At 43.6% G+C, this 127,926-nt stretch overlaps 2 protein-coding genes and 1 non-coding gene across 18 annotated transcripts; all 3 read left to right on the forward strand.

Moving 5' to 3' along the window:
- Window positions 1-10,337: 10,337 nt before the first annotated feature.
- On the forward strand, window positions 10,338-17,718 carry EIF5 (eukaryotic translation initiation factor 5). Of its 3 annotated transcripts, XM_041425524.1 has the most exons (13): window positions 10,338-10,459; window positions 10,618-10,810; window positions 11,917-12,111; window positions 12,644-12,923; window positions 13,168-13,249; window positions 13,477-13,649; window positions 13,951-14,062; window positions 14,741-14,880; window positions 15,387-15,545; window positions 15,748-15,909; window positions 16,159-16,323; window positions 16,542-16,676; window positions 17,321-17,718. In XM_041425524.1, the coding sequence occupies exons 4-13, from the start codon at window positions 12,852-12,854 to the stop codon at window positions 17,411-17,413; spliced, it is 1,293 nt and encodes a 430-aa protein (XP_041281458.1). In that variant the 5' UTR covers window positions 10,338-10,459; window positions 10,618-10,810; window positions 11,917-12,111; window positions 12,644-12,851; the 3' UTR covers window positions 17,414-17,718. The 3 variants fall into 3 exon arrangements, with proteins under 3 accessions (XP_041281458.1, XP_041280625.1, XP_041279782.1); XM_041424691.1 differs by lacking the exon at window positions 11,917-12,111; XM_041423848.1 differs by lacking the exons at window positions 10,338-10,459; window positions 11,917-12,111 and having other exon boundaries at window positions 10,477-10,810.
- Window positions 14,417-14,539, forward strand: LOC121335309. The gene has a single exon (XR_005952544.1). It is a non-coding gene; the product is annotated as a small nucleolar RNA SNORA28 (small nucleolar RNA).
- A 28,817-nt stretch (window positions 17,719-46,535) lies between the features above and the next one.
- MARK3 (microtubule affinity regulating kinase 3) lies at window positions 46,536-107,753 on the forward strand. 14 transcript variants are annotated; one of them, XM_041401645.1, is made up of 20 exons: window positions 46,536-47,268; window positions 55,420-55,458; window positions 59,780-59,971; window positions 65,778-65,831; window positions 72,731-72,779; window positions 73,491-73,556; window positions 76,055-76,125; window positions 81,300-81,356; window positions 82,246-82,482; window positions 82,577-82,696; window positions 83,379-83,478; window positions 83,741-83,853; window positions 84,569-84,722; window positions 86,216-86,433; window positions 91,581-91,684; window positions 96,268-96,432; window positions 97,248-97,421; window positions 99,780-99,806; window positions 104,417-104,461; window positions 106,800-107,753. In XM_041401645.1, exons 1-20 carry the CDS (start codon window positions 47,218-47,220, stop codon window positions 107,143-107,145), a joined length of 2,382 nt encoding a protein of 793 aa, XP_041257579.1. In that variant the 5' UTR covers window positions 46,536-47,217; the 3' UTR covers window positions 107,146-107,753. The 14 variants fall into 14 exon arrangements, with proteins under 14 accessions (XP_041257579.1, XP_041257587.1, XP_041257533.1 ...); XM_041401653.1 differs by having other exon boundaries at window positions 96,331-96,432; XM_041401599.1 differs by having other exon boundaries at window positions 46,537-47,268; window positions 97,164-97,421.
- The last annotated feature ends 20,173 nt before the right edge of the window (window positions 107,754-127,926 follow it).

A 127,926-nucleotide genomic window follows, 5' to 3' on the forward strand; every position in this document is an offset into this window, starting at 1 on the left:
GGCGCTGTGCAAGGACATGTGTATGAATGGGTTAAGCATGGTGTGTCTGGATGGAAAACGTGACTCATAAGTGTTACTAACATTATTCTTTCTCATGTCCATAAACCTAAGTAAGAAATGGAGGAAACAGAGTGGGTAGAAAAAGACAGCAGGCTGGCGGGCAAGTATCTCTGAAATACAACTGCACTGAGTTACGGGCACATAGATCAGATGCTGAGAAGAGCAGAGCATTTGCTACTCCTACACACAGCCTCATTTCTTCTCTCACAGCTATTAACTTCGCATGCTTCTCCGTTTTGTTTTGCTTCATCTTTCATATACACAGCCCAGGACTTGGATCTTATCTTCACGTATCCCAGTGACTTCCTGGCATGTCATGTGCATGCACAGCTACACCCACACATTGAGGCATCTCTTTCTCTGCCTTCTGTACATGATGATAGTGCAACTACACCGGTCACCAGGACAACAGTCACAGCCTGTCAAACTGATAAGGAGTTGGTTGGTTGGGTTCATGCTCTGAAAGAGAGCAAGACAGGAGCAATAAATGTAATACGCAGCAATGAACTGCAAATAACATTTGGTTTTCCCCTTAGGGAGCTGAAATGGGAATGAACACGAGAGTAACAAAGAAAGAAGAGAGTCTAAAGAGGCTTGGTGTTTAACTTATAAAGCTCCTCAGTTAAACGGAAATGAGAATTTTCCTGTGTAAGACACAGGATTGGAGCTCAGATATGGGGCTTAGCCTTCCCATGAAAGGTTTTGAGCCCACACAGTCCCAAATTTCCAAAAGTGACCAAAGCTTTTGTCATGCCAATGGGCTCAGATGTTGTCACTACCAGACAAAAAAGTAGGGTGCAACTAAAAGAAATAAGCATTTACTTTGCTAGAATTGCCTTTCACTAACAGCAGCCAGGACTGCTACCTCACCCAACATGTCTCTTGGCTGGATCTGAACCCACTGCAGGAGTAGGAAGCTATTTGTTCCCACAAAACAGCCCCACCAAACAGTGCCAAGCTGCATACAGATATGGGACATGCCATTCAGGAAAAGTATTTTACCAAACATTTGGTAGTTATGGAAGTCAAGATGGATCCAAACTTTTGAATGTTATCAAAGCTCAGGGAAGCACAGAACTGGTATCTCACATTCAGTCTTACAACTTCAAGGTCCACAGTCTGACCATTTTGTCAGCACAGAAATAGATACAGTCTGAAAACAAAACCAGCTGTAACTTGAAGTGAAGTCTATTTTACCTTGTTATCTATACCCTACGGCAGGAGTAATTTATCAAAGTGGTAAAACCTTGTCACAACAAAAAGGACCTGCACATATCCAGGTGAAGTACAAGAACTTTGGAAAGACTATCTCTCTACAACTGATAAGAAACACTCTCCTGTCAGTTTGAGAGATATTCATGGACATAGCAGAGCTTCAACCAAAGCAAGAGTTGTGTTAGCTGTGCTTAAAATAAGGTCTGAAAATCCTGGTCACACTGGTCAAACTGTAATCTAAATGGGAAGAGGGAAGCAATACAAATACTGGCAGACAACAGCTGGTGATAAGGGGGTAGGTGATGGTTAAAGGTCTCCTCCCCACCTTTGCTCCTCACTCTTTCCTAAACACAGATGAAGAACTTGAGTATCTGAGTCTTGTCTCTCACCTGGTGGCCCAGCATTCAGACACCCTCTCCACCCCCTAGACTGTATATAAGGGAGAGGGGAACTTCAACCCAGCTGCACAAATATCTCTGTTTTGCCTGGGGATGAGATACACACATTCAAGGCCTTTCTAAGCACAACAAACCAATGCCAAGAAACAGAAGAATGTCATCAAGGCCATACAGTTTGGTTTCTTGCATTTGTTTTGCATCTCACTCGAAATGGGCAGGCTTAATGCAGGGAGACAAAGAGGCCTTTCTCAGCAAGCAAGCAACTGTGCACTCCTGGGTCACCTCAGGCGGCTGTCTGTCTGCCGGGTGCCCTTTCCCCTGTTTAGATTGTAGCTGCATCCTTTTGGCATCAAGACGTGGATACTTAATGCATGTTCACCTTTGCCCCTAGCCACACACTGTTTCTGCTTAGCTAATGCTTTTCTTGGCAGGCTCAGCCAGGCAAGCCAGAGTTCAGCTTGCACCCCAATCAGCTGAAGCGCAGATGACTGGCTCTGGGAAATGCTGCAGAGGCACGGCCAAAATGAACTGAAGTCGCTTACAAGGAGCTGCAAATTACCCTGTGTTGGTACTCAGCCAGCTTGGTTCTGGCCCATGACTGGGCATCCAGCCACAGCCAAAGGACAAATCAAAATAAACAAACCAGAAATTTCTTCTAGGGACTTATTATGAAGAGATTTTCAAAGCAGGATTTAAGAACAGAATACTGTCTGTCCGTGCCTTAGCAGCATGGACAGCGCAATGACAGGCCCTCTAAAAAGATTTAAATGCAGTCAGTACCAGTGGGAAATGGACAAGATGAAAGACACAGAACACAAGTTAAGACATATACAGCTTTTCTCAGCTCTGGCACAGCTCTCCCATGCAAGCAATCCATGAGCTTTCAAAAGTGGTTGGAACAAATGGCTGAAGCTTAGCTGGCCCTGAGTACAGGCTTAAGACTCTATCTAATATTTTTATATACTTGTTGAGAAGCAGTCATCAGTTATCAGTTATGAAAGAGACCACCATGGGAAACCCATGACTACTAACTCTCCTTTGATGCATATGTTCTCATTAGCAGGTCTTTGGAAGAATATATTGCACAGCCTTTTGTGCAACAGCCCTGTGCAGAGTCCACAGATGTAGACAGACAGACTTCCCCAACACTCATAATGTCCCCCAAAGATCTCTCAGGACGTATACTGAGACAGGTTACAATCAGTATGGCAAACACAACACTGTTTGCAGATCTGGAGCATGATAGGTAAACAGGCAAAACTCAGGTGAATCTGCCACAACCCAAAGTGAGCTACAGAGCTGCCTTTAAGACCTCTGCTAGGGTAAAAAAAGTCCTGAGTGGTTCACTCTTTAGCAGATTTGTGCTGACTCTCAAGCAACCTGGCCAGCAGGCAGCCCACCACTACTTTTCCTGATTCCCTGCTGCTCCAGGATGTGAGTGAGCTGTGAGCAATCTGCCTGCACACATCCCAGCATATGCCTCCTGAGCACCAGAGTTAGCACAGAGCTGGATGAGGTGCAGGGGACAAGCTGCTCACCCTCCTGCCCACCCAAATGTTTTTCAGAGTGCAGAACTCACTAGCTCAAGGCTCTCTGTGAAGGAACTCAGTGGGATTCCATCACATCTGTGAGAGAAGAAAATTCAGGCTTTATCTGTATGACTCAGCTGCTTACTGCAAATCTCTGTGGGAGAAGCAGTGGCACTGAGATTCACAATACATTATCTTTAAAATAAAAAGAAGTTTTATCAACTGTCTACTAGTAAACATCCTTCAGAGCACATAGACCCACACAGAGACTTACAGTCACAGCAGATAGACTAAACTATCAAAACCCCTTGTACCAGAACTTCTTGTCTCAGTGCACCAGAGAAAAAAAACAAACAAACAAGCAGGGAAAGTAAAGGTTTTCTTTAGCCACATTAGGTTCAACCAATCAAAAGAACTGGATATCTGATTACAAAAATTAACCTTTTATAAGCATATGTCTTTGGAGACAGAAGTATTATATCCACAATCAGGGTTAAGTGCTCAAAGCAGTTACCAGGAAAAATGCCTCAGAAGTAAGGTCTCTGAGTTAAACCAGCATATTTATCCACTGAAATAAAATGCTGCATCCCTACAGACTTGAGTGAGCTCACATGTATTTACACATGACCTTTGAGATCCCACCTGCACCCACACACCCCTCCTAACTCCTTCTAGAAGAGGCTATTCATCCATCATCTGGCCATCCATTAATCTGTCAAACATCTCTGCTGGTTTCAGCTGGGGGAGAGTTAATTTTTTTCACAAGGGCTAGTACAAGGGTATATTTTGGCTGTGCAAACAATCAGAAATGAGAGGAGCTGTGTATTTATTACACATTTCTGAATAAGTCATGCCAAATATCTAGGACAAACAATACATTAAGCCCTAAAGAACCCTTTGAAAGCTTTTCGTCTGCTGAAGGCAACAGTGAAAAAGTAACATGAGAGGAAGGGAACAGTAAATCATTCATGAGAATGATTAAAAACTAACGGTGGGCGAGATGCAGCAAACAACACTGAAAACAGCCAGAGTATTTTTTGAGTATCTCATTTTTTAGAGGTTGGCGTGGTTGTGAGGAACTTTAGGAAGTCCTACTTTGTGTCCTTTATTGCAAAGAAGACGTAGCAGAGACAGAACCCATGGAGAGCTGTACAACAACAAGTTGCAGCTTATTCAGATGTTTCATGTCTACATCAGGCACTGAAGCAAAAATGCTACTGGACTTGAAATTACTTGTGCAAATAAGGCTTAAGAAAAAGTCATCTTAAGGACAATGGAGAAATAAGTATAAATTAGACTAAGCGCCAAATCACACTTTATACACGAGATCTCACATGCACATGATCATTTTGGAATCCTAAAATCAAATTCTGAAAGAATTACAGTGCCAAAATGTTCACAGCTACCACATAATGTAATCCAGTTGTGGGTGCTACAGTTTCCCAAATGAGTGTGGTAGCCACAAATCATGTTATCATTAGCATTTATTTTATATCCCTTCAACTCTATGAAAAGGCCTGTTTCAGGAAAGCTTGTATCCTAAGACTATCCCAAGTAAAAAGCTCAAAAACAATCACTAAGATTGCTTAAGATTTTTTTTTTCTTCAAATAACACCCTTGAACTTCAAGGGAAAATTCACCCTACATTATGCCTTTGAGACACTGGCCCAACTCTGCATCTTGAGACTTTTGAAAAACTGATTTTGGAAACATCTTAATGCAGTAAAATCCTTGTAAAAATGTTTTCTCTTCAGTGTCCCCTGGGTCATTCTCAAAAATAGAAGTCTACACTAGGTCAATAAAATCATGCTAGACTTTACAGTCAACACCATGTTTGACCCAGATTCATATTCAGGGATATTTTTAGCCTCATTTCTTAAACAACCAAGATTTATGCAATGGTGGTGAGTGTGTTTGTGTGTGAGTATGCACCTCCTTATGTCCTCAGCACCATTTACCTGTTCCTGAACCCCCTGCAGAATTCCAAACACACCGACATTCACAGGTAGAGACATTATTAGAGCTTCAAGTCAGCTTTTATTAGGTGTCAAAGAATCCCCACCGTCCAAAACCAGGCTGAATTTATTACAGCACTCTTGGAAACCATGTGTGTTATTAGCTGTTTAAATATTGCTGCTAGTCTGTGTAATACCCCAAGCATACATAACACTTGGTGTATGCAAACCATAGGACAAAGATTTTGCCTCTATTTTCCTATTTAAGTACCACTCCCCCTGCTTTGTTTTGTAGTTTGGCAAACAATTTATTTTAGTAATATAAATATTTGAGCTGCAAACCACCAAAGCATTCAAAGCCTTCAGCACAGTATGGCAGTCATGTATTATTTGCTTCATTACAAAAGGTAATCCCTGTGTTTTTATTAAGAAGATGGCACCAGCTGTAATCAAGCTGCTGGTTAAACGTACCAAACAAGCAGCAAATTCTCAACCATGATGTACAAATTCAACATTATCCTCTAGAACATGTAGTTCCCTGAAAAATACCTTCAATGTTGCAAGAGAGCCAACTCTTAGAATTTAAAGTCAGACTTAGGAGGAAAAAAATATTTTCTGTGATGTGTCTGTCGGTTTCCAAATGCACAGTACCAGCCAGGCAACACCTTCAAAGGTTTTGTTTTGGAGAACACAAAATTTTCCTTTGCCTTCAAAACTGGCTTTTCCTTTCTATTCAGCCCAAGCATCTGGGATGCCTTATCCTCTTCATAGATCTGCCAGCAGAAGCACAAACTTAATTCCTACGTGGGCCTCAGTACTGTCTCCAAAGCTCAGCTCTCCCAGCAATGCCCCTGTATTGTTCTACAGCAAGAAATTCCTCCATGCTCAGACGGGCAGAAGAAATGAGCAAAACTTGCTGCACCCAGCAGTGCAGACCCCTAGAAACAAGATCTTTTGGCTCACAAGAGAAGAGCTGTGAGAGCACTTGAGATGTTCAGGGTGTCCCCAGACTGGGAGGAGATTTGGAGGTAGGCTCTCAATACCAGGGGCTACCATACATTTCCCTTTGGAAAAGTAGAAAGCCAAAAGGTAACTCTAAGTACTCATTACTCTTTTTTACTACTTAGAATTAAATCTGCTGGAAAATCTATAGTGATAATCACAGTACTGGTTGCCAGATCATCAGAAGCCAAAGAGAAAGGATGAAGGGAGATTAATCTGTGGATCTGTTGGCAAAGCACAACAGCTGCAGAGGGCCTGAGCAATTCCTTTAACGAAATAGAAGTGCAGGTTGCTAAAATGGTACTGGAAGAGAGATTTAACTTAACACACAGGCAGATCTTTGTGTCTGTAGCCAGGCTATGACAAGAAGCAGGGAAATGTAAATACAATGGTTACTAATGGGCATTATGAACAGCCAGGCAGCTTTGACAGCATGTTCTCCGCTGGAAGCTGTATTCCCAGAGACTCCTTATCTTCCACATCCACTTCTTTCAGCTACTATATAAATGTAGCAGGCAGATTTGCCAACCACAGGCATGCAACTGTTGGATAATGGTAGTGGCTGCCATTAGGCCCATAGTCAAAGCTGCTACCTAGACAAACTGAGAAAGCCTGGCTTCCCTGACTCCTGTCACCAGCATTCCACTTACTGCTGAGGCACACAGAGAAAAGAGAGGTTTCCAAGGCAGGGACTTCACTGCTATCAAACACTCGTTTATATTCTGCAGAGAAGCTGTTTGCCTCTCCTTGCTGTGGTGACTGCCTTGTATAGGCAGATATACACTGGAAGAGAAAGAGGGAGTGTACAGGGAACCTCACTGGTGACAAGACCAGATCTGAGGCAGAGCTCATGCTGTCAGATGACACTGAGCCCTTTCAGAGCACTCAGACTCAAACACTAGCTGGGAGATTTTAGCATTTCTGCATAGTAATAGAAGAAACAAAAGTAACTGCCATAAATAATGTCTATATGTATGTCTAACATCACACACTTGCTCTCATGTTTTTCTCTGTTTACTGATTCCTGAGCTACTAAAAATAGCTAACAGGAATGATGGTGCTACAGAGCATGGAAAGAAAAGCATTTCGCAAAGTGAACCTCCCCAAGATGACCACTGAGGTGCCAGGCAGAAATGACTCTGAAGCTCCTGAACAGTAAAACCAGAATTAACCTCTGCCCTTGTAACTGATCAATGTCTAGTGTCAATCCCGATGGATTTCGGACCCACACTTCCCTAAAGGTTACCTATTCCAACCTGACATGTAAATAATTAAACTTTCTCTACACGTTGCCAAGATAGGAGGAAGAAAGGCTATTGCTATTCCACGTAACCATAGATGAGCTTGGCCCTCCTTCCATCTCCTGAAATTACAGCCAAAGCCGTGAAGATGGCACGAGGAGGAATCCCTTACTCAGGTGCTAATGCTCCTGCCTGCACTGGAGGAAAAAAGAGCTCTGACCCAGCCACTGGGAGACAAAACATCCTTCAAGGCCAAGGTTACCAGGAGCGTGTTGAATTAGGGTTATGTTTGCAGCCAGCCGCGCCACTGAGAGGACAAACTCGCTGAATAAACCATGGAAGGACATCAAGCTGGCAATCAGGGATTAAAAGGACACATGGTAACTGTTCAGATTACAAACCTAATTCTGAAGATTTTAAATATGTTAAGAATTTCAACAGAGTTTTGATTTTGCTGCATTGTCACAGTCATTGACTCTCGGTTATTTCTAATAAAAACCAGCTAAGGCAACATGGAACAAACTTGGTTTGTTCAAGGCTGAACTCAGCAATAATAATACATTTCTGTGATAAGGAAATGCACTCTAAATTCAACTGTGGAAAATTTTCTATTCTTAGACATTAAACCATTTGCAAAACCTGGCTTACTAATGTAGATTAAAATGTCGTATCTACAAAATTATGTATAAAACCTGCATAGTTTCTGTCAATAAAATGCAAAGTACACAAGTAGTGTGTATTTTGAAGGTCACACAAGTAATGTGAACTATGAACTTCAGGATTCATGAAACTGTGACATTTTTAAATGGGAGAAGAGAAAATATTTTTCTGTCTTGTCCATACCATGAAATATTAAAATGAACAAACTGTAAATATTAAGATTCAGTAAAAATATTCAGAATCCAACGTTTAATGTTAAGGAATTTTCTACTGAGGAAAAAATCAACAACTAGGCACCATGAAGTCAATAATCCACAATTTTAGTCTGATTTGCATAATCCAGGAGAATGTCAGGTGACTTCACCTGGATGAGACCTGCTTTTTGCAGAACAAACATCATCTTAAAAGGTACCTCTTTAACTTTTGTCCGTTTATAGACTATATTTAAAAATTATCTTTCTTTATGCTATTAATTGTAAGAGTTCAGGTCTGTTCATAATGTCAAACAGTACCAAATCCAGGGTCTCTTTCCCAGCAGCTCACTAAGTAGTGTTGGCAACAGTATACTTTAACACTTGTAATTTATTAACCCCCTAGGTGTTGTAATACCGAGCCAAAGCCACAGACAGGAGGCATTTAGCAAGTTATATGTGCCACATAGTTTCACGGCAAAGGATTTTCTGCTGAGCTTTTCTTGCCTCACACTTTTTTATGACTTTTTTCCCCTCATGGTAACTGCCAAGCCTCACATACTTTGGAGATGCTTCCTTATTTTGCCCTAACACTTTCTTTCATTTCAGACAGTGTTGTCATGCATTTATCAAAGAGGCATTTAACATACCCTGAAGAATTTTTACCTTTTTCAAATGCTGATAGTGAAGTCCAAGACAAACTTACATGACGGACCCTCCGTCCCTGGGAGTGTCCAAGGCCAGGTTGGATGTGGCTGATCTGGTGGAAGGTGTCCGTGCCCAGGGTGAGGGGTTAGAACTAGATGACCTTTAAGGTCTCTTCCAACCCAAACCATTCCATGATGTTTTACAGGAGAGTGTCCTGGCTGGAACGACCAGCTATTCCACATACTGAAAGGAGACATGTAGCAAGGGCAGCTGCCACATTGAGAGTTTTGATGGAAAGATGTGCACATTTTTCTCTGGTTGCTCCAGCTGAGGAAACAAGCTTTTTTATTGTCACTGTGTGCTTCTGGAAGTGGCTGTAGTCCTGCTTCCCTGACTTCTAAGAAAACATCATTTATCAGCCACCTTCCTGTGCACAGTTCTTCTGCATATCAGACCAAAAATGTTCAACATGTACATCAAGGCAGGAAGAGATTTAGAGTATGTAACATCATTTAATGTCACTATTAGTTTTATTGTCGCTCGCTCTCTTTTCCTCTATACTCCCACAGAGCCATCAAGAAGCTTTACAACATTACTGAGTAAGACAGTGACAGGAGCTGAGGAGCATTGCTCTGCTGGGGAGTGTTTATAGGGGCAATAGAGCTGGGTGCCCACTCAATTCACAGAGCCAGGAAAAAATTCTTTGCCACTTGAGCATTATTGACTCTAAAATACCCAAAGCATATAACTCCCGTGATACTGGAGGAGTGCAGATGGAAGACGTTGGGAAAGAACAAGAAACAGGGAAGAAAGGATGCAAGTTTCCTGCTTTTTACGTGAAAATAAATCGAGACATGCATTTCATTCAGGGTCCCAATTCGGCTGCATAGGGCTGGCAACATTTTCCACTAAGAACAGAGTAGCTGCATATGACACTTGCTCATCCTTTGTAAGGCAGCCCAGGCACCCAGAGCCACCCAACGCTGAGCCTTTATGACACTGGAGTTAAATAACAGGCTCTTCCCCACACTCCGAAAGCCGGCTGTGCAGGAAAAACACAACTTATTCAGCAACGTAATTGCTTTAAATTCTTTGTATTATTACTTGTAACATAGTTGCTGAGATGTCAAGCACTGGGTCACTGCCCTCCAGGGAGTAGCTCGCCCCCCTCACCCCCGGGGCAGAGTCTGGGCACACCGGGCAGGACGGAGGGGCCGGGGGAAGCTGGGAACTCCCTCAGGCCCCGGGAGCCCCCTCAGCCCCGGCCCCGCCGCACCGGTCCGGCCTCGGCCCCCCCGCCCCGCGCTCTCTCGCGAGACTCGGTCGCTGTAGACGCGATGTCCTTTGGGGCACTGGCGAGGGGGAGGGCACGGGGGAGGGAGGCAAAGCCTTGATTGATAGCGGCTTTCACCAATAGACGAGGGGACGGGAGAGGTTTTAGCCAATAGCTTCGCAGCGAGGCGAGCGGTGAGCCAATGGCGCTGGCGGGGGGCGGGGCGCACCACTGGCTGATTGATCCCAGCTCTGGCGTTGTTCAGTCGGAGCGAGAACATTCTAGAGGTGAGTACGGGGCAGCCATTGCCGGGTCCCGTCCGCCGGCCCCTCCTGCGCGCCTCTCGCCGCCTCTCCCTCCCCCCTTCCCTCTTCTCCCCCCTCCTCTTCCCTCTCCCTCACAGGTGCCGCCGCTAACGATGCTCCTGATTGTGTCTTGCCCGCAGATAGCCCGGCACCGCTCTCCCTGGTGATACCGCCCGCCCCAGGACGCCGGGACCCGGAGGCTGCGGCGTCCGCCTCCGCCTCCCTCTCCGTCTGGATATAAGCGCCCCCTCGGCCCTGTTCTCCTCTCACAATCGGCTTCGTCGCAGCCCGGGGCGAGCAGCGTTGGGTTTATGTCTTTATTGGACGAAAACGGTGAGTGCTAATAGTGAGCTAGGGCGGGTGAGGACGGTGGAGGTGGGGGGGCGGGCGGTTTGTGCTGGGCCGGGGCCTCAGGCTGTCGGTGAACGGTGGATATTTGCAGAGGTTTTGTGTAACGAAGCGTCCGGGACTTTAACGGGAGGGGGGAAGACAAGCAGTGCGGGGCGGGGGAGGGGGCCGGGGGAACAAACAATGTAAAAACGCACAACAAAATTCAACTCTAAAAGCAGTAGACTGTCAGCTGTGGGGTTATTGTTTGCTTTTTGGGTGGCCGAGGCTTTCTCTTTTTTTTTTTTTTTTTTTTTTTTCGGCGCATGCGCGGCCGGAGGTGACTCCCCCGTGGCTCCCAGCGCTGACTCAGTGCTTAATTGCTGCATTTCTGACTCACCGCGAGCGGGGCGGGGACGCGGCGCTGTGCGGCACGGAGTCGGTGTGCCTTCCCGCTCTTTCCTCCGAGTACGGCATGTGGGGGGGTGGTGCTTGGGATGAGGTGTCGTAGGGACCAGGAGAGGGAGCTTCAGCCTGCAGCAGACAAATGCTGCACTCTGGAAGGAGGCAAAAACTGTACGCTCCTTCTGGGAACGCGGTCACCGAGAGAGAGCTGCTTCCTCAGCACTTCTTCAAACACGTGGTCAGGTTACGCTGTGGCTCTTTTTAGACATCCTGGGGAGGGAAATGGTGTGTTTTAAACGGACTCTGCCGTGTGCTTTTTGCCGAGGAAGGGTAAAATCGTATCGGGGTTAATGTAGAACACGAGGCGCGTAGAGATCTGTGTTCCTATCGTGTAAAGAAGTTGTAAACGTGACCAGAGGGACTCGGATCGAGTTGCACCATAGGCACGCTCTTCCGCATAAATGCTAAGAAGGCTTTTTTAATGTGTCAACGCTTCTGTCATTAACGCTAACAACATGATGACGCGTCAGAATAGCCATGCTCTGTAGTCAGGGTTGCCTGTGTAGTCATCCAATTGTGGCTTAAGTACTCCTAGATCTGATTATAGACGCACGTGTTAATTTAAATATATAAATACTGCTCAAGGCAACTTTAATAATAGGATTCATCCTCCTTCCCCTTCCTCCCCCTCCTCGCTTTCCCCCAAGAAAAAATCAACTGGAAAAGCTGCTGCACTGCTCTGTACCTCTGCATTGCTAGGCTTTCTACAGTGAAGCAACTTCTGTCAGACTTTATCAGGCTTAATGTTAAGTCAGAACTCAACAGAAGCTGCTATGAGAATCCATAAGTGAGAGGGAGAATTACGTAATTTTCAACTCTTTTCCACTCCGATCCAAAAACTGGTAAGCCATGTAGAAACTATGGTGGGCTACAGATTGCTGCTGCTTCATCTTATATTTCGCAACATTTTGGCAGACTTCAGTTTGTGATAGGTTCATGCTATGATGTGGAATTTGAAATGGATTTCCAAATCTTTCTCCTGATTTCCTGTGCCCTTCAGGCTGAAACCATGCCACGTGACCCTTATGGTGCAAGTCACTGGTCTGCATAATAAATCGAGGAGTGTGCCCTTCCTTAGTGATCCCAGAACTCCCGCTGGAGTTAAGTGCATAAAAAAGCAGTTGTAAGCTGTTCAGTGGTTTTAGGGTGGTAAGAGAGGGTGGAAAGCTTTGTGGTGCAGTTAAAGAAAAGTTCCTTAGCAGTACGAGCCAAGGATGGATTTCAGTTCCATAGGCTGAAGAAAGCCATAGCATAACAAACTTACTTTTCCCTTTTTCTCACCCTAGATATCATCCCTTATATAGCTTTGTAGCAAGAGTGGATCGATGTACATTAAGAGAAACTTAACTTTTTTTTGTGTGTTGACACTTGCAGAGCTGTTGCGCAGCCACTGGTACCTGTATTGGGGAAACATAGCGTACAAGCAAGAACCTTACAGCCTCAGTGGCGAAAATTTTTTCATGTCAGAGACCGAGAACTCTTGCAGTCGTTTATGTCATCCCGTCTTCTCCAGACAGAAGATACCAAAAAACTGCAATCAAAGATCTCTTCATCTTATTGATAAAGCTACTAATAAGGCAAAATGTCTGTCAACGTCAACCGCAGTGTTTCAGATCAGTTCTATCGCTACAAAATGCCCCGTCTGATTGCCAAGGTAACTTCCTAAGCAGCGGCTGGAAGCAGGGAGTGTTCTCCCAGGAGGGGAAAGAGAGGTCGTGGCAATGCTTGGCCGCTCAGGGCAGGGAGGGGGTCTGCTCCTTCGGTCCACACTAAGTGCATGTTGGGTCTTGGGAGGAGATGCACTTCTGAGCAGAATTCTGGTGTAGTTAAATGGGAAATGCATGCTGGGTCTGTCTGTTGCAAGGATTTAACCTTAAAATATTACTTGTTTTCTTCAGGTGGAGGGCAAAGGAAATGGAATCAAGACAGTTATAGTCAACATGGTTGACGTTGCAAAGGCGCTTAATCGGCCTCCAACGTGTAAGTAGTAGTGTGGAATGACACAGCGTTTTTAAATGCTTTCTTGTGTGAAGCGGTAGTGTTAATTAGCTAGTAAAGCATTAGTACTCTTAAAGATTTGTAAGAAAGAAATGTGATTATCTCAGGGTTAAATAATAAATAGACAGAATCAGCAGCCTATTTCCTTGCTGTTTAAGTGTCACAACAAAGATGTGAATGTGGTAGTGGCTATAATTCTTCCTTTACAGATCCTACCAAATTTTTTGGTTGTGAGCTGGGAGCACAGACCCAGTTTGATGTTAAGAATGACCGTTACATTGTCAATGGATCTCATGAGGCGAATAAGCTGCAAGACATGTTGGATGGATTCATTAAAAAATTTGTTCTCTGTCCTGAGTGTGAGAATCCTGAAACTGATCTGGTGAGTGCTCTGTCTGCATTAACAAGGACACGATGGAAACAGTGTCAGACATTGGTGAAAGCAGTGCAAAGTTAAATGACTTCAGTAACTATGAATAGAAAATCAAGTACACATTCTTGCATGCTTTGGGAAGGTTTTACATCTCTAACAGTTCCTAACTTCTGGGATAAATTGCTACTTCTAAACTTTGTCTTTAGAGGGTGATACAAAGTATTTAAACCTCTCACTTAAAACATAGACATCAGGCTTTGATGCAGTTGTTCTGTAAGTAGTAAATTAATTGTGGTTGTTCTCTTTACAGCATGTCAATCCTAAGAAACAAACTATAGGTAACTCTTGCAAAGCCTGTGGCTATCGAGGCATGCTTGACACAAACCATAAACTCTGCACGTTCATTCTCAAAAACCCACCTGGTAAGTGCCTTTCCTTACTTCTTGGGAGAAAGAGAACTTCTGTATTAGTGGTATTATGGAAGTAGAAAAATAAATAGCTCACATCTAATTGAAATGTAAAAAGGCACCAGCATACTCCTAGAGTGTGTTTGGGCGGACCAAGATGAAGGAGCTGTGCTGCTAATGTCTTTCCTCCTTAGAACGTGTCCTTCCCAAGTAGAGCTATTCCATAGAAGCTGGATTTGCCTGTGCAGGACAAAACTTAAAAGGAAGGAAGGTAGATAGCAGTAGCTCTTGGCAGTTGTTCCTTTAGGTCAGCGTGAAATGTCAGAGCAGGAAGTAAAAGCTGTAGTAAACACAAACTGTAACCTGTGCAAGCAACACTCTGTAGTAAGCATTTAGTTGCCTGCTGCAATTTAAGCTTGCTAGAGTAGAAAAGTCTAACCTATTCGAGGGGTCTCTGTTTGTGAGGTCACCTGTTATATAGACTTGGACAATCTTGGTGACAAGCAGGACTTAGACTGCAGCTGGGGGCTTCCCCGCCAAATGTGCATCTTCCCTGAGTGTGTTTGGGGATGGGTACTACCTGTAACTTGCAGCTAATGAAAGCATCCAAACCCACTTGGGGATTTGGCAGAGGTGCAGGGACTTTGTAGTTTGCTCTAGTTCATAGAACAAAACATTAAAATTCACTTGCAGAAAGTGGTGACACTGGTACAGGAAAGAAAGAAAAGGAGAAGAAGAACAGAAAAGGCAAGGACAAAGAGAATGGTTCTGTGTCCAGCAATGAGACACTTCCACCCCCACCACCAGAGGAGATTACTCCTCCACAGGTTGTGGTAAGTAGAAGGGAAGGTGGGGAGATGAGGGTGTGTGGTGTATTGCTCAGATTTAAACCTCTGAAGTCACTGGCATTCCTTGCTGGTCAGCATTGCACCTAGAAGTCTTATTGTATCCAGAACTTAGTGCTGGAATAGAAGGGTCCCGGATTTTCCTCTATAGCATCTTTATCAGCTCATCAGCACGAGCACACCTTGCTCAGTGAAAGCTGCCTATCCTTTTTCACTCTTTTTCAGGCACCTCGGCTGTCTCCTGTGTACTAGGTAGAATGGTTGAACTGCAGTTCAGGTAGCCCTGCAGAGGGCTATAGAATTAGGTTTAGCTTCCGTTTCTTACTTCATATGTTTGCACTTTTTCAATGATCTTTGACTTGCAAATAAACATTTTATTGCACTATAAACATTTCTGTAGTTTTATAAAGATGCTCTCAAGTCTATAATTTCTATCCACATGTAATACTAAGCCTGCAGTAATATTGTGTGGCTCTCTTGGTTTTGTATTGTAGGAGGAGGAGGATGATGATGACTGGGGTGAGGACACAACAGAAGAAGCCCAGAGGCGTAGAATGGATGAAATCAGTGACCATGCGAAGAACCTCACACTTAGTGAAGACCTGGAAAGAACTACAGAAGAGAGAGTCAACTTACTGTTTGATTTTGTAAAGGTAACTATCCTCTGGTTGTTGGCTTGATGTAATCACTCAGCTGTAATTGTGCAAAATGTTTGTAAGGAAACTAAAAGCAACTTGCTCAAGCTTCTGCAAAGTACTGGCTCTGTCAGCACCAGTAGGGGAAGGGGAGATTGCTAGGAGCATTAATGCAGACCTCAAGTGGCATTAAAATGTTTCTCTGCCTGTTTCCCTCTAGAAAAAGAAGGAAGAAGGTGTCATCGATACTTCTGACAAAGACATTGTAGCAGAAGCAGAGAGACTGGATGTAAAGCCTATGGGCCCACTTGTTCTCACTGAAGTCCTTTTTGACGAAAAGATTCGTGAACAAATCAGGAAATACAGACGTCACTTCCTTCGTGTAAGCCATCTCTTTGCACTCATTGTGACAGCTCTTAGGAGTGTTTTGTAGCAGCTGCTTGGTACTGTGGGGAAGGACTTTTAGTAGTGTTTTATTTTTCAACTCCTTAGCTAGGGGGAGCTGCTGGGAAGAGATAGTATGAATCATTGTGAACTTTGCAATCTTGTAGAGCTGCTTCTGCTCTCTATCCAGTCTGGAGAGAGGGTAAAAAAGCTCATTCCATCATTTTTGCTTTTATCACAATTCTAGTTCTGCCACAACAACAAGAAAGCTCAGAGGTACCTTCTCCATGGCTTCGAGTGTGTGGTAGCTATGCATCAGTCTCAGCTTATTTCAAAAATACCACATATTTTGAAGGAAATGTACGATGCAGATCTTCTGGAAGAAGAAGTCATCCTTGGCTGGGCAGAAAAGGTAAAGGGCAGTATGTAATGTATTACAGCAATTAAATGCCTGAAGGTAGCCTACTGTTCTGGCTTCTCCATACTGGTGTAGCTTGTGCAGCAAGAAGCCTCCTTCACAAAAACGGGCTGTGGAAGGCAGTGGGTGAGATTAGAGTTCCAGTTAGGCAGTATTTGGGTACAATCTGGTGTAAACGCCTTCAGTGTTCACACAAAGTATCTGTCTTTCAGGCCTCAAAGAAATATGTTTCAAAGGAGCTTGCCAAAGAAATCCGTGTCAAAGCAGAACCATTTATTAAATGGCTGAAGGAAGCTGAAGAAGAATCTTCCGGTAATGAAGAAGAGGATGAAGATGAAAACATAGAGGTAGGAAAGGCTCGTTTACTGTCAGCAGCTCCAAGGCTGCACTGTTCCTGCATGCTGAAGTCTTGTAACCTTGTGCTGGTGCACTCTGACACGGATGACTTGGGGTATGACTGTGCAGGAACAAGAGGAACACTCCATTTACAATGCTTTAAGTGTTGCTAGTTGTCACGTGTCTGCATGAGATCACTGTGATGCAATTGCACCTGGGTAGCCCAAGACTGTACCATTCTACAGTGACAGCACTGTCGCAGCTCATGCAGTGCAAGGTTGACAGGAGCTATCGAGCGTCCTGTCTCGTGTTGTAGGTGAGTTAGTGGGGGTGTGTGTTTGTTAGATAAGCTGGTGGAAGAATAACTGACATCTTCCTCACAGTTTAGGCCTAGGTAAAAATCTGTTGGTTACACTCCAGCTGGCGGTGGCTTGGGAGTGTTTTTACACAGGGTTTGGTTGGGTGTTCTCCTCCCAGCATTGTATTATTCTGCTCCTGAGTAGGAGATTCTGCTTCTTCCAGATGCATGTGCACAGCCCTGCCTTACACAGCAGGGGTTCATGACCATGGTCAGGAGGGTGGTTTGGTGGTGGAATTATTCCAGTGCTTAATGGTAGTATGTGCTGTCACTGAAGGAAGTGTCTTGTCTCCACAGGTGGTGTACTCCACAACTGCCAGTGTACCTAAAGTTGAAACTGTGAAGCCTGCAAACAATAAAGATGATGATATCGATATTGATGCCATTTAAAGTGATGCAACATAGCTTCCAGCATAGTAATGCAAACTTCTCTGCATTTTCTGCCAGAAGTGTGACTTGTATGTGCACAAGCTGAAATGGCTTAACATCCTGCTACTTTGTACTCTAAAATGTATCTTTTTACTGTGACTGGTCTTGTGTAACTAAGCCTAATACCAAGGAGTCAGCACGTCGGTGAACTGATCTAGTTTGCAACTGGCATGTTCTATTTTGTTTTTCTAACTTGTGTTGGACACATACTTGGAGCACATTTATACAGTTGTGGAAATAAAGGATTTGGTTTTGGTCAATCTTCATTTGTGATTCAACCCCCTTATTGCTTTTCCAAGTAAGTATTGACGCAGCTCAATGAAATTTGCGAAGCTGATCACACAGTGACAATCTCTTGAATGAGAGAAAAAAAACCCACCTTAACCCTAGATGCTGTTCCAACAGTGGAGATTTGAAACCTGGGCAAGAAGCAGATGTTGGGTAATCAACAGTGTGCAGCTGACAGCCTCTTAAAGCAGGACAGCTGTCTGTATCCTGATCTTTGAAAGCTTGGTTTTTTTTAAAAAAAGCAGCTTCTGTTTTAATCATCCATGAGTTGGGTTTTGGCTGGGGTTTTTTCCTTTCCTGTGGTTTTCAACAGCTCCAAATCCAGGATTAAAGCAGCAGGAGCTGGGACTGCTGCAGTTGGTGTGTGCTGAGAAGCTGGCTGTTGCCATGGGTCCAGCTGTGCACAGGCCAGGCAGTGTCCAGCTCCAGCCTCATTTGGAGAGGGAGGGAGCAGAGGAGGAGATCTGCCACCCTGAGCACAGAGGTACCCAAAGTTCACCTGCTTATGTCTGGAAGTGGCTGTCTTAAATACCAATGTTGAGGAATCAGATTCCTTTAGAAGCAGGATAAATTAAAACCTGGTCCATCAAAATCAGGAACCTGGTATGACATGGTGTGTGACAGGTTTTGGCCAGGCTTGAGTTAAGGGTTGGGGTTTTTTTGCCCTTCACAGCTGCCTGGCAGGAAAATCAAGAGTGGGTTTCGGTTTTGGGTTTTTTTGTTGGATTCAGTATGAGAAGTTTTGAGAGATCAAGGCTGCTGTGCACAGTGAGCTGCTTTTTCCAGTCAGGTTGTTCTGGCAGAACTTGGATAAAAGCAGAGACTGTTTGGGTAATTGCAGCAGGGGTGCCTTGAGCTGCAGTTCTGTTCTGCAGTGTCCTGTGTTGCATGTGGCCCAGGCAGTGAGTCACTGGGCACTAGCAGCTGTGGCAAACAGCACAAGAACAATTGAATAAAGCCACGGAGCATTTCAAAGTGCCCTTTTATGTGGGTTTTTATTGCTGTAATACAAACCTACAATTTTAAATTTAGAGACAATTTTAAATTTAGAGGTTTATTCTTGGCTTATTTTGTCTAAAAGAAAATCTGTTCTCCATTGGGTTTGAACCAGGTTTGTATTTCCAAAATGCCCGTTTTCATGCATATTTGGGAGCCTGGAAGATGGATTACTAATACCCTCTCAGGAAGACATCTGTTCCTCCTGGTGCAGGCACATGCTTCCCTTGTGTAGCTGTTGTGAGCACACACTGATAAGTGTTACTCTCATGACCAGAAGGTTTCTGCCTGAAGCAGGTGTTTGTGGTGTTGGCTGCTCTGACTGGTGTCACCAGTGAAGTACCATTTCAGGGGTGGTCAGTCCCATTTCAGGGCAGACTTGGTGGCAGTTGCAGTCTGCCAGCAGTAGGGATAATCTCTGGGTGTTAGGTTTTTCTTCAGGAGGTAAAGATTAGCAAGACATACCTGTTCCTTCCTGCAGGAAAGCTAGGAAATAAATTACCCAGTACAGTGTTTCATAGGGTCAGTGAAGTGATGGAATGTCATACCGAAGCTATAGGATGGTAGATTTGCTGTAAAACATGGTGGGAGCATGTAGAGAATTGAAGTGTTCTTGTCTGTAATCACAGACAGATGGATCAGAGTGAGTGTATCACAAAGCGGTACCCTAATTTCAGTCATGGTGGATGGAGGCTTCTAGAAGTGCTGAGGCTGCCACTGTGAAATTCCTGGTGCTGAGTTACACTTGTGACCCTGTTTTCACATTCACATTGCTGTTTCTGTCTCAGATTATTAACCAATGATTCCACCAGCTCATAAAAATTGAGTGTTGGTTGACTATTTCTTTAGGGAAGGAAGTCTGACTTAAAAGTTTCATGAGTCTTTGGATGTATTGCCTCTGCTATCTGATGAAAATAACAAGTACATCTTCAAAAGGCGACTTGAAGTTCAGATAAAACCTGCTCCAGGCTTCCGAGTTAGACTTCTGGCACCCGGGAAGGAAACGGCGTTGGGCGATTCCCCTCACTTGGTGCTGGACCGTGTCTGCTAGAAAAGCTCAGTGTGAACGCTGCCCTTGGGCAGGGTCCATCAGCCTCAGCTTTTCAAACCCTCGTCTCCTTGCAGGAGCCTGAGACTGGGAGCTTTGCTGGCAGCGGTTTCTCTTCATCCAGCATGACGAGGAGCTGCTCAGCTGCCAGCTCTGCTTGGGGCTCAGCAGCTTCAAGCAGGGTTGGAAATTCTGACTGTTGTTGTGCACGTAAGAAATAAAATTGCCAGGTTTTATCCGTTAAAACCTATGAGTTGTCATTAGAGGCCAGTGCCTCCTCAGTTGGATCTGGTTGGACATTTGTTAGATAAAAGTGTGCTCTTTGCTCCTGAGCGTGCACAGCTCGGGCTTGTAGTGAGGCAAGGAGTAAAGATGGGAAAAGTGATTTGAATGGATTGCAGTAGGCAGAGAAATGTCCAATGCTTTTGTTTTACCTTGCTGTGGTAGTGGCTTGCCAGTGTACCTGTGATGTGGTGCTCCCCCAGAGGTGACCTCTGCGAGGCCACTTGCCTGAGGCGTTACCACAAGGCTGTCATTCCTCCCCCCTAAGATCTGCCCTGCTCCTTCGGGTAAGAGGCTCGTGGAAAGATCCTGATCTCCACCCAAGTCAAACAGCTCAGTTGATTTGTTGCTGTCCAGATGTACCACAGAGTTTAAAAAGTTGACAATAAATAATGCTTAGCACACAGGTGTCTTCAAGTTGTGAAAGTTTTGAACCTTGCTGTTTGAAAAGGAGAGGCACGTCCGAAAAGTAGTTAATGTAGCGATCTGTAATGAACTTTCATTCAAATGTCCTTTCATCTAAGAGCTGCTACGAAGTTGTAATAAGGATCACAGGACCTCTGGGCTCCAGTGAAAGGAGGGACTGGACACGGCAAAGAGAGATGGAACAAAAGTAGCTGACTCCCAATTTGTCTTTCCAAACTCTGGCAGCTATTTTCTTCTCAAACTAATTAGTCCCAAAGAGCCTCAGAGGCCTGTTACTGAGGATTGACTCCTTGGCATTCAGTAACACCACTGAACTGTGAAGTTCTGGAACAGAAAACCCAGAAGTAGAGACCAAAAAAAAAAAAAACCCAAAAAAAAAAAAAAAAACCAAAACAAAAAAAACCAAACAACCAAAAACAACAACTTGAAAACAATGAAACTATGCTCTTTTAAGCCTTATCTGTGAAACACTGTATGGTTAAATTCCAGCTTAAGGTTTATAAAGTTGGAGCTGTTGGGCTTACGAGCTTGACAGGCTGCTGGCATTTTCATTTTGTAAATGATCATCTTGCTGCCACAGAGGTGTCATAATCTGTCTCTTGACCTGGAATTGCTGAGGAGATGTTCTGGAGCCACTGACAAGAAGCTTTCCCAGGATCTTCCTTCCTTCCCTAGTGCACACCAGAACCAGGGTATCTCACAGCTCCCTTAGAGCTACTGCAGCTGACATCCATCAAGGGCATGGTGGTGCTACTTTTATTCAGTAAAATTCTAAAACTCCTCAATTTTTTTCAGAGCAAAATCAAAAAGCATCTTGATAGTTTGGGTTGGGAACCTAAGAAATAGATTCACTCAAACAGAAGGAACACTTCTTCCTGTTGTAATTAGTGTCAGGGAAACCAAATGAATGCTAAACCATCTTTTCTGCACATCAGTTTTTCTACTTGCATGTGCTTCCAAGTCATTGCTTACTCAATAGTTAGGGTTCTTTGAGGTAATTTGTTGTGACTAAATTCAGTCCTGGGTGTCCTGTGGATGAGATGGCACTAGCTTCCAGTGCTGGCTGAGAGATCAGCTGGGACAGGACAGGTTTGGAGGGAAGCCAGGCAGCCGGCAAGGCTGAGACCAGGGGGCACAGGGCTGGGCACAGCCCTGCCCACGGGGGTGCACAGGCTTCACAAGGGCCCCTGCCCCAGTGCCCAGCTGCCTTGGCCCCAGATGTTTTCTCTCAGGACTTTGTCACACCGGTCCTTCCACATCACTCAGCTCCCAGGTTACACAGCTGCACCACACTGGAGCTTGAACGCAGGCAGTCCTGCACCTGCAAGGAGGGGAAAGGGGTTGCAGAGCCTACTCCTCTTTTCAGGTCCCTGATATTATCTGAGTCTGGAGCTGTTTATTCTGGTGCTAATCTCACCCCATTACCGTGGTGTTAGAGGCATTTTCTGCACATTATTTTCTCAAGGGGAGAAGAGACGATTCAAAGGTGTACTCTGGTCTCAGCACAGTCGCAGGCACTACAGCCATACATTCCAAATGAGGGAAGCAGCAGCACCAGGAACAACTCAACTGGAGGTTTGTGTGGGTGTTTTATTATTCTCTGTGAATTTGTGCTTGAAACTGTTTTTATATTTATCTGATATTAATAAAACCCAAGTAACTGCATTGACGTCAATGGAGTTTGGCTTTGATTCTGTGCAATTAAGGTAGACATCTGACATCTTTAAAAGAAACATGAGGAAAGTATACTTCCCCAGGAGAATCCTGTCCCTTTCTTGTCAGGGAATTGTTAATAAATTATTTATTAATCAATTATCACTCTTACGGACGAAGTCACAGGTATACAAATTGTGAACAGAGTAGTTCACATGGGAAAAGACTAAATAAAGAAGTAAAATACTAAATAAAGAAGTAAAATACCAAATTAAAAGACTGAGGGTGGTCTCTGGGATTGGGAAAACTGGATTTAAAAGCTCCATGTCCTGCCTCCTTTGTTCCTTCAGCCTGTGCTCACATTCTGTGTCACAAGCCAGAGGAGCTGGTGGTCCCAGCTGGATGTGCTGTGGAACTTGGGGTGGCTGTGGATGGTGGGCAAACACACTCAGGCAAAATTGCAAACAGGAGCACAACTCCAATGACAGAAAAACACTGTTCTGTGTGGAAGCAATGGGATTTTAAATAATATCTTTTAGATTATTATTTATCAGCTGACACTTAATACAGGATTTTGCATTCTCCATGAACAGAATTGGCTAGATTTTAGTTTTGATTTATTCTGCTGAAAGATGCCTATAAAAGGTCCAGAATGCAGAAAGGAAAATTTTAAGGAAAATTTAAAAAAAAACAAAAAACTTGACTATTGGTGGAGTTCATCAAAATCCCAAGAAACAGTTTAGACAATATGAACGATGTGGTAGCTGCAGCCACCCAGGCTGCTGTCAGAACACACCAAAGAGCAAAACCCCTGCTTAGGTGGAGCAGTACAGAAACAGGGAGGGGAAAACCTCTCTGTGGGGAACGCAGGTTGGAGCCTACCCAACAGAGGTCACTGAAGAACAACACTTTCACATTGCAGTCAGTGAAGGAGCCAAAGTTTTATCAAGTAGCACAACTTGCTGAAGGTGAGTCCGGGGGTGAAAAAAACCCACAACAAAAAGCAGTAACATATAGAGAGAAATAATCAACTGTGCACTCCTGATGCTGAAAATCAAGGAGATGGAGGGGTGATGAGTCCTCCTAATCAGCTCCTGCTCAATCCTACCAGAAGACAGGAGCAATGCATTTGACTTGGGGAAAAAAAATGCCGTAGGAAGCAAGAGGTGTTCCTGAAGTCCTCAGAGCTGTGCAGTGGGTAACCAGCCTCTGTGAACTTCCTCACTTGTGGGGACCTGGAGATGCTCTCAGTTTTGCATGGCCAGGTTTTTGTGCCTGGGTGAAACATCTGCTCCAGACACAGGGAAGCCAGGCTCAGCAGCACAGGCATGGCTGGCTGCATCCTGGTCCGGGTCACTGAGAGGGAGGCCAGGAAGTGAAGGTGGCTGTGGTGTGTGGGTGGTGAGGATTGATTGTGGCCTCAGTGAGGCCTTCCTGTTTATAACACCAGAAGGCTTTTCCTGGGCAAGGGGGTGGTTTTATCTGAATCACTGAAGGGGAACTGAGTGTTCCTGGTGGGAGGAAAAGTGGGAGAGCAGGTACCTGTCTGTTGTGAGAGCCTTTCTAGGGGCGTTCAGGGATGTGCACTGAGGAGCTTCACTAAAGCAAGGCACTGACTGCTGCAGTTTCTTCTTTTTATTTTTACAGTCTTTTATGATACTGTGTCTGCTTTTGTTCCTTTCTTTTTTCACCTCAGCACTGTAGGGTGGGACTGGCAAACAGAAAGAAGCAGTGATATCGCTAATACCAGAAAACCTGTTCTGCAGGAAAACCTGCAGATGTGTGCAGGATGGGGAAGGAGCGGGTGCGCTCATGACCCAACCTGCCCTGCACACGGAAGGCCAGAGGTGATGGGGGATGACAGGCTCCTTCCTGTCTTTCATCTTTCCCATGAACGCATTCTCAGCTCTGGGCAAAGAGGCCAGGTATTGTTCAGGGCTTGACCTGATAACCTTCAAGGAGCAATGGGAAGGAAGGTCTCCTGCCTTTCCTGCTCCATGGGATTGCTCTGCTGTGGGGTCAAACAGCCTGTGCCCTGGTCTAGGGCTGGTCAGCAGTGGTGGATTTGGAGTTTATAAGGGACATGCCTGTAGCTGTCAGAGGGCTGACGTCGTGGGCCATGCCCTGAGGAGGCACTTAGGTGTCACAGAAGCCACCGGTGCTGGGAATTTTCTGTGACCTACTTTTCCTCCTGAAATTCTGTTTCATGACACTGGCAAAGACCCAGGAACGTCCTCAAGAATGTCCCCAGGCTGCAGGAGGGATCCCAGCCAGGACTGACCTTGCTCCCCCATCACCATAACACATGCACGGTCCCTCAGCGTAGTGCTGGGACACAGCCCAGGCGGGCAGGCAGCACGGGGAGGGCACAGGGGCACATTTTGACCCGCCACAAGGCCAGGGTGCCACCTGTGACCCCGAGCATCCGCCACTATTGCCGGGGCAGGGCTGAGGGCGGGGCAGGGATCGTGGACGGTGGCGGGGAATGCAGGATCGGGCTTGGGGAGCTAGGGCCGGGCCGGCGGGGAGTGGCGAGGCAATGCGGGGTGCCCGGAGTGCGGGGTGCTCGGAGAGCGGGGTGCCGGGATTGCGGGATGCCGGAAGAGTGGGATTCCCGGTGTGTGGGAGAGCGGGGTGCCGGTAGTGTCGGATGCCGGGAATGCGGGGTGCCGGGAATGCGGGGTGCGGGGTCCCGGGGATGGGGGGTCCCGGGGATGCGGACACGGGCCAGGGACCCCCGCGGCCCCGGCCCCGCCCCGCGAGCCCGAAGCGAAGTGGCCGCCAGGGGGAGCCCGCGCGCCGGCCCAGAGCGGCCCTGAGGCGGGGACGGACCGGGGGATGAAAGGAGAAAAGAGAGCGAAAATATAAACCGAACCAAAACCAAATCAAACAAACAAAGAAAAACCCCAAAAATAAAAACAAGGGAGAAAACATAAAATAAAAACACGAGAAAAAAAAAAGGAAAACCACCCTAAAAATCTTCCTCCTTCCAGGTGTCACCCTCCTGAATATTGTCTGGCCACCGATCAACCAGGGTTGGACCTCTCCCTCCCAACACCATTGAGCTCGTGTTGCCTGATGCACGTTTTTGGGGGATAAGTGCAAAATTCTCGTGTTGGATGGAAAGGGGCTTCCCAGCCTCGCACCTGCCCCTGCTGGGGTCACAGCTGCCGCAGGGCCCCAAGAGGTGTGCGGAGCCTTGGCACGGGGAGGTGGCACAGTGGCTGCCTTGTCACCCTCTGCCCTAGCACGGCTCGGTCATTGCAGTGAGGGAGATGTCTCTCTCTGGAAGGAAACAGTGGGGAGCCGTGTGATGGGAAAGGGGATGAGGGTAGTGAAAATGATGCTTTATTGAAAGTACTGTCAAGAAAATATTTGAGAGAGAGAGAGAGAGTGAGGGAGAGCTGCAGCTGTCTCTCCATCACACACAGTCCATGGGTACATCCATGTCACACTCAGGGAGAGCTTCCTTTTTTATAGTCTCCAACCTATGTCATCAGGATGCTCTAAAAACCATGGTCCATGTAATCTCAGTGCACATGCTTTGAGGGCAAAGTGATGCCTTTGGCACCACTGGAGGAAATATTCAGGCCTCATGCAGCCAGCTGAATCTCAGCAGCACTTTTACCTGCAGGAACAAACTACCTCATCTCCATATCTGTGTGTTACCTGACTCATTCCCTGTAACATGTCTTGTAATGAGCCATTTTGCCAGCTGCACTCACCCAAATGTCATGTGAGGAGATCCTGCACACACAGCCAGCTGCTGCTTTGCCTGCATGGATGCCTGCCCTGCCCTGCTGATGATCTTGGCTGTTCAGATTTCCTCCTCCAACACGGGATGTGTGCTGGGAAGAAGATGGTGCCCTCTCTCTCGAGCAGTGACTCACCATGCAGCACCGTGCAGCACAGTGGCCTCCACTCCATCTGCATTTCTGGTACCCAGGATGCTGTAATTAAACACCTCTGAAGAGCTGTGTTAGCATGGACACACCCAGAGCTGCAGGGAGCCACAGAGAAAATAAAACTGATGGCAACACCATCCAGCCCCTGCTCAGTGGTCCAGTGGGGGGAATCTGAGAATCAATTTCTTTTTTCTTCATTTTGCTCTGATGTTATTTTCTTGCGATCATGTTTCTCACAGCAAAACTGAAATGAAAAGCACAACAGCCAAGAGTATCAGCAGTGCAGGAAGAGAGAGTTCCCCACATGATCCTGACTCAAGCTGGTCCTGGGAAGCAGGGTTGAGCATCTTGGCTTTGCTTGGGCAGTGAGGGAGGTGGTGCAGGGTGGTGGGATGGGTTGGTGGAGGCTGAGGTGTCCAAAACCTTGCTGTTGGCATCTGGCTGCATCCATGTAGCTCTGCCAGGCAGGGAGAAAGGACAGACAAAGCTACTCTCCAAAAATCATCTGCAAATCATCAGTGAGTGCATATCCACTTTGCCTGATAAATGAAGACACCAGAGGGGTCTGTGTGTTTTTACAGAAATATTTTTTCCCAGTCTTCCTAAATTCTTCAAAGACAAGCATAGGCTCCTTGTGGGAGGGCTTTAAGGTGATTGCCAGACAAGTGAATTTATGGCCTTGCAGGTGTCAGAGAAGCAAAAACCTGATTGCCTGGGTCAGACTGGGGCAATTTTAATGTGTTTGAGCTCCTCTTGCTTGACAATTGTAATGTCAGATACTCACAGAAAGGCTGAGTGGCCACAAGGCTCTCCATGGGACCAGCAGGACACCAAAGGAAAAAAGGGAGGTGGGGTATGATCCTGGGCCTGGGTGATGGATGCTGCTTGCAGAGACAGGGTGAGCACAGGGACTGGAGTCACCCTCAGCAGCACACGGTGGCTCAGGCCCTCCCCTCTGCTCCAGGGCTCTCCATCACACTCCTGCCCCAGAAGGGGACAGCCAGCTCCTGCAAATCTCAAGGTGGTCCCCACATTTCTAAGAAGCAAATTTTTTTTTTTTTTTCACCAAAGCAGGAATATGATGGAAGTTGGGTCTCTGCATCCCAATTGTCTTGTTTGGCTCTGAAACATTAAAGCCTGGTCAGGACCTTAAACCATCCTTTGTTTAGGCTTTATCAGGCAGGTAATTTCTCTGGCTGGGGTGCTGATGGGGATGGCAGCTTCCCCCCTCCCCGCTTTCCGCCCAGCTCCCCAGTCTTTGATCACAGCAGCTCTGGAAACTAAGCTTTGAAAATACAGTCATTTCATGGATGTGTTGATTAGGAAATGAAATTCCAAGAAGCAAATGACAGCCCAGCTGCACTGCCTGACTCTGCAAGGTTGGAGCTCCCCACCAGGAAATGTATTCTCATATTTTTTTGACACATCCAGGGTGTTGTATCATTAATAAAAAATGCAGACAGAACTTCTTAAGAGAAAATGACTTCCAAAGAAACTACCTTTTTTTCTCCTAGTTTTTCCTGTGAATCTGTAGGCTTCCTTGAAAACAGCTCAGCTCTTTCTCTCCTTTGCAGAGCAAAATGAAGCACAGATTTACCGTGGAGCAGTGTCTTCTGGACATACAGTACGACCCCAGGGATTTGTCTCTCCTAGCAGGCTGCTAATCAAGGTTTCCAGCTTCATAGAAATTTGATTTTATTGGGGGACAGAGAGAAGCTGTGGGCCTTCATGGTTAATTCTACAGAAAAAATAACCCCAGCCTTGCAGTCCTGTGAGGACTGGATTCTGTCTAGTCCATCCAGCTGGGATGGGGAGAGGTCTAACTGATGTGTCTGCCTCCACAGCAGCCATGATGCCATACACTGACTCCAAGTAGGTCTTTCTTATTCAAACAACCCCAAATCCGTCTCTGAAAAACAATCCTTTCCTCTTCCCTTCTGTATTAATAGCACTGTGCTTTTTTGAGTGCTATTCTGAGCACAGCAGCCCAGGGTGGGAGGGTGTTTTGGGGCTGATTCACCTCAATTTTGTTGCTGAGAAAGCAGGATGTTCAACAAGGGTGATGGCAGAGGCTGGGCTGATTTGGTTTCAAAGTGGGTTCAAGGAGCTCCTGAGGCTACTCAAGACTCACAGGAGTGCTGCAGGAGGGGAAAACCTAACAAAGATCATGCCTGTGTGGGGCAGCCCTGTATGGGGCTGAGGAGTGGTTCAGACCTGCTGGAGGGTCACAGCTGCAGCAGCAAGCGGGACTTTGCAAGTGTCTAGATTTGCTTAATGTTTAATGTAAGGTTGTTTAAGACGGCCTGAAAAGAAGATGAGGTATTAGGAAGAACCTTTTTGTGAGGAAGAAATACCTCTGCAGGAAGATTATTTGCTGGGACACAAAGGAGCACTCAGTCCCTGGCTGGCAGTTCAGATTTGTTGTGAAAATGTTATAAAAGGCCTTCCTGTAAAAGGCAGATCACTTTTTCCTGAATGCAAGGAGGAAAGAAGAGCCAGGGAAGTGATACAAAGAAAACCTGTCAAAGCAACAAGCCAGGGAAAGCAGCTTTGCAGTAGTGCTTTGAAGGGCTGCACATGCTGTGACAGGGGATGTATCAGAGCCAGAGAGGCTAAAGCATGTAAGATGAGAGATGATGCTGGCCTAGACATGAAGGGTCTTCTCCTACTCTTCTCTAGTTTGTATATCCAGAAATAACCAAGCAGACAAGGTCTGACTTCCAAACATTGTGAGCAGAGGTAGACACCAATAGCCTTTATCCCTGCAGACCTTCTTTCCCCCCAGCACAGAATGGTTTAAACTATTTCTCTCTCAATGAGCTGCCTCATTTCCCTGGGTGCTGCTTTAAAATCACTCAAAAAAAAAAAAAAAAAAAAAAAAAACAACAAAAAAAAAAAAAAAAAAAAAAAAAAAAAAAAAAAAAAAAAAAAAAAAAAAAAAAAAAAAACCACCCAAAAACCAAACAAAACAGGCCTTACATCTGTAGCTCGTTCTGCACAACACACCCCACTGGGAAGGGAGTTTTACTGGTGATGGCAGGAAATCCTTTTAGAGCCCTCCCAGCATTTGTGCTGCAGCAGCCCCTTTCCTCCCACTGCTCCTGCTCACAGAGGCACTCCCACAGTGCCAGAGGCTCCCCTGCAGCGGTGGGGATGCAGGCAAGATTGGGGAGGGTTGGGAGAAGGCTGAGCAGCACCAATCCTGACCACATTCCCCTGGGGTATGAGGCTGCTCTGCTTCCTCCAGCTGGTTGCTCTCACCCATCTCCATCTCCATGCTATCCCCACAAAGAGCAGCTTGCAGGTGACATCTTTGACACCTCCAGCTGTCATTTCTGCACATTGCAGCTTTTCATCTCTGGCAGCTAATAGCAGAGTGCTGGAGGAAGGGAACATATGCCAAAGCAGCTCAACTAAGGTGCCGTCTCACTAATCCCATTACCTGCCCCCTAGCAAGAGAGAGGGTTTAATATATGGCCAGGGAGGTGCCAGAATATCTCTCCTCTCTCCATGCTGTAGGGGATGTTTTTGCCTCTGTGTGGGTGACAGGAGGCAGCTCCGTGACAGGACAGGGAATGGAGCACCTCTGTGTGGAGGGATACCGCAAAAAGCAGAGGCTGGACGCAGCCAGGAGCACATGTTCCTGACAGAAAGTGCCTCCGGGAGTGTGCGGGGTAGGCAGCTGCTGTGCAGCACGACAGAGCTGAATAGATCTGCAGGAAGAGCCGCTCCATCGCTGCTGCCTGCAGGGCATTTGCTGAAAGGACAGCCTGGGGCAATTAGAGGGCATGAAGCTTGGGCTCAGCTCAAGGAATCTTGCTCAGCTGCAGGGAATCTCACTACCCCCCTTCCAAACACCTCTTGTAGCTCGACAAGCTCTTAGCGATGTATCCCGTTAATGGCCGATCCTACACAGTGAATACAGGGAATGCGTGATTCAGGCAGCAGCAGCAGCAAGGTGATGGCTTTGCATCGTCGGAGGGGAGGAGGTGTCCTGGTACTCTGGGGAGCCCAAAGGAGGATGAGAATCTGAGCTGCCAGGTGATGATGTCACCATCTCCAGGTCCTCTCTGCTCCCCACTGCTCCCTCCTGAGCTCAACTGCGTCCATCTCAGCCATGGTTTGGAATGAAGCTGGTGCCCAGGGCCTGGCTGGGGGGATGTGGCAGTGACAAGCTATGGTGCTAGTGGGGGCTTGGGAGATCCTGCAGAGCAGTGATGGGGCTACCTGTGGGGGTTGGCCCATGAGCATCACAACAGTGCCAAAACCCTCTTCTTGCCTTTTGCTGGCCAGTCTGACAGGAGTTGAGTAGCTGTGAAGGATGAACTGGTGGCCTTTTCCATCTCTCAGTGCACAAGAAAATATAACTTCTGAATCTTTTCCTAAAATACAGAGGAGTGCCAAATGTGCAGGTCTGCTTCTCCAGAGCTGGGGTTGTGTAACTCTTGGCTCTGCTGTGTGGCTGCTGGAAGGAGCTGGGGACCAGCCTGCACAGGAGAGAGACAGACTCTCCAGGTTTGCTTTCCAGCTGGGGAAATCCTGACCTGTTTCTGCTCTCTTCTGGTGAAGAAGTTAACTTGTCTATAACTCCCGCTTGCATTTGGGACTCCTGAAACCCCTGCCAACAGTGTGAGCTGGAGCATGCCTGGAGCCCTTTGGGGTCTGTGTCTCACCGGAGGAGTTACTACAGAGGGTTTTCCAGGGACTGTCCCCTTCCTTGCTATGCTCACCACTGTCCAATTCATTGGCTGGAGAGGAGGCACAGGCACGCACATGTTTCAGTATGTGTCTCTTTTTATGCATTTATTTTTAGCTTGTTTTTGTGGCCCATAGAGGATTCCACAGGAAATCCTGCAGCCATGGGATCATGAAAAGCTCAGGTTCCCGATTGTGTTACATACGTTAACAGAGATGTGATCTATACAGGGTTTTTTAAAAAGCAGCTATAAATACTTCCTCCAGCTGCACCAATATCCCCTCGTCCCTCTTCTCTCCATGGCACCTGTTGACACTCGTGTACCCAGTTAAGATTAGCTGCTTCACAGGGAAGGGGAGCCCTGACTCTTGAGCCATCCCTCCCTGCTCTGTAGCAGGAGCGCCTGGCTGTCCTGTTTTGGGACACACCTTGGCCTGTCAAAATTTGCAAAACCCCAAACAGCCAACTCCCCTGGTTTGCTTGGCCCAGCAGTGGTGGGGGCAAGAGCCACCAGCCCCATATGGTGTGGTGGCACCATCTGAGCCCCAGGCAGCCTCAAGCTCCATCCAGGCAGCCCCATCACAGTGAGGAGGTTGTGAGCTCTCAACCCTGTTCTTCCCAAGCCCAGGCTGGCCAGGGAAGGAGGGGTGCTCAGTGCTGGTGCACACTCACATTTCATTCTGCAGCTGTGGGGTGTGATGCCAAGTGCATCATTTCCCTCCAGCTGTGGGAGCTGATGGCTCTTTCACACAACCCCTCTGACCCCTCCAGGCTGACCAGAGTGAGTAATGCCTGCAAGGCTGGCCTGTGTTCATGAAATAGGGAGATATGCAGGTATGGAACTTGAGTTCATGGCATTCAAGTGTGTGGGAGACCTCTGGGCCCTTTTGACCAGATGCAGAGAGGCTTTTCACCTGTGAGAGGCAGCTCTCAGTCTCCTCACTGCCTTTGAGCATTGTGGGGGAAAGGTGCTGCACAGGGTGCCCCAGAATGAGCTGGGACATGTCTGGAAGAGGCATCTGCTGGGAATGTGTTCCATTCATTACAGGATACATGCAGCCTCCAAGCTCAACCCAGAAACACTTTTGCATGGAGAGAAAACCCCAGCAAGGTAAGAGGGAGCTGTGCCAGGGGCCAGTCCCTTCTTCCCTGTAAAGATGCCAGCCCGTGCACAGGGGACACTGCTGTGCAAAGCTCCAAGCCGTGCCCGTTTTTTCCCAGTCCATGTGTCACCATTTCTGGCTGCTGGTGAGTCAGCCCCTGGCCCTGCTGGGTGCCTCCACAGCAGCCGTGCTCTGCAGGAAACCTCAGCCATCAGGGGAGCCCATAATATAGAGGCTGCAGGCAGTGCTCCCCTTCCATGCTGGGAGGGAGCCAAGGCTTTCTTAAAGGTTTGTTTATGCAGAAATTATTCAAATCATAACGAGAGATTCCTTCATTTGCCACTTTCTCCGCTACACAAGAAGCTAATGCCATAACCCTTCACACTCCTCTGGTCCTGGATTTGCCTAAAGAGTCTATCCTGGGGCCAGAAGAGCTGTCAGATGAAACTTTAGTTGAACCTGAAACATGAAATATTGGCTGCACCATGAGACTTGATGTGGGAACGGGAAGATGTATTCAGTTCACAGTTAAAGCAATCAGAAATTTACCCCATCACTTGGAAACTCTTCTGATCCCCGCCTACACTCTCCCAAACTACACCTCTGAGTGTGCCACACTCCCAGACTGGAAGCTGGGTTGTGTTCCTCTTTGCTAATGAGGAGGAAGGATTGTGAGCAAAGTCTTTCTGCCCAGCAGACCCTGCTGAGATCCCGACGTGGGTCCTGTACGAGGGGGCTCAGACATGTCTTGTCAGCCCTGCTATTGCTGCACTCCAGTAGACCCAGAGCTTGTACAGATGGGATGGCAGAAATCCAAGGAAAGGCTCATGATACCAGCTCAGAGAAGAGCAGAGAGGGAAAAATGGGGTTGTGCAGGCTCAGCTGATAGAGAAGAGGGCAAAGCCAGAATCAGAAGACAGAGGATTTAGAGGTAAACTAATTCTGTTTATGTAGATCTGACGTTCATCGGTGGCTTGGTTGTCTAAACACCACAGTAAAGCCCATCCTGGGGAAGATGCTGTCACACACTGTGGGACACACCAGGACTGCCCTGGTCCTCTGACTGACCAAGGCCTCCTGGATCTGGAGGCCCTGCCAGGAGGATCAAATATAAAGAGAGAAGGAAAAGGAACAAAAGTTTCAGCTTTCTTCTGCCCTGCTCCTCCCAGGCTGTCACTTTAGTCAGGGCTCCTGACAACCCCTTCAGATGAAGTGTACTCCAAAAATGTACGCTGGGGTTATGTAAGACTCTGGTACCTTTGGTGACTCACACACCTTGTCCTAACATGCCATTCCCCAGAGCCGTTGTGTAACCTCACTGGGAAAGCACGCAGCGGCCAACCCCAGGGATGGAGAGCTGCTGTGGGGATGGGGAGCCATGGCCCTAGAGATCTTCCTTCCCAAGGAAAGGCAAACCCACTGAAGGACCATCCCATCCCTCTCACACATGGAGATGAAGGAGTCCTGCTGCAGTGTTCTTCCTGCAACTGGAGGGATGGTCAGGGAGATGAAAAGTGTGAAATTTGTGAGACTAGAAAATTTGTGGTTGCCATCCAAACCTGTGGTTTTCCCTATTGTGTGCTGTAGTGAAATGTCTGCTAGTACTTGTAATGAAAGGGTTCACTGGTAGGAGAACAGGAGTAGGGATATCTTCTTCCCTTGTCCAGGGAGCCTTGTTCCTACAGTGAAGGAGCCTGAGCTTTCTCTTGTTTAGGCATGGAAACATCAGGACCGACTTTGCAGCCAGCAGTGGTGATACTGACTGTCCCTCTGGCACAAAAGGAGGATCAGGCCCTTGAGCTCCTGGAACTTGTGTGCACAGCAAGAGGCAGTGAGGGGTGCAAGCACCCAGGGGTAGCTGCATTGGAAGTGGGGACAATCTTCCCAGCAGTGGGGTGGGGACAGAACAGCCCAAGGGTGTCAGGATGGATAAGCCCATGGTGGCAAAAATCACGTCTCTCTCTCAGCGTCAGAGGCTGTGAGGGAGAGGGACTGTGCCTGTGTACAAGGAGCAGTCTGCCCAGGGCTCCTTGCACACAGGTCCATCTGCCATGTTTTGCCATCTCCTGGGGCAGCATCCCCAGCAGCACAGAGCAGAGGGCCTCAGCTTCCCTCCTATTAAGACTGGAGTCTATACTAGCTGGGCACAGCTATCAACTGGACAGCTGTACCTTGGCATTTTTTGTGCCTGCTGTTTGGTTTGGATTTTCACCCTGCCCATAATTCTGTTTGAATGCATGTGCTGTGAATCCAGCTCAGTCACCTCAGCCCCTCAAGGCAGCAGAGGTATGGTAATGTGGGTATGTTTGAGGAAGGCTGAGAATTGGCAAGCCAGCAGCAACCTCTGCTCCTCTGAACTCACAGTGCTGAGAAAGTTCAGACTTCATCCTGCCTTGCACTCGTGTCTGTCAAAGAAATGAGAGGCAAAGAACAGCATGCTGCAGGTTTGGTGCTGCCTTGTGACTCCAGGGCCAGCTCATCAGCTGGGACAAGTGAGGGTAGCTGCCCTGAGGCAGTGCAGATGAGCAGGTATTTTCCTGGTGTCTTGCCAGTCCCTGATTCTTGTCCAGGACTCCACACCTACCCCAGCTATCTTCTGGTGCAAAAGTGATAGGTTTGAATCATGCAATGGATTTACTGCCTGGCTTATAAGCTGAACTGAAAAATAAAGTAAATAAACTCTTCTTGTTTAACTAAGGATCTGTTTTCCAGTGTTTTGTAGCTCTGCAATGGAGTGATAACATATTAGGACCGAGTCTTGGCTTCAGGACTCCACTTTTAGACTTGTATAAAATCACAGTAGCACAGGCATCAGACTCATTATTTTTTTTATACGGTAACAAATTATACAATTTTGCCCCCTCAGTCCATAGCTAGAAATCACCACTTCCCACATACAGCATATGCAATGTTTTATTTTTAAAAAATAACTTCCATCTTTCTAAAGAGTAAAGGCAGAGAAAAAAAAAAAAGAATTAATGTGACCTGTTATTAAGTTATGAAATGCTCACAAGCACACAAAACCATGCATGGACTCAGCTTCCTCAGGAAAGAGGGCAACTGCAAGGAATTTCGGAGCCAGCACCTTGCTTGATGGAAAGTAGAAGCCACTGACTTCAGCAGGAATGTCTGTTCCTGACTGCAGAATTGGTTCCCAGAACTGGCTCACCACAAAGCCCAGAGCTGGTGGAGTTGAACGACATTCATGAGAAGCAAGCCAATTATTTTCCCCGATTAATAAGGCAGAATGATCCTCAAGCCGTGCTCCAATGGCTACAACCACATGGCCACCAGGAATCAAGCCTGCAGGAACGCCCTGCCTTTGCCAGCCTCGCAGGCTGCTCAGGCACAGGATGTCTCTGCTGACTGGCAGCACTGCCTGCTGTCACCATGGCACGGGGTTCTTTCTGTAAAACCTGTTTCAGATGTATTTTTTCAGGCTCTTACCACCAGGGCTGGCCCTAGATACGCCCGCTGGCTGCCACACCAGGAGATCCCAGTCAAGGTAGTCTGGCAAGGGTGAGGCTGGGAGATGACATATTTTGTCCCTGACTTTTGGGATAGCTCTGGGATGAAGAGGTAAAGAGAAGAGATGTGGGCATCCTGGGAACAGAGGGGGACTGTTTGACATGGGGTGGGATGGCTGAGGAGGGGCAAGTTGGGATAAGGATCTAGGGGACAGGAAGGAGTGGACCTCAGAAGACATGAGAGAGCAGCAAAGAGGAGTCCCTTCTCCCCATTATGATGTGTTTTCAGCAATGTCTGGGGAGAATCACATGTTCCCACCTGTGTTTCTCCTCCATCATCAGCTGGAACCTTCTGGTCCCATGTCTGACATTGGTTGATGCTTTGTGGACAGCAGCCTTTCACTGGGACAAACACTCTGTTAGATCCCATCACACTTCTCCCCGGTGGCCTCTGTACTCTGGCTGTGCTGCTGGCCCTGTCACCCCCCAGGTGGGCCTGCTGGGGACTGCCATGTGCTCTGCTGGAACCCAGGAGCAGCCCCACAGATGTGAGCATGTGTGCAAGTGACCTTCAGAGAGCTGAGGTCACACATCCAGCCGCTCCAGGGGCACGAGAAACTGAGCAAAGCTGCCTCTGCAGGTTTCCCATTTCACTGTTTCCTCAAGGCTCCCCACCCAGGCTCATCTCCATGCAAAATATGGATGGCTCCTACCTGCAAAACAACACCAGAGCCACAATCCTGCTCAGAGAGATACCTGAAGCAGTTCTGTGTGAGCCCTAAAGCAGTGTAACTGCTGAGCATAGAGGAAATCAGCCCATTTTGCTGTGCTAATATTGCATTTCTATTGCTCCTGGTAGAGGTACTCGCTGTAACCCAACTAACCCAGCAAAGGGAATTCCTCTCCCACACACAGCTCTGCTCCCAGTGCAGAGGCCTCTGGGAAGGCAGCATGAAGTCCTGTAATTAAAGCCTGGATCCTAATGTGCAAGTACTGAGAGACCACATGCTGGCTGGTTTTCTTTGTAGCTTGAATAGTGCTCCTTTAATGTAGGTGGGTTGTTTTTTTGGTTGGAGGGTTTTTCGTGCGTGTGAGAAACATAAATAGGCCTTCATCTTTTATGCATTTCCTTGTGCCTTTCAGACCCAGAGCTCCTCTCCATCATTTGACATCATTTCTAGTTCTGAAAGACGCACTTACTAGAAAAAGATATAAGGGTGTTTTCATTGCAGTACATCAAATTCACATACATAAAATATTAAAAGCAATATAGATGAACCCAAAAACAATGCAGCACTTTAGAAAATAGTATTAGTCTTTTCCCTAGGTGTTAGAGAATGAGATAAATCCTACCCTGTTAGACATTACAGTCTCCATAGACTCCCAAGGGGAGTGTGTGTCACACTTAGAAATACCAGGAGGGTCTGTTATGAGGGAAGCAAAAGATTTCCTGCTATATGCATGCAGACACAGAGGAATATAAGTGTGTGTGTGTGTGTGTGTGTGTGTGCATGGATGCTTACCCAGCATTTGTCAGCACTGCCAAGGAGCATTGGTTGTGCCTGGCCCACACCGGTCTCTTGAGGACAGAGTGCATTTCCTGAGTCCTCTCCCAGTCTGTGCTGGGTCTCCACAGAGAAGCCCACAGGTCCTGAAATCTATGGTACAGTGCCATGGAGAGGCCTGCAGGACATGGCACTGAACGGCAAATGTAGCCCAATGGAAACAACACATTTTCTTTAATGGACAGCCCCACTAAAGGAGCCCTTCATTGTCCTCCAAACATCCTTGCTCAACTCACTGCAGACAGACTTTGGCCCCAGGTGAGCCCAGGCTCAGTCTCAGGTGACTAAAGGTGATGCATCTGACCTTCAGCAGTGTCCCCTGGAGACAAGTGCCCTCACAGGTCATCTCCCTCACATAAGAAGGCAAAATGGTTTTCCCCCTCTTAAAGGGTGTCCTAGAGGCTCATCCCCATAATAATAACCAACTGCAATACTCACCGAAGCCCAGTAGGATGAAGAAACAAGAACTCAAACCATCCAGGATCACACCCAGCGTGGGACCTAATGTGGCCTCTGAGTTCACTCCTCTTTGTGAGAGGAGCAGGTTTACTCCCAGGGTTAGTGTCTGTGTGTTTTTCCAGCTGCTCACTCCCCCCCCATCCCTCAGATCCATGTGCCTTCCCAGGCTGTCAGTTGTTCATTCATGTCCACATGTGTGTTTTCTTCCTCCTCTCCCACTGGGAAGCCTCCCACAGCCCACCCAGCTCCTCCAATGCCATCCTCCACTTCCCCTCCTGGGGTAAGGCAGTAGGAACCAGCACTGTTCCATGTTCCTGCTTACTGGGGTTAAAACCATCTCATCTGCTAATGCAGACACACAGAAATGCTTTCAGCAAAAGCTGTTTGGAAAACAGGAGCAAGTATTTACTGGACCTTAAAAATCTGCAAATTCCTCTCCATTCTGTTATCTTCCCTTTTTTCAATCTTCCCTCTTTTGTTCCCCTTTTTTTCTACAGAAAAGTCTTATATTAACAATTATTGGTGTCTCTTTTTCATGGGTATTTGATTCCATATTGCTGCTGAAAAAAAAGGGTAAATATAAAAGGTTCCTAAAGCATTCAGAGTTGTACACCCACATTTCTCTCCAATATTATCTTGCTCTTCAAAGTCAGACTGAAAAATCTACAATTATTGTAAAATCTTTAAAACAAATTTAAAGGTCTGATTCCTCGAAGCTCAGGTGGTCCAAGATTCAGTAGCCACCAAAGAAAGTAAAAGTGGAACCAACAGAAAATATGAAAATCCTTTTACAGGCAGAAAATGTTAATGGGAGAAATGTTAAAGGTGTTAATAGTACCAATGCCATATTCAGCATCTCCTATAAATGGGGAAGGGAATGTTACTGTTGGCAACCCTAGGCAATGACAGGAAGTATTTATTAGCTCAACGGGATCCTATATTTGCAAGGGTAAATCCAGCCAGCAAGAATTATCACTCTGCTGACAGACCAACTAAGGGGCCAAGGAGAAGGTAGGTGGCAAAGTGGGCATTCACTGAGGGCAAGGGAGGGGTACAGAGCCCCCCAAAAGCAGCAGTCCCCAGGCAAGAGGGTTCCCAGGGCTCCCCTCCTGCCCTGCTCAGAACAGCTCACAGCTGTGGCTGCTCTGATTGTATTTTTATGAATGGTGAAAAGAGACTTTGGTCCAACAAGTCATAGAAGTACTGGGCTAAGAGAGAGAAGGGCAAAAGAGAATAAAAGCAGTGAAAGGTGAATAATGCTATGTAGTTGTAGGTAGATTCTTGCCTATAAATCATCTGATGGTGTGTAACATGAAAAGAAAACTGAAGCAAGTCATTAAAAGGGAAACTCCATGACACATGGAGAAAACTCTTCAGCTGTGCACCACAGGCTTGATTTTCTCTGCTCAGAATACCTGCAGCAGGCATGGACTTCACTGCCAACAGGGACTATTCATTTATTATGGTTATATAGTGCCAGCCACTTGATGCAAGTCCTACAAAGCTCTGTGATTCATACAGACCACAGACCTAATCCCAGAATGTTTATTGTCATCAGTGAAAAAAGGCTAAGCTGTGACAGGCACTCTTGGCCGGGAAGAAGCAGAGCTGGTGCCCTGACTATTTTGGGACAAAGACGTCCTGTTCCTCCAAGCCTGAGTTGGGAGTACATCTTTCCCACTGGGAAGCACCAGCCAGGCTGGCTGCAGGGCAGCCAGGGGGGAACCTGGCCCTCTACAGCAACTTCAGATGCCTCTTCAGATAAATACAGATGCAGATGAATAAAGGACTTGAGTTTATTTTTTGTGTGCGTTTGAGATTATGATAGTCTTAATTCTTGCTTTTCATTTTGATAATAATAAAGCATTCCTTCTAATTCGTCTTGCTCTTCTATGCATCTTGAAAACTGTACCATGCTTAGATGATAAAACATCCCCTCTCCCTCCAAAAGTGTTTTCATGTTGTTGTGTGATGTGAATTATAATCAGGATTGGGGCAACATCATTAATGTGATATTTTTCCAATTCAGTTTGAAGTTATTGACCTTCTACCCTTTGTAGCCATAACACTATGCTGTGATACAGAAACTCAGGATAAACATGCAAATATAATATTTCCTCTTTGCTTTTGCAAAGGTTGTTTATGATTATAGAGTAATTATACTAAATTGTTCAAACCCCCCCCCCCCCCCCCCCCCGTTTCGGTAGCACATATAATGTTGCTGACTTGGGTAATTATCAAGGATGCCTTCAACACGTAGTCACAGCAATACAGATGCCTGTGATATCCAGTAAATTTTTGGGCAGTGGGAAAGCTCCAAAGGAAAGGAGATGTTGGAAAAGGTTTTGGAAAGGTAGAGAGAAGGATCTAAGTAATTATAGGCCTGTCTCCTGACACGAGTCCCAGCAGTATAATGGAATGACTCATAAGGATCCAAATTAACAAAGAATCAAAGGAGAAAAATATCATTAATGCCAATCAACAGGAGTTTATGGAAAGAGACCCTTTCAAACTGACTTGTTATCTTTCACCAAAGAGATTGTAAGGTTGAGTGATAAACGTAACAAAGCTGATGTAAAACACTTGGATTTCTTTGAGGCCTTCAACTTGTTGCAGCAAGACATGGTGATTAAGAAACCGGAACAATCCAAAGCCAATGTGACACATACAAATTAGTTGTCTAACTAATCATCCCTGAGACACCACCAGGGGGTTCCTGGAAGGGGGAGCAGCAGGCACTGCTCCCTGGGTGCCACCCCGGGACCTTCAGCTCAATGTCCCAGCCCAACCACTTATTCAGTCCTCGGTCCTTGCACCCCTTCCCTTTGCTTGCTGGTAGACCTCATTTGTCAGCTGTGTTTTCTCAGAGCTGTTTATTTTTAATTTCCCATCCTGGATGGTCTGCACTTTGTGTGAATTTTCAAGATGGCAATTACTTATTGACAATTTTTTAACATCAGAAAAATGCAATATGGTCCCATAACCCTGCACAATTGGTTCTTCATCTTCACCAGCTGATATTTTATCAAGAACTGTGAAGAAACAAAAGGATTGCTGATAAGGTTTGTGGATGACACCAAGACAGAGGAAAAAGGTAAAAAATAAAGGATGTGTCACCAGTACAAGAGACCAGTTTACAAAATTGCATTCAGATGAACAATACACATTTGAGTATGACCAAAGGTAAAAAATTACACCTGTAATAATAATAATAATAATAATAATAATAATGGGTAGTTTCAATATAGGAGATACCATATGGAAGGGAAGGGTCAGAGATACTGAAAAGGACACATGAGACACAGCTGAATGTGAGTTCCCAGAGTTCAAAGCTACAGTATCTGAGAGGGCTAAATGGGTTCTTTGGCATCAGCTAAATAACATATGTCGTGTCTGTGTTTGGGTTTCATGTTATTACAGATGAAAAACCATGTTCACATCTGATATCCACAGCACAAACCAATGGATAAGGCAGAAATGAATCAGAGGAAATATGCATGCTACTGCTTACAAATTTGAATAGGATGCCTTTTGATAACAGGCCCCAAGACTTCAATCTCTTTAGTCTCTTAAAGAAATGGATGTGGGCTGAGCTGGGTCCCAATTTGGAGTAAAAGTCTGATCATCCGTGGCACAAAACCAGGAAAGTTCCCATAGCTGGATGATGTCATTAGCAGGCATATCCAGAACAGAAGCAAAGGTTTCTAAAAGCAGGGAGGGACAATCACATGGACAGTCTTCCTAAATGCTCACTGATTCCTTGCCTCTGGTAATATTTAAATAAAAGATACAACCCAAATCAAATACCAGTTACTTCGGGGAATACACAGAGGGACTTCAGGGCTTGATTCTACTAAAACTTTGGAGACTGTATGAGCAGCAACCTGAGTCTTCACCTAAAGTGCCTTCAGAAAATACTGAAGCTCAGATCATGTCTGAACCTTGACACACACTCTTGTATGAACAAGATGGATTTAACAAGTGTGGGCTATACCAATTTTTAGGATAACCTGTACTCAAAAGCCCTGGAATTTATCTTACTGCTACAAAACAATTACTTCCCACTATTGCTTGGGCACAGCAATTCTTAACCAGCACTTGAGAACATGACGTGTTCAGGAGTCATCTATTCTTTTCCCATCATTGTGAATAGAGTCATTGATTCAGTATCAACCACACAGGAAATGGCATAGGAGGCACAGTAACATGCCTGACTTAGGTGGCAAAGCATCTAGGACGTTGCTTTGGTGGGGTCATGTGCTAAGAATGGAAGAGGCTTGCTATAAAACACCTATTTTAGCTTCAAACATACAGAGTCAAATTCAGAGCTAGCATCACCACCAGTGGGCTACTTGTCCTTTGTGTTGCCTTCTTAACCCATGTGGTATCAGGGTCACGGAAAGCCAAGGAGGTATTTCCAATCCTTTGCTGCTCTAAGCAGTGACCTTGTGCCAAGCCATGAGAGCAGTGCTCTTGCCAGCTCTCCACAGCACTGTGATTCTGTCCTGGAGCCATGATCCATGCAGGCATTTGTGTCAAATGGCACTGGAATCAGTGTGGTTCAGGCACTTGATAGTGATCCCACCAGGAAGGTTCACGTGTCATGCACCACACTGCATGGCTCTGCAGGAAAGCACAGCATGCCCGGCGCTACAGGAAGGGAATGAAATGAGGCGTGCAGCTCAGGAACCAGCACTGTTTGCTCCTGTTTGCCCACGGCTGCAGCCCAGCCCCTGAACCTCTCCTCACCTGAGCAATGCAGAGCAGCCACAGCGCCACGGCCACTCTGCTATTCCCAGGCACTTGTATGGACCAAAGGGAGAAGCTAACACACGCAAAATCTTCTCCCACCTCTCAGATCTCAGTCTCTGCTTGACATGAAGCTCAGAAGGAAGACCTTTTCCCTTTCCAGTGTTCTCTCTGCTGCCAACACCACATTTTGCTCTGGCATTGCAGCAGGTTGCACTTGGGCCTCATCATAACTGAGCATGGACTATTGATTCAGGTTGCAGACAGTAATCAGTCCTTTTCTATCAATAGCTTTGTCACTGACATTTAAAAATCACATGCTTCTTCCTACCATAAAACACTGTTAAGATTATGTATTGTCTGGAAGATTTTAAAACCAAATACAAATATTGATTTCAAATGCAAGGAATGACTTCATTTCTAAAGACAACACTAATGATAAAACAGTCCTGGAAATCTTTCACTGCATGGAATTACTTTAGAATTTCTACAAGAAAAAGAAAAAAGGCATTGGAATAAGAATTAATAATATTATCTATATCCCAGTGGATGTAACATATTTTAAAATGTGTTTTTCAAAGGTTTAAGGAAAAATACCAAAAAATTTTCATCAGGGTTAATGACTATCAATCTAAACTGGAATTTTTGTACAAACTAAATGATTTAATACCTGGGCAGGTTTCCAGCTAGAAAGCACCATCATAGCTTCAGAACACAACAGAGCACCTATAACAATTACATTAGCTGATTCTCTACTTGTCTCTACCAACTGATGTCTTTCAGTCCCCAGCCTTTAAAGAATGGTGAGTAGAATACAAATTCCTCAGTCAGTTCTGCATTTGTAATCCTTCTTCCAGAATTAAGACTCAAAAACCTGTGCATATGAATACATTAAACTTAATCCTTATGTTTTGCCCAGCAATTGTAATCAAGTCCAACATTTTTTGCTCTGACTGCAAATGCTGTTGGAGTCTACTCTGTGCAGTGCAGTGTTAAGAGGTTCTTAGTGTGGCTTTTAATGTCCAGAAGAAAAAAATTCTAAATTCTTCACCACAGTGATGTCATTCTGTATCTTATTGTTTTTTTCTGTGTGGTGGCAGCCAAATGAGTGACATAAAAGAGTTACCTTAACTGGCATAATCTGCTTCCTGTATGTTTTTGAGTCATATTCTCCAGCTCTACTGCCAAAAGTTTTTATAGCTGCCAGCACTGTAGCCAGTACAGCTCAAAACACAAATTGCAGCTTATTCTGGTAAGATAGAAACATTATCATCGAAGTCCCCCTTACAAAATCACTGCCACTATTACTAGTGATAGCACAAGAACCAGAAAGCATGATAGGATTATCAGGCTGCTTTCTGAGTTTTCAAAACCTTTATACAGGAAAATAAATCACCTTGTGATTTGTGAATGTGGTTTAAGCAGTAGCTGATAATACACAGAATATTTACGGACAACAAAGAAAGACAAAATCAATACAATCAGCTTTTCTCTATGGCCCAATTTCTAAGAAGAACATGAATACATTTTGAAATTAACTTATCTGTTTAAATGGGAGAAGCAGAATATAGCAACAAGGAAATGCAGAAGAAAGCACCTGCTATGCAGTTTGTCATTCCGTGTGCAAGTTTTGCTACACAGTAAAACCAGCTCTAATCAATGTTGTCATTTAATGGCAATAAAATAGCAAAATCAGCTACTGTTATTTTTGTGGTCTTAAGCACTTCTTCAGAAGTTCTTACTTCAAAATCCCTTTGCCAATCAAAAACATGACTCTGAAAGACACAGTCATCCCCCACAGCTCCCCTGCTCCCTGTGTCCTTTCCCCAGCCCCTTTAAATGTGGAATACTGCAGGTATTAAATGTAGGCTTTATCAAAGGCAGTAGTGGAACTCCTAGTGTATCAACAGGCCCAGGAATTCCATCTGACTATCCACCATCATACAGCTCAGATTTTATCAGTGACTACTGCTGCCACAGAGCAGAAATGCAAGTATGTAAAACACAAGGCTACGTGTAATGTCTCTTCATGCCCGTGCACAGAACTTCCACAGATCAGGACAGGCACACTCCTAGGTGCAAACAGCATTACGTGTCCTTCCCACACTGTGCCAATCGCTCCAACGTGGGCAGCTCAGCCTTCCCATGCTGGCTGGAGTGCCCACGAGTGCAGGGTGAGAGCTCTAGGCTGGGTAACAACCCAAAGAAACCTCTGCCCAATTTTTGCTCTTTTTCTGACTCTGTCATCACTCAATTACAATTTTTTACAAACACATTGTAAAGAACATATTCTACTGGCAACCAAAAAGAAAAAGATGAAGCAGCAGCCCAGTGGCAAAAGCAGAGTCAGGAGATCTGGACACTTTTCCTGGCTTTGCTTTAGGCTTCGTGACTGACCTTGACAAGTCAGATATAGACAAATCCCACTCCCTGCTCTGCGCAAGGGGTCCTGCCTGCTTCCCAGGGAGAGTGGCTTTGCTATGAGCATGTATTGTCTGAGCAAAGACACACATGGATGTGCATGTACACACAGAAATACAAACATTTGCACAAGGGGTGAGTCCTGAAATCCAAAATTCCTGTCATTGACACAGAGCAAGACATCAGCTTAACGACAAGAGTTCAGAAGGAAAATCTGCAGGTTCGATGTTGTGGAGTGCTTTGTAGTCCTGATGATGAAGTAACAGACGTACAACTTTACTGGGTAGCATTCAAAGACCATCTTTCCTTGTTCATGTCTCTAAAAGCAAGGGAAATATCACCTACATCATAGGATGGATTTCAGGGCTGAGCTGGCAAATATTTATGAGAGCCATAAAGTTTAGAAGTCTAGTTTAGTCTTTCCACTTTAGAAAGACAAAATGTTACTGCTAGGCTGCCAGATCCACAGATATGCCAAGTTTCTACAAATCCCACCAGACCCAACATTTTTTTTTCTACAGAAGATCATATTTTTTCTGTTAAAAAAAAAAAAACCAAACCAAAAAGAAATAAGTTTGGTTTCAAACCACCTATATACTGAATATACAGAAGTTTGTTCTCTTTCTTGTTTTTCATTCACAATTAGATCTACTTATGACTATACCAAGATCTTCATAGACTTAAAAAGGATAATGCAGAGAAACTACTGGATACACAAAGAATGTTTTGATAGCCCAGGCTTCCACCCTCCTTCAACAAATGAGCCAAGCACCAAGCTGGTATGAAAATGCAGTGCTGTAACACTGTATGGGTGTCTGATGGCACCAGGTGAGATCTGCCAACAGCAGCCTCAGACCCCTGCCAGGTGTGAGCTCCCTTCTGTAACACACACCATCCTCTGGGCTGGGAAAGACCAAGAAAAGGAAGGACATGCTTTGGCAGATGGCCCAAGGACAGAACCCTGAACACAGATGACCATTCCTGGACTACGCTTGCCTGTGTCCCTTCCCCTGTGAGTGGGCAGTGGGGTCTGTCCCCTTCCTCAGCCGAGGGCTGGCTCTGTACAGAGATCTGCCATTTCTCCAGCCACTCTGTGGCATCATTCCCTCTGCCCCACAGTGCTTCCCAAAACCTGAGCTCCCCACCCCACTTCTCCTCCTGCGCCAGGGGGATCACAGCTCCCTGAGGGCCTCTTTACAGAATCAGAATCAGAGACTTCTAAGAGGTTGGAAGAACCCAGTGCCAACATCCCCCACCAGACCAGGATGCTCAAAGCCCTATCCAGGCTGGGCTTCAATACTTGCAGGGATGGGGCATCCACAGTTCCTCTGAGTAACCTGTTCTGGTGCCTCACCACCCTCACGGTAAAAAATGTCTTGCTAATATCTAATCTAATTTCCCCCTCTTTCAATCTGTATCCAGTGCTGTTTGTTCTATCACTACAGCTCCTCATGGACTGTCCCTCCCTAGCTCCCCTGCAGACACTCTCAGATACTGGAAGGTTGCTGAGTTCCCCACACCACCTTCTCTTCTCCAGGCTGAACAGCCCCAAATTTCTCCATCTTTGTAGGGGAAATGCTCCAGTTCTCTTAACGACTTCAAGGTCCCCTCTGGACTTGCTCCAACAGTTCCATGTCCTCCTTGTTCTGAGGACACCAGAACTGTGTGCAGCGCCCCAGGGTGGGTCTCACAAAAGCGATCCCTTCTCCAAGCCGTGCCGCCCCGGGGCTGCTCCGATCCCCGGAGGGCAGCGGGGCCGGCAGGGAGGGCAGGGCCGGTCCCCGGGAGGGCAGAGGCCGATCCCCCGAGGACAGCGGGCCGGCAGGAGGGCAGGGCCGGTCCCCGGGAGGGCAGAGGCCGATCCCCCGAGGACAGCGGGCCGGCAGAGAGGGCAGGGCCGGCACGGAGGGCAGGGCCGGTCCCCGGGAGGGCAGGGGCCGATCCCCCGAGGACAGCGGGCCGGCAGGGAGGGCAGGGCCGGTCCCGGCCCCGAGGCCCCCGCACACGCCGGGCGGGGGGCGGGACCTTCCGGTTCATGTCGGCGCTGGGCTGGCGCGGAGGAGCAGCGCGGCCATCTTGCCTCGTCCGGGAGCGGCGGCGGGGCGGGCGGGGGGCAGGCAGAGACAGAGAGGGAGCGGCGGGCGGGCACCCACCGAGCGTCCGCAGCCCGCGGGGCGCCGGCCTTCTCAGAGCCTGGGGCGGGCCGCGATGCGAGCGGCGGCGCGGTGAAGCGGGGCCGCGGCGGGGGAAGGAGAGGGCAGCCCCCCGAGCGGCGGGCCTGCGCTAGCCGTGCCCCGGCAGCAGCGGAGAGAAGCCGGGCTGCGCGGCGCCCCGCTGCCGCCTCCTGCCGCCCGCCCTGCGCTCACCCCCTCCCCTCCCGGAGCCGCTCCCTCGCCGCCTCCCTTTCCCTGGCTCCATCCCTTCCCTCGGCTCCATCCCTTCCCCGCTGGATGAGGCGGCCCCCTGCCCGCTGCTGACCCCTGCGGACCCCGGCTGTAGGATGAGCCCGAAGGACTCGGAGGGGGCGAGGCCGCTCCGCTCCCCGAGGAGGATCTAGTGGGGGGGCACCGACGCGACGCCGCCCCCCGCCAGGCACCTCGTCCTTCATGGTGGCTCCCTGCGACCACCATCTCGGAGCAGACGCGCAGCCCGGGGCCCGTGTGTGTGTCTGTGCGCGCCGCCGCCGCGGCCGCCCGAGTGAGGGAAAATGTCCACTCGGACTCCATTGCCCACGGTGAACGAGCGCGACACCGAGAATGTGAGTACCGCGGCCGCGGGGGACCCGCCACACCGCACCGCGCCCGGCCCCGCCGCGCGGCATCGCCCCGCGGGGCGCTGTCAGCAGCCGCCCGCCGCCTGTGCGCTGCCCAAATTGCCGATTTATTCTGAATTGATTATTTTTTTAACCCCTCCACAGCACGGTTCGCCAGCTCCGTGGCGTTTGCGGGCATCCCTCCCCCTCCCAAACCCGGTGTCCCCTCTTTAATTTCCCCGGTACTATGTGATTGTCGCAGGGTGGAGAGGATCGGGTTGGTTATGTCGGTGACGGGGATCCGCGGTGGGGAGGGCAGCGCTGGGGGGCTGCTGCCTTCTCCTGATACTCAACTTGCTGTATTCGGTTTACCCGAATAAACCCCGATAAACAGATGGGAATAATTCAGCTTGGCTAGGGGTGGGCTAGGTGACCTAGATAATAGGCCTCTTCCCTGCTTAATTTGCAAGGTTCTCGATGGTAATGACGCTGTTAGGCTAGTCACCTGTTCAGATGACATTAAAAGGGTTTCTTTATTGGAATTACCCTTTGCGCAAGGGAGCCTGTTCCTTTCACACCGTATACCCTCTCTCTATTTTTTTTTTTTACCTTGACAAAGCCAAGGTTTAGGAATTGACACTTTATTTACAATATTAAGTCAGTCACAAAGGTCGTATGCTAAAGGAAGAAAGAACAAAAAAATAAACCAGTCCTACCACATGAGCATATAGCAACAAACGAAGCTCGGTAGGAGACTCCCTTTCTGCAGATAGAAACTGTGTTTCTCCTGAGTTAAAACTTACTTGATCCTGGTGTGTCCTGTCTAACCATTTTTCTGCATAGGCTCTGACATGTCCCCAAATGATAAACAGAAGGGAGTTGTCACTCGCTGTAGTCTAAAATGAGTTGATTGGTGAACTTTGTATTCAGCTTTTTGTAAAGGCTATCTGATATTCTTTACAAGATAGATGCTAAGCTTGACATGGAGAAGGCTTTTTTTTTTTTTTTTTTTTTTTTTTTTGAGGGCTTCTTATGTTTTGGACTGGCATAAAAGGTGGAAACTTTGGTTAAAGATCAGGAAAAACTGTTGGATTGTTCCAGACCATAAATAGTCTGAGAAAAGTGATGGTAGCCCATTGTTTAAAACAAGACCAGACAAAGCGTTAGAAAACATGCTGCATGGAACAATTACTGCATTACCAGGGATTTAGATTTTATTGACATAATAGGCACTTCTAACTTCTGTGATCTTTATTTGCTTTAGCACTACATGCAACCTGCAGGCTAAGGGCTGTTTTGAGCAAAAAGCCAACTAAGCATATTTGGTTGTAAAATCTCAATGAGCTTCCTGTCTTGTGGAAGAAAATAATTAAAATATTATGCGGCCCTTCCTATGCCATGGGGAGAGTTGAAGCTGAAACATACTCTACAAAATACTGTGCAGAGTTTATTTGGATGATTGTTTTAGTCTATACCAAACCTGACTGGGGTTTTCAAGCTCCATGTGAATGTATGGAGGCCACATTGTAAATCATTTTAGAAAGTGTTCAGATCAGATTCCCCAATTAATTCAAACTCTACTGTGGATAACCAAACAGTGGAAATACTTAATATGTGCTCAAGAAAACATAATTATTCACAAGCTGTGTGTTCTAGCACTTGAAGTTAGGTTTTTACATGTCTTCCACTTAAGGCACCTTGGTTCTCACTTCAAAATATTGGTCTAACACTTCTGTTTATCTTCATATATATATCATATTTGATATACATGGATTTGTATATATAATTTGATATACATGGATTGTCATGCTTGCAGATAAATTGCCTTAAGTTTAGAATAAGGCATATTTTTGAACTGCTGTATTTTGTGCTGGTGTCCATAGAAATACCTGTAGGTAGTGATATTGACAGGGAGTGATTAATCCAAGTACTCGCCAGACCCAGTCAGCCAAGCTCCCCCCCAGTACAATACCATATTCCTCAGGAAGCTCTTTGATGTTTTGGCCATCAGCTCTCTAGAAATTTACCAAACTCTATTTTGTTATGCCTTGCTTAAAAACTAAATTTAAATCTGACATTTAGTCTGTCTGAATTACCTCTACAGCTGTGAACACCAGGTCTCTTTTTTAATACCAAATGCAATAATTTTGATACTTGGCTAACTGTTCTTTACGCCAAATCTGGGTGTGTTATCTTGGCAGGTAAATCGAGCCTTGGTTCATTCTCTTTCACATAAGAGAAGTCTAATTAGTTAATATTCAGAGGGCTCTTTGAAGAGGCTTAGGGAGTGCCAAGGTATTCAGCTAGCCTTTGGGCCATGGTTGTGGACCCAATTATTGCCTTCTCTCTGCTTGGAAGGTTACCACTGCTGACAAAGGCTTGGCTGGTGTTGAATCTGGTTGAAGTGTGCTGATCATAGCTTATCCATGCCTATACTTGCAGTTTTGAAAATGAAGTTAGCCTCCAGAATGACAGTGAGTGTAAATTATCATTGTCTGTGCTTGCAGTTAACCACGTTCAGCGGTTGGCAGGTCCTGTTGAATAAAAAAGTGTAATTGCCAGTACTTGATTTTTATTTTTTTTTCCTAAGGCTTCTTATCAAGACATGCTGAAGTGGAAATACTGTCACAGTGACTTTCCCCAAAAGCTACTCTGAGCTACCAAGCCTTTAGTGCCTTTGAGATTAAAGAATTTGGCTCCGAGTCACCTGGTTTTGAGAGGAAAGGCATCCCAGATGATCTGTGATCATAGGAACTTCACACTTGGACAGTTGGAAGCTGGCTGTTGGCCTGCAATGAGCTGGCTCCTCACCGCAGAGACAGGGCAGCTCCTCTCTGGTCATGTCTTGTGCAGCAGTGGCTGCTTAGGGGACAGAAGTGCAGGACAGGATCAGATCTTCTCTGTTTTTTTCAAAAATATGTCCTGCATGTGAGAAAGAAAGCAACAGAGACAGCAGAGGCCTCCTTCATGCAGATCTGGGAGACAGGATAGATACAGAAGAAGGACTTTAGATGACAGAAGAATGAGTAAACCTGTTTTACTAGTGATGAGAAGGAAGGGAGAGAAGATGGAGGAGAATAGAGTGTGGAAACACAGTGGAAAAGGAAGATAGAAGGAGGAAAACAAAAGATGAGAGGCGTCACAGAGGAATGTGCATATGGCAGGATGAAGGACAACCAGTGACAAAGAAATAGGAGAAGAATGAACAAGATTGTGAGGAGTAGGACAACTATTCATTAAAAAAAATATTCAAGGAGTGGGAAGATGATAGCAAACTATAGATAGAAACAAGGAAATACAGGTGGTATGGAGGTTGGAAGATTACTTTTTTTAACAGCATGAAATAGAAAAGAAAAATCTTGGATTAAAGAGTTTAATTAAAACCTCTGTGTTCATTGCACAGCTGTGTTTTTTGGGGGAGAAAAAGGGTAACTGTTTTGAATGTGTTGGTTCTGCAGGCCAATCTGAATTAAAAATTTAAGTAATTTGAGGAAAAGCAAGACTAAAATATACTCTTATCTCCATGACTGTGCCTAATGTGAAAAATTTGCTATTGAAAAATGCCAGCATGATGGCAACTGTGCTTGCACAAAAGGATTCTGTGCAGCAGAAGTACCACCCCTTTTTGGTTTTTTTTGAATTTAAAAAGATTTTGCAAAGGCAGAGTTAGGTAAAAAATGTATTTTAAGATACTGGGAAAGTTAGTGCAGTATGTCTTGGTTTCTTACCAATTAACTATGAAATGCATTAGAGCATTTGCAGACAATATGCAAGCTTGCATTGTTCTATATATTATTTATCAGTCTTCTCCTATTACAGATAGTTCTGTAATTTGAATGCTTTCTTCCGTAGCATGAAATCCTGTGGGTTTTTTTTTAAAAAGGGACTGAGGAGGGAAGTGTTCCTGCGGCCAAGACTTCTGACAGATTTTCTTCTACAGGGTCATCTACACTATTCCATATTTTTCACCAGTTGTAATAAATGTTCTGGTCTGAATTAAATTGGGAAAAGATGGCAAAATAACTAGAAATAAAAAATATTTTAGGAATTCACCTGGCATGTATTTTTTAGTGCTAAAATTCCTCAGAGCAGAAGAAAATGCTGATGCCTGATGGGCCTGGTATTGTGTCCTCAGAAAATACCTGGTGAGGCTGCATGACATTGCGAGTCATCAGCTGCTAGTATTTTCACATTTTTACAGTGAGACATTTAATTCTCAGCTGTGCTGAGCAGCCTGGGCTGTGGTGTTGAATCAGTTGCTTTCAGTCAGCTCGCCTGATGGGAGGCTGCTGGGGGCAGCAGCCCCGGGTGCCCCTTCCCACCCGCGCTCTGTGCCAGCACTGATTATCGCGGGTGTGAGATGAGTCTGGTCAGCTCTGATCCGACTGCTAGAAACCCTTAGGAAAAGTGCAGTTATCCCCATTCTGTGGCTGTAAACAGAATGTCCAGTGCTGGTGGGGAAGGTTAGAAATGCTTTCTAGTGGTTTTGTTTTGGTTTGAATTAAGCCAGTCATAGCTCAGCACCCTAGGGCAACTTGAGTTGTGTCCCAGCTGCAAACAGATACATATTTACCACAGTGTAATTTGGAATGGTTTATTCCTGGAAATAAACTTTTTTTTTCCCCTTTCTTACATTATTTCAATAACTCAGAAAAACTAAGTTGCAGAACCTTACTCCAGAAAATGTTACATAGTTAGACTTAATTTGTTGGCACCACCAAATGTGGCTTATATTGCAGGCGTAGAAGTAGCAGTCTGAAAAACAGAATACAACTACAGGAATTGCTGAAAGAAAATAAATGAGAGTCAATACAGTATTTAGTACACTGAACTTCACAGTCTTCCTAGCTTTTGTTACCCACTCACCTGGTGTCCTTACCTGCTTGATTCTCCATTTTAGTTGTAGCCAAAAGATATATTCATGTTGATGTAAGCGGACAGTTCCTGTTGACAACATGTCTCAGGTGACTCAAGTCAAAGGAATTCAGAGAGTGGAGGCATTTGTCTCTCCCAATCTCCATTTCATATGATATATAAGTAGCATGTGTCTGCAACTTCCTCTTCTCCTCAGTCAAGTAATGCTGCCTCATGGGTGTCAGCCAGATCAAAAATGGAGGTCACTTTTTTTTTTAGGCTCATGGCATATCAAGGTTGGCTCTGCTTAGTGTGGAGATCATCTGCCACTAAAATTCTTTAGACCATATGATAAATAGGTGCGTACTGCTCTTAAAACATAAACCTGAAAGATACTGAGTAACACCTGTGATGAGGAAGAAACCCTTGGGTTAGGAGGAATTCTTGCTCCATAAAGCAGCAAGTTGCTGAGCTCAATATGTGTGTATATACATATAAACAGAAATTGACTTTCAAATCAAATTTGTTCCTGCAGGGTTAAAGCCTAAGCAAAGCTTTCTATCTGCAAGCTCAATGTGGTTTTTGAAAACCAACTGTGAGGTGGTTGGGTTTTTTTCTTTTTTGTTTAGCATGTAATTACTGACAGTGATGATTCTGGAAACAACTTAGTTGGCAGTATTGTTGATGAAGAATAGAATATGGTTGGCTCTTTAGCTATTATTCCCCAGGCTGATGTCAATAAATATCCATTTTAATCAGCAGTAAAGGAACTTTGGCTGGAAAGATATGATGAATGTCAGATCTTGATAATGTGAAGCAACAAAAGAGCTTTTAAAGAGCTTTTCTAACAGGCACCAGACTTATCTTTTTGATTATATAAGCAGGATTTCTTCACTGTTGTGTTGTTCAGTGCTAATCATGGAATTACAGATTCACTCTCTTTCATATGCTGTATAGAGCATGAACCAAATACTGCCAAACACATCTCAGAGGCTGTAGTGGTTTTGCATGGGAGGACTCCTGAGCCAGATCCTGTATGTCTGTGGGGGGAGCATCCTGCCTTTGCTGAGGACTCTTAGTGCTTTGCTGTCAGCACTTCCCCACTCTGGTCTTCAAGGCACTGCTGCACTTGTCACTAGCAATTCCTACTGCAATTCCCACTGCTGGTCAGTAGCCAGAATTAGGAGTGTGCGAGTGTTGCTTTGGGTAGCAGTGTTTCCTCTGCCAGGTGAAAGTGTCCTGTGTCCCTACTGTCCCCCTCCATCAGGCTGCCCAGGGTAGGCTGTTCCATCGCTGTGCTCACTTTGAGCTGGATCTGCTGTGTCCTGAGCGTTACTCCTGGCTTTTTTCTTTTATTTTGCCTTCCCCACTGAGGTGTGGACGAATTAGGAATGTGTGTCAGAGGTATAGCTTCCATGTGCTAAAGGCTGTTTACTCTCCAGGTTCCCCCTTTAATCCGATGGTTTGACAGATCTGACCTAATTAAAAGAGCCACTCGTTTTCATGAATGTCATACCAATTACATGAATGAACACTGTGACAGGCTGAGAACTGTGCAGTGAAATCTTCCCCTTTTGACAATGGAAGCATCCCAATTAGTGTTTTCTCTCCCTTAACATCTATATTATATTTCTAGAAGGTCTGCTTGTCTCCCTTGATGAATTCTGACCCTTTCAGTTGTTCCACTCGATCACAACTTCCATAATGGCTGGGCTGTAGCCTACATCAGTGAATAAATGGGTTGATAACTTCAGTGGGTTTGATAACTCATGGGTTGATAACTTCAGTGCCACTTTAGGTGGATAGCATTTTTCTTCTTAGGAGACCCTTTAAAATTTTGTGAGATGGAAGCCATGACTGTTTACCCTTAAGACTGATTATGGAGCGAGCTAGTCTAAAAATGGCCTTTTAATTATATGTGTTGGAACCAAATAATTGGTTACGCAAACATCAACATATGCATACTGGGTCTGACAAAACCCACCTCACTCCATATCCTGATTTGTGCCTTGGTCACTGGTGGGAAGGGAGTAAAATCAAGACAAGTACAGGACGTCTTCACCTGATGCATTTCTGTTTTACAATCTAGGAAAATAATATCATATCTTGTAATACATGATGATTTAGGGAATCCCAGAGCAATAACTGGTATATAAACAATTGTGGTTGAGTGTTTGCTGTGACACCCTTTGGTGGCTGCCAGAAACGTAAGTCTGTGTTTTGACTTTCCAGTAGAATTCCTTCGTCAGCAGTTGCAGGATGCCCTGCTGTGCTGTTTTAGGAATATCTGTGCTCAGTAAGATGCTGCCTCTGTGCATATCCTAAGGGCTACCTTTTTGCTCTTACACTGAGTAGTACTCTGCAGTCTGTGTGTTCTTAAAGATGTTAATGAGAATAGGAAATAAAATACAACACATTGTTGGGAAGGGCTGCAGTGAAATTTTGTCTTTGCATGTTTGATTTAAAATATTTTTGAGTTTTTTTTAAAAAACAAACAAACTATGGTATGTTTCCTGTTAAGATTTTCTGTAAATGAGAGTGCTAGTGGGAAGTGCACAGCCAGAAATTGCTATTTATTTATATATTGTGTGCCCAGGTTAAGGTAATGAAGTAATTTAGTGTCTCAAATATTCCTGTCCTGGAATGCTTGCATTATTAACATTATAAGGTACAGGCTTTAGGTACAGGTTTTTTCTTATTACAATTTAAAAAGCTGAATGAAATGAGGCTGTCATGATTGTTACTTGTCTGACAGCTTTCCAAGAAATTCTATAATATCACTTTGTAGTATTTCATGCAGAGGTGAGGTAACAGCTACGGTAATAAACATTCCTGGAGACTTTAGTAAGATTAAATTTTATTAGTTCATTTTTTCTGATGTTAAGCTAGTTCTCACTATTTAATTAAATAAATACTCCTAAAAAGTTGATGCCATTTGTCACCCACATTTCAGAGTTTCCTATTAACTGTAATTGAACGTGGATTTTTGCAGGTCTTGGACATTCTGATTTCTAACTGTTTTTCAGCTCTTTGAATGGATATCAGATTCTGTTCCTTTCAGGTTTTTTCCTCAACTTTTGGCACGTTCTTAAGCAGTTCAAGAACTTGGATACTAGTCATCCCTGCCCTGTGTGTTTCTAACTCTCTGAATGTTAAGATATATGAAACCATACAGATACTGGATAAAACTAACATCTACCAAAAGATTTCAGTTGTTGACACTCTCATACTTCATTTGCTTTTTACTTTTTTTCCTTTTCTTTTTTCTTTCTCTTCATGCTAATCATTATCTGGCTATGAAAGGATGTCGGCTCATCATTGGGGGAAGGCTTTTGCGAAAAGGTGGGTTTTGTGTTGTGTTCCAAATGTAGTTGGTCTTGGGTTCAGTCCCTCCCTTGCAGTAAGGTCTCTCACAAATGGAGATGTTTTACTTCATTTCCTTTTGGGTTGAGTAATAATAGGGTGGGGCTGAGGGGAGGAGGAGAATGTTTTGTTTTGGGTGGTTTTTTTAGTGACAAAGGCTGTCCTGTTAAATGGATGGTGCAAAAAAAGAACTAATGTTTAAAGTATTTAAAAGATTTTTAAATGCAACCTGATGCATGCCAAGATATGGAAGAAAGTGCTTTGTTGTGATGAGTGGATTTCAGGAAATTTTTTTTTAAAAGAGGTGGTGACTGGCAAACCTGAAGTTTCACAAAGCACCCCATCTCCTTGCCTCAGTTTCCCTCTACAGTGTAATGATCTTGCTTTACCACCTGTATTTTGGGAATCACTCGGCCCTGGTGAGTTCATTAGCAAGTGTTATCCTTACACGAAAACACCTCCAGGAAATACAACTCACCTACCACAATGTATGGAAACTTACTACAAATGAACACATGCTGATTTTAAATTTTATGTATTTAAGATAAAACCTCTGTCTTCTTGAAACCATATAACTGCGGACCTGGAAATGAAGCCTGAAATTGAACAGTTTTGGGGGGTCAGTATAGTGAGGAAGGCAAAATCTGGAGATTTGAGGGAAAAGACAAATGGCATTCATCTCAATTTGGAGAGCAGAGGATGCTATTGCCATTTCTCTGGGCTGAGATTGGCGCTGTTAACCTGTTTGCTGAGGAAACTGCCCTGGGAAGTACTTGAGCACAGCCAGATGCTGTACAAGCCAATGCATGATTTGAGCTTTTGTTGGACCACCTATATTTTGCTTTTTGCCTACACCATTTAGCTTTCCATCTGCCTATCACGGCTTCTTGAAAATGACTAGGCTGGGAGAAACACTTTCGCTCAGTTTTGAGTTTATGCTTTTCATTTCCATATGCAAAAGAAAATCCATGTTGAAATGGACAATCTGTTTTCTTTGGTTTTTAGAAAGCTTGTTGTCTGTTCAGTGTAATAATGTAACTGACAGAGGAAGGACTTGCTGATAGATTTATTTATGTGAAGTGGAATATAGTCCAAATTAGATATGGTTGCAAATGGCTGGATTTCTACAGAGGAAAACACGGCTTTGAGCAAATCAGTTGGAGAGAACCGAACTGCTTAGGAACACACAGCTTGATACTTAAAACCCACAGCTGAAAAAGGTCATATTCTTGAAAAGAAATAATCTGGGTTGGAGTGGAAATGCAAACCTCCATACAAGGAGATTGTGTTCAGTTTGTCAACCGTAGTCCAAGTGAGTTCACAGTTTTTCATGCTCCCTTTAAATGCAAAGCTGGGAAGCGTGAAAAAATTATAGGACACAAGAAGTCATTTTCTCAACAAGAGGACAGTGAAGCTCTCGAGACACAATTACTGGGTGGTTTACTATGTGGAATGGAGTTTGTTAGTATAACAGAATCTTTCTTTTTCCTGATAGTGCTTATGTGAAGTAGGATATGAGTTAGATCCCTTTTGGCTAACCTGTTTTCTGGCTTGTGAATACGTCGTGCCTGATGCCCACATCTCAGCTGCTTCTTAGGCTAGCTCAGGACTAACAGTGTTTTAGTTCCAGCACAGGGCAGCACAACTACTGTGTTTTCAGAGTCAGCTGTGTGGTTCAAAAGCTGTTGAATTCAAGTTGTTGAATCTGTCTGCTGGAGAGCCTAAGCTAACAAGCCCTGCTGAGAGGCAGTCTGGCTCCTGCTGAAGCCAGCTTGTGCTGAGTGCCCAGGTGTGGAAGGGCTATAGTTTAAATAGTTCTGATACACTTCTCTTTCTGAGGAAAGTTATCAGCTCAGTGAAGTGCAGTGTAAGTAGTACAGTTGTATTCCTGGGATGCTGTACTTGAACTGAAATGAACCTTCCTCTAATATATCCAAGAAATATCCTCGTGGCCCTGTACAGAACATCCTGGTCCCTGATCACCAGGGGCAGCAATGTAGGAGGATGTTAGCACCTAGAATCAGCAGTTGCTGCTTTTTTCTAGCTGGTCTGAATAATTTGACACTGAAAGGTATGAAAGGAGCTGACAGAGAAGTTCTCTGCATTGTGTGTTGCAAGGTTTGTTAGAAGTCAAAGTTTAGGGAAATACAGAGGATTGGAATTGCTGTGCCAGAACCCCCAGGGATGGCTAAGATGGCCTGAACAATCAGCACCAGCCTGACATTAAAGGCATGCAAAATACTGAAATTGTTAATACAGGGTTTCACTGGCTTTAGTAGGTCCTTCAATTGTTGACTGCTTGTCCTTCCTCTCCTTGAGAATTACTGATTGATAAGCACCCAGTTGTTGCAGATCTCGAGATATTATTGAGAACACTGAATTATTATTAAGCCTTGATTTTTACTGGATATTGTTATGGATGTGCTTCTTGTTCTTGTGCCAGTTATTAGTGGTTTGGAAAACATGTGTACTCTTGCTCCTGAAAACTGTGCTAAAATTGCTAGACTATGAAAATAGGGCAGGATGGGCCACTCTTAAGAGCACTTGATATTCTGCATGTAAAGAAACTTTGCATTTCACTTCAGCCAAATGTGATCATGCATGTAAGGATCCAGGAATGAGAAGCAGTAAATCAGGGTTGGTGTTGGGTGGTCAGGTACAGATGGTCTTCTTCAAAGAGGGTTAGTTCTGCCCCTGTGAAATCAGTGGGGTGTTGAACAGAAGATGCAGCCTCTGTGTTTAGTCCTGCTGCACCTACTCTTGGTATGGTGGGTCCATGTCTACCATGAACAGAAAAGATGTTGGAAGAACAGAGGAGGGTTCTCAACAGAAGTATAGGAAATGTTTCCTTGTCTTTAATCATTCGTACAGCAGCCTGTTTAGGAAGCTCAATATACAGATAACTTACTGAAGTGGAAGGGTGTTGTGATCAGAGAAATGAAGTACCTCTATGGGAAGTACAAATCTTGTGGCAATGCAGTAGCTGGGCAGTAAGGAGAAGCTAAAGCCAGTTTGATACTAAAGCATTGTGTGTTTTTTAAAATGGTAACTATTGAAACAATTTTCCAGTAGTTGCCATAGAGTGCTATCAGTAGCATTTCTTAAAGTGTTTTTAACAATAATCTGATCACAACAGTTGCACTCAAATTAACAAATCAAGGAACACAAGATGTGATGACCAAGTATATGGTCACAGGGTTACATCAGGCAAGTGAAACTTGCCAAGTGTCATGCAAGCACGGATTTGTTCATTTGTGCCTGTATCATGGTTGTTAGCTCTTGAGGTATGATCTCATCCTCACACTACAGTGATTTGCAGACTGAATGTTATTGTATGCCAGTTTCTTGGTTGTCCCAAATGGGTTTCAGCAAGAGGAGTAGTAGTAGAAGAGCAAGATCTGGAGTTTCTGGGATGACTATGAATTTAATGTGTCATCTTTGGTGGAGCCAGATATTTGTTCCACATTTGGAGGCCCCTAAACATTTCTAACTAATACTTTAATGAGTGTGGTTGGTGTATGGACCTCAACCATGATTTAAGAATGTAAGAGGGCACCTGCTCTTTCGTAAACAGGCTATCAGGAAGTGAAAAAAATACTTAAATCTTAACCATGTAATCTAATGAGTAAAGACTGTTATAGATAATATATAACCATTCCTTTTTGTAATCAGTAGCTGTTCAGGGAAATGAGAGTGAAAGGAACTTGAAAGATTGCAGGCAGTGTCTCAGATCTCTGTAACTGGCTTTCAGCTTATCAATATTCAAGGTTTCAGTATATTAGGTAAGATTAATTTCCTTGTTCTCCAGGTCATCCTGGGTGTTTTCAGTCATGTGGATCTGTAGGACCACAGGAAAGAAAAAAAACCCCTTTTTTTAAATTAGTATAAGTTGTCCAATAAGGGTTAACAGTTTGTGATCTTGGAAAATCTGTATTCATGTTTCCTTTCCAAAGGCTTTCCTGCACTAGTTATGCAAAGTAGTGCAAATGGGAAATAATGTTAAACACCTCTATATTTTGTACCTGATCTGGCAGTCCATGTAAGTTACTTAAATGCTCAGCTGTTGCTGCAGTGCAGGTGATGTTCCACTGTCTTGACCAGCTGGTGAGGTGAATACTGTGTCATGAACTGGGCACCACTTTATTGCCCCCATCAGAACAAAGTTCATGGTGAGCGTGAACTTTCAGTTGGATCCTTTGAAGGGTTCTTCAAAGACATTGTTTTTGGATGTTGTATGCTTCTCATCACTGATGTGTTTTGTGTGTATTCCTCAGCCTCACCGTGTGTGTTTGTGTTGCAGCACACGTCCCATGGAGACGGACGGCAGGAAGTTTCCTCTCGGACTGGGCGCTCTGGAGCTCGCTGCAGGAACTCCATAGCCTCCTGTGCTGATGAGCAGCCACATATTGGAAATTACAGACTCCTTAAAACGATTGGAAAGGGGAATTTTGCAAAAGTGAAGCTGGCAAGGCACATCCTAACTGGCAGAGAGGTAAAGTGTTATGGGTGTAAACAGCAGTGAGTTGCTGTAGGTGTGAAGGTTCTCTTGGAATAGCATCATCTAAGTTGGTGAACACAGAGCACATTTTACTAGAGATATTGCCACTGATGTAGAAAAAAGCAAAAACTCAAAACTATTTTTTTAGTAACGATTACAAAACAATTTCTCTTGGAAATGGTTTCTTAAACTTGTATTTTTGGTGAGTCTCTGTCCATCTGAATTATGTTAAAAATTGTTTCTAATATTCTTGGATAAATCCTCCATTTTCAAAAACCAGCTCAATATACAGCAATTAAATAAGCTTGTTGGAAGGACTGCCTTTTAGTGTCTCTTATACTGCAGGGATGTATTGGAGGAGAACTCGGGCATGAGAACTGTTGTTTTAATTATGTTCCAAATGGTCCAATTGCAGTCCAGTTTCTTGTCAGAGCCATGTATCTCCCAGGAATCCTAGGATGGATCATTCCAGGGTGTCTGCAGGGCTGGGTGGCTCTGGGAGGATGCTTCAGTTTCTTCAGGGATAGTCTGTGTCAGTGACAGTTTGCTCAGTGTGTTCAGTATAGACCAGCTTTCTCTTTCTCAGCTCTTCTTGGAGTTGAACTCAGCTCTGTTTTCAGTTTCTGCATGCCATTGCAATGCAATTAATCGCTTGCACTTAATGGTGGTTCTGATTTGGTGAGCTGTAGTCCTGTCTGCTTGTTACAAGAAGGTGTTTATTGGTGCTGTTTTATTAAAAGCAACTCAAGAAGTACTGAAGGAAGGAGAAGCACCTTGCTAACCTTTTCTTGCCAAACCTGTCTGATGAAGTAGATGTTTGCTGATACCAGCAAGGACTTTTACAGAAGCTGTGTTGCTGACCGCAGAGCTTTAAGGGAATTTCTCTTTTCTGAGCTAATACAGGGTTCAGTAGCAGGAACAGAGGGAAGAAGAGAGAGGACATCATTTTGCAAGAGCTGTTGAGATAGATTTTTTTTTTTTGGCTGACAGTTCCTATTGTCTTCTGATGTTAGTTAGTTCTCATTTGTAGAGAAAGGTTTTGATTAATACCTTTCCACTTAAGTTCCCTCCTCTTTTTACTGATACTTAAGATGGGATATGCAAGCACTTGGTTAGTATCTCTTTGCTCTTATTATAGGTATAGAACTTGGAGATAGATATGTGTCACACTTTGCAAAAAGTGAAGTACATTTTCCTTTACTTGCAGATAACTGTGTTGACCTCTGGTTCATTATTTTTGTTTGAAATTTCAACAAATAAAGGGGACAGTGTAAAATTTTTGGCTAAATTTGGAAAGGTTTGAGTGCTAAGTTTCTTCCACTCTCACGGAATTGATGTGTTTTGATCAATTCAGAGCATACATAGTTTCTGGGTTGTGACCATTGGAATGAGTGTCATTTCTTAGAAGGGAACAATTAAGCTAATTTTATTGGAATATCTTCAAGATATTTAAAACTGTGGTTTTTTCTTAAGAGGGAGATGAGTAAAATTTCTCTGCTTGGTGGATAAACTGTACAATGTTGATAGTTTCAGATGCCTGTGACCAGAATTGTTTCCAATATTCTGGATAGCAATTTCCCCAATGTCATTACTTCACCCTTGCCCTTACAGAAGTATTTATCTGATCAATCTTCAGATTGTGCTAGCCTTTCTCGTGACTGTTAAATTGATGTGTTTTGCCTGTGATCAGCAACAGCACCAACCTTGTATGTTGAATCTCAGTTTCATTGCTAACTCATCTCCAAGGCTGTTTAAATCAGTTTTCCATTGTGTTTGATGGCACCTGTTAACTCGTTCAACAGACTTAATCATTATGGTTTGACATCCTCTGCCAAGGCCACTGATACAGATATTAAACAAGATTGGTCCCAAAATCTTGTCCTTGAAAAACTTATTCATTTATTTCCAACTTAATATCTCTTTAGCCTCTTTTTTTTTTTAGGAAAAAAATAGAAACAATTCTGTGCACTTTTCAGCTTATCTAGTTGAAAAATTTCCATGCAGCCTCTTCATGGAAATGAGGCTTTTCATTAGTCCAGGTAGTCATCTTGTGTGTTTTCATAGGGTACAGTTAACTGTAGGAAAATACGTTGCCTTTAAACCTTCTCTTTCCTTGGTTTTTCCCTGCCAGTTTCGAGTTCAGGAATTTTATGATGAATTGGAAAAAAAAAAAAATTGTCTGCTCATTCTAAACCCTGCTCTGCTGTTCTGTTCTTGGTAGATGCTAGGAACCTGTGCTGCAAGAATGCTTTTTTTTCTTTCTGCTTTGAAAATCTGCTTCTTGTAAGAATTCCAGGGTCATTTTCTCAGCCTGGCTCAGCCAGATGGCACTTAGCTTTCTGAATTTGTGATTTCCTGCTTTACACTCTTTCTCCTGCAGCCTGTCCTGTCTTTGTTCCTGTTCTTTTTTCCATCTTATGTACCAAAACCTAAACTAAATGCTTAGTTTTGGGAGTTACACTTAATGGAGTTTTCATCTCTGCTATGTTCTTGCTGTATTTGAACCCCACTTATCTTTTCCTTGTTATCTGTGTTTCTGTTCTGAATGTCCTTTTAAGTGACCATGTCAGGTTCACTTTTTGGCAATTCCTTCTTTATATCTGTGCTGAGGAGCTTCCAAATCCTGAAGCAGATCAGCACTTTTCTGACACTTCTGGGAGGAGGATATGTTTGTTTAAGCATTCTTTTAGGGTAGTTGTTCATCTCCTTGCATCTGGAGTCCTTCCCTGGGAATTTTCCTGCTGCTTGAGATGAAGATTTCGTGTTTCCAGCTGGAGTAAGTTCTAGGACTCCTTTTCATTTCCATTTTTAGTGCGTCTGCAGGATGCATGATGAGTGCCCATCTTCAATTCACTGAAAGGAAGAAATGTTTAGGCCTTCAGGGGATGATCAGAACATCACCCTAATGTGAGGCGGTTGAATTGTCAGAGATTAGCTTCACTGCATTAGAGCTGGTGCTTGGACACACCGTCCTTCTTGGTCCTCTGCCTAGGAGAGTGTTATTTGTAGGCTGTCTGGCCTTTTGAAGCCACAAGTCTTCATTGTCAATCTGCTTTTCTTAATTCTTTGACTGCAATCCATGTATTTTCTGTTGTAGTTTTATCAAAGGGTGTTTCCTCTGACAAGTTTTCCGTACTTGCCAAAGTGAATCTAAAAGATAAAACTACCTTCTGCTATTACTGAGGTGGCCAAAATTATTATGGACCCTTCTGTTCTTTAAAGATGTGTTCAGTTAATAGCCAGGGAGCTGAAGTTTCCCAGTGAGGCTGAATTCTTTCAGAACCCAAGTCTGACTCCAAGGAATCTATTGTCATCTTTTTTCTGTTCTTCTCTTGGAAAAAGTGAAGTTTAAGAGGGAGAAAGCATTCTGAATAGTAGCAGTTTCGCCAATTTGCTCAGTGTCCCAACTTCTGATTTCTTTAACTCCCTTATTCAAATAATGCAGGAGGAATGTTTTAAGTCACATTATTGTGAATGGTGGAAGCAAACTCAGTTTTAATTCTATTAACAATTTCACACAGAATATCATGGCAGTGGTGTAATAGTGTAGGTGGACTTGCATTTTTCCAGCACTGGCCCTAGCTCACAGTACATTAAACCATTCCAAATGCACTTTATGTAAAGAGAGCAGAATTTCTGCTTTAAAAGGCAATTTAATGTTGTATTAACTGTACTAGAAGATTCTCCATTTAACTTTCCCAGCCTTGTCAGAATTACTCTTGAGGGCAGGCTGCCTTTGCATGTGATTTGGAGACCTTATCAAGGCACCTGAGGTTGTTCCCTGTTCTGATGATGGGTTCAAGCTCTCACAGCCCATGTTAACACATTGTACTCTCAGTGTTCACGTGGATAGGAATTCTCTAAATGCATCCTGCCTTTAAGGCTATAATTAGTGTACTGAACAAGCCTGAGAGTCTGTCTTCTGGAAAACTGAGGTCTGTACCTTCCCTGTATCTCCAGGGCTGAATTTGTTTGACAGTGTCAGAGACCTTTCTGGTGACCTGGCACCAAGTGCATGCTGAGGTGATCTGGTTTTGCAGTAATGTGGTACCTTAAGACTTGGTGGGTTGAAAAAGTTTACATCTTTTAAAGATTCACCAGAATGGTACAGCCCAGAAGGAAAATGCAAACTTTTCTGAGTGGAATGTGCTTACTAAGTGAACAGCTCTGGGTAGTCTTGGGGCACCAGGTCACTTTCAAATAACATTATCTGCTGTTGACAAAGGCAGTGCTCACTACAATCCAGCATTATAAGAGTCCAGCATCATAATCCAGAATTTTAAGAAATTGCAGGAAGCCAGTAACTTTGAACTATTGTGACAAAGTTAACAACAGGCATAAAGGTGGAGATAAAAATCTTTCTTGGTTTCGTACACAGCTGCTAATATAAAAATACCTATTGCTTAATGTCTTTCTCTCTTGTTTGTATTTTTGAAGTGATTTCTCAAGGTTTTGCAATGGAATTTTGCCTCGGGAAATAATGATCTATAATTTCAGTAGCTTGCCTTAGAAGAAAACACTCCCCAGAGTAAAAGGATTCTTAGATGGCTTCTCAGTCATGTCTCATCATATCTTGCAGCTAGAAGAGCTCAAAATAAGTCTTGAATATCAGTTTCAGAAAACACCATATCCATTATATAATTCTGTGATGCACCCAAGCGTTGAGCACTGTTCCCCTCTTACCCTCTCCATCGTGACAATCCATCCCTGTGTTTTTACACTTGAATGTAGGGATATAAATTGGCTTTGATGTAAGATATTCTTTATTCCATATGTCACCAACCCCAAGTTAATGAGGTGACAAAGATAGCTCAGAGTGATGCAGGGAAACGGGAGCTGTGGCATGGGAAGGAGCAGCATCTACTGTTTGAGCCAAAAATTGAAGTGGAGTTGAAAGCCTTTCTTTGCACCAGTGAGGTCTTATAATCAGCTGAGTTGCAGCATCTTGCCTCTTTGAGAGGCACCATCTCCTTCTGTAGAGCTTCTTCTGGTATGTTTAGTCTCTAATTTAGAGAGGAAAAATACCAATTGGCGTGTAATTCTAGAAAGTTTCTCATTTCTTGTTCTACCTCATCCAGTATCCAAACTGCATTGCACTGAACTTTCTGTTGCCTATTCATTGCTTCAGATCTTTAGGTTCTGACTAGTTAGCATGGTATGGAATTTCTCTTCTGCTTATTGTGTGAATTTTTTAATTTTGTTCTTTAATATTTCTGTGCAACATTTACTGAAAAGAGGAGAACAAGTAAAGGAATGTACTTACCCTAAGTGTTGTACTACTGCCAACGTGTTTTTGTTGATTTCCAAGTGATACTTTTTTTAATACCCATCAGGGAGCAAATTGACACAAATATTTAGTAAATTTCCAAAGATGAATTTACTTCTTGCCAAATTTGTGTGGAAATGCTTTCAATATGCTCTGAAATCTCTGCTTTTAGAAACTGCCAATGCCCAGTCACTACTGTGTAATCTGTTGTGTAATTATACTGTGTAAATATTATCTGTAGGCACGCTGCTCTCTATCAGGGCACTGTTTGCTGTTGGAGCTTCCACTGTCATGACTGTGATGGTCTTAATGTCAAGTCAAAGACTCAGCAAGCTTCTCATCTTAATATCCTTAAAATACCAGGGTTTTTCCATTCCTGCTTCTAGTTTAAATACATGTACATAATTTGCAGAAGGAACTTAAGCGTTTTTTGTGTAATTTTCATGTTTTCCATGTCTGTTACTGGATTTGAGCATGTTGTAATAACATGGTATTGTTCCTATGGAAAATACTGATCATGAACTCTTCCTTTAGGTTGCCATAAAAATAATTGACAAAACACAGCTGAACCCAACTAGTCTACAAAAGGTATGTTTTTACATTTAATCTTTCAACTGTATTATAACTTGTTCTCTTCCCCACCTCCTTCCATTAACCCTGAATGCCTGTGCTGGAGAATCTGAAGCATTGCATACCTTTGCACACATCTGACTACTGTATTTAATAACTGGTTTTGCAACAGATATTTCTGACAACGCTGCAGTTGTTCAAGCTGAACTCTTACAGAGCTGTAAACTGAGAAAACAGAGGTATTTGCCACTTCCTTTGTGTTCCAAGCAGAGCTGACTGTAGAGAGGACGTCTGTGGTTTGGTGTCATGCCCCCATGTCTCCTTTGTGCCGGTTGCTTTGTTAAACTTAGAAATGCAAAACTTATGTTCTGTCCTCTTAAACTGGCCTTGAAAATACTGCCTGTGGACTGAAGGCCAGGCAGGATCTGTGCCTTTCATGTGGCTTGCAGCAGGAGAGGTGATGCAGTTGTATGAAACAAATTGGGCCATGTCTATTCTGGTTTCTTCCCTCTAGCTCTGAATGTTTAATGAGCTGTTACAGTTGTATCACCTTATCTTTTTAGTACAGAGTGATAAACCCTGCTCTTTCATTAAGCAACCCAGTCTGTTTGGGAGTCCATGCAGGAAGTACATTTAAATGTTACTTTTACTTGGGACCTCTCTAACTCTGTCCTTTTAAGTTCTGCAGTCAAAGGCTTTTTGTTTACTTTTGAGTACTTTGATAAAAACCCCCTTGAAATATTTCTGTTTGAACAAGAGAATATGCAGAATTTACCTGCAAACAAAATGAAAGAGAGTAACTACAGTAAACTGGAGAATATACACATTTGTATTTTATGCAAATACTAAAAAGATCACTTGACTAGACTTTATCAGGATTAATGGTACAAAAATAAATTGGAAAAACACACAAGTTCTTACATTTTATGGTTTCATTGGGAGGCAAAGAATAACCTGTAGAAGAAAGGCTCCGTCATCTGAGCAGGTGGCAGCTTTGTATGACTCTGTAGACAGGGTAAAAGTAGATAATCTGGTTCCATTTTTCTCAGAATTTTTCTCAGTTTAGTCCCTGAGGTTATTGGTGGTTTCTGGGTAAGCAGGGTGAAAATAAAGTGCAAATTAGGTAATATAATTGATTAGATAAAGTTGATTTCTGTGGCAGATTGCAACTTGAAACGCCTAAATAAAAATGGTTGAATGCTTGAAGCACTTGAAAGTGAAACAAAAGCTGTGTGATAAAAATGGGAAATATCAGGGTGTGGGAAGAATGGTCAGAGAGAAGTAAAGAGGCCATGTTTTCAGTTAAAAATGTAAAATCATAGTCCTTCTAATGGTGTTACTTGAGACTGGGCTCTAATGCCAGTTTGAGCTCATATGGGGATACAATACAAACCTTTTACAAGTCACAGGTGTTCAGCTGGAAAAGCTACAAGCTGGAAGTGTGCATGATAGGCCTTTGATTACTGGGTTTCAGCTGGCTCAGTGTCCACTTGCAGCAGTGTCATTTCCATCTCTGTTGTAATTTAATTTTTATGTACAGCTTATAAAATTAGATTATGAAGTGTGATTTGTAGTGTGATCTTGTGTGCCACTGGATTTCTGAGCTGGGAGTCTGGAAGAATAGTACCAAATAGCAGGGCAGGTATCAGATTGAATTTATGGAGTGAAATTGCTAACGTGCTCTCCTCTCTAAGCTCATTTGTTACACGAGCACAAAAAGAATTTAGTAAGGTGTATCACTTTTCAATTCAAAAACTGAAAGCAGTTTTATTAAAATTAAATTCCTGCTTGCCATAGGAAGCAGAGTGAATGCACAACATACACCTTGCCAGCTTTACCTGACCCAGGCTTTTTACGTTGCAAGCCTTTGCCCCTTTCCCGCGGCAGTGCCGCAGCCTCGGTGCCTCTGGAGCCGACTGCCCACACGACCTGTGGATGCAGGGGAAGCTAAGATGGAAGTGCTTCTGATCTTGCACTTCTGGAGAGAGAGATAAAATATTTGAGGTATGGTGGGGAGGGAAGGGCTGTGCCCAGAAGAGGGTGTGGTGTGCAGCATCTCAGCTGCGGTGTAGCTGCATGCCAGAGTCATCCTTAGGTGGGGAAACAAATGGTGATTAAAGGCTGCCAGTTCTGATTTCTTTGTGTTCCATCTTCCACATCGATACTTCAGCTGCCAGGAAGAAGTTAACCTTGTTAAGGATTTGCTTTGCTTTCCAGAGCAGTAATTCTTGGTATGCCCTCGCTGCAGCCCTGACAGCTCCATACTGACACTCAGCTCTGAAGGGTCGGGTTTCTTCTCTGCTGCTGAGGAAGTTCTGTGGCAGCCACATGCAGCTACTCTTTACTCTTTACTGTTGTTTTAGAACCTAATTACTGCTCTGCTGCTCTTGCTTAGTGAAGAGGAAGCTGCAACTGGTACTTCCCTGCTTTGAAAGAAAAGGGAATTCTTAGAGGTTTTTTCCCATGCTGGCGGTGTTAGTCATAGTCACTGCTCTCCACAAATGGACTTGTGTGTGCAATTCCAGTGGATATTGGTCTCACTGCAAACAAGTGCTGATGCTACAGAGTTCACTTCCTCCTAGACAAAAAATAAAATAGTTTGAGAGTTTTTTTCTTTTGATTTACCAACGCCATTATATGCAAGGGTTTTCTTTATCAAGCTCGTGTAATAGCACTAAATCACTTCTCATTTTCCTGTTTTAGAACTTGGCTCCTCAGCCAAATATTTTTGTTCATTATGTGCAGATGTTTTGCCACTTACTTGGGCAATACTTATTGTTAAAGCATTTAAGTTTTCTTAAACATCAGTTTTAACGTGGATCATGTCCTTTCTGACCATGAGTCAATCAGTGTTTTAAGAACTGCAAGAAAAGGATGAGAACTTTAAATGCTCAGGCTCTTCTGTTTGTAATGAGTATCCCTTTCTGTTTCCAAGTTGTGCTTAGTTTGAGGCAAACTTGCATTGTGCAAAGGCTTTTTGCCTGAGGCTCTTTATTAGATGTAGGGCATATTTCAGTGAGCAGTTACCAGGAGAAGCCTAATACACAGGTCAGGCTTGAACTGGCTTGGGACAACATCCTGTGAAAAGGGAGAAGGAGACCAGGAGAGGGTGGTGCTCTACAGCTGGCACTGACTCACTTTTTAGCAAACTTTTTCAGTATTTTTAAAATAATTTGTTACTGTCTTGTGATAGCTACTGTGGGAGCACTTCTAGTCTGTCTTTAGCTGTATTCAAAGAGAATTAGCCTAAAAGAACCAGCTTCCATTGCTGGTTCGTTGGGGTTTTTTTATTCAGCTTTTTGGCTCACAGCATTAATTAAATGGCATTCTTTTCCTGTATCTGACATGGCTTACACTCAAAGGACCAGACCACAACAAAGCTGAAAGCCATTTGTTTGGCAGACTAAGGATGTTTGTCTTTGCCTGGAAACGTTTGTAGAGCTCCTGTTGACGGAAAACGAGCTGTTCAACAGGCTGGGAGTAGTTTTGAATCTCAGTATTAGAAATTAAGCTGATGAGAACTGTTTTCAGTTGTTTGTCTGCCTTTATAGTTTCATTATGACAAGTAATTTCCTAATACTAAGCAACTAATTTTCTGTATTGAGAACCTTCGTGTTACGTTTTCTGATATTACACCTTGTTCTGTGTTCCTGTGGGCAGGGAATCTCAGAGGTGTCAGGTTTTATCATACCTGCTGTTTGCAATTAATTTTATTGTGTGATGATAGTTACTACGTCATTTCCTAGAAGCTGATGCGCATAATGAAATCTGTAAAACCTTTATCCAGCATACTTTGGGAAAGTTGTATGATATTGTACATTTTATTCCTCTATCAGAAATAGACTGTAATATATATTACAATGTCAGGCATTTATAGATAAATATATCTATTTCCCCAGATATCCCCATCTGTGTCAAAATGTGACATATAACAGGTAAACTGACTAAGGGTGCACAATCTAAAGTGCATTTATCTAACTAAAATTACAGTGTGGTGGTGGTTGTATCCTATTCTCAAGTATTTTTATTTTTAATTTCCTCTGAGGCAGAAATAGTCAGTTTTTTAAAAGAGCTTGTTCCTAGTCACCCACTTGAACAAATGGCTCATGAATAGAAGCTGCTTCTTGACATGCTTCATTTGGGTTAGTAAAGCAGAGTAGTCATTTTGTGGACCAGTGTTTTGGTGAGGGCCTGACCCAGTAGGCTTTATCTGGGTATTGGGGGTGGAAGATATCAGATACCAACTGAGAGTGAATTAAGTGAACTGTCTTTGAAATTGTAAAAACTGATAAGAGCCTTTCAGTTATATAAGCTGTGATTAAAAGTATTAATGGAGTATTCAGAATATATTATACACCAGTTTAGCTGAAATGAATGAAAAGCAAGAAAAAAATAGCTATAGATTCAACTGCTTTTAAATTCCTCATGATCAAGAAAGAGATGATGTAGTCTACCCTGTCTGATTACATATGAGAAAGCTCCAGAAATAACATAGTTTAAAAAAGAAAAGAAGGCAATTTTACCTCTCTAGAGGATAAAGAAAATGTGTGCACAGAGGTTTTGAAACTATTTTGCATGGCAAATAATTTACTTGATCAATCAATCGTGATTTCTTTTAAGCAGCTTGTCATCTAGCGAAGTGTCAGGCACAGACCTGAATAACAAGATAATTAAAAGCATTTGGAAAGCTGTTTGTTTTTTCTCTGTTCAGGTAGTGTGCCAATCCCAGCTGGTGCTGTAGCAGAGAGAGGGTCTCCTGGGCAGTGCAGTGAGGATTGCTCCCCAGATGTTGGCATTTGCAGAAATTCTGTGATTCTGAAATATCAGAAAGCAGAGTATGGCTAGAACAGCTGGTCTCCAAATTGTGAATTTGTCCTATGGATTTATTTAAAACCCACCCCTTGGATTTTCTTTTATTAAAAATCACAAAGGCACAAGGGTTTTGTTTTGTTGACTCTTTTGTTGTTTTCTGTTTTTTTCTAATGTTTCACCTTTTTTTTTATTACAAAGTTTCACCTTTTCTTTGCTTTTACTGAGTAAATACACCTACAAGTTTTTGAGTTGTTGCTAATATGTGTAGACATACCAAATTTATTCACTTTATCTGAAATCTGACCTGAGCCAAATCTTCCAGCAGTTTTTTTTTTCCTTAGTGTAATTAACAATGCTGTTATCCCTATATATAGTTACAAAACTCCTGGGTTTTTTCCTATGTCTGCAATCACTTGGAGCTGTGGACTTTTATTCTGCTTCGGTCTCTTTAGATGAAGTTCAATATGATGTTAGGTTACTGATATTCCTGTAGAAATTTGTGTTAGGTTTCTAATAAAACCTCTTGATTTCTCCCACTTTCTGAAGCATGCTGTTAGAAAATAATTGATCATGAAGAACATCAGCCCTCTGGAGTCTCAGGCTGGCACGGGTGAGCTGCAGAGGGAGAACAGCCATACACCTGACTGCCATATAGTGTAGTGCATAAAAAGAGAATTCTTTGGTTTTCTGAGTACAAGAGTATTTGTGCTTCATGGTTTTTTGTAATAATATTTTATCTTGGAACTGCTTTTAATTAATCTACTATTTACCAGCTTTGTTCAAAGCAATGTTTCATATTGCAGTAACACCACCTGTGACATTTTTACTACTACGGTTATGAATTTATGTGTATCTTACAACAGTCTTTTGCAGAAGAGTTTTGAGAGGTAAAAATAATTAACAACTGTTCAGTTATGAATTTGCTTTTATTTCTAATTTGTTAAATGCCACTCCATATTTTCATTAAGTTGCAGAAGGACAGAGTTTGCTCTGTGTGACAGGCAAATTTGAAATCTTCAGAAATAATTACTCAAGCAAAGCCCTCTTCACACGAGTATTGGGCAGTATTGGGGAGGGACAGATGGGACATGAAACATGACAATATCCTTCCAATCAGTACTCTATCTGTGGATTTAGGGCAGGGGATATAATGTCATCCTGCAGCTTGAAGTGGGCAGTTGTCCCTCACCACCATCCTGCTGGGGTGGGCTAGAGATGGCGTGCTTTTGTATGGGGAAATTGTGCATTTTGTGAGATATAGCTGTTAAATAATTCCTGTACCTTGTGTGTCAGTCAGGGTTAACAGCAGCGCTTGCAGAAAGGGAAGCAGCACGATGGGGTCAGGAAAACACCATTTGTGTTCTGCCCTGTTAATTTTGGCGAGTACGTTCAGCGTGCTGCGGTGTCCGGGCAGGCTTCAGGCTGTGTCTGGGAGCGATCAGGGAGCTGTGCTGGCAGACCCAGGACTGCTGTGCCTCACTGGCCTTGCAGCAATGCTTCTGAAGGGCTGAGGGCTGGCCTCGTCTTCCCTTCTCTCCTTAGGACTTGCTCCTTGCTGGTGTAGTTGGATAACGTGGTTTTTGCAAAGTATAAACAGCTGATGTTTCACCTGTGAGCCGCTGTTGTAGCACAGTAACTCTTGGGCTTTAACCAAATACTGAAGAATGCTGAATTCATACCAGTAACATACTGCAGTGGTCTTCTAAAGCTGGTGGGCATTCACAAAAATTTGGAGCTGTACTTCTTGTGAAGGAAGTGAAAGATGTGTGAAATGTACTGGTCAGCAGGAAGCTATGTGGGCTCACAGTGCTCTTCTGACCCCAAAAGTCTGCAAACCACAGGGCTAAGGTCACTTCTTTCCTGAGCTGTCTGAGTTCTTCCTGGGTGTTTTCAGGTTTTTGAGGGTTGATTTGTTTGGCAGGGGTGTTAAGCAGACATTTAACTCTTCCCCTCCAAAAGTGCTTATTTAATGAACTTCATTGATAATGTTTAATAATGTTTGCCCTTTGTGTTTAAATGACTATATCAAAGTCTTCAGTCTTTAAGGAGAACAGCTGTTTATTAGTGATCTCATTAACTTATTTCATGTTTTATGTTTGTTTCAGCTCTTTAGAGAAGTAAGAATAATGAAGATCTTAAATCATCCAAATATAGGTATCTTGTTTCTTTCACATAATTTCCATCTCTGGAGAAGTTTTAACTTTTTCACTGTTAAGATTGTTGTGGTGTAAGTTTAAAAGATTATTTTGCACTGGAGTGTGAATTTACTCTAAGACAGCAGTAATAACTGGTATTTCAGAACTGTATGTTTAAAAAAAATAAAATAAACATTGTAATGTTCCCTTTGCACAGAACTGTTATTTGCATAGCTAACTGATAAATTTGCTTCTTTTGAGTATAGTATTCATTTTTGACTGAATTCAGGTTCTCATTAAAAATTAGCATATACACCAAAACCAAGAAGTGGTCAAGAATTTTTTCGAGTTTGTACATTTAAATGCTGTGGTACTCCTATGGGACTGTCAGCAGGCTGATAACTGATTTGTCACCACGTGTTTCAGTTCAGTGCACATATGTGGCTGTTGCTGCTGCTCAAATCTCTGCATGTTCTGCTTAGTTTAGTTATGTTCCCATGTAAAAGAAGCAAAGTGTTGTTTCTTGAGAATATGTTGTTCTGTATGAGTTGACCAAATGCGTTACAGTATTTTCTGCTTAGGAACATTAGACAGAAAGCTTCTTTAGAGTAAATAGTCTAATAGTGGCAGGCAAACAGTTTGGGTATTTTTCTCTCACAGAATTCTGTGGGGTGTTAACATAATGCTTCTGCAGTTAGTTAACTGATGACTAAATGTCTTTCTTTTCTAGTGAAGCTATTTGAAGTCATTGAAACTGAAAAAACTCTCTATTTAATAATGGAATATGCAAGTGGGGGTAAGTACCTTTTTGCTGCAGTGACACACTAAGCAAATTGCCAAGTGAGAGAAAGCACTTGTTTTCTTGAAAGTTTTGCTTTCTTTTTCAGCAAATATTTATGTCAAGGTAGTGTAAAATATTAAGCAAAATCTCAAGTATTCACTGGGACTTGTTTGGTCCACATAAATAATAAATGTAACTTGTAAAACCAGCTGCTAAACGTACTACAACTTAGTAACATTTGCTTTTTTTTTCCACAACTCAAATTAATTGGGAGTCTTTTCTCAGCCACTGATTGTTCCTGCCCATAACAAATACTAATGTTTTCAATTTACTCTATTCAGTTCCCTCCTTCTAGTGTCCTATTTTCTATAAGATATTTGGTAAAATCATGTTCAGATGAAACATTTCTGTGTTTCTTTAATTGTTGCTCTCAAAAGCATGAGCACTGCAACTTCTGTTTTTAGATGTTGATGACATCTTACATATCTTAATCACAGGCCTTCTACTGTCAAGAATTGTTAGGCTTAGCCTTATGCCATTTTAGAAAGAGCTTAAATGCTCTTCCTGATTCTAGAGGGGATGGAAAAATGCACATCGTGCAGTGTCAGATATTTCACCAGAGCCAGAATTAAGGTGTTCAGGCTTAAGTTACTCCTTGCTGGCTAGAACTTAATATCACTCAGCTTGTCAGTGTGACCCTTGAGCACCAGCATCTGGGAATCTCAAACAGTTGGGGCTTTTCTTTAGGTTTAGGAAGGAGAGACTTTTTTCAGAGAAAATCAGCATTGAATTCAGACTCTTACATTAGATTATGTGAAGTTTAATAAATTGCTACAAATAAAGCAAGATTCTCTACCACCTGCCTTTTCTTCCAGCAGCTTCCTAAATGCTCAGCCAAGGTTTGCTTAAACAGGAACAGAGTGGGTATTATACCATTAAAATATTGACTAGTACAGATGATTGGGGAGACATCCCTGTGTTGTTTGATAGTACCAGACTTAAAAGTGAAGTCTTATTGCCATCTAGTGATTGGCTTCTAGGAGGTAGAAAGGCCAGTGGTTCTCTAAAGGAGTGAGGACCTTTCCTAGGGTGATAAGGGAGAGGTGAGTACTGTACTGGTCCAAAAGGCCAAGAGCAGTACCTTTGGATGTGCCATGCTGTGCAAGACAGGAATGGCTGGCAATCACAGTGGCAGGCAGCAGTTTCCCTATTTTCTCTTCATCCAAGTCAGGTCATCATGATGCACATGAGCTCTGGCTGCAGGATGAAAGACATTATTGCTACAGCTGCAACACTTCACATAAAGTGGGGATAATTCTTTCCTTGGTGTCTTTTTCCCTGAATTGTGAAGAAGTGTTCAGGTTTGCTGCTTCAAGGTTTTTTAATAAACAGTGGTGAAATACAGCTGGGAGAGTTACCTGAGTTGGGTATTACAGAATACACTGTAGAGGGAAGACTATTTTTTGGGGAGTCCTGACATTCCCTCAGGTGGCTCAGTGGTTGCTTTTCCTGCAGTGTGACTCCTTTTTTTATTGCAATCTGGTGGAGTTGCATCTTTTAAAAAAATAAATATGATATTACTCAGCTCTTCCCCTATGAAGTGGCTGTCTGCAAAACCATGTTTCCTTGCTCAGTAGGGAATGTTTAAATATTTGAACCACTTCTGAAGTTTTTATAGTTTTTGCATACTAGTGAGGATTTTTTAAAACTGTGTTATTAGTCTGTGTTTGTAGTTCTTACGTACACGACTGTTGGTTTTTAGTAAAGGAAATCTCCCATTCTTTCACAAACATGTCAGTGTTTCATGGGCCAGTGGCCTGCACCTAAAGCTCAAACATTGTAGTCTGTATTGATGTGCTCTAAAATGACTGCATTGATTAGAGAGGGGAAAAACTAAAACACAGTAGATCTTCAGTAATCTTTAGTCATCCACAACCGTACAACAGTGGCCTGGTTCTATGTATTTTACAGGTGTGATGGTTGTGTGAGGGATTATGTCAGTGTGTCCTGCTGTGCTCATTCTTGTGACCCTCCTTGTGGGTACTTCTTCCAAGCCTAGGTTAAAGCTAAGGTTTTTGATTTTGTTTAGAATCATTTTATACACATGCACAAATTAAAATTCTAGTGTTGGTATGATGGCATTTACAAATATAATCAGTTGTTCTCATATGTGAAACTTTTATTTTTCTGAAGCAAAAGAAACTCTTGTGAGAAAGTCTGTGAAAGGGTAGATGTCATCTTTGTTTACAAAACAGAAGTATGCTGCTCAGTTTCTATCCCAAGTAATTGGAAGGAAATGGTTTCCTCTGTGTATATCCAGTCACTCATTATTTTCTTGTAAAAGAGATGATGGTGTAGTAAATTGCACAGCAGTTGTGCCTTGTTCTCTTGAGCTGTCCTGTAATCATAAACTTCAAGTACAGTAATTCCAGTGAAGCTGCTGTGGGCAACTGCTGGAGAAGAATCTCTACATTCTGAAACTGGCATTAATGTATCTTGTGTTTGAATTGTAGGGGAGGTGTTTGACTATCTGGTTGCACATGGAAGAATGAAGGAAAAGGAGGCAAGAGCTAAATTTAGACAGGTATGTGTAACATTCCTATATGTCAGCTTTCCCCTCGCCCCTGTTTTTAATGCTGAAATGAGTAAAACAGCTGTCCTTTGCATTTGACTTACAGCAGTGTTCAGCATGTTGTGGGCTTGCAGCTCTGAGTAAGAAAAAACTTAGGTCACAGCAGTACTTTGAAGGAGTCAGTCTCTTCAGTGGTGCTGGTTTCCTTAGTGCTGAGTGCCAGGGTGTCCAAGAGTGCCAGAACACAGGGACTGCTTGGCTTGGAAGTGTATTCCATTCCAAAATGCATTTCCTCTGGGCTGATTTCATATGTCCTTAGCTCAGCAGGTCTGTAACATTTTGGAAGTTGTTCAAATGTAACAGGCTACAAACAGGCCAGTTTCAAAATGCAGACAGTGCATGTAGTAGGGATCCATTCACATTCATCTGCTTACATGAGAAGATACTGTTTAATAGTTGTTCTAAAAAGTCACAGAAAAGTAATGTCTAGACTTGTTAGTTTAGCTTTCTGTATGATGAATAAGCTAGCCCTGCCAAGGTGTTGGAATTTCATTGATCTGCAAAAAGCATTTCCATTCTACAGTCAAGCAGTACTGAACGTGACCAGTCAAATACTGAACATAACCAGATACTTTTGCATAACTAATTTAAATCCAAATATCTGCTCTTGTAGCATCTGGAGTTTCAGATCTGACCAGTCTAACACACTTGTTTTCTGCTCTTGTGCTGAAATGCCTATTCCCTCTGGTCACTTGGATAGCCTCAGTAATGTTGTGACAAATAATAAATGTCAAAATTATGCTCCAGCTTAATGACACTTGAAAATAATGAGTAGGGACAAGAGTGGTTTTTTGAATGGTGTGTAGGAGTTTTAAACTGCTGGATCATGGCAGTGATGTGTCAGTCAGTTGCCCTCTTGGAAGGGGAGGCTCTGATAGTTTCACTTCTCAAGCATAGCCATACACAACAGAAATTTGATGTAAGATATGAGACTTCCAGGAGCTAAATGAATGATTTTGCTTTGTTTTCTCTCATCTTAATCTTGTTTTTACCCCTTTTAATTTTGGAGGGGGGGGACGGGACACCCACACCAAACCCACCACCACACCCACATCCACCAAACAAACAAAACAACCCAAAAGCAGCTGTAGACTTCTCCCCAGAGAATCATTTGTGATTACTGGAGTTATACAGCTTGACAGTAAGGAAAACTTTTCTCACTCTTCAACAAAGTCTTACATGTCTTTTTAAAACTGCTGCCTCCACTTTCATATTCTGGTAGGTAAAGAGTTTTTCTTTGTGATGAAGGTTTCTGGTTTATGCTCCTGTGCTGTGTTGGCAGTAGAAGTGGTGGGATGTGAAACAGCCATTGCCACTTCAGCCATCTCTTCTAAATCCCTGGCTGTTGCCTTTGTAATGTCACATGAAGAGCTTCAGAGTAACTTGAGAGGATTGATTGTTCTCTCTCAGATGTGAATATTGGGAACTTCTGCTGATAGACTTTTTGCTTTCAGTCCTCAGTTTCTTTCAGGAGCTATGTGGAAAAAGATCTTGCAGTAATTACATTAAAATAACATGTTTCTTCAATAAATACCTATTTTTTTCTAACAATTTTACTTCCCTTTAAGTAAAACCATACAGAAACAGGTCAAACATGTTTTACAGGTACACTCAGTACTTAATTTTGAGATAATGTGGGTAGTACAGGCTATAGCTTCATTTTCAAAAAGAAGTGTGGAGGGAAAGAATTTAAAAGGGAGTTACCTGCTGAGCTGAGTGTTTGACCCATCAAGAATTGGGTTTATGTACTCCCAGCCTGATGATTTTTTTGAGTTGGTTTGTTGGGGTTCTTTTGTATTTCAGTAGAATAAATGCTGTTTATGAAGATATAAAGATGGCCTCACTTGTGTGCACTGGAATACACTTTTTAGTTTTTTCATGCAAGTCTCCTGGTGCAGACAGCTGTGCTCTGTCCTCCCCCAACAGCTGATTTCCTGGCTGCTGATCTCAACTAGTTTTAGAGGACCTTGATCTCAAAGAAGGGAGGTTTTTGAAAGCTTCAGAAGCCTCAGTTCATGAGAAAAAAGAGAGAAGCCTGGAAATAAGCAGAGGAGAGAAACTGTAGCACAAGCTGATTGGGCTAAGCTAGAGAGAAAATCATTCTTGCTGGATGAAAGTCAGGTGACTTTGATCAGAGCTTGGCATTTTCTTAGATGCTGAAAGGGACAGTGTCAAAGGAAACAAGGAAACTAGATCTTGCTGGGTTCACAGGTCATGAAACTATTCATTTCACCTTACTGTAGTCCTGGAATAGCTGTGTATCACTTTTGGTCATTGTTAGAGGAAGAATGCACTCTGCAGACCTTTTATCTGATGCAGTGCAGCTGTTCTCTGTTAGACAGAGACTTATGACATAATAGCCTTCTTTTTTTTTTTTAATTTGTTAACTGTTTTAGCAGACAGTGGCTCTTTCTAAACTGAAGAAACAGTTGTGCCATGGTATTGAGATTAGTTCTTACAATAGATTGTATTATATCTTGTTTTCAGATCATGTTTCTTCTTTCAGTAGATGTGATTTCTGGATCAAACACTTGTGTTTTGTCTGAGGACACATTTCCTCTCTAGCAGGCAAAGAGCAGGATTCGGCAATTCTCCCTTTTTGCTTTTTAGAGATAAAAAGGAATTATTTTGTAGTCTATTTTGTTAAACATATGTAAGGTTTTTAGCAGGAAAATAGAATGTAAAAGGCAGTAAATCATGATTTCAGTTGCATTTGACAAGGAACACAGGAGAAGGCACAAAATCTAAGAATACAACTATGCTGTACAGTTCTCCATTTCAAACTCCTTTTGTGTAGCCATGTGTGAGAAATTCAAATTGAGAATGTTTTGCATTCTTAATGTCACCTTATTTGTCTTCCCCATTACAGACTTCCAGGCAGTTCTGGTTCAGTTTCATCATTTTTCCACAAAAAAAAATCTGTGCTGAGCAGCAAGTCTTGTTAAATTGTGTGTATTAATTCCCTCTCTTTCCTGCAAGCAGTAAGATCTGGCCTTCTTCAGTATTCTCATTGTTTCCCTGCTGAAGCAGTTTAGAATTCTTAATGCTGGTAGATGTTAGGACAGATCTTAGAAAATTATAAAATCCACAAATGCATATTATTGGTGTGTTCCAGTAAAGAAACAGAATGCTCTTAGCAGTTGGAAAGGGCCTTGAGAGGTCATTTATCCTTTTGTCATTTAATCCTTTTAGAGAATGGTTCTTCTGCCTGGAGAGAACTTCTTCAAAACCTATATTTATACAGATTTTTGAAATCACTCTTTAGATAAGTTTTTCAATGTTCCAATTGTTACTTCTAGCAAGAAGCTCACATGGTTTTTCTCCCCTTCTCTTCACCTGCCAAGTGTCAGAAAATTCCTCACACAAGGTTAGGAAGTGAGGGAGTGTCAATGGAAACAGTGATGGAAGCTGGAAGACAAGAGTTTCAGTCTGGAGCAGCCATGCTTCGTGCTATTTTTCATTCAGTTATGTTCTTCAATTATTAATGTCCTACACATTTCATTATTTCACTTCACATGGATTGGACTCACTTCTGCAGTCTCCCTGCCATCCTGTTGCAGTGCAGAGGAGTTCAAAAGCATCTCCAAAGGAAGCTACTGATTGATCATCTGCTCAGCCTTCTGCTCTTAGGCAGTCACAATAAAGCAGTTCAGGAGTGAGTGGTGGTAGTGCTGTGTCTCTGCAATCCTGAATAAAGCCTGAGGTGTTTGCCATGCTGTCAGCACTGAGAGCCCCTGCAGAGTGAGCTTGTGACTGGGGCTGAGATAATGGTAGCAGAGAGAAAAGGAAGGAAACCAAAAGGAGGGGACAAGTGGTGGCATGGGAGCACTTTGGCAGTTTCAGTAACTGCAAAAAGCTGAACTTGGAGTCAGAAAGAGGGAACCAGTACATAAAGGAAAAAGCAAAACCAGAATAAAGGTGTAGGGAATGGAAATAGTACTTCAGCTTTCCACCATCTGCTTGGTTTCTAAGGTGACATTTTGCATGTGAGTGATTCAATATTACAGGGCACAAAGATCACTTTGGTGCTTAAGTTTCAAATACAAAACTTACTGGTGCATCAGTTATTTGGCCTACCAGGAACCTGAACCATGAACACCTTTCATGTGCTCTAAATGCTGAGGGAGAGAACCTTTGCTCCTTTGCCAGTACAGGGGATCCTGACACTGAACTGGTGATCTGATCAGGAGTTATTTTCTTATAACAGTAATGCTACCTCATCTTTCTGCTGGGAAAGTATTCTTACTCTTGAATGAAGTCTGAAAATATATTTATTTAAGTGTAGTTACTGTTTTTATGTGCAGTTCCACTTATTTTAACAAATCATAACATCTACCTCAATTCTGACCATGCATGTGTGACAAAATGCATTTGACTGCATTTGTGGTCATGTAAGAATGATACTTTATCTACCTTTTCCATACATGTGAAGTTCTGCAGCAGTGCTTATGACTCTGAGAAGCAATGTACTATGACACTGCACTGTGTATAGCTTCTATGGTTTGCTATATAAAGCAGAAAAATCTTTATGATATTTGGACATTATCATGGAGGAAATTATTCCATTACGCTTCAGAGACATAAGAGTTTTTCCATTGAGCTTGCTATGGTATACAAAATGCACTAAACCATATGCACTTAGACAGCAGATCTCTGTCAGATGCCAAGTTGCTACTCATTGGGTAAATTTTGACAAACAAGCTGTTTCCCAGTAGTTTCTCAAGCAACCAAAGCCCATTTCTTACCCTTTTCTCTCTGGCATGGCATGAAAAATCACCTTTGGAGAGGGCCTGGAAAACCTCAGTCTAGGGGGAAAGCTTTTATAGCTGTATACAGTATTGGAATGGAAATACTTCAGTAACCTTTCTGAAAGTCATTGCTTCTGCTGGTCTATAATTAGCCCCACAGGAAAAACAAAATCCTCGTTCAAGTACAGGAGAAAGCAAATAGATCAAATAACATTAAAGTTATTCAGCAGCTTTTTCCCAAATATACTGGTCACTGTAGGAATTGGTTATGTAGCTCTGACTGGATAACTTCATGTCAACTTCAATGTTGAAATGTTTGATTAAAGCTCCTGCTTCTTTGAGATGTCACTTACATAATTTGGTTTGTTTTCTATTCAGATAGTATCTGCAGTGCAGTATTGCCATCAAAAGCATATTGTTCATAGAGATCTCAAGGTGAGTAGGAAAAAGTGTGTGCAGCATATGTGTGTCAGCTTCTCTACCTGTGGGTGTGACCTTTATTGTTTATAAAATACAGTTTATACTAAGCTTTCTGATTTATTTATTTATTTATTTGCATATGTTATAGCGAGTCTTGTGAAATATTTGCAGCTTAGAACCTTTTTAAATAAAAGGAAGAGGATTTATAAGGCTTTTAAATGCAAACATTTAATGGTTGCTGAACCTCTCCCTCAGCGGTCACATTCAGATCTGATGCAGGTCAGTGTTAGCTGAGAAATCTTTTTTTTTAAGTGGTAGTTTGATAGAGATATGACAAGAATTGATGTTGAACAGAATGAATTACCAATAGTGATAATGAAACTGAAGTATGGCTTCTTTGCAGCTTGCCATGAAATAGCATATCTCTTCTTTAAACTGTGCCTTTTATATTAATAGCACTGCTACATAATTTGTTCAGTTTGTCATAGCTTTGTAACTTAAAAAAAAGCAAAAAACAATACCACCACTAAAAAAAAAAAGAACTTTAAAAGTTACGTTTATTACCTAACTACTGCAAGAATACCACATGCTATCAAGTATGGATAGTGAGACTGTATCTTATTTTCATCTGAATAGATGAAAATGTAAGATACATTTCTGTAGAGAAAAACAGATGGTAACAAGTTTTCAGGCAGTGAAACAGCTCCCATAGTCTGAAGCCATTGTACAGAGATTTTTAAATCAGGATATGCTAATGATTGACTAAAGCACACCTAAAGACCTTGCGAGGAAGGGAATGTTAACGGGTATTTCAGTTTCTTGCCTTTTAAGAATGAGTAAAAGCAATCAACAGCATTCTAAATCAAGTATTTTATTCATCTACAAACCATTCTTTCTCTTCCAGGCTGAAAATCTATTGCTAGATGCAGATATGAACATTAAAATAGCTGACTTTGGTTTTAGCAATGAGTTTACAGTTGGAAATAAACTGGACACCTTTTGTGGCAGCCCACCATATGCTGCTCCAGAGCTCTTTCAAGGGAAGAAATATGATGGACCTGAAGTAGATGTTTGGAGTTTAGGTGTTATTCTTTATACTCTCGTGAGTGGATCTCTTCCTTTCGATGGACAGAACTTAAAGGTAGCTTTTTGTAGACTATGTTGGCCATGTTTATCTAATATTTTAAGTGACTTGCTGCTTACAACTTACTGGCTGTTCTTGTTCTGTTACCAAGGAACTTAGAGAAAGAGTGCTAAGGGGAAAATACAGGATTCCTTTCTACATGTCCACAGACTGTGAAAACCTCCTCAAACGTTTCCTGGTGCTAAACCCAACAAAAAGAGGCACTCTAGAGGTAATTGCACAAATGAGGTGCATCAAATTTTACAAACTGCATTTCTGAACTGTAGTTTATTATTTCTGTACTGTTCCTATGCATATTTGGGGTGGACTTTGGAGGTGGGATTGTTGATGAAAGCACATGACTCTTCAAAGATATTGTTTACTGGGTTGTAATACACCTGACTACAGTTACTTTCAAAATCAATGTGTCACAACACTTTCTATGTCATATAACTTTTCTTGGTGGTTCACTTGTGGATTGCTGCATTAATGGATGATCCACCACGTTCTTTTCTACATTTTCAGTTGTGAGCTGGAGGTATTGGCTGTTGTAGTTGCCTTTTGTACCCTCATGGAGGAGTAAAAACCAAAACAGGGCTTCTATGGAATTCTGATGGTGGAGCTTGGAATTCCAAGCCATGTCAAAGTTGTCACACTGCTCCTGGTCTGCATTGCAGGCTTTTGGCTCTCAGCTGTGAGCTGGAGTACAGCTGACAGGGGAGAAGCTTGGTTTGATGTCTGTAGTTAGTTCTCCTCACTGGAGCAAAACAGTAGGTGCTGGAAATGTTCTGGAAAAGAAAAACTAGGAAAGACCTTAGTGTTTGTTGCATAAAGAAGTTGTTCTTCCCACAGGTTGTTTTCTTTGCTGCTACTTGTACTGTACTAACAAAACTTTTCTTTTTTTTTTTTCATAGCAAATTATGAAGGACAGGTGGATCAATGCAGGGCATGAGGAGGATGAACTTAAACCTTTTGTTGAACCAGAACTAGACATCTCGGACCAGAAAAGAATAGGTAATTGGTTACTTTCCCTTTCCAGGACCACAGTACTGTTTGCATGATGTGGGAGTTTTTTTTTTCTCTCCACCACACTCTGTATTTGTTTGACATTTGGAAAAAGCAACTAATCCTTTAAGACTGATACTTGATCAGGTTGATGTTCTCAAAATTAATAATTCTCTTTTAATTCTTTAAGTGTTTCATTCTTTCTCTTGAACACTCAGCCTGCCTGAACATCAGAGTTTCAGTTACTTACTGAATGTCTTCTCGATTTTAGATATTATGGTAGGAATGGGATATTCTCAAGAGGAAATTCAAGAATCCCTTAGTAAAATGAAGTATGATGAAATCACAGCTACATACTTACTGCTAGGAAGGAAGTCATCAGAGGTAAGTGCCATTCTTAAAACTGCAAAGAAGCAAATCACAAAGTGTCCTTAGCAGAGTTAGAAGCAAAAATTAAGTCAGTTACTGTAGGCATTGCATTCCTGCACAAAAGTCCATTTCACTTAAAGTCATGTTGTTCTACTCATCAGCAGTCCAAATTAAGCAGATTTGTTCTCACCTGTCTTTAGGCTCTCCAGAGCTGCCCTGTTTGCTCAGCAGTTACTCTCCTGGCTAGTCCAGCAGCTCAGGTGTGAATGTGTCCAGCTGTAACTATTTTAAGAGAACCAAGGTGCAGGACTGACCAACCTGAAAAAGTTCTTGCGTTGTGCATTACCTTTCCATACAATGCTGAGAGGGCTTAGCATCAGTAAGCTGCTCTTGGTTCCTCTGCTGGAATTGGTGTGGTGGCCTCTACAAAGTGTATCCTCTCTTTCTGTTAAAATCTTGGAGAACTCTGAGGGAAGAGTTCTGAAAGGACAGATGGATTTTCTTTAGTGATTATCCTTTGAGGAGCTGCAAACTCCACTGAGTTTTACCTAAGACAGTTGTACAACAACCTTAAAGAAGGTGGGACCTCAAAGCAACTGCCCATGCCATCAGTAATTTCCCATGTAGCAGAGCCATCTTCCACCTCCCTGTTCCTGCTCCCAGAATGTGGTGAATGTTTTAATTTTTTTTGTCTGAACTTCTTGTTTTCATACTCTCGTTTGTATTGTAGTTGGATGCAAGTGATTCAAGCTCCAGCAGCAATCTTTCACTTGCCAAAGTTAGGCCAAGTAGTGATCTTAATAATAGCACTGGACAATCTCCTCATCACAAAGTTCAGAGAAGCATATCTTCTAGCCAGAAGCAGCGGCGGTACAGTGATCACGGTGAGCATTTCTCATTTTCAGTCTTGCAGAGTACAGTGGCTTCCATTTCTGCTCAGTTTCTAGATTTGTCTCCATCCCCCAAGTGTAAGAGGATGACAACAGCATAGTTCACAGCATGGTGGTTAAATATTTTAGTGAATAACTGATTTTTAAAATTGCTTTTGTTATAAAGCCTTCAAAAGAGCTTTTAGAGGAACACTGAATACACCAACTTAATTCTCTTGTTCTGCCTTGTGTTGTCCCATAAATTCCTGACTGTGTTGGCAAAGTCTTGTTACACAAATTGAAGAGAATGTTGCAACCCCCTTTTTCATGAAAAGCACAGCACTCCTCCCCCATGCTCTTGTATGTGTGTTCAGCTTTTGTTTTCTTTTGACACTAGTAGGTCAGCTTGTGTCTAAAACTTGAAGAAATGTCAGTTTGCCAATATTTCTGGTTTCCTGTTTCCTAAGGCTAGTGTCACTTGGTTGTCCCCCAGGAACTAAATTTCTGAAGAACAATGACTCTGACAAACTTACAATTTTTCTGCTTAATGAAAGTGCAGTGTAGTACATTAGGATTTTCTAAATGTCTTCAACATCCTCCTGCTCAGACACTTAACTCATGAAAGGAATCCCAGTTTAGGCCTACATTTTCTGTATTCAGAGGTTGATTTCCTTGGGGAGTCTTCTGGAATGCCAGTTACTGGGGGTTTTGATACTTGTAAAACATGCTTTAGCTACATATTATATACTTATATGTGTATGTATTTATATGTATTCTTCATGTCTGTGTATATACATACATACACTTTTTGATGAATTCTTATTTAAATAGTTAAAAAGGAGGTTGATGTGACTTGTTGTTATCCTCTTCAGAGGTGTGAGATGTCAGAGAACACAATCCTGACACACACCACAGACTTTACCCAGTCTCAAGAAGGCTGTTAAAGCAAGAGGGAGCTTGGCACTGTTGAAGGGGCTTCCTCATTCTCAGGTGTGGGAGCAGTTGTGTGTTCCTGGCACACGTGGGGAGGCTGGTGGTGAGCCACTGCCACTTCTGCAGGAGCACAGACCAGCAGCCATCAGTGCTGCTGGTGGCCCAGGGTTGTGTCATCACCTGCCTGTCTCAGGAAATTGGCTTGAACAGCACATGGCAGCACTGTGCTAATGAGGGATGCTCTGGTTTGAATGAGTCAGTTACTTGTTAAGTGTCTTTAAGATGTCTCTGAATTGTTTTTCTAGCAAGCCAAATGAGAAACCTTAATTAAATTCTTGGAACTTTCATGGAAATCAAGTTGTACCTTCACCTTACAAGGTTTTTGTTTTTCACAATATTCTGCTGTTGCCTGAAATACATCTATTTCAATAATTTAATCTTTTTGCAACTCTGGTTCCCAGTGTTAACTGTGTTAGTTCTCATGTGTGAATACATTTCCATTGTGATAAAAAATAGTCACTGAACTTCCGAGAAGAAAAAAACACTTTTCCTGTTTCTTTCGTTTGCTTTTTAAGCTGGACCATCCATCCCCTCGGTAGTGGCATATCCTAAAAGAAGCCAGACTAGTACTACAGACAGTGACCTCAAAGAGGAAGGAATTCAGTCAAGAAAATCCAGCAGTAGTGCTGTTGCAGGAAGAGGAATTGCACCAGCTAGCCCAATGCTTGGAAATGCCAGCAACCCCAATAAGGCTGATATTCCTGAACGTAAGAAAAGTTCAGCTGTCCCTAGTGTAAGTAGAAATGTCTATTTATCAAAACCTTTAATTTTTTTGAGGCATAAAGAAGTGTTAAATGTGTGACTTATCGGTGGTGCTGATTTTACTTTTCATTTATCAAGAGTAAATGTAGGTATTTTTTCCCTTGCAATGTCAGTTCTTTAAGTTACCTCTTAATAGTCTTGAAGTAGTCAGTATTCATAATTAGCATTATTAGCTCTTGGTAAACAGGCATCATTTGGGTATTTTAAAAAAGTAAAATGAAAAAAAGATAATTATGTTACTCCTGATATCACCAACCACTCCTCTGTGGCTTTTGTACAGAAGAATTAAATCTCTATTTTTGTTATCCTGTTTTATAGTTTCATGTGTATAAGGAGCCACCTAATCTTTATCCTCAAACATTACTATTTTAAGTCATAGTTATGTTGTTAAGGTTATCAAAGAAATGTAGGTCTAAAAACCCTTCAAAGATGTATTTCAGCCTGTATTCAAAAGCAGTGTGCCTGACTTTTGTCCTTGTGGGCTTCCCCCACCTGCCTGTAAACCACAACAACAACAAAAAAAAACATACAAAGGAGCAAAAGTAGTGAATGTTCATGGTTTAGCAACAGGCAGTGTGCCAAAAGAAAGAAAATCCTTTGTTCATTTTGGCTTTAACTTGCGTTCTCTGTGGTTTCTCCCTCAAAGGCAAAGTTGGAAATCTGTTTTCACATAATGCTTCAGTCATGTGACATTTAATTTCTAAAACTTCGGAATTTTGTATTGAAAAACTTCCTTCTTTTCAGAAGAAAAGAATTCTCAGTCCTTTGTTCAACTTGCAACAGAACTTTTTTTTTTAACTCATCCCACAAAGCTGTCATAGGTCTTTGGTCATAATAATTAGCACCATTACTTACAGCAAATGAGAACATAATTTCCTGAGCTGCAGGACAGTCTGAAGCAAAATAAGTGAAATGAAACTTGTTTTACTTTATTGACCCTGTATTGTCAGTTGGCTCAGTGGCTGGTAGTGTCTTGTCTCAAGGTATCAGCCCAAGAGTTTCCTTGGAGAACACATCTTCTACTGTAGCAGCTGTTGTTCATAAATGTGAACAAGAATTCAGGATTTTGGGGGACCCTTTTTTGTTTTTGTGGTCCTGCACAGTTTCCCTTTGTTCTTGATCAGTGCAGAAACCATTCAGATTTGGTTTTCTCTTAGAAGACAGTTCTTAGCTATTGCATCCCAAAATGGTAGGATAATCAAATCAGTTTTTTTCCTCCTTTGGACTTCACTTGGTATTGTATGGTGCCTTGTTCAGAAGATTTGTGTCACAGTTACAACATACTTTACATTCAATATCTTTTCATCTGCTATTCTGTGCCACTCCCAAATATTGGGGATCTATTCCACTAGGCTTATTTCAAATTTCTTACTACTGTACCTGACATAAAATTTCAGCTTGTGACCATATGATGCTTCCCTGACTCAGTGTGCAACTGGTCCAGCAGATCTTTTACTAGCATGATACCAGGTGGTGAACAGGAAACCAGACTTATGTTGTCACTCAATAATTAGTGTTTAAAATTGTCTCTTTACTCATTTCCTGCAACTGAGAAGGGAATTCTGTTTCTGACAGTGTTGGCATGTGTCTAGAAGGAAAAAAAAATATATAAGAGTTACCATATTGTCCTGAGGTTGAAAAAAGTTTGAGGTGAAGAGCGTTTCTGTTTTACTGAACACTGAAGTCCTGAAATCTGTAATATGATGAAAAAGCACTGAAGAGATATAAAAATATCCTATACAAACAACTAATATTTTCACAGAACAGCAAAAGCAGTAGAACCAGTCCTTGCTGGAGACCCTTAGTCAGTTGTGTGCTACTGTTATTGAGTACCCAAGCATAAAAGCCTGCACTTAAGGATAAGAGTTGTGCTTGGAGAGCAGATAGCTGAGTCTGGGACTGGAGTGAGGGGCTCCAAGCTGTACTTCTGAAGTTGACAGAGTGTTTAAACTCTTGTAAACAAAATTGTTCTGCAAGGTGAACAAGTACACCTCAAAAATCTTCAAGCTATTTGGGCAAATACCAAATTAATAATGAAAACCTGCTACAGACATGGGATAGTTAGCAAAAACTGATATATCTGTGTCTTAATAATTCCTTGTTTGTTTCTTAGAGCTTTGGATTTTTTTCCTCAGTGTTATAATACAGCTGTCCCAGAGCCCTTAGAATAGCTTTGAGAAAACTGGAAGAGGAGGACAGGTGGTACATTTGAAAAGTCATCCAGGACCAAATACCATACTAGTGCTCTTAATTAAATAGATTGCCTCACTGTTGTAAGTCAGAAGCTTTTTATGAAAGTTTTTCATCAGTCCTTCTCCTGGTGTCTCTTAATGGGAAATAGCCTGCCTGAGCAGTGCACACAAGACTCTCTCTAGGAAAAGAGGAGGACTCTGTGCCACAAATTCATCCTTTGTGCAGTGATGGGCCTTGTGCATGTGCTCACAAGTCTCAACATGTGCTGTGCTGTGTCAGCTCCTCCTGCAAAGAAGGCAGACAGTGCCATGAAGATGAACTTAGGCAGCTAACCCTGACCCTGGGAGCTGTCATTCCATCAGGGAATGGGGTGCTGCTCACACCAGTTTCCAGTGCTGTGCACCTGTGCTATTTAGTCATGTCCAGAGATTAACAGTCTGTAGATTGGCTGAACAAAAAGTCACAGCTGAAGAGCTTCCTTGATGAATCGTGAAAGGTCATACACTAGAAAGTGTAAAGGCCCCAATACCAAGACTATTCTTGCCAAAACTGAAATTTGAAACCTTGAAGTGCTTAAATCTCTTCCTCTGACCTCTGAAATCTGAGTCAAACAGGAAAAAATGTATGCTGATGCTCCCATCTTTGCATTTCAGAATGAGCTGGGCGAGCGTGTCCTTGCAGTACTCTCATTTCAGATATGAATAACAAAACTTGTCTACTCTCAAACCTGAAAATGAATAGTCTTAAAAGTCTGGTCCAGCACAGAGATTGCAGTCTTATCTTTCCAGATGTGCAACATGACAATACATTGTGATGTCATGTGGTGTTTCCTCGAGGGAAACCAACATTTCGTGTTCAAAGGGAGCAGGTGGAAAGAAGGAAGCCACTGATTATTGTGCTTGTTTCCTACCAGAAGACCAGTGTTGGATATTTTAGGTTCTTCATCCTCTTGGTATGTTCAGAACACTGAACAAAATGACCTGCAAATACTAATAAGCAATATTTCACTGTACCATTGATTTGTGAGGTCTCCAAGAAGTGTCCTGCACAGTGTGACCTCCCAAGAGCAGATAAACAAAACCTCACCTTAGGTGCACAGCTTTCATTGCTGGCATGCTTAGTAAAGAGAGAGGAGTTTATACAGTGGGAAATGTCAAAGTGGAGGAATTAGTGGTGGGTTTTTTTTAAATAAATAAATGTATATGAAGACAAAGAATGTATAAGGAATAAAGTGCAAGGAAAGAGCCAGGAAGGCTTCTGCTGATGCCTGGCACATGCTTATCCCTAATGAAGAATATTTGAGAACCCTTTAGACAGCTGCATGCATTTAACATGTTAATTAATTGTTCTGCCAGTCTAAAATATCCTTTGTCTTTGTACTTTTTAACACCAGGATGTTGTGCACTTCACTGTTGCATTTTAATTTGTACATTTGTGTAAAAAGATGTGTAACAAACAAGTCAGCAGTCCCTTAGACAAGATGGCTTCAAGGTTAAATAGCTCAGGGAATGTGTTGCTTGAGACTCTCTAGACAGCAGATATTTTGCCTTAAGGCACTTTTGGTATTTATTGAGAATACTCCACTTTAACAGTTTTATTTCAGGTTCGGAAACAAAAAAGGTTTGGCTACTCTGCTTTTGTGCTTGAACTAGTTTTTCCTTTCTTTTTTTTTTAATCCTTCTTGCCATGATTCTCTCCTGTGACCGTTTATGCGAAACCTTTTCTTAATGCTATTTTTAAAATCCACTGAGTTTCCCTTGTCCGTCATAGCATAATTCTTCAAAGAGCTCCAAAAGGTTGGTTGAGCATGAAGTCCCCTGCCTGATTCTTAGTGGCCCTCCTTACTCAACATGTGCTTATCCAGGTGCTGACCAGTCATTCCCTTAAGCTGACCTCCTCCAAGACTTTCCCCAGCAGTGATGTTTGAAGTTTATAGCCTTTTTTGCTTCCTGCTTTGCCCCGTGATCCTTTTCTTTAAAGAAAACTTTTAAAGGTTTTTTTCTACTTTTTCAACCATTTGCAGTTTCCTGTGTTTTGTTCTTGGGGTGGGGAGAAAAAAATACAAAGGCTTGCCAGCTTTAACTTCCTCTACGACCTGGGGGTGCATGTTTGTCTGGACCACCCTGCTTTTCCTACAGTAATTGTATCTAACTTCTTATAATTTTGTTATCTGTGAATTACCTATAGCTTCTCAGTCGTTCCTGGAAAATTGACCGCCAACTTGGGCATATCTCCACCCTCTTTCTCTGTAAAGACAGAGGCAAAGTAATTCTATTTCTTTTCTCCCCTCTCAAGTAAGGTCTGTAGTTTAAGTTCCCCTGGTTCTCTTTTCCTCAGTGTATTATGCTTGTATTGAAATGTGTATTTTAAAAAATGTCTTACTAAAATTCTCTGCAATTTGTCTCTTATTCTTCCCTGTTTTTAAAACTTGTCTAGTGTTTCATAGTAGCTTAATATTAAAAAGTCCATGTTCACCCTCCCACTGAATTTTACCACATTTGTTTGTTAAGTCTTTGCTTTTCCTATCTTGTTTAAGGGTATGGTTTTAACTTAAAGGAAAATTCTCCAAGCTACAAGTGGTAAAGTATTTCAAAAATAGGCTATAAAGACACAGACTATGCAGATGTAGAAGAATGCTGTATATACTCAGAATTTGTAATTCAGAACATTTGTAATTAAAAACTTTAAGGAATATTAATTTTGAACCATCAATATGAAATACATGAACAACTTGTTAGAATTAATTTTTCCGATTGCAATATTCCTTACAAATACTAGATAGAGTTTGTATATTAAGTTATTTAATTATTGTAAGTTTTAGAGCTGCATAGAACTAGCATTAAGTAAAAAGCCTTCAATTATATGCAGACTAACCTCAGAAAAGCCTTCTGTGGGGAATAACAAACCTGTGTTTTTTAATTGTAGAATAATACTACCCCTGGAGCAATGACACGGCGCAACACATATGTTTGTAGTGAGAGAACCACTGCTGATAGGCACTCAGTGATACAAAATGGCAAGGAGAACAGGTATATGAAATGTCTTCCTATGGTGTATGTCGCTTGTCTTCACCTTTCCAAAAAAATTCTAATGCCTAATTTAAAAATAAGTGATATTCTAATGTAATTCGTAATGAAAGGTGAGTACAGACAGATCCTTGGTTATGGAGCACCTGTAAGTATGTTGGGGCTTGGGTTTTTTTCCTGTATTTAATTTTATAATCTTTATACTTAGAATGTAAAAGGAAGTTTCTAATTTCTGGTTTAAATACATGAAATATTTGTAGCAGCCTTCATTTTAAATTTGTTGTGAACTCCTGTGGCCAAACAGCACATGCTTGCAGAAGAGCCTTGTTCAGTGTCAGACTACAATCTTCAGCCATTCTCTTTTTGTATTTCACTCTAAACTCTGCTTCACTGGGATTATTTGAAATACCATTTTTGCTGCAAAGTCTCAGGGAGAAGGTAATTTTATCTAAGCAAAGATGAAATGGTGATTCACCATTGTCTTGGACTAACAGTGTTCCTTGCCGATACTGTGGCAGTCTTAATTGTTTCCCATGATTTACAGAACTCAGCGGCTTCCCTCCTTAGGGTATCTCCGTATTCTGAGTGAAAACAATCAGAGAAATAACAAATTTCTTTTTAATCTACTGAATGAAAGCCTGAGTAGAGCATGCAGTGGAACTGGAGCTAACCACTCTATGTGTTGGCACCGTGGTCACATCTACTGCCATCCTGCAAAGACTGAGAAGAGCTGTCAGAAATAATATTATAGTGAACATGGATATCAGGTATAGAGTAGCACTTGGGAGGAACACCACCAAATTTCCTGGCTGGCTGAGGTATTTTAATTTCCAGCCCTTCTTGTCAGAATTTTACTGCTGTCAAAAGATGGTAACAATTAAGTAATTAACGCTTGCCAGGAGAGCACTCAGATAGCTGGTACTTAAAAGAATGTGTACCCTTCTACTATGCTTCCAAATTTTCTCCAGCCCTTCCTAATATTATTATATTTTTTAAAGGGTGGGAAGAAAATAACTATTTTCTAACTTGTATTTTTGCACAAATTTTTTTCCCTCCTTTTGGCAGTTGATGAGGAGTTGTGATGTTGACTGGACAGCCTGTCTATTCCCTGTTTGATTCCTGGAGCCTAGGGATAAAGAACATGACTTTGACCCTGTCTCTTCCTCCTAGCTCTCTGCAAATGGGAGGAGTCAGGTATAAGTTTGGAGGCTGCCAGAAGTGTAGTTGGCCAGCTGGGCCTGCAGTCACCTGTCTGTGAAGTACAGCACAGCTCTTTGGTGCTGTCCCTTGTGTGTCTGTCTCAGCCTCCACTGGTTACTCCTTGTTCATGTTACCAAGTTGTTTAGGGTAAAGCTCACCATCCTTTCTCTGATTTGATATGTTAATAGCTTTTTTCTTTCCAAACACTCTTTGAGAAAATGAATATTTCTGTCCATAATAGTTTTGATAATTTTTTATTACTTGATTACTTGGTTTAGTACCATTTCTGTCCATCCTGAAACTAATATCTTGCCTACAGTTTCTTTATTGCATTTTTGAAAGCTGCTAGATATTGTTTACAAGGAATGCTTGAGATTTAGATGTTCCATTAATTTGGGAATAAGTTCATACTCATAAAGAGCTATCTTATGAAGTAATTTTATTTCCCTAGCTTTTACTTTCTCAGGAAACTGATGTTTTCTGCTTTGTCATAGATAGTCCTTAAAGTTAAGATTGAGTAGCACTTGACAATTATATTAGTTGTGGTTTACATTCATAATTGGTTTTCCTTGTGTAATTTACCTTTTATTGTCAATATGATATTTAACCATCATTTCTGTAAACTAGCCTTATTTGGGTTATTTGAAATGTCTGAGAATTTATATTTGCACAGGTAAAAAATGTCTTTATAGCTTTTATCATGCATTTTTTGATTATTACATTCATTACTTTTTAGAGAGGGTTAAAAACAGACAAGGTAATGAGAATGCATTGCTAATTTATTACAGTTGGAGCCCTTTCATTGTCTGAAATACTTCAGTACTAAACTGCATGTTCATTTTGGCACAGTTTCAGAATTACTGTGATTTGGCACAGAATTCAGAATTTACATCTGAATGTATTTTGTTGCTGTAACTGGATAAAGCATTGACTGGTCACATAAAGTGCAGGGGCCTTTAATGCAGGAGAAATCAACAGGGTGACTGATGGCACTGGCTCTTCAGAATTAATCTTTGATGTTACTATACTCTCAGCTTGGCAGAAAGTAACTCTAGAAACTTTTCTTTTTTCTTTTTTCTTTTTTCTTCTCTAAAGCAAGATCTGAAGTTGAACCTGGCCATTGTACATATCCAAGGTTTAGTTAAAAATTACTTCTATGCTTTTGAAGGGTCTGTTGGTGGCAAGTGTTACAGGCTAGAGTAATTGCTGTAATTGGTTTATTACAGATTAGATTTTAGATTTTCCATAGCTACTCAGATACTGACTGTGACTCAGGGAAAACTTGGGAGACTTACCATAAAAGGCAAGATGCACACATTTAAAATCTCTAATTTTTTTCTGTAGAAAAAAGTGTCAAAACATTGCTTATTCTGCTTTTATCTTGCACATTGAATTCTGAGAAGGCACTATTTCTGAAAGTATGAAAACTTTAAAGAATCAATAGTCAGTCGATCTGATGCTGGAGAAAGTAGTCTTGAAGACCCATGCCAGGCTGGTAGAAGCAAAGAGTTCTGAGTCTCCCATCTCTGCTTTAACACATTGTGTGGCTGACACAGGCCTGCTGCTGGAGACAACTCTGTTGGCTTTCCTCCAAAGCCTGAGCATTAATTAACGCACTTGGGAACTCATGAAACACTCTTCATAATGATAGGCAATTGCTTTAAATCATTTGTAACACAAATGATTTACAACAGCTTCAGATTTTTAATAAGCCTTGGCACTAATTGGTGATTGTTAGTTCACTGTTCCTGTGTTCCCAGGCTAGCAATCCAAAGATGCTGATTTCTAGCAAAGCATCAGAGGAGGAGAAGGTGCTTTATTGATACCTTTAGGTGTCACATCTTTGGAGGCAGGTGACTAAAAACTTGGGTCTTGTGTTGCAAAACTAGATTCTTTATCTCTTGCAGTAAATATAGAGGAAATGAGCTGGAAGAGCTTGAGAGACTAGTGACCAGTTGTGTGACTTCAGGGTATTACTTTTGAGATTAATGTTAATTTTCTGAAAATTCCTTATAACCCTGGGACATTGTAAATGCTGGGCCTGTACTGAAGGCTTCATTGTAAGTAGTGCTTGTAGTTGTCATCCTGATGGATTCAACATTGTTGAGATAGATGCATGACTGAGATGAAGTTTTCAGATCCTGAAAAGTTAAAAAGAAACCAAAACCAAGTATGTTTTGCTAAGCATTTTAGCTATCAGTTCAGATGTCTGAGCTGTGTGGTGCTTTGCACTGGTGCTTTGGGAGCCAAGAGAAGTGGGGGAGCTGACACTTGTAGCTGCACTAGCATTTTTCTCTCCAGAGTCTGATGTACCAGAATTCGGTAACAGGACTTGAGATTTTGTGTGTAACCAAGAAGTAATTTGGAAGTGAACATGCAGTGTCATGAAACTGTCACTGAGAATTATTGATTTCTTAACCTTAAACAAAATTTCTAAATTATAGCTGTCTTACTTTTAAAGCAAACTTCAGATGAATGAGGTGGTGGTGTAGTCTGAAAGGCCCAAAACATCTTGTGCCTACTCACTTTTCTCCTGTCCTTATTACTAGATAATGTGAAAGCTGCAAAGAGTATTTTGGCCTAAATAAATAAATTTAATGCTCCTGTTTGAACATACCATGCAGCTGGCAGCTTACTGGCCATTGCCATTCTGCTAAGACAGTGCTCTATACTTTCCTTCAAAGCCTGAATGGTGATTTGGAGAATTTACTGTTCATGGTCAAAGCAATACAAGATGCTCTTCAACAGTCATTCTTCTTTCTTCAGAGATCAGCAAGCATGTTCAGTGCCTACTACACATACTGGTTCATTATTAGCAGCCTTTTTCTTTTGGCCTCTCTGGAGCTGTTAAAGATCATGATATTTTTGGTTTTGATTGTACCTGTGAAGTCTCTCAGTTATCTGATGTAGATTTGACAGCATGCCCAGCTTTCACTAATTTCTTTTAACATGGATATGTTCTGAAAAGAAAGGATTTTGCTGTAGTAATGGAGCTATCATGAGTCTTTTGGAAAGTGCATTTGGTGGGGGTTTTAATGCATTGTTTACTGTTAAGAGCAATACAAGTTACATCAGTGCTTTATCGTAGAGCTTTGGCATGGAATTCTGAGTTTTTCAGGTTCTGTACATCAAGGAGGGTATCACTGCAAACTAATGCTAATGGTAAGAGCATGGGCACTTAGAGATGTCCAGTGCCATGTAAGGATGCTTTTTAAGGGGAGTGTAGGGCAGTGACTGCTGTTACATAGGAGGGCTGTGAGAGTTCGTGTTCTTTGATAAACCAGTTAATAGAAGGAAAAGTTTGCTCTTTTTTTCTATGCAGTAGTTTGTTGTTGGTCCATCATGCTCTTCTTTCTGCCTCTGCCTGAACCCAAACCCCCTCGCAGCCTGACAGAAATGTTCGCTTACGCAGCTAGCCCTGCTTCAGTTTGTACCACATCCTTCTCCAGTGTTCGGCTGCGACATCAGAAGTCGATGTCCATGTCAGCCTCTGTGCACACGAAGATGATGTTGCCTCCAATAGACAATGGCGCAGATAACTTCAGGCCTATGTAAGAACCAGAAATCGTTGTGACACTAACTTATACCCACTGCTTCTTAACTTTGTGCTGTGGAATTTTAGTCCTAGATTGTTCTAGTATATTTTGCCCACAAGATGTGTGTTTCCTCATTTTTTTAGTCTCGTTTACATTTGTCTTGTGGTGTGTCAGGCTGTCTGTGACATAATCCTGCAATAGTGAACCTTAATTTTTTCCTATTGTTAGGAGTATTGGACATTCCCTATTGTCAAAGTTTGTGGGAGACTTTAACTGTGTATCCCGAAGGACTTCACTGCTCGGAGCGGTTCGCTTGTAGAGAATTTTGTGTAGGATACTTTCAAATTAGCAAGACTTTCAAAGATGTATGTACAGAATGTGGAGGGAGAGACATTAAAGTTACCTGTTCTCTTTCCTGGGAGGAAACTTTACTGGTCTGCTCTTTTATCAGTCTTCTCAACAAAACATTGTAGGCCTGGCTTATCTGGTCTTTTCCAGGATACTCCTTGTTGCACTTTTCTGCCTATGTAGGTTTCTGTTTCGGCAGCCTCTTAATCCTAACTTCTTACGAGTTTTGATTCCATACAGTGCTGTAATAATGTTGGTATTTCCAACCTTGGCCTATATAAAAGTGTCTGCTTACGCTTTACCGTAGAACGTAGTGTTTTGTGTTTCCTGCTGAACCGCGGTGCCCGTGCGAAGGCGTTCTAGCATTGGTTTCTTTTTTGTTCTGTTTTCTGCCCTAGCACCATTCCCGATCAGAGAACTCCCGTTGCTTCAACCCACAGCATTAGCAGTGCGACCACCCCTGACCGTATTCGTTTCCCCAGAGGAACGGCCAGCCGGAGCACGTTCCACGGGCAGCTGCGCGAGCGCCGCACCGCCACCTACAACGGCCCGCCCGCCTCGCCCAGCCTGTCCCACGAGGCCGCGCCGCTCTCGCAGACCCGCGCCCGCGGCTCCACCAACCTCTTCAGCAAACTGACTTCCAAACTAACCAGAAGGTAAGCCTCTTAAAACACTAGTGCTACCTGCCTTCTTTGTCCTTTTTTGTAGTAGAAATACCTCGTTGCTTAGGTGATTTTTGTCCACGTTCACGGATTAATGGCTGAAGTTCTGCAAGTTAAAATGCAGTTGCTTATGATTTCTTCTTAGGTCTGTTTTGGTTACAGAAGCCAATTGTTTTTGGGAGTTGAGTCAAATGGGATTAAATGTGAGACAGTTTGGTCTGTGCTGTGTCTTCTGTGCTCTTCAGAAGAGCCTCATGTCTGAGGTACAGATGCTGCAGAGATGAAACATTTCAGCTCAGTTGAAAAGCTGCTCAGTGGCTGCATAGTCCATCAGTAGATGGCATAAACTAGGAGCCCAGTCTAGATATTTGATGTAGCATTAGCAGCTCAGGTTGTGTTTCCCAGTCACTTAGTCCATCAGTGTTTCCAGCATAACTTTGCTGGCAACACAGAAATAGAAATACCACAGGTGAAAGGGTAGGGGCAGGAGATAAAAGCTTCTGTTGGCAGTAGTGCTGTCACAGGCCATCTTAAGATAATGGCAGTATTAGTGTTTCAGTCTAGGCAGGAGTCTGATCAAACCTTAAAAAATTTATTCCTACTTTGGCCTTTAGTTGGTGTGCAGATTCTGTGTTAGGTGTGAAGGTGTGGTGGTCCAGCCAAAGCCAAGCTTCAGCAGGTCTTGCTCCTGAACTGACAATTTTTATTCTAACTGAACTTCTGGTTTCAAATCCATGTATTATTTAGATTAGTTACTACAAACCTTAAAATTGAAAATTGTGGTTTTTTTCTTCTCTATTTAAAACCTGTCAGTTCCCATACCACATACTTCAGACCATTGATATCCACAACTTGCATTCACAGAATCGAGGGCTTGTTTGTCTTTGCTTTAAGATAATCATCAAGCTTTTGTACACTCCTTATCAGGTGAAGTTTTTTGGACAAGATCATTCTGATCTTGGCCTGCTAGCTTTTGTTTTAAGCTTATACCACGCCAGCAGCAAGCCATTTCCTTCCTGTCTACTTTATAACTATGGATGCCTCCCTCTCAGTATCACCTTTGCAGTCTCCCATTCCTACAAAATAAAGCTAAGCCACACCCCAGTTTTTCACAAATGGCTGATTTCAGTTTAGAGAGTGAATTTCTTTTAAAATGTAGAAGTTGCTTCTTTGCAAAACAAGAATATGAGTCTAGCCTGTGATAAATGTTTTAATTTGCTCAGTTTTCTGCCAGGTAACACTTCCCTGGGAAACTCTGTGCTATAGGAAATTTGGTTGGGTTTTTCCCCTTCTTTTTATGTTGAGAGAGAGAGAAGTTTAATTTGAATATTTTTTAAGTGTTAAGCCATCTGCTTTATGTCAAGTTTAGTCTTAATCAGCCACATCCTTTTGGCACATCTTTCTTTCTGTACTTTTGTTTGTAATATCCTTACTTAATTTTCCATTTGGCGTTCCAAATGTGAGTGCTCAAACTGTGAACATGCAAACTTTTCACTCAGTTGTTTAGGCAGCATTCAAGCTTCTATCATTACTTCAGGGTTTCAACTTTTGCAGTGCAGTGTGGTTTTCTTGAAGAAGTCTTTCCCCACGACTTTTGACAGTAGTTTAAATTCCATCTGGACTTGATTAAATAACATGCAGTTGTAACACAATGGCACAGTTACAGATGATTAGTTTGCTCTTGGAGGATCTCTTGCAGCTGGGGCTCTGTTATATTCAGTGCTGTACAAGCTACTGAGGAGGTGGATGGTGCCACTGAAGGACATGGTTATGTTTCTTCCTGTTAAATAAATTTTTTTAAACCTTATTACTCACTAATTTATTGTAGCATTCTCTATGGGGAATCAGAATTCTTTGGGTTATGAACTACTTATGTTCTGGTGTAGCCAATTGTTACAGCTTCTGCCACTAAAATAGCTAAATATTTAAGGCAGTTTTTAGCACAACGTGGCTGACCTAATGTTATGAAGAAAGGAAGAAACCTAACTCTGAAGATACTCAGGATATAATTATGGTAGTGTTTGCTTTCCATGGTAAAAGTATGAAGAAAATCCAAACATATTTTTACCTGACCTTGCAGATTTTGAGTTCTAAAGTGTTTTGACACCAGTACATATTTTAATTCATAAGAAATACTGGTTACATATTTCCCAGAAAAAGTTGAAAGTAAGAGTGCCAGAAGTTTGACTCTTCAGCCCCTAAATCATCTGCCTAATCTGAGAATGTATTGAAGTGTAATTTAATTGTGCATTTAAAATGAGATATTTTTGCATGTTTTGCTCTAAATGACTTTTTCAGTTTATTTTGTACAAATTTTTTTGTTAATTATTATTTTGGCTTAATTTCTTTTAGAAACATGTCATTCAGGTTTATCAAAAGGTAGGATTTATTTATATTTAAAAAAAAAAGTGGCTCCTGCAATTAACAAAAGATTTGGCTTTTCTAGCCTTGGTTTTCTGAAAACTAAACTTCCTGCTGAGAACTAAATACTTTCTTTCTTCAGAGGAAAGCATAGAATAAATCCATTAACTCATGATGATACCTAAGAATCTGTGGCACCATCTGTGTTGTGTAACAAGATGCTAAGCATGCCTTGTGAATTCTTCTTTCTTTGATAGTGTTGGTAGTGCCAAAGTAATTCTGTTCTCTGTACTAATACACTTAGCATGCTTATGTTTGAAGAATGAGGTGTTTGATAACAATGATGAAAGTATAAACAAAACATAAGGTTGCAAGCAAATAAAGGTAAGTGTTGCTAAATTTATGTTATCTCTATTTTATGATATTGAAGAGAAAAAAAGGATTGAAGCATTGCCTGCAGCTGAGCACAGCTGTGAGTTGAACAGTTTTGTGTGGAAGATGGAATGAAGATTCAAGAGCTGTATATTTATTTTAAAATGGGGTGCATTTGTTGAAGTGAGTTGCAGCTGAAATGCAAATAGAGCTCTTCAGTTCTAAACAAAAAGTACAACATTTATGCAAATTTATTAACAAAAGGGAAAAGCTCAGATGTCTCATTCACGTTTCAGGCCAAAGGATTGAATTTCGTTTTGCAATTTGGGAATGAATTAAGCTGCTATATTTCTCATTAATCCATTATGATGCATGAAAATTGCTTATACAGTTTTGATGTGCAGGTAAATTTTCCAGTAGAGTTTTGTAATAGCCTGTTTAGTTGTACCATATCTTTGAACTTTTGAAAGGGTGGTACTTCCAGTTTCCTACTGCTGATCAAAGCCAGGGAGATGGGACCAGAAACCAGGCATCTGTTTTAACCTTCAGAATGCAGGGCTCTGCTTGTGACTGTAATTTGGAGTTAGACCATTTCAAGGAAATGCTTAGATTAGGGAGTCCTGACATATGTAAATTGCTGCCTGAATGTGGATTTATTATGTACAGTGCAAGGCTAAAAGCACCCTACCTGATGAACTGAGTAAATTCCATGCCATGGTGATAATAATCAGTGCTCTTCCAAACATGTCCATGTTTGGAACTGGTGTTGGTTGGCTTGGCTGGCATTGTCACAGCTGACTTGAGAAAATGCAACAACTTAGTTAAGGAAAGAAACCATGCAACTCAGCACAGAGCTGGAACTGAGCAGTGACAGTGGCTTTAACCCAGTGTGCATCATCAGCTGTGGGGTGCAGGCCACTTCTACAACAAAGGACTGTGACCTGTGCAAACCCCCACAGCTGGATGCATTTAGTTTGTTCAGAAGAAAGATGGGAAATGCTAATATGGGTACAGTTTTACTAGAAGATTACCGTTTAAATTTGAGACTTCGGGTAAATTTTAAGTAATTTTTTAAAAATTACCTTTGACTTGAGGCCAGGAGTCTCAGACCATGGTGGAAATATCTGCTACAGCTTCCATGAATGTGTCTTTTTGAATAAAAAATTCGTTAAGTGTTACACAACCTGCACAGGAGCAGTATGCTTTTTAAATTTTGTTTTGAGAATGTGTGGTGTCCCTCCATACCTGATCTGTATGTAGGTACAAAAATTGAAAATGCTGGGGCTTTTGGCAGTTTCTCCTGGCTATATTTGCTATGAATCCTCCCTGAACTCTCTGTCCTTGTAGTTCTGAAAGAACTACAGTAACCCAGTAGCACATAGTGCCACAACACCAGTTCTAGGGAGCTGAATGAAAGTAGATGATCAGTCACTCCTTGTTAAACTGCTGAGTTTTAATATTGTGCTCAGTACACAGAGGTATCAAATATATATATATGTGTGAGTGTATATATATATATATAAATCTTGTACTATGCACTGTCTTTGCCAATCTGCATATTGTGGAAGTCTTAACTTTTTTTTTTCTCTGACAGCAAAAATGACTCAATGTTCTGGATTTTATTGCAGCATCATTTCTCCATTTCCATAAATTGATCTTGTTTTATCATCTTTCACTTTTTGTTGATTTTCAGTATCTTTTTAGACAGTTTTCTTTGTGTTTACTTGGATTTTTAAAAAAGCATACAAAGATGTAAAGAACAGGAAACACAGCATAATCTGGGACAGATGTGTGGAAACAATCAGATTTGTGAAAGCCCTTCATAAACCATGGGGTAGATAATGTATAGGCATGGCATGACAAATGAGAACAGAATTTGTCTATGCATTTGTTCCATTCTCAAGACCAAGAAGCATCTTGGTCCATAAAATCAGTTTATGTAAAACAAAAGCAAAAGCAGAAAATTTAGAGCATAAACTAGCACAGAAGTGAAGATTGTATTAGCAATTGAGGAGGCCTCAGGGCTGCATCTGACTCACAAACCCCAACCAGAGCAATCCTGGCAGGACAGAAGGTGCCTGTCCCAGGGCAGCAGTGCTGGGCTGTAGAGCTGGACCATAACCATGTCTGTCATGAAGGAAGGAGCACCTTGAGAGACTGGCACAGCTCTCCTAAGCTTGGCATGATGGCTCACATTTGAGGTTCTGTGTCACTTTATGCAGCTCCTCCTGCTCGCTGAATGGAACATTGATGCATGGAAAAACTGAGCAAAGTGAGGGTTTTCTGAGAGGTTTCCATGAGAATGTTTATTCTTTCAAAGTGGCAGGTATATTCTAAATAATGACCTTTCTTAGATTTAGAGTACAGTGGTTTCCACACCGAACACTTTGGCTTAATTTCAAACTGAAAAGTGTGTCAGAACATCACTAGAGATTTTTCCTAACAGACTTTTCTGGACAGATTCCAACAACAGTAAGGCTGTTCATTGTTGGGGAAACGGGTTGTGCTCCCATTTTCTGCAACCTTTGGCAAGCTTCAAAACAAAACACCAAAAACCCAACAAAAATCTGTAAATGTTTGCAGCTCTTAAAGCTGACATCTTCCACTTCCTAGGGACACAGAAGGCTCTCTGAAGTTTAAGTACTCTTAATTCTTCAGTTGAGGAGAGTTTTCTAACTTGTTGGTTGCTTTAGTAAAATAATCATCTGAAAGGGGAGAATCTGTTCAGATGGTACATGTGGTGGTTCCACCTACCCCTTTTTTGGTCCTGTAGAGCTCTCATACAGGATGACTTCATGCTCTTGGTATATACAGGCATGAAAAATCTTTTTCCACCTTCTCTTATATCCACCATAGATTAGCAGCACGAGACCTCATGAAAATACATTCAATAACTGCCCTCTTTGCACTGGGACTTACAATTGTCTTCTCATTTTTTCTGTATCTTTTTTGCTTACAGCTGTTCATTTGCCAGTGAGATTGTCCCTGTTGTACCACGAGCTGTGTGGTACCTCAGAGAGCAGGGTCCTGCTCGGGTGCTGCCATGACCAGCAGCTCTCAGCTGAGCAATTTTGCACCCTGTAAAGTGCAGTTGCTTTGCAGTAGCCCCTGAGTTGAATTTGGGCTGTTCTGTGGCACATGCAGCCAGTGCTGCCACCTGCCCCTCACAGCTCCTGCTCCCCGGTGACACAGACTGCCAGAGTCACCTTGCTGATCCCTCACCAGAGCTCTCAAAGGAAGGAAGGGAGGAAATCACACCTTGTAACTCCCCACACACCCTGATATAAATATCACTCTGCGTCAAAAAATAAGGGTACTGTCTTACATTCCTGTCCCTAGACACCTGCCACCCAGCCTCAGTGTTTGTGTTACTCAGGGAAGCCATGCACTGCCTTAGTCTGGGTGAAGGCAGGTACAGGCAGCATCCCCCTGAGCAGAGTTAGTGCTGATATGTTGGACCATCCTCCTTCAACAATGGGAAGGCAGAGAAAGATAATTTCCCTTTAATTCTTCTTGACTCTGGGCTTTCAATAGATGGTAGTGACCAGCAGTGTAGCCTTAAGCACTGCAAGAAGACAGAAAGCTTAAGCTTGTTCTTGGGTGGGGAAGATGCATCAGTGTGGAATTACTGGGCTAGAGTTACCACAGCTTGAGAAATCTTGGATTTGGCTCTTCAAGCTCTGTTAAAATGTATGTGCATCTTCTTCTTTTGCATTAAGGTGCTTTGGTATTCTTTGAACACACAGATCTCATGAGCATGCAAATACACAAGGTGATGAGACTTGTCTGTAAATAATTATGGGGAGTTTTTCAAATATATACTTTATTCCAGATAAAATCTTTTAAATAACATTAGCCTAAAAATACTTGGGAGTTATTCCTCTTTTAAGAGGTACTTAGTAAATAATACAGTCACTTCAATATGCTTTGTAACTTTAGTTTCACATTTTCTGCTTTTATAACTTCAGATTTATTCCATGAGTTCTGCAGATTTAATGCATAAACATATACTGTTAAAATTAGTTATGGTCAGTTTAAAAACTGTAGTTTATACACTTCCATTTGGTTTGACAATATGTTACTTTCTGAGTTTGTCCTAACCTACCAAGTTCTTTACATCTTTGTTGTTTTGTATTTTAACACACCTTTGGAATGATTGCAGTATCTTTTAGCAGCTACTCAGATATTATATATTGTAGTGTAAGATTTGTCTTCTCTTTCCCACTTCCTTTTGCTTCTGCATTCTTTTCATTGAGGCTCCCGACTGAATATGAGAGGAACGGGAGATTTGAGGGCTCAAGGTGAGGGTAAAATTTTTGTTTAAAACATTACTTAGGTGAGTTTGAACCTTTCTTCCCTTGATTATGTGGCATAGTGGCTTCAGGCAGCAGCTTTTTTTTTTTCATGTAAGTCATTGGAACTAAACAAGAAGCATTTCTGTCTGCAAAACAGCTATTAAAGCACTGACTGACTTGGTTCTAAACTTTCATCTTTCCTGTTGCCTTTTTCCTTGTGTGGTTTTTCTTTTTTTTTGCATTTTAGTCATTGTAATTTGCTGTTGTTGTGTAGATGTGTAGATGAGTGGTCTCTAGTGAGGCTGCAAATGTGTGGAATAACCACTGGAAGGTGATAAGATATTTCTCATCTCCAAAATCACAGGCAGTTAAATATTTTTCATGTTATACTCTTCTTGCAAAATCAGCATATGAAAAAAATATTAGAAATTATCAAACTGCTGGGTTTGCCAACTGTTTTCAAGTGGGAAAAGCCTCCAAAAATAAAATGAGCATTGGATAAGAGTTGGGGTTTTCCCTGGCCCTTCACAGTCTTATTAAATTAAAACCTTAAAACAGAATACTCTTTAATTTGTGTGATGAATTTTGTAACATCTGGCATATCACATTGCATAGTCTTATGACTCTCACAGTCACAAGAAATCTTTAAATAGAAGAATTATGAAATAGGTTATATTTGAGAAATATATTTCTTTAGTTGCGGCCTTGCTATCACTTTTTATTTAACTTTTTCATATTTGCCTGCTTAATGGTAGTAGAAATAAAATGTGGTGTAACCATTGCTATCTATTTCAAAGAGCAGCTTGGCTTAATGTGGAGGCTCAACATGAGACCTAAATTGCACGGTTGGGGGAGGGTTAGGTTACTTAATAGTAAAGTATAACAGTCAATATATTTAATTACATTTGAAGAGGTGACTGGCAGTGTACAAATAGTCACAAAGCAAATCTGTATTTTGTCCCTGGAGGTCCAAATGTAGTTCCTTATTCTTTAGCAGCATGACTACTGATTTTAGTTCAAGTAGGAGAATGATTGCAAACTAGAAATTTCTGGAACATTTCACAGAATCACAGAATAATTGGAAGAGACCTCTAAGATCATCGAGTCCAACCTATGTCCTAACACCTCAACTCAGAATCTAGACTACAGCACCAAGTGCCATGTCCAGCCTTTTTTTAATCACATCCATATATGGTGATTCTACCATCTCTCTGGGAAGAGCATTCCAGTACTTTATTATTCTTTTGGTGAAAAGTTTTTTCCTAATATCCACCCTATACCTTCCCTGACGTAGGTAGCTTTCTTTCATTTGTCCTGTTTAACTTCACTTACCCATACCAAAAGAAAAGCTTTTTTATTAAAAAAAAAAAATGTTACAGATTTGGGTAACACACCCTCAGTATTTTGTGCTTCATCTCTTAAAAGTGTGACAATAATGGTACCCTCTCACCATCTTTACCAACTGTGTTGAGGAGGTGTCTGATAGTGATTTCCAGCTCTCTTTATGCACATCCCCCTCAGAGGCACTTAACTGCAGAGCTTGTAGCTGCAGAAGATTTCATCACTGCCTCAGTCAGTGGTTGGTATTTAATGAGTTACTGACCAACTCAGGAGGAAGCATCTCCTCTCTGAGGCAGCCCCCAGGGTGTGCAGCAGGTGTGTCCCTAGCATCATCCCAAACATGCCCCAGCGGGAAGGCCAGGGTGTAACTGAGCCAACCCAGCTCCAGGGGCTCCTGGGCAGCAGGTGGGTGACTCTGGTCCTGCTGTCCTTCCTTCTGCTGGCAGCCAGCTGCTGTGGGGCTCCAGGAGCTCCCAGGGCTCTGTCTCCTGGCTGCTGCCCTGGAGGAGATGCAGAGGAACTCCCAGCACCTTTGTGCACGGGCTCACCCCATTCTGTGTTAGTGGGCACCTCCCAGGGCCTGGGCTGAGCACCTCCTGCCACAGGGAGCTGTTATTTCAGTGTTCCAGAAACTTCTAGCACAGAGCTGGTGTTTCAGCTGCCCCCATGGCCCGAGAGTAGAGTTTTGAGCAGAACCTACCTTAAAATCAAGTTGTAGGTGCTGCACGTAGTTCTGCCTCCAGAAGGTCACTGCCCCCGTGCTCCTGAATCCAGTGAGTGCCAGTCGTGTCCCACCTCGTGCCATTCCTTTGTCCCAGCCCCAGCAGCTACAGCTTTCCCCCGACTGTGTGTGTGTACAGCAGCTGGGGGAGCGGGGCTTGGCCACAGCTGGAGCCTCCAGGGCTGCTCTAATCCGGGCGGTGTGTGTTCAGTGGTGGCTTCGCTAAGCTGGCCCCTGGGGAGGGCGGCTGGCCCTGCTCACTCCGGAATTCCTGTCTTTCAGCCGCAATGTAGCTGTGGATCAGAAGGACGAGAACAAGGAAGCCAAGCCTCGGTCGCTGCGTTTTACCTGGAGCATGAAAACCACCAGCTCCATGGATCCCAATGACATGATGAGGGAAATCCGAAAGGTCCTGGATGCCAATAATTGTGACTATGAACAGAGGGAGCGTTTCTTGCTTTTCTGTGTCCATGGAGATGGGCACGCGGAAAACCTTGTACAGTGGGAGATGGAGGTGTGTAAACTGCCAAGACTGTCCCTGAACGGAGTTCGCTTTAAGCGGATATCGGGAACATCCATAGCTTTCAAAAACATTGCTTCCAAAATTGCCAATGAGTTAAAGCTGTAACAAGAAAAAATAGTTAAGTTGTAAATTAGTTAGCAATTTAAAGTGTTTTTGAGAATTCCGATGGAAATGTATAGAATAACATTTAGGCAATAACTTCTGCATCCTTCTGAATAGTGATATTAAAAAAAAGCTGCTGAGCTGGGAGGGAGAGTTGGACTTTTTTATAAGTGCACTACAGCATTAAAGTTGCCTACTATGTAAAATATTACCCCTTCTGCTTTATTTCCATTGCTCCTAAGTCTTTGACAACAAATTGAAACACAGAATATATTCATTTAAATATGCCTCCTGTTTGTGTGGATGTGTGAATGTACAGTATGTGTGTATAATATATAAAGTATTATATGTAAACAATTCATTTACAACATCGAGCTGTACCAGTACCTCTTTTTGGGCTAATTTTGGTGCTAAAAATTGAAATGGCCAAGGAGGAAACACTTGAGTTAATATTTAAAATGACTGAAGCATTAACCAGTAAACGCAGGTTTACAGTTCACTGCTGTGTTACGAAAAAAGTGTGTGAAGGGTTTGGATTTATGGTTGTTAACATTATTAGTCCTGTTTTCTAAGTAGATCTCATGAGATAATTAAAAATTCACTTCTACTGAGTAAGTCTTGCATTATATTTTGCCCACCTATTTATTATTTAAGTCTGAATCAAATTTTAATAATGTAGTTAATTTGTGCATTAATATTTGGGTAAACGCTTCCATTCTTCTGCTTCTGCTAAACTACTAAAACTGTACCTTTGTCCTTTTGGCTTATGAGTATTGATTGCAGCTAAGAACATTTCCCTGTTGTTCCTCTAGGGAACGAGGCAGTGTAAAAGGAGGTGCTAATTGCTGAGTAGTGGTTTTCTTTCAGAGCGAGTTTGCCACGTTAGACTAGGTCAGGCTGATACAAAGCACAAAGGGACTCCCAAATCGTGGCCATTCTCTGCCAGGTCCGAGGCCTGGCTGCACACTGGGCACTGCTGTCCCTCACCTTCCGGGCACCTCAGCATTGAAACCCAAAAGTGGGAATCAGAGTGGCTCCTGATCTCCTCTGTCCAAGGTCCAGCTTGCTACACTACAGCCATAGGCAGCAGCAGTTGAGGTTTTCCTTGCAGCTCTCCTCCAGCGTGCTTCCCCTTGGCTCCGGCTGTGCTGCTGCGGATGGCTCTGTGCCAGCTCTGTGTCCGGCCGTGCTGCCCAGGGAGCCCCTGTCCCCTGTCCCTGTCCCCGAGCAGTGTGGCACCTGCCCCGATGAGCTCTGATGGCCGGCTAGCTTTCGGTAGGACGTGAAGCTGCTCTGGGTAGCCTCCACTTTTTAACCATCACAGCGGTGGAACAGATTTGATTTTGTAAACTAGCATGAAGAGATTTCTTCACACGTTGTTTCCTACCGACACTCAGTTTATTTCATCGAGGACTTGTGTAGATAATACCCTGCATTATCTACTTGACTTTTTGTATTAATGTTTTGTGGTTATATTTCAGTGAAGCACTTACGCATGTACTTAACATGTGCTTTAAACTGGAGCCTAAATTTGCATTTTAAATTTGCAGTGAGCTAATAGTTACTCATAGTACACAGTTCAGATTTGACCCGAGGTGAAAATGCAAAGTCCTTAATATTTTGCAAGTTAGCTCTTGTGATCCGTAGTCTGTGAAGGCAGCAGACTTCCCCTCTCTTTCCCCCCTAAGCATTGATATTGATTATGCTAGTTTAAAGGGTAATCATAGTTGTTAAATGTAGTAAATATTCCTGAATTTGCATTTTATTCTCTGTATATTCTGTATCATGCCATGGCTTGAGAACTCCAGGTGCTACCGGAGTTCAGTTGGCTTTCAGTGCTCTGCCCATGCCTGTGCTGCTCAGTATGGGTTTTTTCCATGAAAACTCCATTTTGTAATAGCAATAAGACATTTCAGGGCAGTCGTTGTACTTTCTCAGGTGAATGGTCACCTATCCTTTCACTCCTTACATTTTAAGCACTCCTCCAAATGTATTTTTTTCACCTGGCAGTGCACTTTGTTGTCTGAACTGAAAAAGTGTTCTGATAAATTATGTAAATCTGTATTCGATGGAAGTTCCAAAAGGTTTCATATTAAATGTTTTCTGAAATACTCTCTTCCTACTTCACCTGTTAAGTATGTAAGTGTTTCTAAAAAGTGCACCAGTATCATACTTTGGATATTTAAAGTTTGTACTTTGGTATTTTTCTTAAAGTGTTCTCAAAAGGTTCTTTCAGTAAATCTTTATTTGAGGTATTAAAAAAAATCACTTATTATAATCAGAAAAATATTTTTAACAGCTTCCTTCCCAAATGCCTTGTAAAACTACCATGTTGTGAGAATATTTAGCACCCTGCACGCCTGGTGTTCAAGCCTCTGGGAGCTGCCTGGGAAGGAAAATTCTTTCTTCAGCTCTCCAAACCAAAGATGAACTGCTTCCCCAGCACAGGCTTTTTACCTGTTCATATTTCTTGGGAATCTGTAGGTTTGCAGGCACCACTGCTGATGGGACTCTGCAGAACCACACCTGGTTTTTTTCACTTTAAGGGGCAAGTTTTAAAAATAATCAGATGTCAGTGTGTGGCAAGGAGGCAGCAGCAGGTCTCAGTGTTTTGAGACACGTGAACAGCAACCAATAAGTGTTTTTATTTCGTGGCATGACTGTGTCCTGGAGCGTGTGGTCCAATTGCTGTGTTAGGGGTTGATTGTAATGGGCTCATGGCTGAAGGTTTGCATCTCTGGAACCTCTGTCAGGCAGCACTGACAACATCTTCTGGTTGCTGGATCTGGCAGAGAAAAATGTATTAAGAGTTTGGGTTGTGGGGTTTTACTTTATTAAATAAAAGCATTTAAAGATATATACATAAGACAAAACAATGAACACTGAGCAGGAACAAATTCAGATACACTTTTTCTTATGCCAACCTTCCCTGTACTTAGGATTTCTGAAACACTTCAGTTTATTTGACCTCTTTACAGGACCTGAGGTCCTTGACCATATTGAGAAGTAGAGAGAGGTAGGCTGGAGGAACAGCTAGTCCTGCTGGGCTAAGTGTTTTGCACACTACTTCTGTTCAAGCTACAGCACCTGGTCCAATCTTTGGGGATTTAAAGATGTATAGTACAGATTTGGGCAAGATTTAGCTTTGTGTCTTGCATTACACTGAGGCTTCAAGACCAAATATAGCAAGATACTGTATCCCTTCTTTTTTTTATTACAGAAGTTTGTGTCAAGATAAATGAGATTATTTATAAAAATATGGAATTAATATGCACACGTTTGTGTTGCAGAAGTGAAGTGCAGGGTTCAGTAGTCCTCCCAGTCATATGGAAAGACTGTGGCATATCTGGAATTGAAATAAGAGCTGTCTCCAATTCAGTTAAAAGCTCAGCTATACATGGGCCCGTTGGGATAATGTGTAGGTGCTTTTAATCAGTATTTCCCACAGCTGCTGTGTCACAGACCGTGTTGTGGGTTGCAATTTAATTAGGCCTGCAGCCAGCCCAGAGAGCTTTCTCCCTGTGCAGCCCTGGAGCAGCAGTGTGTGCCCGGCCCCCTGGGCTGGAACCTGCTCAGTCACAGTGGTCACTGTCCCCAGAGGGCTCAGGTACCCCTGGGTGTGGGCAGAGGCCCCTTGAGCCAGTGTCACTCTCTGTATTTCAGGGAGGGGCTGGTTGGGTGTTTCTTGCTGTGCTATCCAAGACCACATCTTTTCTTAGTAACCTAAAGTGTTAAATATTTAGAGAATTTCAGTAGTTGATGGTATTTCTGCCATCTGGGATGGGGGTGGGAGGGTCATACTAATGTAACATTTTGGTTTCTGATTTACACTGCAGATGTTTAGGAATAAATACCATTTTGGAAAGCTGGTACTACTGTGGATTAACATTTAAATATGTAGGCTTGTAACTGTCCGTACTATCTCATTTCTGTAAGTTTTCATAGAACAGTCCTGGAGCTTTCCAGTAAAGACAGGCTCATGTTATTACAGATCACTGGTGCTGCCAATTAAACCCCTCATTTGACATTCTGATGGAGTGGAGTTTTGAAAATTCCACCTTTGACTGGAGTTTTTCCCCTCCAGTAGCAGTGAATTATTTCATTGATTTCACCACTGACAATTATTCTATCACTTCAATGAATAAACTGTTATGCAGCAGGAAGGGACATGGCTTTGGATAAAGCTCAACCTAGAGAAAGTAATAATTTGTTAGAAGTTCAACTTTTTCATACCCAAGACCAATCAAAGTCCTGAATTGCAACAGCAGTAAATGCTTAAAGAAAACCAAGAACGAGGGGGATGTTGGAATTTCTGTCTCTGTGTCTGCTCCTTACTTCTGGCAAACTTAAGAGAAAGAAAAGGTTTACTCTTTAAAATTTTAAAAATTTTTGCCTTTAAAAGACAAACCAGTAAACTTGGATAATGACGGTTTTCATGTTCCTGTTTCTGCCAGTCTCTTTGTAGTGCACTGCCAGGTACTGCCTGCAAGCAAAGGGGCTGGATAAAATGAGCAAAACCATGGAGGAGCAGTCTCCTGACCACTCGGTGCTTCTGAAGTTGAAACAGTTTGGTATTCAAAACAAAGGAATTTGAAAGACCCTTAACTGTTCTCTTTTAGCCTTCTAAGAATGCTTTAACCTTTGGTACAAACAGCAGGCTCTTGTTCCAGCACTAACAGAAAACAGAAGGGTGTCAATACCAACGCTATGAGCCCTGCAAGTGTCTCTGCACGGAAGCCACATTCAGGGCATTGTCAGCTGTTGGGAGTTCACCTCACCTAGGAGTGCCACGAACACCTTGTAGTGGTGGTGACTTAGCAGGTAAGATGTTTATGGCAGGGGGAGAAAAAGCTTTTGCTTGGTTTTTCCTTATGTGTGGTGAGCACTTGGAACAGTGTCAGACTCGGATGTAAAATCCATGAGAAGTGGCCATGGTTATGGTTGCTGTGGAAACCACAGCATGGAGTTTCAAGGCATAGATATGTTGCAGTTTTTCATTCCATTTATACCCTTATGTTATCATTTAACATCCTTTAAAAGTCAGGGCATAAAACCAAAATATTTGTACAGTTCATGTTTCCTTGTAGTTGCTGATCACATTGAATGTATTAGGTGAATAAAATCAGATAATAAAATAGCTCACCACAAAAATAATTCTGTTAAAACATATGGGGATGCAAAATCAGAAAGTAAAATTCTACTGGCATTTCAATCACATGATTTTCAATAATTTGCCTGTCTCGAGGTAAAATCCTGTTTGCTTGGATGTGCCTCTTACCAAGACCTCAGCACGAGCACCACAAACAGCAGCAAACAGCAAAATTTCTGAGCATGGAATAATTTCCTCTGCTGGCTCACACAGTCAAAAGGCATGAAATGAGGTGTTTTCACACGTTTCCCCATGGATGGGAAAAACACACTGGTAGGAGCTTGGAGCATTGTCACAATGGTCCTGTGTCTGTGGTGCCCAAAGGAGCAGGGGCTGGTGGCGGGGGGTGCCTGCTGAAATGTCAGGGATGGATGGATGGATGGATGGATGGATGGATGGATGGTCGGTCGGTCGGTCGGTCGGTCCCTTCTGCACGGCAAGACGAGCTGCAGAGGGACGGTGCAGTGTCTGCAGCGGCCACAGGATGTCTCCCAAACGCAGAAACAGCTCTGGTTGGGGTTCTGGAGTTTTTTTTTTAGACAAGAGCTCCATGGATCACTCCCTCCCTCGATTTCACATCAGTTATCAGTGTTACTATCTGCTCGGACAACTTTCACTTAATTACGGAGGAAAACTGACCACAAGATATTGATGGAAACTGTATTTTTCAACTTGAAATACACCCTAGTGATACGTTTATTTTTCCATTAAGTTGTATTGCTTTCTGAGCTGAAGTGTAGTTCCAATGGCTTTACCTTTCCCATCGAAAACCTATAGGGCTACAAAGCCCTTTTTCATTCCTTTGTTAAGCCTTGTTCAGTCTCCTTTCCTAGGAAATGACCATGTCAGACAGCATGTTCTTCTGCTGAGAAGGGCAAAAGTCATATTGAATACTTAAATTCATTTGCAGCTCATTTTACGAGTGAGAACCTTTGGTTTCCTCTTCGGAAATTTAATTACTGAAGTTATTTTGTTGTTCATCCTTTAGTAATCAGTCTAATCAAGGCTGTAAATTGCAGCCAGCCTTTTCTAAAATAATCTGGGATCGCTTGCCATTTATATTCCACAGTATTAGTAGTTCTAAAGCTTTATGCCTGGCATTTTCCATGCCTGCAGTCTATTTTGTTCTTCAAACAAATCATGTCACATGTGTTTCAAGTAGGCAAGAAGTGAAACTTCCATATTTGCTCAGAAGTTTTTTTCAAATTGCATATTTTGCTCCAGCTTTCACTTGTATTGTAATCCAAGTTTTGCTGTTGTGGGATTAATAGTGACTGGTACTAATATTTATCACTGGGGTGTTTGGACTTGGCAAGTGGGAATGGAGAAGCTGTTTACTTCAGGCTTCTTGGTGCTTGTTCTGTGAAGGAGTCCTGTGTCTCATCCCCTCCTTCCTGCAGTCCCAGAGCCATGGGCTGCTGCTGAGCCCTTTTCTGAGCCTCCCAAGGCAATTCCTGGAGTGTTGGTTGTGGTGAGAGGCGTGCACAGAGTTCACCCCACTGTGTGTGGCTGCAGTGGAAGCAGCAAAAGCAGAGTTCCTCTCTTGGGAAGTCCTGTTCCTCATCACTGATCTGGGAGCAGCCACCAGAGTAACTTTGTTAGGTCAAATATATTTTAGTAGTTTTATCTAACTGACCCCTTGATGAACCTCTTTATCCTTGGCTTTCAAAACTTGTTGCTTACTCCTTATCTCCAGAGACAAGCCTTGGCTGAACCCTTCTGAGCTAAGTCTTGCTTCAAGGGACAGTCCCTTTTTAAGGTCTCCTGTGGTGTCAGAGCTCCATGGGTCTCTACAGACCAGATCTGTGAGTGCTTTTCTGGCTGGAGAAAGAGTACAAATGCTCTGGGGTCCCTGAAGCATTCCATGCTGGTCTCTGGTGCAGAGCATGGCAAGAGCAACAGGATCTCCTCAGTGTTTAGTTGCTGAAGTGAATCCAGACCTGCAGGATGGCTTGGCTCAATTAAAGTCAAAGCTGTAATGAATCTAGAATTTAGAGCAGTCCCTAGGTTAGTGAGAAAGAGAGTCATCAGTTCTGGATGGTTTCAGTTCCTGGGTGTTTTCCAGGCCTCTCATTAGGGAATCAACTACCTCAGAACGCTCTTTATTTGGTATATTCTGTAATGCATGGGGGCAGAGATGGGCAAGGAGCACATCACCAGAACAAGGCTGGGCCTCGAGCTCAGCTTCTCCACCATGACTCCTCATTCCATGGAAATTCCCACCAGGGGTCCTCATTCCATCCAAATTCCCACCTCAGCTCCTCATTCCCTCAAAACTGGGAGAGCTCAGTGAGAGGCTGGGAGGCTCAGGGTGCTCTTGGACAGGGCAGGGCTGTCCTGCTGTTGGGACTGTCAGGGAGCAGCCTGCTGTAGCTGCGAGGCTGCCACAAGCAGGAGGAAAAGCTTGTCTTGGCCATGTTGCTGTGGGAAACCACATGCATTTTTCTTCCTGGTTGCCCTTTAGCTCCACTCAGACATGGAAATGAATACTGCTTGGTGAAAAGGGAGACATGAGTGGCAGAAGAGGAGCTCAGTGAGCACCACTTCAAAGGGCCCCTTGCTTGTCGCTTGGTGAAAAGGGAGACATGGTGGGAGCTTACCAGTGGCAGAAGAGGAGCTCAGTGAGCACCACTTCAAAGGGCCCCTTGCTTGTGTGGATTTGAGTCTGGAGCTCAGTGCACTGTTTCCCATATTGTCTCACAGTCTGTTAGAACAAACAGCTCTTGGAGTGAAGCTGCAGCCCACAGGAGCTGCATGGAGGGGCTCATTCCTGCTCGGAGCTCTGCTCAGGGCACAAGCAGGGAGGATTCTCTCTGACCCTTCTGCCTTGCTCACTTGCAGGTGCCACAGCTCCAGGGGGCACAGACTGAGCGTACACGAGCCCAAGCTCTCACACACAGTGTGTGGCTACATGAAGCTTGTTTCTTTGGGAAACCAGCCTAAAAACTGTGACAGTTCACAACAGGGACCAGAGCTGCTGGCCAATCTTTAAAGGTCACTTTTTAGGTCAGAGCTGCACTCGGGGTGAATCCTGATGGAACAGGGGAGAATTCTGCTGGGTGCAAAGGAGAGCTGAGCTCTGGTTTGTGCACCAAATAACTTGGGTAGTTTAAAATATCAAAGATGCTTCTCCAATTTTCTGTCTACCGCTGACATTATGAGCTGGGTCTGCCAGGGTGGGCGTTGCATGATGAAAAATAGTCAGGGAAAAAATGGTCTTACGTCTGGCTAATTCTGCTGAAGAAATGGGGAATTGTGGAACCACCTTTGCAAAGCAGCAGAAGTAAAGGCAGTGACAAAAGCATTCATCAAGGATAAAAATAAAGCAGAGGGATGAGAGCCAAGGTTTATAGGGACAGACACATGCTGTTTATTTAACCAGCATCCAGCACTTCTCATTAACTTACTATTACCTCTACCTTACCCTCCCCTTCTGTCCTCCAAGAACATGTAAGAATAAAGAATGTTTCATCCTTGTCTTTTTTTGTCACTCAGATGATGCCTTTTCCCAGTTTTCTGTCTTGGGAGCAGTAGCATTCCACATTTCATTGCAAAGCTGTTTCATTGATCTAGCAGCAGAGTTCAGGGAAGGCAGGGGATGAAAACAAGTCCTAAATTGGGACTGAACCAAAGATAGACATGCTGCTAAAGGAAAAACCAAAAGCCTGGAAGTAAAGCTCTGGATCAGCACGGTGCTGCATTGAAATTTGTGGCTATGCTGATTGCACCTGTTACACTGGCTATGCTGGAGGATTTTCTGGATGCCTCACAGCCAGGCTGGAGGTGTGGAAGTGCAGTGCAGAAGAGGAGGCACCCCCAGTCCTGCTGGTGACTAACCAAGGCTGGCACCACTTTCAAGCTGAGAACTAAGCCCCAGTCTCTTCTCAAAGGGGGCTGAACACCCACCTGGCTGCAGAGCACCCTCCAGCCTGCCTTCTGGTGCAAGAGGCGTAAAAACAGGTTGTCCATGGAAAAGGTTGCCATCTCCAGTTGTGGATGCCCTGTCTCTGCAACAGTTCAGGCCAGTTTGGACAAGGCTTTGAGCAGCCTGGTCTAATGGGGGGTGTCTCTGCCCATGACAGGGGAAGTGGAACCAGATGGTCTTTAAGGTCCAACCCAAACCATTCTGTGACTCTATGAGCAGCTTATTTAGCTCATAGACCAAATTTGTGCAGCTTGGGAGGACCCAATGAGCTGCTTGTGCTCATTTAGAAATCAGTGTATGTGCAAAGAGTCTGCAGCCACGAGCAAACCTGGGCTCCCAGACCAGTTCTTCAGCCCATAGCTGCTGGTGCTTGTACGGTGCTGTACAACTTGCTGTTGAGCCTGAAGGGCACAGAGCCTCCTTTCCTCATGTTTCTGGGGCAGACAGCAAAGGAAATGAGGTGTTAAACCCAGTAGGAGCTAGAACACAGCCCTGCTCAGCCTTGATGCCACCGGAGACAAAAAGGGCTGCCAGCAATCCCACTCACCAGCTGCCGTGTGGAAAATCCTAGAGTGTGCTGAGATTTAGGGAAAGGTACTAAAATCTGTCTTTGTGGGAGATGGGGGTCCCTAAATAGGCCATGTCCTGATGCAGGAGACTGAGTAGAAATGGAGGAAAATCTAGAGGAGGAAAGGTTGGGGTGATCTCATCTTGGCTTCTATTTTCAAGCAGGTGGAATAGATCTATGGATTTGAAAAGGGAGTAGCAGCAGCTCCTTCCCTTAGCACACTTCTCCCAGGCATTGCTGGAGGACTGGGTCAGTTTTTGGGACAGTCACTTGTTCCAACTCCCAGTGCTTATGACAGGGACCCCCTACCACTGCGTGGTCACAGTGGTCACCCCTGCCTGCAGCAAGGGTCCAGCCTGGCAGTCCTGGGAGCACCACAAGAAACAAGAGCCCCACTGGCACATCCCTCTCTCCTTGTGGTTTTCCACCGAAGAGAGCCCTGGTCTGCTGCTGTTACCTTGTATCCCAGAGCTCTGGCTGGCAGGGGTGGTAGCTGCCCCAGACAGGAGCGGGCTGGAGGGTGAAGGACGAAACTCTGCCTGATGATAGCAAAAAGCCTCTTCCTGTCTCATCTGGTTTCATTTCTCTGTTCTGGTCTGAATATACATTGGGTTGGGGCCAGGACACTTCTGAGCCCTGGTTTCTTGTCTAGTTGCTAAACCAACTTCTTCTTTGGCTGGCTGGATGCTTTTCTGCTGTCCCATCCACATGGCCAAGACCGGTGCCTGTGTGAAAGAGGAAGGGAAGGTCCTGCTCTCTCACACAGAGGGAGTGGTGCAGCTTGTACAAGTGTCTGTCACAAGGCAGGAAGAGTAGGAGTCAGACTTTCCCAGGGCTCAAGTTAGATCTCTGTCTGGCCGCTGTGTAGGACAACAAAAGCACTCTGTTGGTAGATGTAAGTGGAGTAGTTTGAGAAGGTCCCAAATTTTCTTCTCAGAAAAGTGAGATGATACATTTTCACAGTGCTGAAATTTTCTCTCCTGGAGAAGGGATTCACAGTATGCAAGGAGGACCTTCAGGTTTGTTTTATAGTCATAAGACTCAGCAAAGAACTAGGAGGAAGCACAATACCACAGCCCCATGGTTACTTGTCCTGTGCTCAAGCTGCTGCTGTCCTTCCTGGAGGTCATCAATATTCAGTCAGCTCCAAGGGTCAGCCAGTGATGTCTCTGGGGAGCCAGAGAGTCCCTTGTTGGCAGAGCTGGTGCCTGTTTGAAGCTGCTGAAAATGACTGTGCATCTCTTTGCCAGCCCTGGCTATGGCTGAAGCGTGGCCACCTGCATCAGCTGGACCTGGGGTATCCTGTGCATGTCCCAGGGAGGGAGCTGGGGGATCCACGCTGAAGTCTCCCTGGATGGGTAACTGTGACTGCCTCACTTCCACTGCTGAAGGAAGCAGCAAGCTGTTTTGTGAACCTCTTAGCCTGCAGTGATCCATAAAAATCTCGAGCACAGGCACCTGCTCAGCCTGTCTTATGCTTGAATTCAAGAGAAGATTTCTCCTTTGGCAAAGAAGTGAAGACACCTCTGTTTTGGTGCTAGCCAGGAACATCACCCCTTCCCCTCCTGTCCTACTATCCCAAGCTGTTCCTGAGCTGGCTGCCAGAACTCTGTGCCCCCTGCCATGGGCACAGCCATGGTCCTGCTCTCTTGGGCAGCTCCTCCCTACCTGTGACATGCTGCAGACATTGTCCCCGTAGAATACAAAGGAAGGAGCACTTGTCACCAGGAAGGACAGGTCTTTCAGACATCTTTTGAAGCCTCACAGCCCTGGGAGTGGGCAGGGCTGAAGTAATTTGTTCCTGGAGCCAGAAGTCTGGAGGAAAAACAGTTAAGGAAATAATAACAGTGACAATCAGAATAGGTGGGATCGAGCTCAACACAAAGACAATATGTTGGCTGAAGCAGGCATCTGTTTCTGTGGAAAAAGTCGTCTGCTCCTGTGATGAGCCTGCACCCCTCCCTGGCTTTGGGGAGCTGGGAGGAGGAGGAGACAGGAGGGATGGAGCTGGCTCAGTGCACAAAGACCTGGCTGTGCCTGAGCTGAAGGTAAAGTTTGATGCCTTGGTGTGTGAGTAGGAAAAGGCAAGTGAGCTCTTTGCCCTTTTCACTGCTCCTGGACAACATCAGCTATGGCTTTTGTGAACCTCTGAGCCAAGCTCCACCTCAGTGAGGTGAAAATATCTGCAGAAACCCGAATGCTTTGAAGGACGTATCGTGTCAGGTTTGGCCCCACACAGCTTGGTGGACTCTGAGGTGACAGTAGGGACCATTGGTGGTTTAAAACTGGTCAGTCACAAATTGCAGTAACTCATGGTGATCACAGATGTGTGGCCTGCAGGTGAATGTCTGGAAACAGAGCTTCAAAGGCAAGTGGAATCCTGTCCACAACCTGCTGCTGTGGGGTCAGCCTGGGCTGAAAGCAGCGAAATTGGAGGTCATGAAACCCTGGTCAGTGAAGGACTGTGCCCTTCCTGCTGGCACTGTTTGATCACAGCCCGTGGTGGAGGCAGCCTTCACCTGCCCAGCCCAGCCTGAGCCAAGCCCACCCTGAGCTCAGCCCAAATCCAGCGGGGTGCTGGGGTTCCTGCGTCCTGTGACCCCTCAGTGTGCACTGTGTCTGGTGTGTGCTCACCCAACCTGTCACCCCCATGGTGGAGCTTGTCCTGCTGGACCTGAGGGTGCCATGACCCCCTCTCCTGACACGTGGCCTTGTCACCTGCAGAGGGATGTCCAGGCTGACAGAGCATCCCTCAGAGCTGCAGGTCTCACAACCCCACAGCAGTGTGGGTCTGCCCAGGGCAGGGCAGGGGGTGCTGCCCCACACAGGCAGTGGGGTGGGGTTCAGCACCCCAAAACAGACCTGACGTCCTAATGACACTTGCCAAGGATTTCTCCTGGGCCGCAGCTTCCAGCCTGCGTGAGCACCAGCCCGGCAGGAGATTAAACAATATCCTTTAATAGGAAGACGCAGCCCCCGACCGCAGCGCAGGCAGCAGCGCGCTCCGCAGCGAGGCGAGGCTCGCAGGCCGCGCCAGGGCCGCGGTGCCTGGGATGCCCTGATTTGGAAGTCTCTTGCTCGACCCAGCTGCTCGAAATGCGGCTGTTTCCTACGCAGAGGCCAAGAGAGGCTTTTATTTAGAGGATGCTTGGCCTGCTCAGTGTAGAGGGGAAGTCGAAAGGCACCAGCCCTGCTCCTGGGCTCCGCCGGCTGTGACTTTGACCGGGAGCAGACCCAGGAGCCGTCCCCGCCCTGCCAGAGCCTCCCGGCTGGCGGCCGGGCTTGGCTGCTGCTGCCATTTATGGGGCTCCCCCGCCGAAGAGATTAGATAATGTTCTCCCTCCTGTGCCCCGGCACTGCCCTGCTCCTCCCCGGGAAGGGGCTGCTCTGTGTACACAGGAGCTGCCTTTAAAAATAACCAAGCGGGAGGGCACCGCTCCTGTTTCCATGAGAACACGGGGAGCACAGCCTGCCACGGCAGCCCAGCTCCGGCCTTGGCTTTCTGACCCCGCTCTCGCCCCGCAAGGTTTCTCCCCAGCTTTTCCCTGCTTTTACTCCCTTTCCTTCTTGGGGCTCCTTTGGGTGAACCCTTGCTGTGGCCCCTGCTCTCTGCAACCTCCCGAGAGCTCTGGGCCCTCCTGGGGCAGCAAAGCCCCATCCTGCCACCACCAGCACCCCAAGGTACGGAGCACAAAGGGTCCCACGCCCAAAATGGGCACAGCTCGGAGGATGAAGCCCACTGCCCAAAACGATGAGGCTGGGGGCTGCAGACAAGGGATCAGCCACATCTCTAGGAGAGCGATATTGCTGCAGCACCTGGGCTGGCACAGGGATCTGTCCTGAGCTGGGCTGCAGGACGGGACCCCTTTGATGCTCTCCTCATGCTGGTGGCAGGTGACCTGTGGGAGGGACCAAGGTGTTCAGCTCTGAGTGGACCACAAGGTTTTTCACCTTTGACAGCATGCTTTTTACAGTCTTTTCCATTCCCAAGAGAAATTCTGCAGGAATTTTCTATTTCTGCAGGAAAGGCAGCAGGGAGAGGAAAGGTTGATCTAGCTCTCTCGAGACCTTTGTACTTTATTTTTACTTTTGTTGTTTTTGTTTTTATTTTAATCTTGAGGAAGGAACAGACTAAAAGGGGCATAAATAAAATCCAGCTGGTTGGGACAAAAATACTTGGTTGAAATCCCTGCCCAGCACTGTGGGTGAGTTTGTATGTGAGAGAGACACTCAGCTAAAGGAGGATTCTGTATCTTAAACCAAGATTTTTTATCTTTCTCTATGTTCCATCTGGAGAAGAAGGAGAAGTGACCAGGTTAACCTTCACTTCTGAAGAGGGTGAGCAGCACAGCAGAGGATCACGTCCAGGAGCCACCTTTGTCACCCTGTCCCCAGCCTCAGCAAAGCAGCTTCCTCCCTGCTGTGAGGTGGGGCTAAGATACTCTCCAAGGGCTGGTTAAAAGCCTGACTGATGCTTTGCTAAATGCAACATTACAGAAGCACAGAGTACTGTTAGCACTAAGCCTGGCATAAGCTGAAGGAGCAATCTTGTTTTCTTTTCCAAGACAGACTTTGGAATTTCCTTAACCTGGGTCAGCTCCTGGGGATGTGTCAGGAGGCTTTTTTGGAAAGGAGAGAAAATGCTGTCAAGCTTTCATCTGCATCTAAAACATGGTTTAGCCTCATGCTTCATGCCGAGTATAGTGCTATTGCTTAAAACAAATATATATATCTCCAATTTCCTCGTGTTACTTTCCAAAGATCCCAGTCTTAGTGTGGCTTGTCAATAGTCTCTCACCACAGGTTGCCCTTTCTGAGAGGTTCATTTCCAAGTCCCAAAATGTCTCCCACCACAGTTCATTTGGAAACTGCAGTCCCTTGGCCATGGCCACCGTGCCCTGGGTGCCAGTGTGAGCCTGGACTGGCCACCTCTGCCAGCACTCCAGGGCTTTCTCAGTGGGGTAGCAGGACAGGACAGAACATGTTGAGAAATAGCAAGGAGAGAATTATGCCAAATTCAAAGATTAGTGGTTGGCTTATTAGGTTTTCCCCTAAGCTCAGTATTAAGTAATTCTAAATGACCCACACAGAAGTCAGAAGGGAGGATTAGTAAAGTTTAATGGTGGAGGTTTGAGTCTGGAAGTGTCATGGGACTAGAAGTGCTGGCAAGCAACAAAATGTTTCCCCCCCTTGCTGGTAGATGTTTCTTAGTATCTTAAAAATCATTTTACCGCACTTGCTAGTTTTCTGAGTCTTTTTAACAAGCGTTCCCATGCCCATTCAGCCTCAAATAGCTCTTGGGTTTATAAATGTATTATTTCATTGTTTCTCTGTATCTTTTTGATGCATTTATTCCAAATCCCTTTTAGGTAATCTAATTTCTGGTTTTGGTGGTCCCTGCTCAGGGCTGGCTTTAACTGGAAGTGAATAAACTGAGCTGAAAGGCAAGTCAGGTGAGCACTTAAATAACTCCTACAGAAGATGATGGCTCTCCAGGAAAGTTGTACTTGGCGAAGGTTTTACTCTTGAACTAAGTAGTACAAAAATAATCTCCATGTGGCCATGGCAGTGGAAATTATCTTAAAAGAGAAGAAGGTTGTACAGATACCCCAGGAAAGTCCAGGCTGATGGAGAACATACACCAACCACAAAAACATATCATTGCTGGTTTTTACACTGATTTATATAAAAGTATTTGAAAAAGATACACTGGCCATCTGCCTCTTCAGCTGACCCACTGCTTTCATAAATACTGTTACAGGGACAATCCTTTGTTCCTTGTGAGGAAAAACAAAATACAGCTTCAGTCTGCTTTTAAAACTGCATCTCATACCACATGCAAGGGTCTTCCCAGACACAGGTTCTGGGGTGTCACACCCAAGCAGCAGGGCCATCTGAGCCCAAGGCATTTCCAGGGAGCAGGAGGGAGCTGCAGGAAGGGGTGCTTTGCCCCTGCAAACATCCTGGTACCCCCAGGAGGGGAGAGGGACACTGTCTCTTTCTGACAGTGGGTAGCAGCTGAGAACTGCATCCCAAAACATGCAATCCTGCTGCTTGTGTGAGGACAGAAGTGACCACTAGCATGAAATGCTGCCAAGCATTTGTGACTGCCAGCAGGGAGAGAGGCTGGATGCTCCACAGGTGCAGCCAGACTGATGATTCCCAATGGGACTGGGGCCTGGTTCTGTCCAAAATTTAGGTCACTGCCAGGAAGTGATGCACATGAGCCAGGGCACAGCCCCGTGCTGCCACAGGGACCCTTCCCTACTGACACAGGATCCAGCCCCTGTGCCATAGGTGCTGCTCTGCTGCAAGGGACAGGTCTGGCAGAGATGGACTGTCTCCATGCCATGCTGAGGTTGTTCTCAGCACCTTGTTTCAGCTCAGCAATGACCCAGGCTGCTGCCTGCAATCTGAGGCAGGCAGCTCCCCCTATGCCAAGCTGCAAGGTCTCTGTCCTGCTGACAAGTCTCTGCAAAGCACAGGATTAAAAAAAAAAAAAAAAAAAAAAAAAAACCCCCCCAAAAAAAAATAAAAAATGACCAAACCACCAAGTAACAGAAAACACACAACCTGGGGCGCTGGGCTGGCCAGTCCCTGCTTGCTGGCTCAGCCTGGTGCCCAGGTGAGCCCTGCCCCACCTCACAGCACCCCAGGGAATGAGCTGGAGCAAGCACAGCAGTAAATGGGCAGCGGGCAGCTCGGCTGCTGCACAAGGTGGATGCTGCTCATGTGCAAGGTGTGATTCCCAGCAGCTGCTGCATTAGGTGCCTCTCACACAGCCCTGCCCAGGGCTGGCCAGAGCAGCCCTGCTGATCATCATCCACCTGGCTCTCTTCCACTTAATGCAGTCAGGAGGTGGCCGGCAGTGAGAAGCAGTCTGCACAGTCACCACTGGCCAGGGACTCTGGCCAGGACTTCTGGAGCTGTGGGGAGGTGCATCCATCCCCAGCACTTACCTGCTGCTGCTGGGATAGGGCTTCAAAAAGAGTTGGGAGGTGGGAAGCATGGACACTGTGGGATGCTGTGAGCACTACTGTGGGCTGGGGCTCAGCCTCTGGAGAGCCCCAGGCAGATTTGGGAGGTGCCCAAGCACCTGGTGGGCACAAGAGCTGAGCACTGGGGCAGCTGGGCACACTGCAGCTCCTGCACATGTGGCCAAGCACGCCTGACCTTGCATTCCCTCCTCAGCTCTCCTTGGCCTCCAGGACAGCTATAAGAAACCATCAAGCCTCTCCTGAAGCTCTCAGCAGTTGGAAAGAGCTGAGCTGTTTGATTTCCCATGGCCCTTCCCGCCCCTTAGGCAAGTGCAAAGTTTGGGGGACCCCACTAGCCATCCCTTGGCAGGATCAGATGGAGGAGGGGAAGGGGCACTGACAGGAGCAAAGGGGGGACATGCCAGAGTCAAAGGGAAGGAGGTAGGTACCCATTCCAACCACGAGGGAAAGAGCATCCTCAAGATGCTCAATGCCATTTTCCCTTAAAATAATGGCTTATTTTTAAGAAAAAAAGAAACAAAAAAAGCCAGCCATGACTGTGCCATGGAGAGGAGCTGAAATTCTGGGGCCATCCATCGCAATCCCCTTGTCATGCATATTCCCACAAGTATTTCTGGAGCCATCTCGCCCCAGACAAGTTCCAGCTTGGAGGCTGTAACAGCAACAATCCAAGACAAAGTGATCTCAGTGTCCTCTTCTGAGCACAGTCACTCTCTCATGGAGCAGAGGGGTTCCACGGCCCTCCTGTGTCCATTCCCCCTGGAGACCTCTCCTGTCCTGCCCACCTGGACACGTGCAGTCACTGGCTCCAACAGGGGCTCTGGATGGGCAGTGCAAGCACGGGATGGCAGTGCCAGCTCTGGTAATGGCAGGCACCCTGCTCCCGGCAGCCTGGGAACGCTGGCAGCCCCAGCAGGGATTAGTGATGATTCAGGGGATTTCACCACAGCCTGCAGGCAGACCGGCCAGTTTCTGTGGGCAAACCGCAAGGCCTCAGTGAAACACCAGACTGCCTGCCCGAAATGGCTTCACCAGCCGTGCCCCAAAGTCAGCTCGTTTGCATCTCACTGCCTCCAGCCTGTCCCTGGCAGCTGGGACAGCACAGCAGAAGTCACCTTTGTGCCAAAGACAGTGCCCAACCTCCATCAGCTCCCACGGGCAGAGCTGGCACCAGAGCGGAGCCCTCCGGCTTCGCTGCAGTTTGGATGTGCAGCGCATTTGAACTGCAAACAGACGCTATTCACACCCCTGCAAACCTGCCCTTGGTGAATGTGCTCGCTGCTCTGCTGGACCAGGCATGGGGTTTCAGGTGAGTTTATGCACTAATTTTCCAGTCTCACTCTTTCCCGTGTAATCTAGGAAAGCTTTGCTGTGCTTGAGTGCTACCATCAGACACCATCACAATAAGACGCTGCAAGTACCTAAGCTGACACTTCCAAGGTCTTCCAGGTTATTCTCAGTTTCACTCCCTGGTCATCAATAATGGATGTGGAAAAAGCAACCAGGCTGCAGCTGTCAGCCAAACCTCACACCCACTTGCACAAAACACAGGGAAAAGCTGAGGTCCTTGCAAAGATCTGGAGCTTGCATGTATATGGTAAATTAAACTTTTGGTTTTATTCTGAAATTGCATTGAAGAAAGCTCAGGGTTGCCCATTCTTGTGTATTTTTAGCTGAACTTTTTCACATTCATTAAAAACTTCAACGTTAACATTTTTCTACCCATTTTCCTGGGTGTTGAGCATGAGGCATTCTGCCCTTTTAAAAGTTTAATTCATATATATATATATATATATATATGGTATCTCAGTCTTACTCACCGGCTGAAGGAGAAAAACAAAAATCTTTGGTAGGTTTCAATGCATCTGAGTTTATTTTTACCCTGTCTGATACTGCAGAATTTCCCTGCTAATTGTCAGTCGCAGGCTGAGCTCACGCTGCCAATTTGATCACTAGACTCACACTGTGGGTGTAGCAGGTACTGCTTCTCACCTGGCACACTCAGCCTGGCTCTGTGCAGCATTTGGACAAAAAACCCCACCCAGATGGTGTTTCAAAAGGTGGGGGAAGCCCGGTGGTGCAGTAGTGACACCTCGAGCAGCCCTTGCCTCTGGCCAGTGAGGTGCTCAGGGACTGGGAGTCCAGGGCAAGTGGCCCATATGGACCTTGAACAGCAGCTAGTCTGGGGCTTGTATGATTTCTGTGTAAGAAAATGAATCTAACATGCTATAGCCAGGGGAAGAGGGTCAAGCAATGCAAGAGGCCCAGTTGTGATTAGTTTCTCATCTTGTGCTGAGGGGTGTTCTCCATCGCTGGGCAGGGCTCTCCACCACTGCAGACAAATAAAGCCCAACAAAGCCCCATGATGGTGGGGAAGTGCCCTGCCCTAGTCAGGGAGAGCTGGAGAAAATGTCACCCAGGCTATTTCCAGCTTTGTAACTATGTTTTTTTAGGAGGAGGAAAGGCAGACTAGCCAGAGGAATGTGGAGCAGCCAAAGGAGCCTGCTGGCCTGCTGCTTCCCCAGGGGAAAAGCAAAGCAAACAGGAGATGAAAAGCCAGTGATGCCATCTCCATCCTCAGACGAGTGCCTTGCCTACCACACTACCACATTTTTTGTGTGTGGGTGGGTGGGTGGAGAAAAGAACAAAGATCACTCAAAGTCTTCTGCTCAAGTTATTCCATGTTGCGTAAAAATATGGTAATGATCATCTGAGGACAGGCTGGAGCCTAAACCCTCCCAGGTGAGTGCTGGAGACATTAGGCAATAGCACCTTCCTTTTGCTTCTTGGCCTAGCAATGGATGCTGAGCAAAATGGAAAGCTGGAAGAAAGCATTGCCCTGCCCTAGGCTGTGGTTGGAGCTGAGCAAGAATCCTCTGCAGAGAGCCGGACTGGAGCAGGAGCCTCCTGTGCCCCAGGCAGAGCACTCACCAGGCATCCATCAGGTAAAACCACCTGGCTTCATCTCTTATTTTTGTGAGAGAGGAGGCACACGGTTTTGCCACCTTGTCCCAGGAAGCAGGAGCCTCCCTGGAGCAGCTGGAGCTGCTCGGGAAGAAGCCATCGTGTCCGCTGGTCTGGCTGGAGGCACAAGGGAGCGTGTGGGGAGCTTGACCACTTCTCTGAGGGCTGGGAGCCTCCCCTGCCGCCAGGGCCAGGCTGTGGTGCTGAGTCCACAGGAGGGTGAGACACCATGAATCATTTTCCAGTAGATAGCACGGAAGTGGGATAAGGAGCATTTAAGCTGCCAGTGAGTGTAACACGAGAGGCAAATGGTTTCCCAAACAGATTCATTTCTTGAGCAAGGACCCTGGGGTGCCAGCAGGCAGCACACTGCCTGTGCCACACATGTCCAGAGGCAAGGCTTGGCACCACACCAGCCAGGGCTGGGCAGCTGCTCCCTGAGGGAAGCACAAACAGGAGGAAAATGTAATGACAAACACAAATTTCTCTTTAGAACATTATAAAAGTGGTGCATGTCTCGCAGCCCCCAAGGGACAATGTGCCAGCCTGGAGGAGCAGGGACAGTGAAACAGGAAAACACAAGGGGCTGCCTCACAGCAGCAGGATGGCAGCAACCATCCGTGCTCCCCAGTCTACAGGGGAGAAAAGCTCAGCTGAAATGTCACAGGAAAGCCCAAAGATGGCCCAAAGGGCTCCTGGCCCCTCTCCTCCCCCAGCCCATATCCCCAGCACTGCTGGAACCAACAGAGCAGTCCCTGCTCCAGGCCTGGTGAGGACGCTGCCATCACTGTGGGCTGTGATGAGAGCAGGAGCCACATGGCTCCTTTCCAAAAGCTACAGGACACAGGTTCCCTGGATAAAGCACAGCACTGGCTGATAACCTTCCTGTCCTCTCCTGCCCCATGGCAGCCTGCCAGCACCTGGCACCATTTTGAGTGCCCAGAGCACAAGCAAGCTCCATACAATCCATGATGGGCACCCAGGGCACAAGGGTGAGTAATGCCAAAGACTAATCCAAAGCTTTTAAGGTGAGGGGGTAGGAGCTTTAATCTCTCTCTTGATGAGAGGTTTTTAGAAAGTCCCACCTGGGGTTGGTCACAGCATCCACCTTTTGCCAAGACACGATGCTTTCTCAGAAATATTTGCAATTGCTTTGTACAAGCTGAAACAAAAGCACAGT

The sequence above is a fragment of the Onychostruthus taczanowskii genome, unplaced genomic scaffold, assembly GCF_017590055.1.
Source record: "Onychostruthus taczanowskii isolate IOZ18803 unplaced genomic scaffold, ASM1759005v1 scaffold1, whole genome shotgun sequence".
NCBI classification, from domain to species: Eukaryota; Metazoa; Chordata; class Aves; order Passeriformes; family Passeridae; genus Onychostruthus; species Onychostruthus taczanowskii.

Coding starts and splice junctions, on each gene's coding strand:
- EIF5 (XM_041425524.1), top strand. CDS start 12,852: ATGTCTGTCAACGTCAACCGCAGTGTTTCAGATCAGTTCTATCGCTAC. Junction 12,924..13,167: donor TGCCCCGTCTGATTGCCAAG/GTAACTTCCTAA, acceptor TGTTTTCTTCAG/GTGGAGGGCAAAGGAAATGG. Junction 15,910..16,158: donor ACAGACGTCACTTCCTTCGT/GTAAGCCATCTC, acceptor TCACAATTCTAG/TTCTGCCACAACAACAAGAA.
- MARK3 (XM_041401599.1), top strand. CDS start 47,218: ATGTCCACTCGGACTCCATTGCCCACGGTGAACGAGCGCGACACCGAG. Junction 55,459..59,779: donor GGGAAGGCTTTTGCGAAAAG/GTGGGTTTTGTG, acceptor TTTGTGTTGCAG/CACACGTCCCATGGAGACGG. Junction 104,462..106,799: donor GGGAGATTTGAGGGCTCAAG/GTGAGGGTAAAA, acceptor CCTGTCTTTCAG/CCGCAATGTAGCTGTGGATC.